The sequence below is a fragment of the Xiphophorus maculatus genome, chromosome 12 (genome assembly GCF_002775205.1).
Source record: "Xiphophorus maculatus strain JP 163 A chromosome 12, X_maculatus-5.0-male, whole genome shotgun sequence".
Taxonomy (NCBI): domain Eukaryota; kingdom Metazoa; phylum Chordata; class Actinopteri; order Cyprinodontiformes; family Poeciliidae; genus Xiphophorus; species Xiphophorus maculatus.
The window spans coordinates 9,236,243-9,380,381 of record NC_036454.1 but is presented as its reverse complement, the minus strand read 5'-3'; the positions used below and the strand labels follow the sequence as shown (position 1 = coordinate 9,380,381).

The following is a 144,139-nucleotide window of genomic DNA, read 5'->3' as shown; positions in this document are numbered from 1 at the left end:
TGTCGCAGGGCAACACAAAGACATACAGGACAAACAACCATTCACACACACACTCACACCTAGGGATAATTTAGATAGACCAATTAACCTGACAGTCATGTTTTTGGACTGTGTTATGAAGTTAATTGCTGAAATTGATGAATTTTGTTATACCAGTAAATTATATCCAGATTACAGTGCTGGTAATTATTAAGCCATGGCTTCCAGCCTCTTCGGTGCCCACTGACGTCCAACTTGCATACGCTACAAAATCTTACCAAGTATTTTTGGTCTAGTTCCTAGTGCAAATGTCTCAGTAGACTTGAAATAAGAGAAAACTTAGAAATAACTTTTCAGCAAATTATTTGGAGGTTGGTTTAATTCTATAATTCCTCAATTACTTGACATATAACAACACATTTTTCCCATGTTATTATTGAAATAATCTGCCAGTGGAACTAATACATTTTTAATTACCAAGGAAGACTTCTTAATGGTTTATAGAAAATAAACCATTACGAAACGGTTAATTGGAAATATGTACTCTAACAGAAACAGGTAATTTTGTCCAAATTTAGTTGCAACAACTTAATTTTCTGTAACACAGACTTTTGCGTTGATGGTTTAATAATTCTTGTTTTTCCTCATGAGAATTTTACATAATTTCTTAATCTTTTATTTTTCGAGCAATAATGCTTAAAAAATGCACAAAAATCTTGAGGGCTGAAATCTCTCATTGATGTATATTCAAAGTTTATAAGGAGATAAAGATTATGATGATTGCTTTTGAGCTTAGAATGGTTTGGATGTGAAAGGGTGGGTTTCATGTTGTGGTCACTTTATTTGATCAAAGTTAATTCAGCTGAGTATCATTAACATGGTTTCCTTTGTTCATAAACTGTGAGTGTCAAAAAGCACACAAAAGCTGCTTATTAGATAATAGAGACCGCTGAGTGAAGGAATTTAGATGAGCTAAATCCACATTGCACTGCATGTACTTGCTTAAAACGTGAGACAAGGCTTCACTAAAATAAACATCACAAATAATGGCTCGTGTCTGAATGGCTGCAAAGCAAACATCTAAAATATTCTCGACATAGCTGAAAAGACAAACATCGTGACAAAAGGTTTCATCCAATGGGCTGAGATTATACAAGCAGAACATTAGAAAGTTAAATGTAGCTGTGTGGCCTTTGCTCTTCTCCTATTGAGGTTTTGTTTGTTTAAGAGCATTAGATCCTGGAAGCTCTTCTGGTGCTTAAGAGGCAGGGCAGGCTGGGTGTCAGGGGGGATGTTCCAGCTCAAAAAACCAACCAGTCGCTTTTGTTATATGACTTTTGACTTGAGACAAAGAGGAGGATGAGGTTTCATATTGTCTAGGTTTTAATTTCAGTAACTTGAAGTTATGAAACTTCTACTTGGAACATTTCTTTCGAGTTTAAAATATAATTTAAAATCCTTTGAGTTTGAATTGGTGGTAAAAAAAGAATAAAGTCAAAACATAATATTTGGAAATAAGGGTAAAAGCAAAACAGTTAAAAAATGAAAATTTGAATGCTTATAAGTGACATGACATGTCAGCTGGTAATGGATTTAGTTTGGGATTGGGATTGGGATCTAGTTGTGGGATGATTTAGTTGGGATGATTAGTTTGGGATGATTTTGTTCATCCCAATTAGTGCACATGATTAGCATGTGCACTAATTATAGTGACTCATCTTGTTTGTATCCAGCAAAAGTTAAAACTGAATACTCAAATGACATAAGTTGTTGAAATAACCATAAAAATGCAAAGAGATGGGAGCAATTTGTTGCTTCTAGTTTAGTGGCTGACAATGAGTTGACCAAAGTTATATTAATTGCAAAAATTCAGTCTTGAGTTTATTTGAGGATTCTCCTAAAACCCTCAAATGAGTAAGTTTGTGTGTATGTATTGGGTTTCTTTCATAGATCCAAAAGTAGCTCAAAGTGCATTTTGTAAAACTACAAACAGTTTATTGAAAATATGAATTGTAATGAGATTGTTCAAAAGTGTCTGTAATTAAAGAAATATATACAAATATGAGCAGACTTTTGTCTAAACTCATGGATGTTGCCTCATTTATATTTGGGCAGATTAAATCAACAAAGAAATCCTATTTGCTCATCAGAGTTATTTTAGAAGCATTGTGAAGTTTCAAGAATTTCTGGTTTGGACACTGTTAGCATTGTTTTCTAAATTTGTATAAGCATTTTGCTACTAGTGGTACTAAAGACAGAAGCTCCGACATGACAAACTTAGTGTAACATAGGCCAGCAAAAACCATCCCTGCTGCTCCTTCCAACAAAGAGCAGCTTCAGAGAAAAATCAACATTCATATGCATTTTGCTGAGGAGACTGCACACCTCATCTCTCAGCAAACGCAGTGTGACTCCAGCGTATAACGGACAACGACAGAAGAACCCAGCAGAACGGCAGCCAGCAGGCCAGTTTACACACTTACAGTGTAAGGGAGAAATACTGTAGGTTACCCTCTGTTCCATCAAACAGAAGACACAACGAATTACAGAGAGTTATTGCTCTCATTAGCTCAGGTTTTGCATCATCTGGTGCTAAATCGGCTGGATCCAGTCGAGGCTTCCAAGATATATGAACCTGGTTCTTCCTAAGGTAGAAGGGAAATGAACTATTTCAGGCTGTCACCGTAATGCAGTCCTTCTTAAGAATGTCGTCACACAGCTGTTTTTTCTTATAGTAAATAGCTGGTTGCTGCAACAGTCATAGTTTGCACATTTTTTATTGTTTTGACATAGTCAAATATGTCTCTCTAATATTTTTTCTGTTTTACTTTTTTATTGCTTTTATTGTGCACCTTGCTGAACTCTACATGGCACTAGCAGTAATTTCAGGTTGTTAATGTTTAGTCTGAGCTCAACTCATGAGTATGGTATTGAAATGGCAGGATATATACATACGTGTGCGTTCTTATTTTATAGACATTTCTGTTTTATTTCTTTTGAAAGTTTATGCATTCAAGCAGAATTTTAGCACATAGTCCAAGAAGCAGACCTGTGCATTTGAAAGGTCAGATAACACAGAGAGCAAGAAGAGTTCAAGTATGTGTCAGTTAATGTGTTTCTATGCATCAAGTTGTTTTTTCTGTTATTGACGGGCTGAGTTTCTTCCCAGTTGTTTGTGGTTAACTGTGAAGCGTATAAAGGATCTACTACTACATTTCTAGGCTCTGCTTCTCTGACTTAGTGTCAGGGCCTTTGAATGCTTCTGCCTTTGAAAAAAACATTTAAAGACAAAGATCAATCTTTATAATTTCTTATAATCGTTTTCTCTACCCTTTTATGAAAGAATTTCCAGAACAGTATCTTTCCCTTATCCTGGTTAACCACTACCAAGCATGCTCGGCTTGGTTTTTTATGACAAGATAAAACATTGTGGTTTCCCCCTAAAATGATGACAAATCATGTTGCACACAGACACATCAAACAGATCATCTGCTGAACCTGTATGAAAATGCTCTGCAATTAGTTTGTGTTTTGGCTTGATGATCCTTTGTGCCCTGCGGCTGCTTGAATTATGAGATAAATTTGCCCGTCTCACTTCATCATACAATGCCAGTCTCTGCCAGCAGCTTTCTAGGTATAATGCTGCAATAATTGTCACAAAAAGGGATAGTTCTTCAAAATCTATTGGATCTCATATCACAGAGAAGGAAAGAATCATAAATTATTCACATATTTTTAAACTAATCTTCAAAGAAAAGGCTCATCAAGTCTATTTCAAGAAAACATTTTAACTTTTACACAGAAAACACAATTCTGGTCTATATATTTACCATCACAAGTAGTAAAGCTAATTAAAGCAAATCTGTTTCTGGGATTTCAAGCATAGTTCATACATTTTCATCAGAGTTTAGATCAACATCATTCATTAGCTTGTTTGAACATCTAATAGCGTCCATGTGGGGTTAGAGGAGTTGATTTAAAGTTAACATGTAGATGTTGTAACATCTTCAGGAATTAAATGAAGTTGAAAGGTTGAAACATACTGCACATGTAATTCCAACCACTGTGTCTAGTACACCACTAGCCTCTCCTTGACTCCTCCAAATATACAACTTATCATTGTTGCAAAATAACTCTGTCTTTTCTCTAGAAGGCATCTGAGGTTGTCGGGGTGTATTCAGATCTTTATAGTTTATAATAACCTTACAAACTAAATCTTTGTGAACATAGTGGTGTTTTACTCAGTTAAGGCACAGAGAAATGCAGCAAAGGTCTGGAGGCCAGGAGTCCAACCCTGGAAGGCCGTGTCAAAGATCCTCCTTACATGGGGCACCTGTTCTATCTCTACACCCCTGACACTCATTTTGGAGTAAAACAGGAAGTTGTTATTGGGTTGTTGATCTATTAGACTGACAGGTTTAACTAATAGAATACTCATCGAAAAAGGGGTTGGGAAAGTCACAGACAAGATGCTAAACAAACTTGTATTGTGCAACAACAGTTGCCTATAACACTGAAGTTGTAAGCAGATTTAAGCTTTTGCAGCCGTTAAATGACAGGGCAATTTCACAGTTTTATGAAATCTGGTCTGCCTTTAATCATCCACCAATCGAACAGGAACTAGAATATTCAGATGGAAATGTATGCAAATCATTAATCTCTTTGTGGAGACAGAAAATGGATCACTTTCACTGATTGTTTTGACACTATAACCAGAATAGCAACTTAAACACCGCAGTATTTAGATGGCTCAAATTTACATCGCTTATGCTACACTAATTCAGGATTTTTTCCTCAATTTTCAAAACCAAGAAACATTGTCTAAAAGATTTATTCCAAACCTTACATTTGGTAATATATAATTGCTACGTCCAAAAGCAATAAAAAAAAATTCTAAGTTTTCACAATTTTCCAAACTCCTCTTATTATATCTGTTCCACCATCAAAAGCCACCTGTCCGAGAGGCCTGGCAGGAGGCTGAAGGCCAAATCTCCAGCAACATGTCAGATTGTATGATTAACATTCCTGCCTGGGTCTCATTTAGCAGCTCTGTCAACAGGTGGACGCAGGGCAAGAGGCGGCTCTCAGACACAATAATTGGGGGGAATTCTGAGCGTGTCCTTCATCACTGCTAATAATGAGACAGGTGAAAGAAGGAGCAGAATATGTCAGTTTCTGTCTGTTTTCATCCCCTTTCCAAGATCTTCTCTGGTGAAGAGAGAGATGATAGTGCATGCAGTGTTTCCGTACATCAGAGGGATAAAATGAATTAAAGACTACAGGTGTCACAAATGGAGCAAAACATTTGTAACTGGTGTCAGTTGACGTCCTTCTTCCTGTTAAGAGTACTTTTCACTTCTTTTTTTTTTCAAATGAGAAAAAAAACAGAGAAAAGAGGGAGATTTAATTTCTTTCCAAGGACCTGGGGTTAGAAAATCCTGTGAAAGCAACAGCTGTTGTTTCCTTTGCTCCATACAAAGGCCAAGGACCCACTGGAAGCTGATATGCCAGTCAGAGACAGATGTAAAATGAAACGGCTGCAGAGAAATTAATCAGTTCTTAGATCCGTGATAATTTGCTGCTTTATGCAAAGCCACTTCAACAAGCACAGACATTTTTAGCCCTTTTGGTTTCACCTCAGAAGCAGAAGAAAAACTTGTATAATCAGACAAAGAACAGTTAATTTATTCAGTTTGGTGGCCAGCAAAGAGGTGAAAAACAAACGAGTAAAGAAAAGCACAGAAAATGTGACACGAATACAACAAACTTGTAAACTTGTGTTTCAAGTTTACAATTCACAGCTAATAATTTAAAGGGAGGGGAGTAATTTATTCCCAAACCATGCAGCATCATTTTCATCCATCCATCCAAATATACAAACTTTATTTCCAACATTTTGTTTTGAAAATCTGGAAGTGATTGTCTGGCTCATAAATCCAAAGACACATTGAGTAAGATCTTATGCTACTACAACTACAGAAACCATCCTAAGACCGAGTGTCTCTGTCAAAGTGTGGAGAAAAATAGCTTCACAGTGTGGATGATGTCAGCTCAGAGTTGAAGCCACAAGTTGGTCTCTAATCCAAATATTTACATCTTTCTCTCTGCAAATCCAGTTCTGGACTCTCATGTTTGACTGTTTTGCTAAATATTCACACGACTCCAAGTCAAACAGACATTCATAAATTCTCCACTGTGTTGTGTAATGGGTTTTAGTATCAGGCTCTCCTGATACTAGCTGTTAGAAGTACAGATAAAAGTACAGGAATTGTGCATAGTAACCATAAGAACCAGCACTAAAAGAGTTCTGAATGCAGTAACTAAAATAACTACAGTGTTATATCTGATTCCCCTTCTGTACATTTTATACAATCAAAGCCAAGGTTCATTTTATGGGTACTGATTATTTTTTCAGGGGGATTTTACCTAATAAATCAAAAAAATGTTGGGAATAATTGATTAGTGGAAGGGAAATGGTACATGGTTTCATTAGAATCTTTCTTGTAAAGCATAAAGCCCAAACCAACTTTAGAGACATCTTCTAATAATCCTTTTCATGGAAACAAACTAATGTATGATTAAATTCTCCTAGTTTACTGGCTCAGATCACAGCATCTGCTTCCCGTATTTACTTTTGATGCTGCTGCTTCAGACCAATAAACAGGCTGAACGTTCTCACATGTAATTGTGGTGACTTTGTGTTTTCTCTGTGTGAAAAGCAACAAAACATCCCCAAAAAAAGTTACACATTAGCAAACTAATCAACTGCTTTGGACCAAACTAAACAAACTAGAGGTGCAAAAATGTCCTCACAGAATATTTGTTAATAAAGAAAAGCTAATCCTGGATGACTTGACAGTGTTTCTGCAGAATTTTAGGTAAGTAAAATTTTGATCTACATTATCAGATTAAAACTCATTGATGCCTTTTTAGACCTGTAATGTTTTGTGCAGTTAACGCATAAAACATAATCAGTTAACGCAGTGGTTATGCTCTTAAAATAGAGATGGGCACCAAAATAGCACACACCTTTACAGATTTATAAATCTGAAAACAACACCTAGTGGCTGAGCTCACGAACACTGCAAAAACAAAATTTGACCAAGTATTTTTCTCTGGTTTCTAGAGCAAATATTTTAGTAAAGTTGAAATAAAACAAAACTAGCTTGCAAATATTTTCAGGAAGATATAGGAACTTGTTTTTCCAATCTTGGAAAATCTATGTATGCTAGAGTCTTTTTCTCTTGCTTATTGTTCCAAGCACTTGTGGAGTTGTGTACAAAGGCACTATCAGCATAATTTCCTTGGAATGTGCATGTATTTTTGCTCTGTGTTACTTTTGCTGACAAAAACAACCCTCCCACCACCTTGCCAGAACTGCAGCCTGTTCACTTTCACTCCTGATCGTCCCCTCCCCCCTATGCATACATGCAAGCACACAAATCCTGTTTCTAGCTCCAGACATTACGAACTCCCAGTTTTATGGCCCGCCCTCCCGTGCTGTTTCTACACTGTCCTTAATGTGACATATAAGCGGTTCAAGAAAGGACTCGTTCAACTTTGTGTCGTCATTAACAGGCTCATAAACTGGATTTTTATCTGTGGGCTGAAAGAAGAGTAAACAGGATGGTGCAAAAAATAAATAAACCTGACTTTTACTTCTAGATTATGATCTCGATCAGTTATACTATCTTTTTTGCATAGTTCAGTTTAGTCATGTCCAATTCTCTCACTATGTATCACCACATTGTTTATAACAAACCAGTGCTGGAAAAGTGGGGCACCTACTGCATTTTTGTTTATATTTTTTTCAGATATGAACCCCAAAGATGAGTAAAGTTTGATAGTTTTCAGAATCACAAGAATGAGGAACTGCAGAAGAAGTGGAACGTCTTTGTTCTGCATTTTCTGTTCTCTTGTTCATAGATTCAATCTTGCTCCCTAAAACAATGCAGATGCGTCTGAAAGCCCTCCTGCTCCATTATAAAGCAAAGCACAAAGAGAGCTTTATTCCTGACCCTGAATCACCAGTTGCTTTGCTAAACTACACAATTGTGTGTGCGGCTATTGGTGCCTAAACTGGATTATTCATTGTGGGTTCAAGTCATGTCAGCTCAGTTTATTAGAAATTCATCACATTTAGAGATGTATGGATTAACATATGTAACACAGAGACATACAGAGTTGGTGTGGGGAAGATATTTAAAGACAATAGTGGCTTCTTTCTGCCTGTTTTTTGTGCTTAGCAATTACTGGAGAAATAAAATAAATTAGCAACTTATTATGAAGCATTAGCAACAAGAAAAAAAAAAAGGAAACGCCTAAAAAAAACACCCCTTTTTTGTTTGTTTATATTGTATCTGCTGCTTTTGAAATCAAGTGATTGCTTCCTCTTCCAAACTCCACTCAGCACTTCTTTTACAGCCACTTATTGGACTTCAAACGCAGATGTCCTCTGCCCTGAACCCCTTTCGGCAGAGGAGTGAAGAGCGGCATGTCGAAGGCTTTTGCATGTGTTTGCTCTGGGGATTTCACTTGAAGATGTTTACAAATGCCTCTGCAGGAAGCTCAGCACAAAAAGAGATCTGAAAAGCAGTGTTTAGAAGGTCATACTGAGCCTATATGGATCATTTACTAATCTGGTGAGTACACAAAAACCATACAGTTACTGAACAGCATATGTATATAAACTGAACTGGACCAACACCTTATACAAAGATGTGTATTATTTAAGCAGGTTTTGATCAGGTTTTGTTTTATATGCTGTCCAAATAAATGCATAACTCCCAAAACACAATGGCTTCAATGTTTTTAGAATTATCGCAATAAAAATGAAGCATCTTGCAGTGCCTTGCAAAAGTGTATTTGCCCCTTCAACATTGATACTGGTTTTCAAACCTGGTTTTCAAAGTTTATCAAAAAAAATTCTGAAAAGTGTGGCATACATATATATTTAATGCTAGTTAACCAATGCTATTTAATAAAATCCAGTGTGCCCAATTGTTTTCAGAAGTCACCTAGTAAGTAAATTATTGATTTTATTCTAAATATGACTATAAATTGATACCCTTAAGGTGTTTAGTTTAGAAAAACTCAGTTCAGTTCTCCCCTTAGTGCAGTTCATTTGTGAAGATGTGAATACTGCAACTACACTAGGGTGTACACCAAAACAACCGTACTGACACCATGTGCTCTCAGAAAACTCTAGATATAATAAACAAACTGATAAACAATGGCAGTGCATCTTTTTCATAAAACTTTAAAGATATCTTTTCAAAGTTATTCAGAATACTTCTCATAATTTTTCATGAAATAGTACAAAGAAATAAACTAATGATGTGACTAATTTCTCCATGTTTCCTACTAGCTCAAAGTCCGCTTCTTGTATTTACATTTGTTGAACATACTTCAGACCAATAAAGAGAATGAATGTTCCCATGTGGATTGTGGTAACAGATTTTGGTTCGCTTGGGTTTTTCTCTGTGTGAGAAGTACACAAACTAAGCTGATTCAGACCAAAGTAAACAAACTATAGGTGTAAAAATGGTCTTGCAGAACATTTATAAGCAAACAACATTATAAAGACCAAGAAATAGAGTGAAAGTTGTGGAGAAGTTTAAAGCAATGTTCAATCCGTTTTTAAGACTTACCAAGACTAAAGCTATCCCCCTAAGCTAACAGGTTGGGTAAAGGGAGCAATAATCAGAGAAGCAGCCATGTAACTTTGGAGTAGTTCTGGTTGAATGAAACCCAACCTGATCTTTGTGGCCCACAAGCAAAATGTGACGGAAAATTAACATTGGGCAACATCCTGAACACAATATCTCTAAGATGACATTTGTTAGTGGCAGCATCATGCTGTGGAGATAGCTGATAAAATATGGTGAAGTTTGAAGTTGAAAGGTGACCAAATCCTAAAAAGCTGAAGGATTATGAACACTTAAATAAAGACTTAAAGTAACAGTACATTTAGAGACACAACCAGTAACCAGTGTTATGATCCTGCCTTCTGTTTGTACTCAGGTTAACAAAGCGTCTCGAGCTAACCAACATATTTATGACCTACAGTCTGTACCAGGCCAGTTCTGTGTGAAGCTCTACTACTGCCTGCTCTCCGCTGAAAGGACAAGAGAACATAAAAGAGGAAATGAATGCGTGAGGGATGAATACATGGCCCTGGGGGTCAGTTTAATGGAGTGAGACCCCCAGCCCCTATTGACTTCCACAGCTAAACTATTAAGTCCTCACAATTCCCATGCTTTGGCCTCATTATTCATTTTCAGGGAGAGAACTTTTTTCTTTTTAAATAATTAGTGTTGCTTTAATTTTAATGTTTGCACAAAAAATAATTAGGAGTTATTTGTTAATTAGGTTGTAGAGTGAAAAGTACAGAAAATACAGAAGTACAGAAATGTACTTTCAAGCTTCCCTATTAAAGCTAAGATTGATGCAAACAAGACAGTTTTAATTGATATTTTTCCAATGTATTTTTTTGTACACTACTTGTACTTCAATGTACATTTACCGTAATCCAAACATCACTGCATATTTGTAAGTGCAATTTGTTGCTTCACATCATATTGTTGTGAAAATTGAAATTATTTTCTCCAAAAGACTAGAACATGAGCTCCTTAAAAATTCATGTGACCTTTTGAGATGTCCAGTTAGCTAAGAATCCCACTGACTTGGCTGCACGAGTGTGTGGGTGTGTTTGTGAGGAGGAGGGTGTTATCAATAACAAGAGAGATGGGTATGTTTCTTTAAGACAATCCTATAAATGGTGGCCGGGTCACTGCCTCCTCATCGGAGGGGGCTGGATGCAGTTTGAGTTTTCCTTGGTGGGTCAAGTGAACCATTGAAGTTTGAATGGGCTGCCATGGCAGATTACTCTGCACAGCTGTCCCCCTACCGTGGAAATTAAGTTATGCCCCTTGTCAGCAAGTTTTGTGTTTTCTCTGCCCATCCCCCCTTCCCTTTGCCTGTATACTCCTCTTCCTTAAATAGTTGAGGCCCCCACAAAGGTGCACGTATATAGAAAAGGCCTTCAGAGGTATGGGTAATCATGGGAGAAAAATTCAGATTAGTTATCTTGGTATGAAACCGACCTGCATTCCTCCACAAAGAAACACACTTCCTGTTGCAAATCAGTGCATGTGCATATGCATCAAGTCTGCACGTATAAAAAAAGCCCCGCTTTTAAATCAGAGGGCGGCCCGAACTTTTTGTCTCTGTGCTTCTTGGACAGCATCCTGCTGCACTTGTGGCCCCTGCCTCATGTTTTGTTTATTTGTGGGGGAAGTTGTTTGTGTTGTGGTCACAGTGAAAGACAAACACTCCAGCTCTTCCAGCGATGTGTGAACACGCTGAGGACCTCCCCCTACAAAAGCCTGTGAGGCAGCCGGACCTAAGGGCTGTCACAAGCTGAAGGAGATGCAAGAGCCACTAAAGCTAAAAGCAAACAGAATACATTTTGTATCCCACAGGTTGAGTTCGGCCTTTATGTAATTTACTTCAAAAAGTCAAAACCTTCTGACCCTCTTAAGGTGTCAGAAATGCACTTTCAAGAAGACGATTCAATGCTTGAACTACTGTTCGTAGAGCAAGATCTGAATATTCACCAGCATTACCAGTTTACAGACTGTGAAAGTATTTGCCCTCTTGCATATTTCTTGTGTTTGCTTAACATCAAACTACTTTAATATCAGGAAAAAACATCTTCACTGAATAAAAAACAAAAAGTTTTTTATGATTATTTTAGATATGTAAAGAGGAATAAGCTGTCAAGTACATAGTGGCCATTATTAAATGATGACTTAAGTTTTACCAAACACTTTTTTGCCTCCATTTTACTGGCCAGGCCCAAATTGATCACTGCTTGACCTATAAAATCAAGAAACTACTTTAAAAGAACCTGTATAACAACATGAAGTAGACTACAAGATCTTAAAGACCAATGCGCCATTCCTAAATTTATTAGGTTACAGACAACATGAGAAATAAATTCAATCTGGAAAGCTTTACTCCAGTGAACTACAATTGGAGCCAATGGAGAAAATATGGATTAGCGGTGAACCTGTCCGATCAGGGTTGTTCTACCAATATAATATCAAGAGTGTTTCAACAAATCATTCAAGATGTCACTAAATAATTCAGAATTGATAATAATATCACTGCAGCCTTCACTTGCCTCAGTTAGGATCCTTGTTCATAAATCAATGATAAGAAAGAGTCTTTGCCGCAGTGGCCTAAGGCTAAACACAACATAGAGGCCTCGCCAAAATCTCCCAAACACCAATCCCCAAGACAAGATATACCAACAGTCAAACACGGTGGTGGTGGTGTGACTGTCTGGGGCTTTGGTGTGGCTCTAGAATCAACACAATTTGCTCTGAATGATAAACAACCATGCTCGGACATCAGTTTGTGACCTTGGGTTTACGTGTACTTTGATACTGCGTGGCACATATGAATGGTTCAAAAAAGGACAAAGCACTCCAACACAGCTAAATTAAGTTTACTAAACATTATTCTGCCAAGAATAATGGAACAAATATTAAAAGGCTCATGAAAGCCCATCATAACTGCCTGATGGTATTTGTTACCACCAAGGGTGGCACAAAAACCCATTTGGTACCACAATATGAGAAACATGTGAAAGTGTATATCAATACAACCTTTACCATGCTTCTTGTGGAAGTGAGTTTGATGTTTTTGTTTATTTTAAACAAGTGCTGGGCCATGTTTACTGGCACCACATTACCATCTACTATGGTAGATCGTTTAGATCGTTATTTCCCTTAATAAATATTTATGATTTGGAAACAAGATAAATTTCCACATGCATTAATAAAAATCGAAAATTAAAATAAAGCTATAAATGTAAAATGGTGAGTGCAGCAAGCAGCAACTGAATAACATACTATACCAAACATACAAAACAGTAGAACATCAAAAGTGATACACATTCTTCAGAAACATGTAGGAACTTGATGTTCCACAAAATGCATTTCTTCTCCTCACATTCTGACCCACATAATGCATTCTTCAACATCCCAAGATACATTGCAAGACAGGAAACAGTGTGTCTAAGTTTCATGTCACTTTAACCTTGAAACATACAAAACATAAATATGCTTAATATTTGTATTTTTTTTCTAACCCTGACCAAATTCTTTAACCATTTTTAACAGCTGGGCACAAAATTGGCAAGAATATAGGAGACTCTATGTGCAGCTTAGTTTGCTTATTTACTTTAGCAAGAGATAGTTAAATGTAAGATGAATTATCATGGAGAGAAAATGTGTGAGCGGTGTCTTCTAGTCTGCTGTCACTCCCACCTCTGATATGCAGCTAGATCTTTAACAATCTAAACCAGGACCCCAGGAAGGGAAAAACAAAAATGACAATAGCACTGTTACCAGGTGCAGGTTCCAATTAACTACAGCAACGTTGAATAGTGTTTCAAAACATTTGTCAGCAAGATATTAAAATATAGGAACTGCGAATACTATGTTACATGTATGTCAGATTCAATATGCTGCTCAGTGAGACCATAGTAGCCAATGCATGAAGTAAAATGGAGGCATTTCTTCACAGATGGGCTGCAAACACCTAATTTTGGTCATTTTCAAGTTATTGTTGATGTTAACTGGGATGGACTGGTGACCTGTTTAAAGCTCATCCTAATCCAACTGCTCATTGACTGCTGGGGAAAGGTACAAGATTCCTGGAAACATAAACAGAGGTAACCAAGTATAAAGAAGTTATTTTGGGCTATATATTGTTTGGTTTTGTTTGTTATATTATTGACATCAAGACAGATATTTGTTCATTATTCCATTTCACCTTTTAAGATGCTGCTTACAAAATGTCTTGTTAAAGGTAAAATTTTAAACAGCATGTTGGGCATTTTTTGTTATTCCTTCTGGTTATATTTCTTCCACGTAATTTTAATTATTTCTTAAAGAGAGAAAACACAAACATTTGTTCTTAATTCAAATGTTTCAACATTTAAAGTCCATCAACATTTGATGGTGTTTTATTCATCAAATCAGATCAGAGAAGCTGGCATACAGACGTTGCTTCTGCATTTCTGAGATATTTTCATACCCCAATATGCTTCAAGGTTTTAGATTTGGGTTTGTTTTCTTCTAGACAAAGAGTCCAGGTAAATCTGTCCACCAGCAACAAAAGTCTTTTCTTATTAAATTGACTTCAATCGTTGTTGTTTTTTTTTATTGATAATGATATTACACAAATAAAAATTCATAAAAAATAACTTAAATTCTCTCAGCAACATAGAAATGTTCTTTTCTTCTTCATTTAGCTTCCCATACTTTTTTTTACATTGTCTTTTTGATTTTTTTCCAATCCTACATGAGTAATAGAACCAGTATGCAACACTTTGTGATCCTCCCTTTATCAGACACTCAGCAGCAACATTTAAAACAGTGAATATATCAAATGGCTGCCACAAACAGTCAGGTAGCAGAGCTTTCTGTTCATGACAGTAGGATTAGTGCTGAAGGTTTTCTCTCAGGACCTTACGAGTCGTGCTGTAGCTTGAGTAACTGGATTACAGGCCTTTTTTCTCATTTCAAAGGGTTGTGAACTCAACAGAGGTCTTGCATGATGGAATCAAAGTGGCAGCTGAAATAGTAGGGAGAGAAACAGCAAGGGTTTCTTAAAAGACCTGCTGATATAGGCAAGCACAGCTAAGGAAAAAGATCCAAAATGAATCATTTTTGTTCTGTATTGGCGTTGGAGTCTTCTGTATTAAATAATTAGTGAATATTACAAGACACAATCTGACAAAAAAAGCATGATTTGGGGGTGTTGTATACTGTACTTCATAACAAAACAAAATTTAAACTACAGAGAAAATAAAACTGCTAATAGCAGAAGACTGATTTTTAATCTGAATATAAACATCAACATGTTAGAGCAGGGGCACAGAGGGTAGTCGTGGCAGAGCCCATTCCATCGAGTACCCTGTGATAACTTAAGGGGGATTAATTCCTAATCCTTTCAGTGAACTTTCCATCTCAGTGCCTCCTCCTATATCTCGGCCATTTCAACTGTCCAGCCACTTCTCCATCACTTTCTGCTGCACAAGGCCAAAACAAACGCCTGTGAGAAATATCGTCAGCGTACATTAGCATTAAAGTTCACAGTAAGATTTGAAAAGGCAAGTTTTAGGCCTACAGTTTATCGATGTAACATTTAGGCAAAAGAGTCCTTAGAGGGGCAGTTCAGGATTTCTGAAGTATGGGTCTTTTAAAACATTATAAGTTGTTCATTTCTTATCTGCGGAAGATAAGAAATTAACTTATCTTCCACGTCCACGACCCAACATTGTAGGGTCATGGATAATTCTGCTGATATTGTATTCAGAGATCTGTTTAGTTTGAGGCAACACTTTAAGAAACTCAGTAGGTTTGTGAATCCCAGCGTGGCACAGTGACAGGATGTCCGGACATGGCTTTACAACATGTAAAGACATGCAAAATCAAAGCCGGGTCAGCGGAGGTGAATAGTAAACAGAGGTCACCAATATTTTACAGATTCACTATAGCTACAGAACTCCAAACTCTATGCAGTCTTCAGTTTACTTTAAGACCAACCATCTTCACACACATCACCAAGTCCAATGTAAAGTGTGGTGTAAAGCAGGGCACCACCGGACTTTAAAGCAGTGGAGTTATGAATCAGGCCTTTCAATCTGAAATCCAGTCGATAAATCTGGGTTTTATACCTTGGATCAAAGTGGAAGGCATGTAGTTGACTTTTTTTTGTAATATGTTACATTATCTAATACCTAATGTAATTGCATAGAGAGATATAGAAACGTAATTGAATGTGTTATGTTACATTACTCAACCAGGGAAGAAGTGATAAGTGGTTATTTGCTTAGAAAGGCAGAAAAAATAAATACAGATCTTCTGATCTGCTTAGGAAGGATGGCAGATCTGAAGCATTCCCAGTTGGTTCGGAGCACAGCACCTTTGTAAACATTGTGCTATGATAAGCTCAGGGTGAAGGGGTGAAGTGATCTGCATGGGGTGAAGTGTGGGCCGTTTTGTTCGGGAGGCCAAGGAGACAGAGCTTGGGAGTGAACTGAGCTCAGTGAAGCACAGTTGATGGCAGAGATACCTTACACATGCTCAAAGAGCTGGAACACAAACAGCCACAGTTTGTAAATCGAACCCAAAACTACCACACATGCACACACGTGCGAGCACACGCAATCCCCTCTGCGCTCGAGGAGTAGGAGAGGCCATGTTGTCATTTACAGTGTTTAAAGTTCATTCTTGATTTTTAAACTTCAAATGCTGTTTTTTTTTTTGTTTTTTTTGTGAGAGCACAAAACTATGAGACAAACTACAACCCAGAATTTACACCAATTCAATTTTAGGACAAGCAAGCAAGTTTTGTGAGAGTTTTGGCACTTCATTCTTCTATTCACACATTGTGCATTATTGCAGTCTAATCAACACATGCTGTGCCTTTCCTAAGTGCTGAAACTGCCTGAACAAATGCAAGAAGCAAAAAGAAAGACAAGAAGGGGGTAGAGAAGGAGGAGGAGGGGAGGACAAGCTGGGCTGCTGAGCTATTCTCCTCCCTGGAAAGCTTCAGGCACGGTGGATCGCATTACCGACGCTGCAGGAAACTGACAAGGTATTTCATTTAGAAGTTGCTGCATCTGCAGTCAACAACAAAACAGGCACGGAGTTTTAGTAGCTTGCAATCTATTTATAAAACAAAATTATGTAGAGAAAATAAATTTTTTCTAGAATTTTTTTCAGAACACATTTGCTGGATATTTCTAGTTTTTGGAGTGTGTATCACATTAGGGAAACACAGGTAGGAAAATGCTCCCTTCCCAAGCCTGTCACACATTTTTCTCCACTTCTTTTCTTCCAGCGAGGGCCCGAGCAGATCGTTCCCACATGCTTCCCCACCGCTCGGCTCTCCAGAGGTGTCAAGCCGGCCTGAAAGAATGAAGTGCCTCCCCATTGTGCTACCCAACTATTATGTGCTTAACATTTCCATGACAAAGATGCCACTCGACTTCTCCTCCATCCATTCAGCTGGAGGGCCCTTGTCCCCAGCGCTAATAAAACATTTTGCAGCACATCGTGGATGTAAAGTACCGACCGAAAGAGATGATTCTGCAACATCCCCCATTTTTTTCCTGTTATTTATTTGCAAATACTCAGAAATCAAATTCAAATGTTACATCAATTTCCCAGTGAAAGATAATTATTTGCAGAAATTTGTGTAAGTAAAGGAAATAGAGGCAAAGTTTTTAGCTGTCATTGACTTTCAGGGAAGAGCTGAGTGGTTGGTGGCTGTAGAGGGGGAGTTGTTGATTTATGACGACAGTTGTTTTTGACAAAAGGCAGCTAAATCAAGACATTGCAGGTCATTAGGCTATCAGTCAGCAGGGGGAAACTTAAAAGAGTGTGTACCACTGTAGTTACAGAAACAAGGGTTGGGAATAATGTTGGCAACATTTTAAAAAAGCCGAAAAGTCTTTAAAAATGTTAAGAAACAACACAAGGATCTCTAACAAAGCTTTTCATTAGTTTTGTCAAATTATTGTATTTTATTTGATTAAAATGGAGCATATTAGCTGAGCAATGCTACAGCTTTCAACAAAAGCCACGATTATTGACAAAAAGTGACCTCTTTTATCTTTAGCCATCATATAAAGTTTTATGAGCAAAAAAAAAACATTCCACACTGATTTACATTACTGTCATTCAGTAGGCATAAAAATGGTTGCTATTGCAACGTAGTGATCAGAAGTGCACATTAAAAACAAAAAAAGCCTCTTAAGTGCTTGCAATACATCCCATCTAAAATGTTCAGTCTTATTTATTAAACCTAATTATATTTTTTGTTTGTTTGTTTATTGCATCCAGAGCATCAATTTAGAAATATCTGCGGCTGAGTCAAAACTTTACAAAACTTCATGAATCATCTAGTCAAATGAAGCAATGTGGCACAAATAGAAAAACAACTCAGTCACACATTTTATCTTCAAGTTTCCTTTATGCCTTTGGGGGAAAGGATATCATTAAGGCAATAATACAGTGGATTTAGACATTTGCTTTTAATCTAGACTTTGCATTATGAATAAATCATCTCATAGCCTAAAACATAGAGGATTTTCTGAACAAATAGCAAAGAAAATCTATATTAGCTATACACATATTTACAGTGCATTTACACCATTTTCAGTCAAAATAAATTCCCTTTAAAGCTGAAATTCTCAGTCTCTATAGACATGCTGGCTATTTGGAGGCATGTAATAAATTACTGTTTCACTTTTACTCCTGATCTTATTTACAAGTTACATTAAATATTTGTAAATCAGGTATCAGTGGTGCCAAATGGCAACTGCCTTGTCATATACAAAAATAGTTCATACTTTACAGCTAAGGAGAAAGATTGGCAGTGCACAGCTGATTAAGACGGGATGTCAATGAGAGTCTGTGACCGGGAAAAGTAGGCAATTCTGTTTAGCTTATCTCATAAGCAAAGCATCTGCAGTGGTGTCAGACCTTTCTAATCCTTTTTTGCAGAGGATTTTGCCGTTATGATGACGAAGAAAACTCTGTTCAGTTTGTCAGGCTTTTACTATAGCAGGTCAATGGATGACAAAAGTTTTGATTGCCTGTTTATCGGAACAATTGAAAACCCTTAGATTAAAGGAGGGGCGATAGACCCAAAATAGAAGCCAACAGGGTCAGACCCCAGCGGCCCGCAGCCGGGAGAGAGGCTCTGCTCCACGGTTCCACTGTGCCGTCCGGGTTGTCATCATCGTCCTCCAGGTCGACCCATTGTCCGCTGCCGTATTCCCTGTCTGGGTCTGGATTGTCGACGCACAGCATCTTCATGCTGCTCTTAACGAACTCACAGATGGTCCTCTCCGACCCGTCGCACATGCACGTCTCTAGCTTCTGACCCTTGGGGATTTTACGCATGTTCGCGATCACATTCCGGCAGGCGTTCGTGCAGATCGCGCCGTTAAAAAGTTTCCCGCAGTGGTGCAAGTAGTCCTGCATGGCGGAGCTGCACTGCGCGTCTCTCCCGCACTGCAGCCGGGCTTCTGTACAGCCCGTGCTGGTAGTCCTCGGCAGGCACGGCTCGATGGCCCGCTTGGTGCGTGCGCATCTCAAGTCTTCGCCGCAGCTGCAGTCCTCCAGAGCCGGGCCGCTTTTGGTCAAGTTGAGCTGAACTAACGAGGAGATGCAGTGGCTGGGACACCTCTTCTTAGCCCCGCTCAGCACAGGTTCGCAGGCCTGGACGTAGTGGTCATATGCGTAGTTGCAACCGGGCTCGTTTTTACAATTTAGGATGGCTTGCCAGCAGATCAGCTGCCGACCGTGGTGCGGGGAAGCCACAGAGAAGTAGCCAAACATCAGAAGCACGCAGCCAAGAGGCCAAACAGCTCTGCAGAGACCATGCATTGAAAGATTGGAGTTTGCCATTATGGCTGCTTGACTCGGCCAGACTCAAAGCAGTGTCATAAGTCCATCCATTGATATTGTCCAATCTGGAGAAGTGTTATTTACTCCGGGCCAGATGGTGCGTTATCGGGCCCGTGTGTGGGCGTTCAACGAGTTGCCACAGTGCCGTGTAATCCCGTCTCCAGAAACCCGTCAGCGCTGATCCACTTGAGCCGGATTCCTGCGCGAACCGTCCGCTATCCGTACATGATTGGGCGTAAAAAACTTTGAAAATTAAATACTTAATCAGAAACTCAGACGCACCGAGAGAGAGAAAGAGAGAAGTTCCCCCAAAAGAGTGGGACAGTTCTCATTACATTGAAGAGGAACAACTGCCTCCACTGCAGCGGGTCTCCGTTGTGCGGATCTCCAGGAACCGGAGAGAGAAGCCGGACAAGCCCCGAGTGCGTTGGATCATTAAGCGCTGCTTGTTAGAGGGACTGGAAACAAACAGTACGAGGGGGGAAACAACAACTCTTGTGGGTCTCAAAGTGGTCCTACACTCCCTACCCCTTTGAGCATTTGTCTTTGGCTTTCTCAGCCCCCCTCGCCATACATTTGTGAAGTGCGCCTCATTGGTTGGCAACTTGTTGAGGGTTTGTACGTAATAATGGGCGGGAGTTTATGGTGGGAGGAGGTCGAGTCTTGAGAAAACACTCCATGAGGAGAGGATGAATGCGCCTGAGTGTAGATTGAGTGGTGGGAACATTGCTCCTAATTATGTGGAGACATTATTGCGAAAGCTTTTATGTGCTCGGTGGACTAACTGTAATAAAACGGAGAACCCTGAAGTCATAATAAGATGAGATTAGTTGGAATAGAACGTAGGCTTATTTTTTAAGTTATCTACTTTATTATCCCAGTTTTCCCATAATACTCAACAGGTTTCCAGTTTTATTTGCGCTTTGGCGATCAGTGGGTGTAACAAGCAGCAGTTACCTTTTTTATATCAGAAAAACAAAAATCATCTTAATATTTTACATGAAACAATAATAAATGTAATTACAGATGTAAGAATACCTTCTTGATTATACTGTGAGAAATTATTCATATACTTGAACCCTTTTCACATTTTGTTATGTGATAACTACATATTTTAGTAAATTTTAATTTGGATTTTATGTTATAGATCAACTCAGTTTAGTTCATAGGTTTTAAGTGGAAGGTCATTGTTGCATGGTTTCAGCATATTTGACTAATATAGATACAGCATCTCTACCTGCTTTGCACTTCCAGGAAACAAAAATATTTGCCCATTTTTCTTTGCAAAGTAGCTCAAGCAATGTCAGATTAGACAGAAATCATCTGTGGCTAGCAACTCCAAGTCATGACAGTTTTTCAGCTGAATTTAGGTTTGTTCGTTTTATTATGAAACATGGATTTTGCTTGATCTAAATAATTTCAGAGTGAACCCTACATAACTCTGACATATTATCCATTTTTAGTCAAATGGTTATCCGGCGTACGAAGTGTCTCTGTTGAGGTAAAGATCTCTGCTACTTCTCCAAATTACCATCACTTTAGGACTCAATTATATTTAATCAAGAAATGAGCATTTGTTCACTGGAATGATTGATTTTATACATTTAAATAAATCCTCAGTAAGGCCTAATCTTTAAAATAAATGGAATATTCATTTTTAAATTTGTGATTTTTATGTTAAGGATTTCTTGATGTTCTGATAAATGATGCATCAATTTTTGGTTTTCTAAGATAAATATGATGTGGCATAGGACTTCAAGGCTGAATCATTATCTATCTTACCAACACAAATGTGGAATTTGCTAAACAACTAAAACTCTGATAATCTCTTGCAGAAACATTTTCACATTATACTATCCCCTAAAGAATACAGATAATCACTCGGATGACATGCTATAGAATAACAGATTGAAGCCCAGAATTTCATAATTGCACATATGAACTGTTCAGAATTCTCACTAATTTAATCATCAAAATCCCATTAACTCCTCCTCCGTTGAGCAGTTGAGGGAAAATTAATTGAGATATAATGGGGCAGTCACCAAACATCATCCCGTATAATCTGTCATTACAATTTACGTTATGCTAGTTATTCCACCAGAAAATTGGCTGTCAGATGTTGCAAGCTGATTCAGAGATGATTGTTTCAGCTGCAATTTCTTGATACAGAAGTCATCCCTTCTTTATATCTTTAGATTACTGCATAATTTTTCATTTGCATTGTCAGAAGAAATATTGGACTTTTTATCTTTATAATAAATTTAGGATGTATTTTTATTTCTTTCCGAGTTACGGAAAGTTTCTGTTTATATCGTAGGTTTGTGGTGCCTTTCTATCCTAAAGAAAGATATAAAACTTCAGATATTTCACAAAAAGACACTAACATTCATGGAAAAACCTCACATAACCTTATATTAAAGCATAAAGTATGGCGCCCACCGTAAGAGAGGCTTACAGTATTCAATTATGCTGCATAACTGACCAGTACAGTATTGCAAGGGAACGCAAAAAATTCCCATGTCCCCTAGGGGGCTCTTTAAATTTCAGTGATGTCATGTAACAGAGCAAAAATAAAATTTCACGGTGATGAGGATAGCTGGTTTTCCAATATTTTTTTTTGTTTGCTTTTGTTAGAAAACCATATAAGATCAAATAAAACCTAAGAATAAAACGAACTAATAATAAAACCATCAAACATTCTTTCACTTGGTTTTCTTGTTCTTAAACACAATACCAAATAAAACACTTATTACAATTCGCTGATTAGTGTGTTCATTATTGAGCTATTTTTTTCTCTTATGTATACAACTTGATAGACTTCCACAAATCCTCTATTCAAGTATTTCACTCTGACCAATGATCCTTAAGTAAAGAGATAGCAAAAATATGAATAGTTATTTGAACTATTCCAAATTACTGTTTAATCTATCAATTTATATTCAAGTTTTCCAAGTATGTCTGCTGAATAATAAATTGTGTTTGAACTTTTCAAATATTAGCTAACTCTGAACAAAGATCAGCAACATGGACAGAAACCTAAACTCATGCAGCTAAATTTTAAATGCCAAAACAAACCCCTTCTTTTCCAGGCTTGAACATGTATGCCTGGTTATGTACAGTGACTTTTGGTCACTTCTGTACATAACATACTTTAACTTGTATGTTTTCTCTGGGCATCAAAAAGGGCCAGTTAAAGAGGAGACAGTGTTTGTGTTTAAAAATTAGGGCTTTGCAGGTTTTCTTCCACAAGAACTCAGATATCTACTTGGACCTCCTCATCAAAATGACACAAGGGCGTGTGTGCATGTTGGGGTGTGTGTGTGCGTGCATGCGCGCTCATATGTGGGTGTGAGTAAAATGATAGCCCACATGTTGACACATGAGCTAGAGGAGACCGCTTAGCTCTCGAGGCTTGATGTGGATGGGGGAGTCAAGGGATGAGAGCAACGGGGGCACAAAGGCTGTTTGTATTTCAAACAGAATTCTGATCTCAGGAATGTACCTTAAGGCCACAGCCGTGAGCTTCCCACTGCAAACAATGCACTCAATGTCAGTTACGGCTGGCTAACACAGACGCTGTTGGCGCTATTCCAAGCTCCCAACTCGTCCAAAATGATGGATACAGGAAACTCAATACCTCGGGAGTTCATCCTCACTTTTCCCTGCAGCACAGAGATTGGAAACACTTCGAGTACTGACAAAGGACTTGCAAACACCTTGTCTTTTTTTCCAAATGGTTTTACTATAAGTTTATGGTAAAACATATAATTCTTTTTTTTTAATTAGTCATTAATGGCTTTAAAAATTTTAAAAGAACAAACTAATCTTGCATCAGCTGTAAGAGAAGAAAAGTAAAGAAAAGTTTTTCATCCTGAGGATTTTCAGAAGGAAACGAGAGCGAGATTAAATCATCTAACTCTTTCATCTGAGCAGCTGTGTGTGCAAACCAGATGTGTTGCACAGAAAGCTGAATGCTTTTACACTGGGGGATCAATAAAACCAGAATTCTTCCCGCAACAGTCCAATTAAGACATAAACAAAATAAAATTAAAAACAAGCTTTGCTGATTCTCAAAACATTCAAATTAGATTGACTAAGTCTAATTAATGCGTATAATGCAGCTCAGCTGCCAGTGATAATTAAGTAAAACGAAAGATGACAGAAATAATAGAGACTTATTTGTGAATCAGTGGTATGGATACTGACATTAGTTGGCAATGTACTAATTATATTCAGATTGTTGTTTTTCCCCATTCATCAAGACAAATGTATTCTGTGTAGACATTAAAAAAATATATAGTAGCTAAAAACAGACAGTTCTATATAATGAACAATAAATATCATTGCAGATGAGTAAAAAAAAAATCAGCAGAAATAAAATGTTTCCAGCTTCAGTCTAAAACTGGGTATTCTGCAAACACACAGTCAGACCCATTTTGAACTATCAGGTGAAGATAATGCAGTCTAATGTTTTTATGAAACATTCTGTCTGGCTCTCGTCACTATTTTGAGTGACTGTTGACCACTCTGGCAGTTTCCTGACCACACGGTTGCTCTGCTGTTTCATCAAGCCTGGAACTGTCAGTATTTTTCTAAACACAGGAAACACCAACATTATTTTTATTTTATTTCTTTGTGGATTTGAAAACTGGCTCAAAGCTTTTCTGCTCAGCTACATTTATTTTGTATATGAAGCCACTGAAGAAACTCATACTTCAGTTAACATTTACTTTTCTTTGACATACCAAATACCCCTGAATCAGTGATTTTGTTTCTGTTTTTTAGTCTGTATGCTCTGTTTTCAAACTCCCAGTCACTCATGGCAAATGGTCGATCACGCTGAGCCGGGTTCTGCTGGAGGTTTCTACCTGTTGAAGGGGAGTTTTCTATCATGCTTTTGCTACATGCAGACTCATTATGAGGAAATGTTGCAAAGTCAACAACACAATCCAAAAGATTGTTCACTGTTGCTACAAGCTTGTCCAGGAGGAGTGATTTAGGTTGATGACTTGATGCACTATGATGAGTTTCTTTTGGTAGAAAACTTTAACCAATCTGAACTTGACTATTATTGGATTGAATTAACTTTTTTTTAGCAAATGCTTATGAAATGAAACTATATAAATCAAATGAATTGAATTTGAAGACAGAGGAAGAAATAGCAGATATAGTTTGACACATTGTACATGTATTTAATGAAAAAACAATTCATGTTGCTATTTTAAAAATGACAAGAACTTTCTGTATCCTTCAAATGTGAAGATTTTTTCAGTTGTCGAGTAAACCGAATCCCAGCAGAACAGAGAAGTTGAAATGAGCCCATGCAGTTCTGTCTGAAAAAGGAAATATCGGAACACAGGAAATGAGTTGGCAGGAATTATCCATTCAAATTGCTTCCTCTTTGGGATTTCAGACACATGATAATGGCCAGTGATAAGTTATTTGGAACACAACCAAACAAGATTAAGAATTCATTTCCTTCCTGATGTCTGCCCTATTAATTTGCCTCCATTTCATCTGTCCTCTTCCGGGGGATTTGTCTTGATTTGTTCGGTTTGGAACTCCAGAGTGACGCACAAGTGATTAAAACCTTAATACTTGGCAGCAAATGGCAGAAATCTGTAAATACATAGCCTATTTGTAATAAGTTGCAAAAGCCATGAACTGTTTGTTGAACACTGCTGAGCTGGGATTTTCCCTGCAGACTTGAAGATCAACAACACATGCTCTCTTTTAATAAACCCAGATACATATATGTTAGTTTTTTGGAGGAAATTAACTTCATTAATATTGGTTAAGGTTCAATTCAAAGTAGCTTTTCCGGTTTACCTGAAACTATAAGAAGTAGATAGATCCTGCTTCCACCAGACAGGGTAAAATGTGAAATGAAGTGTTATGGATAGGAGTGGGCGATCCTTTAATCAGTGAGATTAGAGTCATCCATCATGTCAAATAGGCAAAGATCCACCTGACCCTCTTATCACAGTTCACTGCCTGAAATTCAGACAGGATTTACCAAAATACATTTTTAAAATAAAAGGCTTTGCGTAAAAAATATATACTTTGTTTAGATTTTCAACTTGACAAATAAATATTGCATATTTATTTTGATGTAAAAATTTTTTTTTTTTTAAATCCCAGCGGTATTCTCTCTCCCAGCATCACCAATCTACATGAAAATCTTTAGAAACTGACCTCATGTCAAAGCTATAAATGGAGGTCTGAGTCAGGCGAAGGCAGTCCTGAACACAGATGGTAGGAACAACGTTTTAATCAACACTTCAGGAAAATTACGCCCAGTCGCTCAGAAGATTTAGCAAATGGTTTTAGGGAAAATATCAGACCCAGTAATCTCCTATTCTACACAAGCCTATTCACTTTGACCACAGCAATGTTTACTTTGGAATGCAAGTAAACCAAACCATGATAAGGATGAATTCTTCATGTTAACCATGTATGGTCATATATAATAAATTCAAACATACTTTCTAATGAGGCTTAATGCCAGACTAAAATTACCTTAATAACAATATTTAAGCAGATACTACAGCAGATAATATGTTTTATTAAATTCCCCTTTTCTGCATCGAAAAACAAAATTCTGTCATATTGTGATCTTAAATGTTGTATTTTTGTTAACTGAAAGCAGAAAATCATCAGAATTATTAGAAATAAGTTTTAAAATATTAGTTTGTGTAAAATGCATCTATATAAAGTGTGAACTGAGTTACTGAAATAAATATTTTTTTTCAATAAAATTGGCATTGATTAATTATGATAGTACACAGACAGCTGTGGCCACACCCACCCTTTTTGATTGTACTTGAACATATTCTATCACCACTGGAAGTCTTGTGATTGTTGTTCCTGTTTTGACAAAGTATTTCTTAGCAGAGAAATAAACTATTTAAAGCTGTTTTTGTCTAAAACACACAATGATAAACAGATGTAATACTGTAAATCATAACACTTTAACTACAGTGGTTCTAGTGCCAGTAAACATAATAAAAATACCTCCATTTCTGAGTTCATTTGCAAAAATATTTCATGCAGCTTTCTTTTCAAGTATTTCCTTGAAAAGCCTTCAGTTTTAGCTTGTGATGTGCCCCTTTGCCCTCTCCTTACTCATAGAAACTGTTGTGATGTCTCAACTCCTGGTGTGGAGGTGCAAAATGGATGGTTGAAGAAAAAGACTTGAAGAAGGTGGAGCTCAGTCTTCAAGCTAATTTATTACATTACTTCCATAATTGCGCTGAAGTATGCTTAAGAGTATTCACCCGAAAAGACCTGGGTTAGTTTCCACACAGCCTCCACAGACAGCATATCACACTCGCAGCTGTTGCAACATATGCTGCTCAGAGCCTGTATACGTGGCTGTTTATACAGGCTCAAACGCCTTTCATATCACTGCAGACAAACACCAGCACATATGGACCTACCAGTAAAAGATCTAACCTCCAACATAGACACATGACCCTAATCTTCCAAACGCAGTGCAGTAAAAAATAATGTCACAGTGTAAAGAAACAACAAAGCAAATGTATAAAAACCACAAGCGCTAAAAATTTCCTGTCTGCTGCTTAGCTGCCTTGTAGGAATGATGGATACACGTGACAAAAGTATGTTGTACACAAAATCTACTCAACCACAAGCTTTGTTATGTCATAATAAAATTTGAGGAAATGGTACTTTTTAAGATGTAAAAGAAAATATGTGGAAAAAATGATCTATATAAACATTTGGTAATCATGAAGTCTCAAAGTCTTGAGACTTTGTGTTGTTGACTTTGCAACATTTCCTCATAATGAGTGTGCATGTACTGTAGTCTCTGACTCTGTAACCCTTTCCAGACTGCTAGCTCTCAATTTGTTTATTTTCTCATTTGCTCCTGAATTTCTTTGGATCTCTGCATGATGTGAAGTTTTTGATGTACTTCACTTTGTCAGGAAGGTCCTATTTAAGGGATATCTTGATTAAAAACAGGTGTGGCAGTAATCAGATCTCAGTGTGGCTAGCCGCGAGAGAAAGGGAAAGCAGGTGTGATAAACCACAGTTGGATTATGTTTTAGCAAAGAAGGCAATTAATGTTTCACACAGGACCATGTAGGTTTGTTTTTTTCTCCCATAACAATTAACATTTTTATTTAAAAACTGCATTTTTGTATGAAAAACATGCAAAACAAAAAAAGACATCAGGAAGGGCGCAAATGCTCATTTCACACCACTGTACTGTAGAGGAATGACTTTATGAACAAAAAGTTCTTTGGAATAAAGTTTAAAATCTTAAAAAGCCACTTTTTATTACAAAACTTAGCACAAATCAGTAAATCAATATGTTATTTATAAAGCACTTTACAAATGTAGCACAAATTTTATTTACATAAGATAAAATAAAATAAAAATACAAAATTTAAAAAGGCAAATAAATGTAATTTTTTGGGACAACTAGAATAAGATGAAAGTAGAATTGAGGAAACTTAATCACGATCTTTACACTGATATAGAAAAGACCAAAACCTTAAAACTTTGAAAATCTAAAAACTGAAGGGAATGCACTGCAACCATAATCAATCAAGTTTATCTGCATAGCACATTTCAGCAACAAAGGACTTCAAAGTTATTTCCATCATAAAAACACAAAAATCCATAGTCATAAAAAACACCAGTCAACAACTGAGAAAACTAGTAGCAAACATTACATTTTCATGAGGGCCATCATCAAAGTCACTGATTAACATCAAATGAGTTTGTCAATGTTTCATTTATTATGGTTTAAAAGCAATTCTAACCAGGTGGGTTCTTAGTCTCGACTTAAAGTTTCAGCTGTTTAGAAGTTATTTTTCTGTAATTTTGTTCCAGATTTGTGGTGCATAAAAGCTGAAAGCTGCTTCTCCATGTGTGGTTCTGGTTCTGCAGAGAAGACCAGAACCAGAAGACCTGGAGGTTCTGGAATGTTGATACAATAGCAGAAGATCTTAAATGTATTGTGGTGCTAAGCCATTCAGTGATTTATAAACTAACAAAAGTATTTTAAAGTATATTCTCTGAGCTACAGAGAGCCACTGTAAGGACTTTAGAACTGGAGTGATGTGCTTTATCTGGAGGAAACCAAATCTTTGTCAGTGTACACAAAACATCTGCATAACCTGGAAAGATATTTTATAATGCAATTAGATATGTGTGAAACATGAGTAGCACTTATGTCAAGGTGGCACATATGTACAGCACATAACACGTGTCTATGCATTGAGCCTGACTGTGCCTAATTTCTCAACATATTCAAAGAAAAATCTCTTGCAGTCAGTCTTGGATTGACTTGTGTACACTGCAGTTTCAGATGGAGAAGAATTTCACAGCGCAGACCCAATACCAGTGGAAAAAAAAAGTTCCCCACTGCTTCTCCGTCTGGCACTGCAGTCCACTATAGAGATGTCAAAAAGTGAGGCAGGGAATATGAAACCATAGTATGTTCCCCATTTGGCACGTTCCTGAGGCCCAATGCAGTTATGAGGCCACTTCATAGGAGTGTAAACTGTGTATTTAAAAAGCCGTCATTGTGGGACTAACATTGGCCCTGGCGTAGGCTGTTAGAATAACTGAATGACACAATGGTTTCTTTTCTAAATAAACAGATGTGGGCAGGCTGTTAAAACCTTCATTTTTTTCTCTCTTCCTCTTCCCCTCCTCCAGCCCATCTGTAAGTTGCCTCACTCACTTACTCTTGCTCTCTCTCCTTTCACTCTCACTGCTTAATTTTGCTTCACTCCGCTCTCGGTGCACATGTCTAAGAAAGGCAAAGGGCCGATTTCCTTCTGCAGCTGTTCAGCACAGACGGGCCTCTATTCCCGCTTTCTGCAGTCAAGTGATACTGGTAGGCTGCTCAGGCTGATTAATTGCTTGTCATACTTAACTCCTGCAAGACCACTGCCCCCAATGCATTCCCTCAACACATACTCTTTCCAACTCTTCCTCCTCTCATTCTGCACATGGAGGAAATGAACTCACCACAATCCTACTGGCACCAGATTCCCACCATATGAACAATTATTCATAAAAGATTACTGTGAAATTCAAAGAGCACTAAGGCTGCATTAAAATATGACTTTGAGAATAACATAATGTAATGCTTCATAGCTCACTTTATTATTAAAACTCAACAGTACAAACACCTGTAAAACATTTCTCTTATCTTCTTTGGATTTTGCTGAAATATTCAGCCTGTTGGATAGATTATTACTGCAATAAATGCTCACACAGATTATAGTACCAAGGACGCTACAGGTTGCATCAAGCAACCAGAACAAGCATCTAGTGACAGTTGAGAGTCGATCCCATCAAGTCACTAAATGTGGGGGATGAAAAACAGAGTACATATACTGTAGCTAGTTAATAGCTCTTTCATTTGCTCTGTCTAGGCTGGGTCAAACACAGGAAGGCAGGGTCAAGGGAATCCCTAGAAATAAGCATGAAGTCCTTCCAAGAGACTGTTACACCTAACAAAAATGATTGGCCAGGTGTAATTTCTAAGAAGGGGAAAACAAATGGAGAACATAAGAACGTACAGAAACCAACGTGCAGAAAGCAAGTTTTTAAACTTGCAAGACAAAGTAGTAAGTGACTAGTATGTCCTTTAGTAGTCCAAGCCTACAGCACTGTAAGCCAAAGTCAAAGATTTAACAGAAAGAAAAGTTTTAAGTCCACTTCAAACTAATTAAAGGCAGTCAATGTGTTTGCCTCATGGACAAAAAATTGGTTCAAGATCGTATTATTTTGTGCTAAGCAGTATCATTGTATGATATTGTGATAGACTAGATGAGAAAGGATTTGTAAACTCTACATATATCACTTTTACAACTACAACAAGCTATATGTTTTTTGTTTCAGTTGTTGCTTTGTTGGTTAAAAAAAAGGAAACATTTTATGTTATCTATTCTTGTTTTAAAATTTAGTGAAAATACAGTGAAACTGTAGTATTTTTCCTCAAGATTGTGACACTATGAGAATCTTTTCCTGGCCTATGCCTGAAGGAAATTGAAAGGATAGAAGACAAATACTCTTTGAGCTAGAGAATGACTGAAAAGTTTCTTAACCGAATTAAGGTAAACATATGAAGCATATGGATTTCTACTATCTTTCAAAGTCTGAATACTCTGATAATTTTTTGCTGGTGTCCCAATGAAGTTGTGCAGGAACGCATTCCCAGCTGGTTCTGCAATGCTGATAAGGCAGTGTGACTGCCTAGTGACCAAATAAAAAACATATGTCTCACATAGTATCAGAAATACCTCAATCCTCTGTGAACTCTTGACTGCAAAAAGGGGATTATTGGGATAACACTGATATGACCAGTCCAGAGAGCATATGCTGAGGATCAAAAACAGGCCATTCCATCAAATTTAAGTACTTTAGTTTTGTGGTACATTCGGAGAATTTTAATATTTTAATTTTGATCCTATTTACATTTGCAGCTGCAGTAGTAGAGCAGTTTACTAGCAATATAGTGGCTCCGCTCCTGGTCTGAACGGTACACAATCTGTGGGTGCTTTTTTGCATCTAGAAATGGACAATATAGAAGCCATTAATATATAAGCTCTAGCTTCTATATTATAGTTTATAAACTCTGGATCACTTTCTTGAGTTTTACTATTTTTGGGGTATATTTGTCAATACATCTGAAATGATGGAGCTTTATCATCAGCAGTGTATTGAACTACGTGATGCAGCTCTGACAGCTGAGGAAGGAAGAAATCTAAAATAAGAAAAGCATTGATTCAGTTTCAGTGCTTGAATGGGCAGCATAGTGTAGGGGTAACAGACAGAATACTTATCTGTCAGTTACTCCCAAAAAAGTACAATAGTTAAACCACACTGAGCTATGATTTACTCTAGTTGTTAAAACAAAAAATGTCCATTCTTAGCTGAACCAGAAGCCTGAACACATTTTCTTTTCTGTTCCAAAGTTGACATGTTCATCTACTTTATTATCTAGAAAAATTATTTGCAACACATGTAATGTTCCTGGAAAGCAGTGTTTAATCTTATCCACTAAAATGTATGTCATAATCACCTTAGTTAGAAGTAATTGTTGTGCAAGAAGACATCTGTGATAGAGGATTCAACACCAGTTCATCATGATGAGCCTGGTGTTTATTGACTATTACTGAACATTAAAGTCTTACTCATAAATTTCACTTTTTCCCTCCTGAGTAGGAATCCTAATGTTAAACAAGAAACACCTCAGTGCTGATGTTTTGTCACAACATACCCTGTCAGTGTCAGCTTTCGACTGATAACAGCTAAGCAATAACTCTGGTGGGGCCCCAGATGGCTTTGGACAGATTCATCACAACTAACACCCCAGGTCAGCTCCAGGTAATCCATCAGGCTTCTGTCCTGCACTTAGTTCACACTGAGGTTACATTTCCACTGACACAGTTTATGGTTTCGTGTAAACGTGTGGCCCAGGGCTCTGGTGGTGCATTAAAGTAAAGGGCCTTAGCAAAGTCCAGAATGGAAATTAGAGCTGGCATGTAAATGCCTGTAGTCTGCAACGGAGTTTACACGCATGCAAAAATACAAGCCAGTACAGAGCCATTAGATGCTTTTTATTGTTTTTCTTATGGTTTCTATTTATTCTGTGCTCGGTAAAGCTCCTAGCCTGTTACTGCATTATATGACGTTGCATTTGACTTAAATCACAGAAGCAACTGATAAACATAAAGCAGTCAACAGCTTCTTTACTCAGCACCCTGAGCGATTCCAAACATGGGAGAGCTGGGAGAAACACAAGCCCAGGACAAGCTTGAGCTGTGTGTTTGCTGTGGGTTCCTCATGGCAGCAGGAAAGAAACAAGTGACACAATAGGGGTTGTGACAATACATCCAGCTCAAGAGAGGAGATGGCTCATTATATTGACAGCAAGAAGAAATTTGATCTCAGCAGAATTTTTAGGTAACCCAATATTTTTTTGTTTTGTTTTGTTTCCACAGTGTAGAGATTCCACAAATGACAAACTGTGTTGAATTCTCAAGGAAGGTTTGACTAGACCATACATTATGGTTTTCATTCATTTTTCAATCTTTTATTGTCTTAACAAATAAAATAAATTCACAAGTCCCAAACTGTGTTTTAATACATCTCTGTTCAGAGTAGAATAATATTGTTTAGGTTTGATTAATCTGATAAATCAGTTTTAATACCTATTGAAATCTAAGGTAGAGCTAACGCAACATTTAAAGAGATACACAAAAAATATCCTTTTTGTATTAACATTTTCAAACAATCATACATCTAAGGCTGTGCTTCAAAGAATTTATGATCATAACAGATTTTTGCTGTGAAATCACTAGCTAATTTATTTAATTATATTTTGTAAAAAATAATGATCTACTGATCATTTCATAAAGTTCAACACTAGTGCCCCCAAGTAGTTAGATGATTAGTAATTAAATTAATCAGAAAATTGATTTGGCTTCCGTCCCGTGTTAGCTTCTTCGAGCATTTGGCATGCCGAGATCAGAAAATTATCAGTTGAGGTTGAGCACCATAGAGAAGAAGTGTCATAACTGTAAAATTTGCAGAGCACATGTGTTAAATATCTGTGGCAAACATGACGATCTAGTTTCACAGGAAATTATGAAAATAGGCAACATGGAAGAAAACAACTTAGCTGTTTCTGAAGTGGAAATAACAGTCCTTTACACAAATGGCACAGGCAATCTTAACCATTTAAAATGTATTTAAAAGCCTTTCCTATAGTATGCCATCATTCAGTCAGGGGCTGGTTTACTGCTTGGTGGGAATAATGTGCAAGACAACTCCCATGATGTAACATACATTCCAAGTATGTGCAATGGGCTTAAACAAGCAATTGTTTGTAACAAAGGCAAATTTTGGAAGAGTCTGCTTTTACACAACTTCACCCAGTCTCCTGAGAATTGTGCAGCTATTTTACAGTTTTTCTTGAGACCACAGTCATAAATCATCCAAACAGTACTCAGACTGTGAAACCTAGTCTCTCTTTTACTTTGTGAAACAATGAGGATGAGTTTGAATTTTATAAAAGATTTATCGACACCCTATTGCTTCTTTACTGGATGTTTTCCTGATCTTCCTTCTCACAAGGACCTTGCACATATCATTGCTGATAAAGCTGTTTTTGTTGTTTTGTACGTTTTACCCTAACAAACCAGTCAAAGTGTGAGTCTTCGTGTGGGGTGTGTGTGTGTGCCTTACCATAGTGGCTTCACACCAGGTTCATCTTCAAATTCAGTGCATTAACACATCGTGACATTGGACATGTTTGCAGCCATCTCAGTTTGAAAGGTGATATTTAAAAAATGGCTGCCGCATTGCCTCCACTTTTCTCTTTGTGTTGATACATTGGAGCTGCCTCTGCCATTGAATCTGATGTGACACAAAAATAATAATCTCTCATCACTCAATAAAATGTTGATGTTGTTGTTCAATGAGGATATCAGATTTTCAAAATGTTGCTGGCACAGTTTCATTCATTATTAACTATCATTTCTTAACCGACAACTTACCACTTAATTATATAAATTGGAGACATTGAAAGACTAGATGGTAAAAACAACAAAAAATTAAAAGTTGACAAAGTGCGGCTTTAATAAGACGTCAGGTTTCAGTGACAATCTGTATCATAAGTAATTTCTTATCAGCTAAATTTAACTTTTGGCTTGAAACGAGACACTCACATCTCTCATCCAGGTGTGCACCCACAGTTTTATCCTGCCTCTACACATTTAAAAGGCCAGGTGTGTCCTGGTGAGTGGCCAAAGGTTTATGACCTTCTTCTCCATCATTTTGTGTTACCTCACACCATTAGCCCATGGTCGTTGTTTCAACTGGTAGGAATGTTATTATGGATGTGCTCTGGCTTGCCCAAAATGCCTTTTATGACCTTTGGATGCTTGTTGAATATTCACCTTCCCTGTATAAAACTGGAAATCTTTTTGTCCTATTATGTGATTTTACTCTCTCTCTCTGAAAATTCAGAAGAATGAAAAAAAAAGTACATATCCATTTGAGAATTTACATTGCATTTTCTTTCCAGGCTACTTGGAGTTTCTTATTGCATTTATGAAATTATTGCAACGGTTTCCTTAATACATCTGCTCATCTGAAAACATGTTTGATGTGGGTCCAAACTGAAGAAATGGCACACATGTTTTAGGGGAGTCATTCACTCCCTTAAAATGCCTTCATTATTTTCCTCACTTAATTGTTATCTGATGAACTTGTGTTGAAAATTGAATGTTCGGATTATTAGCTGAATTAATTAGAAAACAGATCCAACTCCCCTCATGTCAACCAGGGTAAGTATTTAGCATGCCAAGGTCAGTATAGGTTTAGTGCGTCATGAGGAAGAAAACCAAAATCTAAAAAAAAAAAAGAAATGCCGTACTGTATGAAACTCTACATTCCGTATATCCATTTCTATAACAGACGAGGCAAAGTATAGATCTCCAGTCCGACGTGAACCAACAGGAAAAAAAAATTACATTTATGCACACACTTAAATATAACAAAGTGTCTTCTTAACAAAAATGTCAAATGAATGTTTTTGGCTGGTGGAAGAAAGCCAAAATCCCCAAAGACGCAGCATGCCTTAGCTCAGAGGTCATGGCACCCTTCTGAGTTGAATACTATATCCATCATCACAAGGAACAGTGAAGCAAAAGGGGACATTTGACATAATGATGGTCATTGCTGAGCCTATCTATCTCTATACATGGAGTCAGCAGTCTGGCATATAGAGCGCTTTAACACACAGGGAACACTCCCTCATCCGTCCTGCACACAGAAGACATTGGATTCATTTGCAGCTGAACAATCTACTTCTTCTTTTGGCCTTTCCTGTCCAGACACACTCGCTGCTGCAATCTGTCTGCTGTGAATGAAGATAAATCGGGCAGTGGTGTTCTCCTTTATCAGTCAACATTGAAGTATCTGAAAGTCTCCCTCTCACATGGCTGAATAATGTCAACTTGAGGACCTCTTTCTCCCCCCGCCGGCTGATTTCTTTTATCCTTATCCTCCAGATACATTCCTGAGAACATTCAAGAGCATTAATGATAAGCATGAAGCTTCAAAGTTAGAGCACACTGATAATGAAGTGGGCTTTTTATGTTCCAGTGATTCTACAACAGCAGGTCATACAAGGGACTGTAAGAAATGCTGTGTAAAAACATCTAATGCAAGTTGATTGATTCATTTGGAAAGAACGTGAGGAGGTCCTTTGGTTAAGATTCCTCAAGAGCTTCCAATAAAATAAATAATGATATAATATTCAGTTCAATTTATTTATGTAGTGCCAAAATACAATAAATGTAATTTCAAGGCACTTTAAAAAAAAGCCCCAAATGTGCAGCTATGTAGAATCAAATTCGGTCCAAATTCATTTCACTTTAACTGGAAATTACAGCGAGTTTATTTGGAAATCAGACTTTAACCTTTGAGCCTGACAACCCAAGCTATAAGAAGAAGTGAATTAAAGTTTCCAACACAGCTTGTTGTACTTCTGCTTCTAATTCTCTTCTACTCTTTCATATAAATGTAAGTTTAAGGCTGGTCACATCAGGCCAAAAATGCTTTTAAGTTCTTTAAATGTAGTGTAAGCCAAGAAAAAAAAAAAAACAAGAAAAAAACTAAAGCGATATTTGATATTATCTTTAACTGGCATCAAATGTGCTTTCCAGGGGTGTTGTAATGTAACATCTGAAACTCCTTCAACATTAAACATGTTTTGACAAATCAGGCATGTGGCGTTCATTATTGTTTTGTTTTATTAAAGTATGCAGACGCTGATAACACTACAATCAGTATAATCTTGGTGATTCAGACTGAACTTTAAAATGTCTTCACATGGGAAAATGTAACTATTTTTTGTTGCTCTGCGGGGCAGAATGACAGTTCTGGCTCTGGAGTTGAGTTGATAAATGAACTGTCTCAGACACACTCGGATCGAATTGTCTAAGCTTTTCCCAGACTTTGGAAAATCTTGTCACACTGGACAAAAGACACACAGACTATACTTTAAGCTTAAGATCTTCTCTACATGTTTAAATTAGATCAGAAAAAAGGAAAAATTAGAACATGGGGTTCACTGCAGAAAATCCAGTGATCCCCATCTTTATGATCTTTATGTGATCAAGTACAATCTAATATTGACATGATTCTTCCAAAGCTTCTGCTGTTCCCTCTTTACGAATGGTAAGACTAATCCAATTCATATTCAACCTGTGCACTTTCATTAGTCCTTTCTATAAGGTTTCTTTGTTTCTCGCTAAAGTAAAAACTATGCACATCAAACCTATTGTATGTACTGTACAAAATGCTGAATTTTATGTTCTGTTGCACCCTTAATGAACACATAAATAATAACTTATGATGTTAACCACTCTGTCTGAAATTCTTTCTTCAATGGGCATGCAAAGAACAAACTTTGCCGAGGAAAGACTGCAAAGTCCATATGAGTCTTTCTGCATGGTCTGATTTCCCCATCAAAATTCTCTCAAGTGCCTGGACAGAATTTGGCGACAAGCAAGGCCTGATTTACACATCTTCCATTTCCGCTGCTCACCATCTCCCTGTACCTGACAGGAGCAGCTGGACCTCATGACATATAGGCCATGTCATTTCCAAAATTCCTGCAGTGCTGCTCTGCTCTCAGCTTTTATGTCAGCACTCAATATGATGGCCTAATTTTACCATCCATGGGACACTCGTGTCCACCCTGTGTAGATGCATATATCTATATATAGTATAAACTGACTTTTAGTGCAGTTTGATATAACCTTTTGTCTGCTTTATGCATATTTTAGGGCATAATGGTGTGTTTTGCATTTCTTTTTTTGAAAGGGTAGAAAGTTCATCTCAACATATGTCTTGGGTTTATAACTAGTTAACTTATCAAATAAAAGATTTGACTGATACAGTCCAATACTTTGACATAAATAAAACTTGAAATCCCCAGAGATTCATGAAATCTAGTTTCTATTATACTGATTTAATTTTAGTTAAAAAATATATATTAAGTATGAGACATAAAAATTGATAATCCCTTGTAAGAGATTACTTTTCATATTTCTTTCATTCAAAGGAAAAGCAGTGTAAACAATAATAAAAGATAAAAAAAAGAAAGAGATAGCTGCTGCCTGCACCATCAGTATCTGCTGACCAAAAATGTCACATGGTTTGAAAGGGTCATTATACAATTGTTGTGTCAGCTTCTCAATGTAACTTTGTGTTAGTAACTTTTAACTTTCAATCTACCAGCCATGCACAAACCACCAACAACCCTCCAAGGTCTTGTTAAGGCCATGGAATGAGCTGCACAGCCCTCTGGGTAATGGGCTGGGGATGCGCTGGAGGGAAACTCAAGCCCTCTTGCCATTCCGGGCAGAGCGCAGCAGGCCACGCTCAGTATCAATGACAAAAGCAGACAGGCGACAAGCACTGATGTTTAAAACATGAGCTTGAGAAAGTTTGTGCAGCGAAGTCAATTATAAGTTTTTGAGAAAGTTGGAAAAAGTTGCACCAGCAGCAAATATAAACCAGGGCTTGATTCACAAATACAAATGCAAAAGTTACAAATGCATTTGCTAAAACGCTATTGTTTTATCCTATGAGCAGGAAGCAACATTGATAGAAACGGACTGAGCTCCATCCAATAGATTTAATGGAGAGACCCAAGCAGTTACCGATTAATCTATTGAGCATAAAAGAACATCATTTAGTGAAATATGGCTTTGCTAGAAGTGCTAACTCTCAGGCAGAAACATTTAAACAAGCATGTGGCCAAACTACTGTGTAGTCCACAAAGACGCAGCAGTGTTGTATAAATTCAGACGAGAGCAAGGAGTTGTTCTGGTTGAAACCATCTGGGAGTCATTTGCAAAGGAACTTCTGGCATTGATTCCAATGGGGCCTGTTTTTGATGTGTAGATAGGCACGGTACACAGTTCAGTCAATGTGAAAATTTTCCAAGATAAATGCGACGCTGTCATCGTAATTGTGAGGAAAAATTTCAACCTAAACCATGGGCACAGTAAAATTACTTTTATAGCATTTTTCCATACATCGACATAAAATGTGAGGGATTGAGTTGTTCCATATTTTCCAATCATTTAATTTTAGACCCAATGAAAGGAGGCAGAATCATCAAAAATATATGTCTACAAAATCAAAAAACTGTTTTAATGGCAAAGCATTTCAGTTACTTAATAATAAGCAAATGTAAGCCAACTGTGCCACATTAAGACGGTAAACGTTTCCCACAAACAGGGAGCTTTAGTGCTTGGCTTTCCCTCCGTTTTGAATCAAATTAGTTCAGGAGCCTTTTTAGGGAGAAATACTATGAGGAAACAACACAAGGCTCAACTATTACAAAAACAAAAAAAAAACGTTTATGTTTTTAAAAAGTTTCCAGTCCGCTAATGTACTACTGACCAAGGTGAGCAAACTGAAATTTTAGTAAAGTTATCTTCATTCTGGTGTGGTAATTGGTAGTATTTTTGCCCTGCATCAAGACGGTTCTGGGTTTGAATCCCAGCCTGAGGTCTTTCTGCATAGTTTGCACGATCTCCACTTGTATGCGTGTTTTCTCCATCGGTCTTCTGTGAGAGGACTGCGAGCTTCATCTCACACTCCAAAAACATGACTGTTGACAAATCTGAATACTGCAAGTTACCGTCAGGTATGAGTGTGTGTTTTTAAAAAATGGTTGTTTGTCCTGTGTGTATCTGTGATGCCCTGCGAAAAACTGGCAAGCTGTCCAGGGTTTACCTCGCCTCTCAGCTAATGACTGCTGAAGAGGGGCACCAACTTCCCAGCAACCAAGCAAGAAAATGTGGGCATAAAAAATAGATTGTTTCTTGGATTTCGTCCCAAATTATGAATTATTTAACAAACCTCTGTTTAGCACCATTTACAAACCAGAAAATTATTTGGGGTTTACAGAAAAAGAAATGAAAAAAGAAAGTTAAAATTAAAGTCAAACATCGGATTATAGTAAAAATTGGCATTACATTAATCATCACGTAAAAACAAACAAAAAAAGACCTTTAAAATGCTAATTTAAAAGAAATAACTAAGACATAACGAAAGGTTAACTGATTAAGCATTTTACCTCTGTAGGAAAGTTGTAATAAACTTCAAAGTTTTCCATCCTTACAGAAAAAGAAGCCATCAATTTCCTCATATCTCAGGTTTTCCGGAGATACTTCCATAGAGCTCTGGTCCTGGAAACAGTGAGTAAACACATCTCTGATGACCTCAGGCTTCTATTTGGATCATACCTGTCCAGCAGCTGCATGTGGGCTTAAGACTGTTCAGGTTATCATATAACAATAACCGGATCTATTCTTAAACTGAGAGCCAGTCGAGGCCTGGTAAAATGAAGGTCATTTTTCTGGTGTCGGTCAGGAGTCTAGCAGCAGCATTTTGGATGAGCTCCAGCTGGATGTTTGTTGTTGTTATAGGGAGTGATAAAGACACAGATACATTATAACAACCAACTGAAAATGAAAGCATTACTAGTTTCCTGCTGTTCTGTTTAATGAATATGGTGACATTTTCAGTATTTGAATAAGGTAGTATTCAAATACTAGTAGATTGATTTAATAAACTTCATATGGATGTTTAAATTTACAGATACGTCTGCATGACAGCAGCTCATTTTCTTGCTTGTGATCCTCAGGCTTATTCAATCTAGTTAAGTGTTGATCTCTAACCTTGCACTTTGGGCGCCATAGGGAAGAATGAAGTTGGACAAAATATTAAACCATCCACTAATTTATATTATGGACTTCCTTACAGTAAGCAACAACTGTAGTACATGTGCTAAAACAGAAATCAATTTGACAAACAGGCATATGTACAGTTAGAGATGTTTTAATACTTCATAGTTGGAGCTAGGGAAAGTTATTGATATTTTGAATAAACTGACTCAAGATAAACACTTTGAGGAACCTCATGAGCGGTCTTTGTTCAACAAGGTTCATAAATATTAAATGAGAGATAGTAGTCCAAGACCTAAGAAGAAATAAAAGGAAAAAAAAGCATTTGATGAAATTACAGGGATTTGTTTTTGTGTTGTTGTTGTTGTTGTTGTTGTAAGTGTGCATTGGCACCATGTTTGTCTCATTGCAATCAAATGTGCAACATCATTGATATGTCCCTAGAGCCTTGCTATGCAGATTTTGCCAAATTCAACTTTCATACATAAGACAAACAGAGAAAATACTCTTCCACAAAAAATGGAAATTACGCCTGATTATGATGAGGGGCAATGATTAAAATAATACTGTGCTCTGACAAGTAAAACATATCTGCAATCTCAGAGTCTGCCCTTAAAACATGGACGATTTACAGCAATGCCCTCAGCAGATTTGCTGCGCTAAGATTACAATCTGAGCCGCTATGAGAACGCCATTTACTTCAGATGGTTGGTAAATTACAAGGAAAACAAAGCGCACACACCCATATAGCAACATGCAGACACTTTGGCACCGTTACATATAGTTGCTGCTTTGTGAGAACACCTCCAGTATTCCAGCACTAAACTGTGTATGGACATTACTGACAAAAGGCACCAGAATTTAAAGGTTGTGTCATATTTCCACAGACAAAAGTTCTTGCTCTTTTTAAAGTCGACATGAAACAGCAGAGGCTGGAGTCGTTTGTGAATTCTCTGTGGCTCAAATCTACCCTTAAGCTTAAGTGGCTTTCTGGCAGATTGAAAAATAGTCCTCCAAACTTAGCAAGCACTTTAATCTTGTGGCTTTTCAAGAAATAGGCGGATTTAGCTTTTCCTCAAAGGACAGTTAAATGGTCATATTAACAGAGAGTTTATTATAGCAAAGAAAACCGACAAAATTTGGACAGTTCTCCCCAGCAATAGTTCTATGTTATAAAAAATTGGCTTTGCAGTAGGAAATCTGACACTGCTTTCAAACGACTGGACACAGGAAGGCAGTGACAAAACCTGCAAACATTTCATCACCTTTGAGAAACTTCAAGGACTGAAATAAAAGCATCTGTGCAGAAGCTCCAGCTTTCATTGTTTCGAGGACCTTAAAGGAGGTATTATTCTTTGAACAGTGAAAAAGCTTGTTGTAGCCGCTCCTCCAGCTCCACAGGTCTCTTTCAAGCTGCAAATTCAGTCTACAGACAGCTGCACACCCGTATGGAACTGCCTCCATGAGTTCCCTGCTGCCTGCATCCATTAGAGAGACAGAAAGATTGATGCAGTGCAGGTTGCTGGCATGCACCAGAGGTTAGATTTCACATTAACTTATTAATCAGGGCAGATTTACGTGATCCTTTAGATAAACTAAGGCATCCACTTCCAGGTATACTGCTTTCACTGCCTGACACTGGAGTTTCTGTAACCAGAAATTAAAAAAAAAAAATGGAGGGATGTTATCTTAAGGGGTGCATCTATATATCTTTGGCATTTAAGACTGAAGGAAAACGTACTTCAGCATCCGTGTTGCAGGACATGAAGAAACATGTCACTGAGAGCAAAGTTGCTCTGACCCAGACAACACGACTCCAGAAATTATTCTCAGCTTGGGGAAAATGTCTCTGATGTAGCAATATTAAAATAGATGAAATTTAATACTCTTAAAGCACTCTCTCCTAACCTGTGAAAAATCTGTCTAAAGAATAAATCATAAATCAAGAAGAAATGTTAGTATTTGTTTCATAAATACCAATAAATTTAATACTTATGCTTCATTAATTTACATGTGTCGTTGGAACTTGATTAAATAAAATGTTCAGTGACCAGGTGAAACACTAGTAGTATTATAAACTAATAGTAATGATTCCGTCTGCATTTTGTATTTTCAAATGCTGATGCAGTAAGTAAATAACCATTTTTTTTACATCAACATCATAAAATTTTAGCTTACAAAGCAGCCATGATGGATTTTGGATTTTGGGGTCAAGGATTGTGAGAATCATTTGACTGACTCCCACTTTGATTTATGGCCTTCTGTGACTTATGTAAATATTTTTTATATTTTTAACCACTGCCATGAAAGTTTCAACTTGAGTGAAAATTATTTAAAGCGTCATTAAACTGCATCCTTCCACAATGATTTAGTGACAGTGTATAAGAATGTTTTATTTAGTTTTTTTCTATGATACAAACCGAAACACAATGTTTTAAAAATGACTCCAGCGTTGTGAAAACTAGCATTTGAAGAAGTGGTGCTTGTTATTAAAAACATGAGGACCATCCGAATAAGAAACACCAACTCAACAGGGTGGAAAACCGAATAAATAGAGGCCACAGAGACTGTTAAAGAGGAAGGATGTTATATATACTGTATATATAACTCAAAAATGATTAAAACCTAAAAAGATTCATGACCAAATTCTGATATGGTTTGTCAAAGAGGACCTGTTTTGAAAACCAGTGACATTTTTATTTTCTATAACTGTCTTAGTTTTCTTTATAGAAACATGATTATATATAACTCCATGAATCATATCCACCAGTGGGAAGTCACTCAGATTATAGAGTTATGATGATTGGCCAAAGGGGATCTGAACAAGAATCAGTGCAAATATGCTTTTTCTCCAGAAAAAAAGTTGCATTTGTTATTGAAGTCATTGATCTAGCTGTACTCTGAAGGCGGAAACAGAATACCTTAACTTCTGCTAGGGACAGATGGTTGGAATGAGGGAGAGGGGGGTCAGTGTGCAAGAGAGAGTGATTGAGTGATAGAGTGATAGATAGCTGGAAAAGGATGCAGCTGCAGCCTGGTCCTGTGATGGTAGGGGTTCAAAAACAAACTGGGGCTTTAGACCAAACTGTGACACAATAACCTTTTTAAAGTAGCCACGTATATTTAACATAAAAAGAAAATAATTTATATTAGATATTTTGGTGGAAAAAATTGTGTTTATTGTTTGAAAGTTAATACTGTATCCATATGACAACCTTTCAAACGACTTTAAACTTAAAAAGGAACCTTAGAACAGAAAAGCTCCTGAAACATTCTTGAATGTGGAGCTTGTTTGATGATATTCAGCTTTATCTTGAAACATTCTATTTTACAATAACCAAGGCCACTTGGTATCTGATTGCAGGAAACCTAGCATCAGAAATATCTCCTCCTCGTACCGCCCAGCCCCCACCCCTTCTGTCCTGGGGGCTTTCAGCCAGCAATGTTCCAAGGTCTTGCTTTAATCACAACAACAATTATGGAAAAATATGGAACCTTTATGCAGCTTAGTTCATACCACTTCCAGTGTCTCTCCAAAAAGAGCATTAAACTGATAACAAGTAAGACTTCTTTTTTTTTAATCACATCTGCCAATTAGTAGAAAGAGTTTCTTAACTTTTTAATAACTTCATAGGGTGGGAATATTTAAATGTTAGAATTAGTTTGTTCACTAAGAACAAACTAATTGTTCTTAGTGAACAATTAAGAACAATTAGTTTTCATTATGCTTCATTTAAAGTTTAAATACATCAAAAATCTGTTCTATAAAGAAAATGTTGCTATAAATGAGAATTGACCCCATTTGTTCCATATTATTATGGAGTAACATGATGAAGTACATTCATCTCCTGAGCCATGTGAGGAGCTGAGCTGCGTTTGCTCTGGATGTGACCCAGACTCGTTGTCTCTTGGGGGGGGTGGATCGACCCCAAGAGTCCTGGGCCTCAGGAACTCATCAGAATGTTATCGGTCTTTTGTCAAATCTGTTTGATTGCATTGAGTTTTCTCATGTTCGTCTTATGGGACATATTCGGAAAAAAATAAAAAAAACAAAATCTAAACAAGACAGCAAAGTTTTACAACTTTATGAACATTCACAGGGCAATTGGAGCACTAACAAACCGCTTGAGAAATCGCTCATATCCCAAGGAAATAATTAAACTTGATCTACATAACGAATTAAGGCTACAATTGTTGGAAATGGAGATGTGGAGTTTCAGTTTGTATTATTCAAAGTGTTATTGTTTTATGGATTTTATAGGATGCAATTTTCTTTCCTTATATTTTCATGACTAGAGTGTTAGCACTAAATGCTGGGCTTCAAATTGTATTGTTTATATCTGACAATGATATTGGAGTATATATTCATCTAACAACTATATATCCATTCTATGACTTTGTATTTTTGTGCTTTCAAGATGTAAAGCACCTTGAAATGCCTTGTTGCGGAAAGGTGCTGTACAAATAAAATTTGATTGATTGATGTGTGTAACACCACTCCCAAGTCTAAATGTTAACCTCTAAAGTTGGAGCAGCATTATACCTTTGAGTTTTAGAATGATTTTGTGCAGAAGAGAAAAAAGGATTTAAAAAAAAAAAAAAGATGTCTTTTTATCCGGTGTATGTTGTATGTTTCAACAATTGTTGAAACAACAGTTGTTTCAACTGTGATTCAACCATCAGTGATTGTAAACTACAATCAATGCTTAGTTGTTTACAATGTTTCATCAAAGATGGAAAAAAAAAAAAGTCTGAAGCTAAATTTGTGTTCTTCACCTTGCTGTCCACGAGCTCTGCTTGGTAAACAGCATATTTATGTTTCTCCTGTCTGGACATGAGATACAGCAGCTATATAAGGTGATGGATGTTTGATTTTTGTCACTCTAATTATAGTAAAAACTATGACAGTTGCATAGGATCTGATTGATAATTACAGAGAAAGTAGAGAAGACGGGATGAATGCAGCGACACAAACACCCGATAAGGTGAAGTGAGGGTTTATGAAGAGCCTTTCCCCCCAGCAGGAGATGTTTTATTAGCGCTGTTTAAATGACTGGCTTGTTAAACATCAAGCAGCAGGCGGGCAGTCAGGCGGCTGTGGCCACAGGATCTGCTGCATTGCTCCAATGCTGGCTATTATCACCCTCTTCGAATCTTTATTTGACATGCTAGTGTGCGGACAGGGTTGTTTCGAGACACAATAATCACTTCAACTTTAGCTGAAACTCAAGAATGCCACCTGAAAGTGAAAGCCAGGACCCAGGTGGTCTGAGGTTCTTCAGCATAATTTTGATATCAGAGAGACAAATTAAGTCAAGAACGACACTTGCAGATAATCTACATTAATAATTCATGCAAGTTTTTCTAACATTTTAGGAGACCCAGCTGATTGGAGTTAAAGGAATAAAGAACAACAAATGTTTCCCATGGTTCAATGCAATCAAGCAAAATGTGAGAAGGTATTTTTTTTTAGTAGACAGATCTAGAGGATGTTCATTTTAGGGTGGGTTGTGTGAAGTACTTATGAATTCTAAGTGTCTTAACTTTCATTGTGTTGCAAAACAGACTTTGCTCTAACGGACACCATCACTATCTGACAGTCTAAAACAAATGTGACATTTGCTCCACAAACTTACAATAAAGCATTTCGTCGGAATGCTGTGAACTCTGAGCAGCTAAATAGTTCTGCTTTTCAGCAGTACCCGTCTCAAATGAAGCTTCTAACTTCTGTTTAACACACTATACTGAACACCCCATCACACAATCCCACCCTAAAATAAATAAAGATATACAGAAAAACTTACAATAATTTGGGTGGGAGATAAATATTCCTGACAGAAATATCAAGCCATATTGGAGTAAGGTTAACTAGTTACAACTCCTTTTACAGAGGATTTACCATCCTTATAGAAATTGAGACTTCGTTATAGCTTTATAATACTATTCCCTCATCAAACACAAAGGGTATTTTGACTCAATCGAGCATGTTTAAGAAATCCTTAAATCTAGAGTGACATCCATGTGGGGCTACCTTAACTCCTGCTCATACAATATACCGCCAATGTACCCAAAGCACCACTCTGGAGCTGCAGTCTCCAGCCTAATCTCCGCCTCACACCAAGCCCCACCCACTCAGCTCCTCCACACTCGTGGCATCATCAATTAGCAAACACCTGGTGAAACAGGTCTGCTGAGCTTATCATGCAAATGGCTTGTTAGTCCAACACCCCTAAAACCAGTTGTAAATGGCACAATGGAGGAGCACTGTCTTTGTGATGTGCTGAAGGCGACATGTCAGAGCAGAAGCTTCCTAAAGAGACAGAGGCCCAAATTCAAGGCATTAAATTACGAAGTCAAATTTCTTTAAAGTTAAGTTTGATGTATACAGCATTTTTATACCAACTGAAGGCAACAGTTACTTGATTGTGTTTAAAAATTACATTATGTGCCTGGAAAATACGTAGTATCACATCTTGAAGACAAGACTGATAGTGATCATTTTTATCTTATTTGTTAAAATGTTTATTTTACCAGGATGAACAAAAACCTATTTTTCACAGCATTCCTGGCCAAGAGGCAGCAACAAATCCAGCACAGGAAAATTAACACTTAAAAGAAAATGTCAAGGTATAAAAACACAGGTAATATTCATGCTGCCAAGAAAAATAAAAACAACGTGAAAGACTCACATCCTGATTGACAATACAGCTGCTGTATTGGAGTGGCACCATGTGTCTCACTGGATTAATCTTTATGATCCATATTATGAGTCACAGAATGTGGAAGTTTACCTGACCGGCATGCTGGTGCTGACCTCTTCTGAACTGAGAAATGAACAAATCAGGTAATGAAATGATTGGCTTCATCTCATTCACTCAAATAATTCATTTATTTGAACGGCTTGTTCATAAACAGTCATTCCTATTTTCTAAATGGAAAATAGGAATGACTATTTTCCATTTATTGGCATTTCTGATTCATTTTTGTGATGACATGGCTTTAATAAGATGACAACAGTTCCATCAACTGTACCAGACATAAATTTGAGGATAAAATATTTTATTTTATTAGAAATTAAGTGCATAAGTCACAAGTGATGAGAACTGGCCCATCTTGGTTATTCATTAACCTTTAAGACATAATTCTAACTTAATTTTTATTGCAAATTTGATCTTTATTTTCAAAAAAATTGTTCTAAATAGATGCGTTTGTTTAAATACATTACTACAGTATATATTAAGTGTGTTAGCAGGTATGTGAGTCTTAAGTACAGGAACATATCTATGAAAAGTTGTTAAAAACTGAAGAAACATTTTCAATAGAGGCAATCTCATTTCTTGATGGTTGTGCCAAAAGGAATGAGGAAAAGAATTTACTAACACTTCAGAAGTACAATGTCTTTAGATAACAGAGCACAGACAGCTGAACCTCTGAAACTCCCCGAAGACGACTTATCTCTGTGGTAACTCAAACAACACGCTGGATTTAGAATCCTTATCATTAAATTCACCTGTGACTCTCTAAATAAAGCTGTGTTCATCAGCCGGACACACTGCTGGAATGCTAAGTTATGCTTTGTTCTCCCAGTTCCACTGAATACTTAGGGGGTGGTCTGCTGTGTTTATCAAAACTGTTATATATTATCACTGCTTTCCATGCCAAAGCCTGGAATAACTCTTGCTGTTCTTTGATTAAAAAGGAATAAATGTTTGTCAATTTGTCTTCAACTTCGACATGGATGGTGGGATGATGGTGTTTTCTTTCCACTGAGGAAGAGTGCTTTGAATATCTACATTGGGTGTCTCTTGCCCAAATCATATTTCAGGAACAGAACGTTTTGAATCAGAGGGCAATTTTTGCTGCTTTATTAAACCACCTAAAAAATTATTGAGTTCTATTAAAATCTAAAGGTTTGTACAGTAGTAGATCAGACAAAAATCCATAAACAAATTTAACTTAGGCTGTATGTAGTGTATAGCTCCCAGACTGATGGGCAGATCGACAGATTTAGTTAGGGATAATTCAGCCCAGTTTTATTCAACATTGGTGTTTCTCAGGCTTGTCAGAATCTAAAGTTTCTTAGTGGTTAAATTTCTCTTATTTTGAAATAAAGATGGTTGGATGCACTCCAGGAAACTTTATTCTTTTAAGAAAAGAAGAACTAAATCGCCCTCTAGTTTAGCAACAAATCATAAGCTCTAAATCAGACATTAACTTCAGCCTCATCAGCTGCCCTCAGTGTACAGTAATATAATCTCTCTGTTCTTACAATGTACACAACACATAATGAAGTTCACACCCCACTGAGAGGGCCAGCAAATAAGCAAGGCACAACAGATTCTTCATTGTGCAACACAATTAATCTGAATTGTGTCGCCCTGAGCAAAACACCACAATTTCCATAAAAAAAAGACTGCCATGGCAAACTGATATTCAAACTGAGGAAAGGATGCCCCCAACCCAGATTTAAAACAAGGATAGAGAGAAACTTGGCATATTTGTGTGGAAAATTGTGGTGTCTCTTGCTGGTCAGTAATTATGGACCAGGGACTTGTTTTTTCACAGGAGGATAAAGAAGCTTTTATCACCCAGTCATGAGCCAGCTATGTGATAGATGTAATTTTTATCCAGGTATAAAATACTCAGTGTTGTTGCCCAGACTGCTTGTGATTTATCTGGTGTCTGGAGATTAAACAGTGTTCACTCCTGGCTGCCTTAGAGACAAGCTGCACTCTGAACAATTTCAAATGTAAATACCACCTGACTATGAAAATGTTTCTTAGAGCTTCAGGGCTCCTCTGGGTTCTCAGAGCAAAGGAGGGCAACTCGCTAGAGTCGGATGATTGACTGCACTGGGAGTCTTCCTGCAGCAAGTGAAAAATCTTAGGAGTTATGGTTTGTTCAAGTTTGGAGTGCTTTCCTGCAAGTATCCAGTGGGAAGTGGTTTGAATCTAAAGCACATATCATGAGCTGAGTGTTTTCTGGCTTGGGGTCATCTGAAGCAATAGGACCAAACATCCTTCATGGAGTTCCCACAGGAAGTAATCATCAGTGGTGCAATTACAGAGAGGAGACCACAGATTCTGCTTTGGAAACACAGCATTAATGTCTCTATTTTATGTCATGCCAAATTTAAAAGTTTAAAGATGAAGAGGGATGTTGGAACGCGAGTAGCAGAGTAAAATCTGCAACTCATCAAATGATTATTTTCAGAACACTTTTAGAATATTTAACATAGCTGAGAAAACTAAAATGCCATCATTGCTAAAAATGTTTCTGTTGTGGTTTGTGTTACAGCTCCCCCCCTTCAAGACCACTAAGTTGTAAATTCTGGCACCGAGTGTAACATAAAAACAATCGGTAATCTAAACAGTTGGTGTCAGTAGCAAGAGATAGTTTATTTTACAGTTCAGGTAAAACCTCAATCACAGGAGGCAGCAAACACAGGGAAGCTTTAAGCTTCAGGGTATCCAAGGACAAAACAACACACAAAACACCCCCTTTTTAATAATAAAATAAAAAAAAACTTTCTAGAGGAGAACTGAAAAAAAGTAGAAAACCTGAACTCCCTGGCCAACCACAAAACAAGAGAAAACAGTTAAACAAATTGGCAGAGAACACCTACTGGCTTCCACTGTGAATAGAAACACTACTTAAGTTAGACAATTGATTCTTCACAATATGCTCGCAGCAAAATCATTTAAGTCCCCACAAACAGTCACCAGACAGACAAGATCACATCAGATCAAGGCCCAGAGAAAAAGGGATCTGACATCTCTGGTATGAAGCTCTTTATGGGGTGACTGACGAGCTCCAACACATTGCACCTGTGGCAGCCAGGTAGAACTGAAACAGAAGGAGAGAGCTCTCTCATGAAGAGAGCCCCTAGAGGTCAGTGACCGTAACAGTTTGTGGAAAGAGGTCTTGTTGTTTAGAAGGACCTAGATTCTGGGTGGTGTTATTTTTCCAATGCAATAAGAGGTTTGACAAGCTAGATATTTCTAATTAAATAAAGTAGGTTATGTGATTGGTCATGGAAATACCAGGAAAATTGTCTCCAGGGATGTTTTATTCATTTACAGATACTGAAAGTCTGGATTCCAAATTTTCTAATATTATCAAACAAGTAGAATTTCTAAAAAATCCCCTGTTATTAAATATCATGTGTTTCACATAAAATACCAAAACAATAAATTTAATTTTGTGGCTGTAGCTTGACAAAATGTGAAAAGTTCTAGGGGTGCAAATACTTTTGTAAGGCATCATCTCTCAGTTTCACATTATTAACACAAAAAAGTGAAAAATGTCAAAGTGGATTCATGAAAAACAACATTTTTTGCCAGCTTTTTATAAGAAGCAGTTTTTTTATTTAGTTGCAGTAATTTTAGGGAAAATATGAGAAGATATGGAGAAGATAATTATGGAAACATCTTATTAAATTTTTGGTCCGATCGCTTTGACAACTGTTGAGATTAGGTGAGTGTTTGATTCATAGTGCAAGGTAAACTCACACACTCAACTTTCTCACTTGCAGCACACATTTTTAAACTTGGCACTATTTATATTCCAAAATGAACACATCACTGGGGGTTTGTTTTTATTCAAATCCAAAAATAATGAGCAATCAAAACCTATTATTGTACTCTGTCCATGTCTTTTTTCTTTTTTTTTCCACACACAAAATAATTAGTTGCTACGCTATGCAGAAGGGAAAATATGATGTTGCTTCATTGGAATGTCTCCTCTGTGTGCTGCCAAATCTAAGCTGGAAACACTTAGTAGGGAACCTGTGTGTACTATGAACTGCAAATAATTTGCTTAAGGGAACCCACATCTGGACGCAGGACTGTGGCAGAGGTTAAAAGATCTGAAACTAGGCCACCCTATCTTGCCGGTAGTGGACTGATAGTTGAATCCAATGTTAAACAAAAGTCTTAACTACAGGAAATAAGCCTGTTATCACAGTATAGCCATTTGCCTTGGCTGCCGACCAGACTAAAATTGTTCCTTGTTTACTATTTGTGTTGGGGCCAAAAGACCATGGTCATGCAAATCACAAATCTTCAGCAGAGCATCTATAGTCCTGCAGTTATTTATTTTCAGTGTCATGGCCAGAAAGAAAAGCAAATACACAGAACAAGTGTGAAAAAGACCAGCTTGTTTACACAGCTATCAGCTTTGTTTGAGGGCTCAGATGATAATCCAAAGATTTCCGTCCTCTGAGCTACTGAACAACAGTGGCTTCTCAAATGCTTCGTAACTTCCAACTACATCTGCTATTTTTCTGAAACAGAACTGAAGACTAAAAAGTGTTTACAAGTTAGAACCTGGCTGGAATGGAACTGAAAACCATTGATGTTTTTGTTCAGCCTGGAGAAGTTGTTTCTGTCATTTTGGGACGTTTTGAGCTGCAGATGGGGTATTGAAACAGGAAATGTCTAGAGGGAGGCTTTGGGTACATGAAAGGGTGGAAGGATGTGAAGGAATTTTTGGCATGGCATTTGTACTTCAGGATCATGAATACTGAAGTATGAATGCCATGGCCCCAAGGATTTCATCTGTGCTCTGCAAACATTGTTTTGCTGACAAGACATACCTTGCATTTAAAAAAGTAAGACAATGTTGCACCATTTGCTTCCTGTAGAGCTTTCTCTGAAATATAGTGCCAACCTTGAAATCAGTTCCCTTTACGGACAGAAAATATTACGTCAAGCTTTTTTCAATTTTCTCTCCTTACTGTGAACTCATTTATGAAATGTATTTGAATTATTATATGCAAATGAGTTATTAAATACAAATTTTTAGCTTTAACTTTTGGAAAAAAAGAATAAACAAATAACTTTTTTAGTAACATTGGTGACTTTTAAAGTCCATTGTTCTTTATTCTCAAAATGATGAATGTAAACAATGACATTTAATTTGTAAAAAATATACCTGATCCAAGTTTCTGCCAACATTTTTAATGACCTGTTACTTCCTGCATAAAGGCATTTTAAAAATTCTATTTTCTGAATCATTTTTTTCACCTTTTGAGCACAGAAGAACTAAGATGGTGTTAGTTCTTATGTGGTTGGCATAATAACTAGTTTATCTTGGCAAACGGTTTTACTGTGGACTGATAAAACAGCACTCTGGTTTTATGTATTTTATATTACCTTTGGATATGTGATAGAGAATTTTAAAAGCTGGCCCCCACAAAGACAAGACAATCCATAGTGTAAATGTAACTAAATGACTACATTTAGTTACTTACTTTTACAAAGTAAAACAGATAACATTATGTTTTAAAGGAAATATTGTATATTAATGCACAGTAAGTTCTTTTTTGCATGACGAAACTGAGTTTGCAACATTTGGCAATTTTTCAAATGTTTTGCTTTAATTCCACCAGAATTAGCTGGTTTGCTTAGTTTGAAATTGTCAGGTCAAGAAAAGCCTTACTAAGGCACAATGAAGAACTGTTAACTTTTAGTCACTGGAAATGTATTCTATAACTTCTTTTGTTTCAAATTGTTCTTAAAGATTTTACCATTGAACTCATTTTCTCATCCAGATGTCTTCATCCAGATATGGAGAACATTAGATGAGGGCAAGTTTCAGTGGTGAGATAACATTCTTCACAAACAATAACAGAGAAGAAAACAGACTTTGACACAAAGAGAACATAAAGGTAACAGTGACTATTGGTTGCAATGTTTTGTCTCTATCATTTACACCAAAGAGTCGAGCAGACAACGCCAGAAGGATATAATTAATGTCTGAAGCCAACAAAAAGCAGATGTAATTTTGTTCATAAAGAGGCCACCATGCAGCCTGTACTCATGTATTACCAGGAAACGATTTGCTTCAGGCGTTCGTTCTTACATGCATATTTTCTTTAACAAGAATTTCCAAGCTTAGGCTATGTTCTGATTTCTGTGTCAACATAAAGGCAAGAAAGCAATCAAGATTCAAAAAAGGGGACATATTTGTCCTATTTTTATGAAGCACAAAACCTGGAAGACTTGGATCAAAATCACAAAATTTCTGCCGAGTTTAACACTTTCAAAATTCTTATGAAAAAGTAATGAACATGTGCAAAAAGTGAGAGAAATGGGAGGAGAAGTAATGGGAAACACAAACTTGTGACATATGTGTAAGGTCATTCAGATCCCAGACAGCTAAGTCTTTCATTTGAAGAGCTGTAAAAAGAGCTCTTTGTGAAAGCGCACCTGATGAAGCCAAACATTCCTCTTCTTGAGTTATGATTTTCCTTCCCCTGCTCCCAAAGAGCTAAATGCAAAATATATTACAAGTTCTAGTTTGTTTGTTTATTCAACCATAAACAAAAATTTTCAAAGGAGTTTTGCTTTGTCCTAACAGAAAAGTGATCAGTAACATCTGCAATCGTGTACCTAAGCTAGCTTTCCAGCTGTTTGTTTGTGGTCGCCGTGAGTAACAGGACTGACTCAGCGTTGAAGTCTTCGAGCTTCACTATTATTATTTTTAATAGGGGCTGATTATGTAAAGAACTGAGTCATGGTAACAAGTCATCAATTAACCATTTTCTTTGAGATTGTATGTTAATTGAAGACTTGATGCAAAAAAATTAATCTGCATCTTTAAGAGCTGCATACTTATTTTGTTTAAAGTTTCAATAAAAAGAAAAGATTTTGATTTTATTACAGAATTCCACAACATTACAGTTCTGTGACAATGCAAGAACCTTGATAACTGATTATGTTTTGGTAATCCTTTATTATCAGGTTGAGACAGGCCTATACGAGTCTTTATGAGACAGTTCAGTGGGTTTATCTTCAACATCTTAGGGGACTTAAAGCAGGGGGCTGAACCTAAAGCTACAGACTCTTGTCGGAGTTCATTTCCCTGCAACCTCCTCCTCTCAATGAATTCCAGATGTTTAGTAGACGAAAGTGAATTTAGGGCTAAGGGGGCGCTGGTGGTTGTTGGGGGGACTGTTCTTTTTGAACTGTATGCATAATGCATGCATGTTGTCTACATAAAAGAAGCTGGTGGAAAGGTTACATATGGCAGGTCTCCAAAGCTGCACCAAGACGTTTTGTCTCTAATGCAGTAAATAAGCGGTGCAACTCCACTTAAAGCTGTGAAACCAGATGAGTGGTTTGAAGTTACAATATGTGCAAATGCACATATTACACCTCATAGAGCCAAGAAGAGTTCTAAAGCAAAAGCAGGTCCACCCAAACAGAGATTTCCAACACAGCCCAACAAACACCAAGAAGAGAGAATGTTCCAAACCTAATGAAGTCCTGACTTGCTCATTTTGGCACCGAAAGGCAACCATTCTGCAAACTTTCAAATTCAAATAGTAGGTCAGGCAAGCAAGCAGAGGAGGTGTTTCTGATCTCCTGACTGTGTGTGGTCCTGCTCACTGGAATAACCCGAGGTAATGAAGTCATGAGTGGAAGAAATTTGCTGCTCGCCATTTTTATTAAATATCAAATCCTTCTTGCCTGTGGGCCAGATGAAAAGAAGCCTTGATGCTGTGTTCCTTTTGGCTTCTAATAAAGTGGCAACCTCCATGAAAGTTTCCCAGACAAGGGGAATGAAATGAAAAATGCAAGAAATGCAAATATTGTCCCTGCAGCTCCTGCAGCTGGAACCATGCTGATGGGATGTTTCTACTAATACAAACAATTGAACTGCAAGAACTTGCTAAATCCTCAAAAAGCATGCTTTGGCTTTTTTTAACTCCTTGAGGTTTTTTCTTCCTCACAAATATGAAGGTCAATCAGAGACAAGAGAATTTTACCATGAACTTCTGACCCCCTCATCAAATCCATTGAGACATCCCACAAACCAAGCCAAGAACCTCTGTCCACAAATAACTCTGAAATTTAGGTCCGAGTCATGACTTCTGAAGAGCCACAGTATTGCCTGACTCACTCGATCAGGACTGCAGACTCATTGTTTGCTTTCCTTCCTGGTAGTGCAGTGCTTCGGCTACTGCTCATGACATTGGCAGCAGATGTGGTGGGGCCCAGAAAAAATAAACCGGCTGACGATGATGCCGTCGGCAGAAGCTAAATATTGACTTAGCGACCTGTAATCAGATTCGCACACATGACAGAATAGAAATAAACAGCAGCATTTGCTCGTGTCGCCTCTTGCCGACCCTCCCACCACAACACAGGAACTCCGGCTCGCAGGAAAAACCAGAAGCCTGCGTCTCCCAGCTCAGCTGATCTGGTAATGAGAACTTGCCTATGACGCTGAAGGGTGGGAATGTGAACATAGAAGACATTTTAAGACGTATACAGTAATTACTTCTCCAACAGTCCTGCCTCTCTTAAATCATTCTGAAAGCTTTGGGGATTTTTTTAAGCAATATAAATGACCTCTGAAGATGAAGTCAAAGCAAAAGCATACTGTCCACCAGTAGTGGTTTTTGCTTAAATGGTAGCCCATAAATAAATGGTAACATAGATGGTCTCGATTCAAGGGAGCCCTAGTTTGAAAAAAATAATAATAATTAAAAGTCTTAAGAATACTTTGTCTTTTTATCCACAAAAAAATTGGTCAACTATTCCACATTTCCTGGGTAGCTTAAAATATAAATGTACTGTATACATTTACTCATTGATTTCTCATGGCTCACCCCAAGACTGTAATTCCCCAGGCATTGAGCCCTATCAAAAATTGCAATTGCTGTCCATAGTGCAGTTTCTTATGTTTTTAAAATTTCCTTCAAAGGAGCAGGACTTTTTCCTATGACTTTATAAGAATTATAAAAAGTTGTAGGAATGCTTCTTTGTTGTCTGATACATGAAGCACATGGGACTCGTACACAGTTTAGAGGCCGCAGACAGTTTATCAGATGACCCCAAAAACACCTATAAACTTTAATTTCAGCAAGAGTGATGCATCATTTTGTGTCACTGTACTACACAAAATCCAATTAGCATCCACTAAAAGATGTTCTTAACAAAATGTGAAGATGTCAATGTTAACTTTACTTGTATAGCACTTTTAAAAACAGGTTGAAACTGCACCAACGGGTTGTAAAAAGACACATAGAAACTATAAATTCACAGGAGAATAAAATGACGAAAAGAAAGTTACAGTATCAGACCTCAATGACAATGAAAAAAAAAAAAGCTTTAAGAAGTGATTTAAAATGATCCACCCTGTGGGCAGATCCAGTCTGGAAGGGCAAGTTATTCCAGAAAATGGGAGCAACAACAAAGAAAGCACAATCTCATTTGTTCTTAAGTCACGTCAGAGGGACATTTAACAGCAACCGATTTGATCTCAAAGTTCTGGGCACAGAGTGTAGCGCCAAGGAAATTAATACTTTTGCATGACTACGTCACACAGTCTCTCATTCTAACACCATTTCACACCAATTTATATAGCACCAATTCACAGCAAATATCTCATTAATGCACTTTACAATACCAATGATCTCCCAAACCAAATATTGAAATCTATTCAATGAGATATATACAGTATATACTGTATATACACACACACACGCATGCACCCCGACTCAAATTCAGTTCAACTATTCTTATTCAGTCATTGCAGTTAAATTCAGTCGACCTTGCCAATCACTAAGAAGAAGGTCATTTGTCAAGGCTCGAAGTAAAAAAAAAAAATTCACTCTGTATCTTTAAGCTCTTCCATCAGGTTGTTTTTTAGAAAGCCTGACTTGTAAATATCAAATAATTAGCTAGATAGTTTCTTTTTTTATGTCTGACACAATTTGTCCAATTATACGTTTTAAGCCAATAGTGCATAGTATACCCCAGCAAGTCAAAGGCAACAAATTTGAGGTAGGATATGAAATACAAATAAAAACTTATAAATATCTTCTGTAAACTGGTCAAGAAGCATCAGTTTGAAAGAATCTGGGCTGTTTAAGGCACATTTTAACATTACTTTTGCACAAAGAACACATTTGAATATGGAGCAAAAAATTGTTGCAAAAGAGGTTTTTTGGGGTTTATAGCCATTAAGATCTGACGAGAACTGTTTAAGAGATAACCTTTCCCCACATGTGTTTGTGACATCAATGCTAATCCAAGCATCTGTTTATCAGCGTAAGTCACAGTACTGGCTCATCCTCTGCAGCGAGAGAAAACATTAAGCCAGCCTTCTCTGTGTCCTATAAATTATGGCCCCGAATAGAAGACCTTCATGTGGTTGGAATCTGGAGATTAAACAATGGTTGTAAATCAGGCACATCTGGGGTGCGATAAATCTGTCATTCTATCTTTGGACTCATCTCACGCCGAGTCCCGTTCACCAGGATTTGAGGAGCTCTCTGTGCAGATAGAGGGATCACTTTGGGATGGAGATTATCTAACGCAGTTGCGCTCCTCATCCGTGAAAATCTCTTCTCGCAGTGGATCAGCATGTACTGGGAATTAAATTGTCAATGATTGTAATTATTTAGACACATACATTGGGTTCCAAGAGTGTTTTTGGCTCATGATAAGGGCTTTTGCTTTCTGCTGATGCATGAAAAGACAGACTATTGCCTAACACATGTTACATACAGGTGAATATTTCTACAAAATAGAAATATTTTCTATTTCACGCTTTGTGGACATTATACCTATAAAAGAGTTTTCAGATTCTATAACTGCTCAGAAAACATGCAAGAATATGATTATATTTCATCTTGAAAGACAGCAGTTCTAATAATAACTTGCCATTATTTTACTCTTAAAAAGTTTATGCTGTATTCAGATTTCAATTCATTATAGTATGTTGTAGAAAGAAAGCAAAGCTTTGATCATCCCATCTATGGCTGAGTTACGTGCACCATTATTGTTTTCCCTGGCTTATTTGCTGCAGATGTTTGGGAGCTGATTCTGTATTGCACACCAAAAACATCTGGCATTAATTTGCCCGTTCTTTGTTTTGTTTTCTATGAGTTGAACACAGTTGAAATTAATGTGTAGAATCTTTTATCACTTGCCAGTTGACCAAAGTAATGAGGGGTGTGTAAGCTTTGTGCTTAGCTTTATGTTTTGTAGCTCTAGGGCCCTAAGCCACATGTTTTTGTAGCCTGTATATATATTCACAGCATGTGTGTGCATATTTGTAGCCATATGCAAAACTAGAAAGACAAACCCAGTGTTGAGGCAGCAAGAAAGGAATTATACATCTCATTGATCTGTGACTTGTTTTTGCAGAAAAACACAAAGGGAAAAGATGCCTGCCAAAATAGTTTTCTTTTTGTTTCTCAGGAAATTAAGACATAATGTTGATGTGAACTGCAGTTTTATTATCGTATTTTAGATTCACATTATTCCAAGCTATAAAACAAAGCAGTTTTCTTTAAAGCCTTAAAATGATTTGTGAACCTAACCTTCCAACGTGGATTTCATCATATCACCTTAAAGAAGCATGTCTCACCTAGTGTTGTTTTAAACTAGCTGAAAGATACAAAAATAAAAGCCAATACCTGAATGCAGTATTCACAGGTACTGTCCCTAAAGCAGGCATTGTGGCTGTGCTTCATTTGGAGGTAGAAATATTTATCACAAAGAGATGTTTGATGAATTTTAAGGCTCCGTCTGCAACCGACTCCTAGTAGCATGAAAACATAATAAAGTAGGCTTTTTTTAATCAGAAGATGATCATCAGAAATAGGATTGTCATAGTTTCTGCTCCATATTGGTAAAGTTAATCCACAGCCCCACCTTAGTTTTCACTAAAATTATTCCTCAGTGACCACACTTTTCAAACTTACTGCACTTATATGGAATACACACTAGTTGGTTCAAGTTTAATGTGAACCCAGAAGATTAAGTAAGATCATAGTAAGTGCTAATTTCCCACACAAGACAAACAACCAATGTGTGCACACACTGCCAATGTAAAAATCCATAAAACTTGATTATTAAAGTTGCTTTTACCCATATCCTCTATTGGAACAGTTTCTGCCCAAAGTCAGGCTAGATTTCATATGGGAAGGATTGGAGGGGATATCTCCAGGGTATATATTGTCAAGATCTAGATGCAGTTTCCAAATGTTACCTTTTATTTCAGTTGGAGGCTGTAATTGTTGAATGCCTGAATAAACTGTCAGCTTACACCAATTTTGTCCTCAGACATCTGGGCCATTCACGATTTGGCCCATTAGTGCTCCTTCAGTGCCTGCACATTTTTGGCTTCACTACAAAGAAGACAAGATAGCGACTCAGATGACGCCAAAGGTAATCACAGGAACTTGAATGAACCTCCACAAATGGTGAGCGGGCCAGACTGATAAGTTGGACAAAAAGCAGATTGGAAGTTAAGAAGGAAGTTTTATTCCATGCCATGCTAATTGCTGATTGGAGAACAGATTGAAATATCCCTGACTAATCTAGGTGGAAGCAAATTGATTATGCTTTGACTATAGTTGTTTCAAAGTGGCTCTCCTTCCTGTTAGAGCAAATGATTAGATTATAAAAAACACGTGAAAGAAAAACAAAGATATGAGTATTTATACACATGTTCTGGTTGCTTTTAGGAGCAAACATGTTAAAAGTCTAGCATGTTTTATCATTTTTATGTAAAAGTATAAACCAGCACTAAAGCCCTAAATGACAAACTTGTATTATGTGTCATGTAATAAAACCTTTCTTGGATTTGATCTTTAATGTTACATCTTCATGAACCAACTTTGCAGTTTCCCATGATAGACAATGATCACGCCGCATCAATGGTGTATGAAGCAACCTGTGCTATAGCTTTGACAAGCTCAAGGATTCTCCTTTTCCTGTCAGCATGTCACCAGCAGTGTGAACAAAGGAAACTGAAAAAAAGAAAAAACGAGCAGGATAACTCATAAATCTCTGTCATCTCATGAAGTTTTCTTAGCGACACCTCTTCAAAAAGAAACTGTTAAGCGCGTGCAGCTGTTGAGCGTATGTGTGGTGAGTGTGGCTGTCTTCCTACTTCTGAAGTCCTCTAATGATGATAAATAACACAATGGTTTTGGGTTGTCATAAAATGACAAAATAAAAAAAATGCAGACCAAGTTGAATCCAAGGTGCTGAATCTAATTGAGTTTTCTATTAATTTTTTTCCTTAACAACTACTGCTAATGTTTTTTGGTAACTTAGCTAAAATCTTGTCAAGTTCATTTAACCCTAGCATGGCCATGACCTTCCTGCTTGAAAACAATTCTCCCCTTGGTTTTGATTGTCACTGGTGGACTTTTTACTGGGCCAATCAGTGAACAAAATGAGAAGTTGTGAACGATGGTGTTAATTTTCTGCATTGTTTTAGAATTGTAGTCTGCCTGTAGTTTTAGCAATGAGAGTGGAGAAGGTGAATGGAGCCATTCAGTCCATGTTGGTCAAGCTTCCAAATATTGAATTAACATCAATAGCTTGAACAGCTTCTCGTTTAGAATCACTCCATCTAACTCTTTCTGAATCTTATCCTCCCCCACCAAACACAAAACTGTTTGCATACATATTCCTTACTACAATGCCACATAATCACACAATGAATATTGCAACTAAAATATCACATCAGCATCAAAACAACCAAAAAGTAATTCCTGTAAGATCAAATTATGTTTAACATTTTTGGTTCTAGATTCTTCTTCTGCTAGTAGACAAAGAGGGAAATTTTCCTTAGCGATCTCTACTGTCTCAAGAGAAAATTGCAGTAGGAGTTACTTGCATAGAAGAAGAACAAGCTATGTTCAAGTATAGCTGTAATTTAACTTTTAACTAACAGTAGTTTGAATTGTGATTGCATTTAGCTGTGATTAATACACTCTCTAAATATAAGTCATTTGGCCTACTAGTTGTATCATTAAATCTTGTTCATAGTGCAGACAGGTTACATTGAAGAAACACTGGATATGATGTGCAACTTTTAAGAATCAAATCCAACTGTTCATTTGGCTTCAGATGCAGCACAAAAAGTCCTGAAGTCAACAAATTAGTGAAAGGCATTGTCCTCACAATACTTTTGAATTGAATGCGAAGCAGAGCTCAGATTTCCCGGCCAAGAGAAAACTTTTAAGACACACTGACAGAAACGTCTCGAAGAGGAGAAACCCTATCCTGCACATGTCATTGTAATTTGGGAATATTGTTTGATTTAAAGAGTTGAGAGAAGACGACTGTGGAAACACAGACCTTAGAGATGGGACACACAAAGGAGGTTTGTTCTTAGACAAAGAAAACCTTGTTAGCATTTTTTTCCCCCCCATCATCCCAGTAAAGAGTAAAGATAAACCACAGTTTGTTTCCTTGGGATGCTGATGTGATTTTTATGTCCAACAAACTCTTCCCAAATAGAAATTCTTGATTGATTCTTATTGAGCTATAGAAAATCTTTGGGCAGATACATTTTGAGCTTACAGTTGTTTGGTTTGTTGTGACTCAAAGTTTGGCTGAAGAAAAACATCCCATTTTTATAAGAAACTGACCCAACATACTGGGCGAGTTCCTCACAAAATACAAGGTCATACATTCATATGTTTTGCCATCCTCTTTGTGTTTTTACTACATGTATGTAGTACTACATATATGCCATGAGTTTTTGATACTTTTCTATACTGTATGAGTTAGAACAGGAAAGGAAACATGCCTTTTGCTAATTTTTCAGTAACAGAAGATTTAATTGTTAAGAGTTTGTAGCTAGTTCTGGTCAAATATAGAATACTTTATGAATTAAAATGCCTACAAATGAAAAATCTAAGGAAGGAACACAATGTATGAAACTGGTTCCCATATTCTGTCCAAATGGCATTTGAACAAAAATATGAAAAGACGGCAAGTTATTTGACCGGTTTTGAGCTCATCTGCTGAATTTACAGTTTTGATTTATGTATTGATGACTGTTTAAAATGTGTCTATAGTCACATAATGACTGGCAAACAGAACAGGATGTCTTGAAAGATGGTCCCGTTATTCTTTTAGGCTTTTCCAGAAGCTCCACAACAAAGGCTGATGCACACAGAGCACTTCGAGTGATGAGTTTCCAAATTGGCTACAAATATTAAGAATATGATGCAAGAGAAGTCTAAAATGCAGGAGTTATCTTTATGAAGGCATTTGCAGACACTTGAATAAAAAGTGAAGAAATTTGGTAAAGCTTCCAAGTACAAAACCCTTTCAGTGTTTTCATGCAGGATTAAAACAGGGAAGTGACAGACATACAATCAAAAGATTTGAGAGTTGTTTTTATGATTTTTGAGCCTCTTTGGATCCTATTAGTTTGTTTTCAGTTTAACAGTTTTATGAGGAGAGATGTAGAAGGATTCATTGAAGAAGTTAGTGGAGAAGAAATCAGAGCTAAAGTAAAAGTTTAACTCGATCACATTTTGAGTTGGTTTCTTTAGTTGAGTTATTGAAATTATGGGGATTCATTCAGCTGACCTCTTTTCCTAATCCATCATGTCTTGATGGGTCTGGCTACCTCATAGTTTAGGGGGAGATTTGTTGTAAAAAGAGAAAAAACAATATGGTAGTCCCCCACTGCGTTATGTTTTGATGTTGAATAAGAACCAAGTGCAACTAGGAGGAGTGATAGTTGATGAAGTTGAGTTTTCATGAAACGAGTATGGAATAAACTTACGAAAGTGCTGAAGACACAAGTGGAGTTGAGGTTGGTGACTCAGTAAGGACCAATCCAGCCAGTCCTGTGGAGAGAAAATGATATTGCAACAGCTGTTTGGAAAGAACTTTGAGGGGGCATGATTGCTGGAGTGGAAACAGGTGGGACTAATTAACTGGATAGGGAACAGCTGTGGAGGAGCATTTACGGAGGGAACCGAGTAAAAAACAACAAAAATTTAGTTTATGGGTGCTTTGTCATTCCTCCACTCAGTTTCCGGTCCGGTGTGTTTCCAGCTCAAACCTCTGCACCATCCGTCTCAGTCATTGTGTGACACTTCACCCACCTTGCCTGCAGGTGGTGGTCAGAGGGCTTGGTGGCTATGGCAGCTTTGCTTCTTTCAGTCTGCCCCAGGGCAACTGTGGCTGCAGTGTAGCTCACCACCAACAGTGCCTGAATGTGTGTATGACTAAATGTAGCATAAAGCTCTTTGGAGTCCTTGCACTTGATGAAGCCCTATACAACTGCAGGCCATTTGCCATTTAACAGCAATAACTAAACAGAACATAAATGAACAAAGCTGCAAAACAATACAAGGGAGCAGGATTTACAGTGAATATAGGAACTAATTGCAACACAGTGTCAACGGCAGTCATATTTTTGAGGTTAAACGGGAAGTACAACCAAAATAGAACCTAAACTGATAAATGAAAAACATGAACTCCTTTAACATGTTTTTGTATAATTTATTTTATCACTCTGACCTCTTTCTGGCTAATTAATTGTTTAGGCTGTTGCAGGAAAGAGTCTATTTCCTGGAGTGAAGTAGGTAAACAGATTGAGAACACCTGAGCCAGATCGTTAATGCCTGGGTGTTGTGCAGCTGGTGGGAATCGGTTTCATCTTCACCTCACCCCTTTTGTCCCCCAGGTTCAGGTTTCCATACTTTGGTTAATTTAACTGTCAACATTTACATTCCATATCGTCACCTATTCACATTGACATGGACAGTTTAAACAGCTTCATACAGCAGACAGTTATAAGTGCATAACTTTCTTTAAAATAAATATTTGTAAACAGGTTTATTAATAGCTCATGTTTTTTGAAGTTGGAGCATGGCGAGGGGTCACAAAAAAGGTCAAGGTTAATGAACAAAAAGTTACAGCATATCAGCATAAATATTGTACATAACAATTTCCTCTATCAGGCCTCCACCTCTTCATTCTTCCAGTAGCTCTTCCTTCATTCTCTTCACTCATTGGTTGTCTGGGACATGCCTGTCTTTCTCTGGGATCTGCCCGTGTGAACATGTCCTCCCACCTGGAGACTGCCAAAACCCCTTAATTTGTCACTTACTGAGTCGGTGTGTTTTGTGGCTTGCAAGGTGCTAGCAGAAGTGCTTCAGAAAAGAAAACCTCAGGCAAATGAGGCCAAAGATGAAGGAGATGTGGTCGATGGTTTGCATTGCTTTGTAGGTGTGCTGAAAGTACAAAACCACACAGACTGCCTCCGAGAGAAACCAATACAACATTCATCTGTTTACACTGCAAACTTAGCTTATTTGTTTTTTCAAGATGGACACATTGGTCTCTAAGCAAATTTGTTTAGTGGGTTATTTATATCACTGTCAGTTTAGCTAAACTGTACACTTGATGATCACTGGCAGGCTCTTCACATCCAGAACTTGGCATTTGTGCGGTCTGAGCCACAAACCTACTATTCATTACCAGGCATGCCTGGGGGAGGTTTACGAAGCTCACTAAGAAGATATTTCTTGAATCACTTCACCAGCTCACATCCTATCTGTCAGTAGTCTCAAACAAAAATCAACTGTGTTCTGATGAAATATTGGTAAACCGTCTTCTGAGTGTGAGGACTGAAGATTTACTGGTCACATCATGACTGTGGGGGACTTGTAGCAGCATGTCAAAGTCTGATTTGGTATCACAAGAGAAGAACAATTTAGCAGGCTAGTGGTTTACTCACACCAGTTTAGTAATAATCCAAACTTAATATCCTATAATGTTGTGGGTTTGGATTAAATGGTAGAGTATTAAATAAGATCAATAAAATATTTGTTCTTCCTACATTACGGTCTATAGCATCATGGAGAAGACTTTGGTGAAAGAGTGAAGAAGTACATTAGTTCTTCACAGTTCTTGAGGACCACTGTGAAGTCTCCAGAGCCAACTACCTGGTCATTTCAGAGCACTTCCTGCTTCCCTCTGCAGTTGGGCTTTAGACAGATCATCATTTCAGTTTCCAGCAGGAGTTAACACCTGCACAATTACCAAAAGTACCAGTACCTACTTTAATGACCATGTTATCACTGTCCTTAACTGACCATTAAACTCACCTGACCTAAGTCCCATAGAAAACATATATGGCATATTCAAAAGGAAGATGAAAGGCTCATTGTCTCCAAGCTGTGCCACACTGATGTAATCCATGCAAAAGTAGCCCAGACCAATTATTTAGTGGATTAAGCATGCAACACATCGACATTTATTGGTCATATTCAATATTTACTTTTTATAAGAAACTGAATTTCATGTCTTCAGCTAATAGTTGATTCTTCAACAGGACAAGGATTCCAAAGACATTAAAACTAGTTTTGAAGAGGACAAAGGATGATAATTGTCTTCCCTAAACACCAATTCTTTCAAATAAATCATTAAGTCTCACAACAACAAGTCCTTCATGACTGATGTTGGAACCGCAACAGAACACATTAATGGTTCTACTCAAGTAAAAATAGGCAATCATAATCAAGCAAAAATTTGCCATTAAGTCAACACTGCTGCAAAAAAAGAGCCCTGTCTATGAATGTGTCACAAAGACACAAAGATTAATGTAAAGTCTGGGGATCAAATATGTGACCATTACTGATCTATATCTGAAACAGTCAGGCGTGTCTGCCAGCTATTAAAAGAAGACATTTGTTCTTAATATTTTTGATGGATTGATGCACTTACAGATTTCAGCAGTCGTTTGATAACTGAGCAACTGAAGCGTCAGTGGTTTTAGTGAGTGCCGGAGAACAGCGGATACAGAACCAAAAGCCGAAAGGAAAACATTCTCAGGAGGGATTACTTTGACAATGACATACAGTTGCCTTTGTCATCCAGTTGCATGTGCACATGAGCAGATGTGTGAGGCTGCCCCCGCACAACAGGCACACACAATCGCCTACACATTTCTCCCATTACTCTTCTGTTGCTTCCATGGATCATGTTTTCCAGATGCATTCAGAAATGGATGAGATTGAAGGCAGAGAAAGAGAAAGCAGATAGTCCCTGATTTCAGCTTGATGAGGTAGTGAACGATAAAGTGAGAGCAGGAAACCATGAAAGGGAGACGAAGGAGTGGATAGAGATGTGTGCATGTCTGATGATTAATGCCTGGAAGGTGAAGGAGTGGAATCGGGAGGTCAAGGGAACTCCTAGCAGGAGAGGAGGAGGACAGGGGAGTCTAAGGATCTTTTTTTTCCCAGCTGAAGAAAACACATGCTGGCGTCATGGTGATATCTGTTTTAGCAATGAGACTGGCCTGAACAAGTTCCTTAACTTTCTCTCTTCATGCAGGGCTAACCTGCAGGTCTCCTGCTTTCCAACAACAAAATGACAACTAACTTGGAAAAAATAAAGATTTTAAACCACATGCATCTTATATGCATTTCTGTTGTGTAACTTCCATGAAGGGTTTTGGAAAGGCAAAAGGTCAAACCAGAACACAGAAAAAGCCCAAGAGCCCTCTTAAAGATATCTGGAGAATGCTGAACATGGCCGACAAATGAAGGGACAGCTGCGCGCGTCCCAGAGCTCCCCACTCTCAGGAACGGGAAGTTACAAGGCCGCTCACACACGCCTGTGTTTGCTTAGTCTCTGACACGGAAAGACAACCAACACATGAGATGGGAAGAGGGGGGAAGAGGACGCAGAGAGAGTGGAAAAAAGGGTTGGAGGGTAAAAGACTTATGCTAAACATTAGTTTTATTTGTCTGTTAGACAGATTCCTCACAGGATGGGAAACAAACACACAGGCAGGTTGCAGAGCACATTATGAGCCTTAACTACTCTCACAACAACAATTACTTCACATGGAGAGAGTTTCACAGTACTTTAACCTAAAGTAAAAACCAAACCTTGTAATACAATAATGGCCATAACATTATTTAAATGCTTTCATTAAATGAGAAAATTATTATTTCGTTAAATTAAAATTATGCTAAATCAAGTAGTAGCTCGTGGTTAGGGTTATTACACTATTTTTCCATTCAGTTCGAGTTAATAAGTTAATTAGTTTTACCAATTAGTGTTTTCTCTTGGCAACTTCAGTTTCAAAACAATACCTAATTCTTTAGTTTCCACGCAATGTCTGCTTTTTTGTTTTTTGTAAGTAAAGATAAACACTAACACCAAAATTTCTTCTTTTTGTAAGCAAGGGTAGAGTGTAAAAATCTTCTTTCAGCCTGCTGACCACTAGTATACAGCAACAGGTAGGGGAAGGGAAGTGTTGCTTTAAGTGGCATTTTTTGCTCTCCCGGCCAGAATTGTGCCCTGTACAAGTTTTTTATTGGTTTTCTTCATGCACACACACTAAAGATTTTACATCCTTCGTGTGGAGCAACAGCTTGGTGAAAATAAAAAGTGGTTGTGTGATTTGAGCAGGACAGCAATACACTATATCTGGACCCAGAATTGAATGTTCCTATTTTAACTGGTTGAAGAGAGCAGCAGGAGGGGCTCACCCAGGACACCATTAATGCGAGAACCATCACTGACTGTGTTAGTCAATGCTTAACGCAGAGTTTACTTTGATGATTGTAGTATTATGTCTGGCATTTCATTTAAGGGTCTTTAACCTAAAAACCTTTAAGTTTTTTAATGAAATGACATCAGACTTATATAGTGCTTTTCAACCTTCCAAGAGTTCTCAAAACCTTGCTATATCGTGTTACCAGTTACTCATACATGACTGGATTCTTGTCATTACTTTTAAAGTACAGACTTTCTGCATAAGTCATCTGGGGACAAAGAATTATTTGAGCTTTATAAATAAGATTTTTGCCCAGACACTACTGAATCAGTTGGAGAGGTCTTATTATCAATATTTTGTTTTTCTCATTTTATCCTTTTCAGATTTTCACAATCTTCAAAAAGTATCATTACATTTTCCAAAGAAATACTCATAAAAATGTACTAGACTTAAAAAAATATGTTTCAGAACTCAATAAGACTTGTATGTAATATTGAACATCTTTGTCAATATATCATTTTCATCTAATTTTATCTAAAAGGCCTCATCATGAAATTAGTGCCATTTGTTTAGATTTCAACTATTGGCAATTCAATTGGAAAACTACTTATTTTAGTGTTTGCATAGTAGAATTTGTCTAATTGATTTGATTAGTTGAATATCAAAAAGCTAATGAATAGCTGCCTGAAAATTTCATTATGTTCTCACTCTGTCAGACTGTATCCCACCTTCAGGTGGGAGGTTAGTGGGAAAGGTGTTCTTATATTCCCTTCTAGAATAGAAGAAATTCTGAGTTCTGAGAACAAAGAGCATGCACATTTAGAGCTGGAATTCAACAACCAACATGGCTTCTGCTCAGAAAAATGTATTAAAAGTTTCAGGAGTGAATCATTTCTCAGCACTTCTGATCATTTGTACCTCATTAGAGAAGTGGGACAGGTGATGGTAACCTCTACCTGTGTGACAGAAAAGTATTGTTATTGACTTGTGTTACAACTAAGTTTTAGCACAAGAGTAATAAGCATATTCTACAGTTTTTCTGACTTGCTATGAGATCAAGCCCAACTCATGAGTGACATCATTCCCAGATCTGAACTCCAACTTCTAAGACACATGGGATGCAGCAGTATACAGCCAGGAACGGAGCGGTAAACAAGGCGCCATCTATTTCTAGCCTTATACCTGGCACCTCATTTTATTTCCTGCAAAATCCCATGCCCTATTTCTGTGAGAGAAATGGAAAACTCAAACCACAGCTTTACTCTGTTACTTTTAACACCAAATAAAATTACATTTTTGTTTGATGAATAATGTTGCTTGCTTTTAAGTGGAAAATATTACAAAACACCTTGGGAATCAAAAACTATTCTACAAAAAAATGCTATTTCAGAATAACCAATTGCCAAATATAGCATGAATAAATCCTAAGCTTTTTATAGGAAGATCAAATCAGGAAGCAGAAGCATAAAGTGACATGGACTTCATTTGTTTTTCAACCCCCCAAACACTCACACATAAAACTTCAACCAAGAGTCATTTCTCCTGGTTGGTGGCCCACTAATTAATCTAAAAATAAACCAACTAGACCTCTCTGAACCACATACACACACACACACACACATTCAAATACCCTCACTTAAAACAGCTGGCCAAACTAATCTTATGTAAAGTGATGGCAACAAGCTCATTTGAAGACAGGGATGGTCTTTGATGTTGAGTCACTTTGTCAGCAAGGCAACACTTTAGCGAGCTCAGAGATATTTACGAGCTCTTTAACTCACCTTTTCTTCTCCACAGCTGCTTCGACACAATCTAACAGAGAAAATATAAACCAGAGAGGCAGGAATGACTCGAAGAAATGCCTAGTGTAACACCTTTTTGGATCAAACTAGAAATGTTGTATTTAATTATAACATTTGCAGAAACATTGCACATAGAAATGTTTTGTTTGTTTTCCAGTTATTTATCTAATTTAAACAAAACATCTGAACTTAATCTGTCTATCTACAGATATTGTTAGATTTTGTTTTCAGGAACTGCCTCTGAAACATCCTAATCAACTAGTGTAATGGTGCCCCCTGCTGGTAAACTCAGCTCTCTGTAGTCGTCACTTGCAGAAAATGTGACAATAATATAGATTTTAAAATTTAGTTCTGTATTGGGCATGAATAGTACACTTAAGAATTTAAGACAAATATAATATTAACACTGTTAAAAGAATTGTCTAAAGGGTTTCTTTTTTTGTTTGGTGTTTTAATTAGAACCTGAATTCTATTTTAAAGGTAAGACTGAAGTGCACAAGTTTAATTTTGTTGTGGTATTTTGCTAGTCTTCATAGAGGTCAAAAGAGTATTTGCTGGAATCAAATTTATGCATACAGTAAAATCTGGTCAAATGTCCCATAGCAAGGTGCACATTCTTTTTGTAGCCACTAACAAACAATAGTTCTGTCTGGATATTTGTCAGCTCCTCATCAGAATTAGAGTTATTTTAGTCGGCTTGCTTTCTGGCACTGGCTTTTCAGCATTGGGTACTCAAATATTCAATCAACATGCTTTAGGTTTGTTCTTTAGGTGAGCAATTCAGGAGCTTTCTGTCAGTCAATTTCATACAAAACAAAACCAGTTTTTGTTTTAGACATCAAATCAAAAAACAGTTCTGTTTGAGATCCTTAGAACAACCTCTGTGTTGGAATCATCCACCTGACTCAGATTAATAGAATTTGATCAGGAGTTTCACACTTCACACAATTGAGACATTTTTACTCTCAACAACAACAACAATAATAATAATAATAATGAGTTATTATTTTTAGTCATTCATTTAATTTATTACGTTTTTGACTGTTGATGTCAGATTAATAACTTTTGGTGAGATGCTGCAAAATTGTGTTAATATTTAAACAGCAGTGGTAACAAAGGTTTTTTCCTTTTTGCTCTTTGTTTTACTCAGTCAGTCAGTTAGTTATTTGGTTAATCTGTTTGTCTGTATGTGTTTCATTATTATAAACACTGAGAATAGGTAAATACTAAAACATTTCTGTTATATACTGTCCAACATTTTGACAGAAATAAAAATCTATCAGAAAGAGAAAAAAACAATAAAATGTCCCATTAAAAACATCAACAACTTGCACTTATACTGTACCAGATGCATTGGTACAGTGCAGCATTAACTTCAGCTGCAGCCAACAAATTCTGACCAAAGGTTTGAGGCGCATGAGTTCCCAACGTCGGCGGACATGATGCACCTGCCACACATCTGTAACATTTACAAAAAAAATATCCCACATCTGTGAAAATGAAAGCTCAGTTTTAGAAAACATGGATAATTTCACTGACAAAAATGCAAACAAACAAAGTCCAAACAAAACTGGTGTACCAAAATTGGTACGTTCGTAGCCATGAAATTACAAGGTAACTTCATAGTTTATACAGCTATAAAAACAAAACTGTACACCACTGCTTCATGAATACTGTGGTTTTCAAAATTAGGTCCCTAAGAAAAGCTCAATACCTTTCTGTTAATTTGTTCCTCTTTTGAAAGCCTTTGATTAAGCCACTGTGGTGGCGTAAACGTTTATAAATGGCTGGGTTGGTAACAGAGACACTCCATGAGAGAGCACAAGCGCGTCGAGCCAGAAGGAATGTGGTTTTGATTTGGAGAACATGCCAACGTTCCAGCCAATGCTAATCATTGGGAAAAGCTTGTGAAAACCATGATGGGTTTCACAGACCAAGCTTTTGAGCTTGGGGTTACATCACAAATCCACTTAAGCTTTTTATGTAATTTAGTTAAATATATTGCTTTTTATCTTTTTATTTTTCCAGTTTGGATGAATAAACTTGTGGGAAGGTATATTATATACATATATGAGGGGAAATTTCTATTAAAGTGCTCTCTTTTATATGAACTTCCAATCCCACAATAAGTGTGTGTGTTTTTTAGGGACAGGATGTGTGTGTGGTGTATTGTTAAAAAAAAGGGAGAGGGGGAAGCTGCTGCTAGCATCAGAATGAGGGAGCAGCTCAGCTTGCAATGCTCACCATAATATAATCCAATTTCCATGGTGTTAAAGAACAAAAAAGATCTTTACTGAGAATCCTGTTGTAAAAAGACTGTGTGGGCAGCGGCTTACATATGCAACATTTATATAGAAACAACAAAGAATGATGTGAGAAATGAAAGAGTTCCAGAACTCTTCCTCAGGATCTATTGCCTTATCCTGAACATCAATTGGTCGTTTTCTTTGAATCTTACAAAGGATTCCTGCTTTAGGGTTTAATTTTTCAGGAAAACCTTGCCACAAATTGGAAGATGTTGTCATCGTTTGCAAGATTCACCATGAACTGGAATAGTTGCTTCATGAAGTAGAAGGATCATTCAGTTAGAAGCGGCTGTGCTAAACTTCTTTGTTGACTGACGGGGTAAAAAAAAAAATCCAGCCACTATCTACTTTTACCTGTAATTTTCTTTTCACGACAAGAATGACATATTCAACTGCATTTAATTTTCATTCAGCTCAGTTAATATTCAGTCTGAACAAGCTGAACAGAGAATCTACATTCTCACAGCAAGCAGATGAATGTATACTTTCTCAGCAGTGACAAAAACCACTGACTATGGCCCCATGTAACTACATATAAAGAATGATATTAAATGACACCACTTAAATTATAAGCTGTTCACCTGCTCACAACTTCTTCCTGGTCCACATGGACATCAATTGTGCATTCACTTGTGCATAATCAAATGTTGGCTTGCTGCAGAGGCTATTTTCAACAAATTTTGAACTTTTAGCTCATACAGGTGACTGATATCTGGGGGTTTTGTTGCTGATCTGGAGGCTGAATCAGTGCTCTGCTGCCACATTGGATACTGGAATTACAAGCACCATTTCAGCCAAAGTTTAGACAAGATTGTCTGAATGAGAGGTTTTCTGATCCTGCAAACACTCACTTCAGTGGGAGGAAATCCCGCGGGATACGCTCCTTCTGCACCAGTGGTTCAGCTGCACCGATCTGTGACCTCTGGAGGTCACAGATGCACTCAAAAGTTTCCACAACTCTTCGACATGCTGGCAGCTTCCGAATAGCGAGACGGATTGAGTAGAATAGGAAGGTCAGAGATGGTGCTCTGATGGAAATGTATGGGATTTTGATTGATTTAGTTACCTCCACATTGTACTACGTGCATATTGAAAATGTCTGCATGTCTGCACCAAGTGGTCAATTGTGTGTAATCTGTCAAAATGTCAAATGATCTTCAGATTCATCTGAAGTCAAATATGGAAAATATTTAGTTAGCATGACCCCTTATCTTTCTGAAAAAATCAACCTCTCTGTGAAATCTGGTGGTGGCAGCATCATGTTGGGGAGCGGCTTTTCTTCAGCAGAGACAGGAAATTGGTTCTGAAATAATGGGAAAATTTATGTAGTTTGAGCCTAGCTAGATAATAGCTTTTAACACATGCTGGACACATATGCACAAGGTCAGCTAAGACTGCAGAGAAAAGTGGTTCAACAAAATGTTGATTTAGGGTGACTGAATACAAATGCTTGCCACAGTTCTCTCTTTGTATTATTGAAAAAATAATAAACATGTTTGATTTGTCTTCTAAATTACAATACAATTTTTTGCCTTGTACTCCTTCTGGTTTTCAATCAAAAAAATCTGAACAAGAACAAAAGAACAAGAGGTACGAAGAATTTTGCAAGGCGCTGGGTCTTTTTTTTTTATTCTCACACAAGATCTTCAATGGTCTCTAAGCCACTTACACATCTCCTCCATCAGCCTCATCTTTAATCCACATGGTTATGGGCATTCAAGGTGATTCCAAATATTTGCCTGTTGACAATTGATATGATGGTTGTACTCAGAGTGAAAGTCTGCAGCCAGCTGCACAAACACAATGTAGGTGATTCATGAACCCACCTGTGAGCTGCTTGTAGTCCAATCTGACAAAGAATCCACTGCTGCTCTGGAGGCACTGCAGTATAGCCTGATAAATATAAAGAAAGAGGAAGGTGGGTGGTCTCACACACAGATAGCTGAGCAGTCTGAGCTACCCCCTGTTATCAGTTTGTATCACTTTGTATACACAGTACCCTAAATACTGTATATACAGTGAAACACTTTGTGACAAAGATCCAATTACAATCTCTAAACTGACTTGGAAGTGTTCTCAACAGCCATAACACAAATATAATGTTTTGCAACATGTACTCAGAATCTTTTTTTCAAATGCCACAATATGTTTCACTCATTCATGCGCTTAATGGAAAAGTTTGACCACAAGTATCAAAGAAGATATTTTTTACCACATTGCATCGCAGGGAACCGCACTCTTAACATTCATGTTTACTCTCTACATATCAAACATCAAGAACAAGACAGAGTTCTGTCATCTACTGAAATACTTGGATGGCTCTGCAGTTGTCAATTCTATCAGATATGGACAAGGAAAACAGGTTTTCATGGATGTGAACAAATCATGAGATTGTAGGTTTGAAGAGAAGCAGCAATTTGTCCAGTACTAGTTTCACCACAAGAGAAAACAAGGAGTGTAAATACATGAGTGTTTACCTGGATAAAAAACTGAACTGGAGATGCAATGGTGATGAAGGGGGAGAGCAGACTGGAATATGAGGACGTACTTAGCTTCAATCCTTCAGTGTTTGTCGCAAGATCTTAAGGCTGCATCACAGGAAGTCACTTAGGAAGATTCAACAAGTTGATAACGAAGGTTGATCCTGTTCTGGAGCATCTGGTGATGATTGTGCAAAGGATTCTTTATAAAATTGAGTTCATTATTGACAATCCTGAGTATTCTCTTCTTAAGAATGCCATACAAGAGCAGTTTCAATCAGAGGTATCTTCAAATATGCTGTAATACTGACTGCTACAGGAGATCCTTCCTGCCCACAGCTATCAAATGTTTAGAGAAGCTCTAGATGTGAAATACATCATAGCAACATTTAATTTTGCTTGTGGATTAATAGAGTATTTTTTTAACTGAATAGAACACCCCAGCAACTCGTATTTAACTTTTTTAGTGGTTTCAACTTGCCTCGGCTTATTGGTTTAATCAGATTCTCAGAAGTTGTTCACTGTCAAAATCAAGTTTGCTCTTGCTAACAAATTTACAATGTTTTAAAATTGTACACAAAAGAAAGGGTGCAAATTAATATTGAACCACACGAGGGCAGAAGGGGTCCATGACTGATGCATCCTGCTTTACAGTTAGTTCCTGCTTTAAAATAATTTTGCAGAGAACAGTACATTTAATGAACAGATCTGTTTCCAGATCTGTGCTTTATTGCACTTTATCATTTGATCAAATATTTAATTAATTTGACTTATTATATTAGAACTCATTTAAAGATAAATATCTTTATCTTCAATTGGATTTAATTGAATGCTTACATTATTCTGCAAGCACACAATTTTGTTAGAAGGATAATCTTGATAAGGTGAGAGAAAGTTGATATGTTTTTTGTTTTTTTTAAATTTAGGGTCTTAAACCATGTCATGTTATCTGTGATGACAGTCAGCCAGTTTCCTCTCAACTTCCTGTACTGATATGTTAGCTTTTCTCTCATCAACTTCCTCAAACTTCAGCAACACATTAAAAAAAGAACACTGACTAATTTGTTTTTTTCACTCTACAAAAGGTGTGAAAAAAATGACCACATGAGAAAGGTTGTTCAGACTCAGTACAAAAAAGGATATGTTACCGATTGTACCAACATGTTAACACTTGACTGTTGAAGTACCATTTGCAAACTCAGATCTTACCATTAAAGCCAGGCACAGTCAGCCTAAGACATGGGTCTGTTTCATTACACAAATGTTTCATTATGCATGAAACATTTGATCTATTTTGGCTATTTAAAGAAATGAATAATGCTGCTACAGAAAGAGCTAACCACAAAGGGCAGGTTGTTAAAACTTTGATCATGTTACTAGATATATAGTGGTATTAATTTAACACATCATGAGAACTTAGGTTGCTTTCACATAAAGCCATACTGGACCGTACAGGGCAGGATTAAAGAACTGTTTGCTTACAAAAAAATAACTAGAAGATAGATTATCAAAAATATTTTAATATTCTAATTTGAATAAAGCAACATCTGAAAATAGACATTTTTCTAAGACAATAATTTCTGTGTATTCTCACATATCACACAGGAATTCAAAACCACACAAAATAAAACTGACTGCTACAATTTTCAATCCTATTTCTCTTGTATTAAGTGTCGTAGTTTCCTGTTGTTTATTCAAACATTCTTTTCCACACAACAATAAATGATAAAGAGAGAGCTGAGATCTTTGGTAAATCACACACAAGAAAATTAAACAAAAAAAATTCAATGTTAAATATGGTCACATAATTGAAAATGAATTGGTTTTGAGATAGCAACATGTCACCAGCCAGTGATTAAACTGTATCTTAACTGCTATTAAAGAAGAAAACAGCATGCATAAACCAGCAAAGAAAAACAGCAAATCAAGTAAAGGCAGCACACAAAATTAAAATCCTTTGGGATAACAAAACAAACACATCCTCACATTCCTGGTTGAATATTAACAACAAAGTGCACAATGTTAGCAGGGACAGAATGAAACCCTGAACCGTTATGAATGTTTTTTTTAAAAACAAAACAAAAAGAAAAAAGTCTGATGTCATGTTCTCACCAGGAGTGCCGAGGAAAGCCAGACACAGTCAGCCTAAGGCATGGGTCTGGTCGCTTCCATCAAAGTATACCGACGTTTAAAGAATTAAGATATTAAAAAAAAGAAAAAAAACATCATTAACAAGTTCTGTCATATCAGAGAGTGTGCCAGAGGCTGTATGGAGCATGGAGTAATGCAACTCTGCAACTTCATGAACGCGTTAGGGCTGATGCTAACTTCCCATCGGTTACATGAAAGACAAATATAGATATTTGGAAATATATCCAAACATCCAAGTCATGAGAAACATATTCATGGTGTGGAAATTTCCGCTATTAATAAGGTGATAATCAGTCAAGCAACAGACTTCATGCTAGGTACCAGAGTTTAATCATTATATGTTATTTTACTGTCAGAATATTATAATGCTCCATGCCTTGGTAGAATAGTTCTTAAGTCCTTAGCAAGCTGGCAAAAATTAAAGGAAACATCTTTTTTTAAAAATACAACCATTATTACGCCAGCACCTGAGATAATAACAACCTATTACAATCTTTTTTTCTTCCATTTTATTGTCATTTTCAGCTAAAAGCATTTTCAGCGGCAAAGAATTCTGTGACATTTTTCAGGAAAAACATAGCTGATGATGTTTGCAATTTTTACAGGATTTCTTAACATTTTCCATGTAAAAAATGTAAAAATTTCTAAACTTAAATTCTCAGAATTCTCAATATCTTCTATTAATTTCAAAATTTAAAATTCTAAAAGTTCATTATGAACAAACAGCAGATTTTTCTACAGGCAGGCAGCATGCTTTAAATGTTTAAATACGAAACCTGGAAAAATAGGAAATAGTAAGAAAGGAAGAACATAAGGAGTAGAACAAGAGAGGAAGATAGGAGGAAAGGAAGAGAGAAAGGTAAGAGGCACACAAAGGAAAGTAACAATACATGAAAGGAAGGTTCAAACAATGAAGGAAGTAAATAAATTAAGGATAGAATGAAGGACATAGGGCTGCACAGTGGCGCAGTTGGTAGCACTGTTGCCTTGCAGCAAGAAGGCTGCAAGGCAAAATTGTGAATCGAACCCAGGTCCTGGGTTCGATTCCCGGCCGGGGTCTTTCTGCATGGAGTTTGCATGTTCTCCCTGTGCATGCATGGGTTCTCTCCGGGTTCTCCGGCTCAATCAATCAATCAATCAGCTTTATTATCAATTCCTCTTACATGTCCAGACATACAAGGGAATCGAAATGACGTTTCTCACTATCCCACAGTGATACACTATCACTGTGGGATAGTGATAGTGTATCATAGAGTAACATTGTTACTCAATGTTATTGTTACTAACATTGAGTAACAATAAAAGACACAGTCTAACTACACAGTGGCTTCCTCCCACAGTCCAAAAACATGACTGTCAGGTGAATTGGTCTCTCTAAATTCTCCCTAGGTGTGAGTGTGTGTGCATGGTTGTTTGTCCTGTATGTCTCTGTGTTGCCCTGTGACAGACTGGCGACCTGTCCAGGGTGTACCCCGCCTCTCGCCCGGAACGTAGCTGGAGATAGGCAACCCTCCCGACCCCATTAGGGACAAGGGTGAACAGAAAATGAATGAATGAATGAATGAATGAATGGATGGATGGATGGATGGATGGATGGATGGATGGATGGATGGATGGATGGATGGATGGATGGATGGATGGATGGATGGATGGATGAAGGACATAGATAGAATAAAGGAATTAAGGAAGAAAGATAAGAAGGAAATGAAAAACAAACAATAGAGGAACAAGAAAAGATAAAAATAGGAAAAGGAGGAAGATGGAAACAAGGTTTAGACTGTTTTTCAAGAGTGTGCAGAAAACTTATGTTATACCTGAACTGTTGAATAAATTTAATTCAAAACTAAGCTATAGCCGCTTGACATCTAGTGACTTGTCTCAAGTTTCCTCACTTGCTATTTAAATACCTTACAATAAATTTAACATGTTATTCAGTGGAGTCTTGTGCTTCACCTGAGTGGATCCGCTTGTGTTTGTTAAGTTTTGACCAGGTGGAGAAGTCCTCTCCACAAGTAGTACATTTATAAGGCTTCTCGCCTGTGTGCATCCTCATGTGGCCCTTCAGGTCGGTTCTGTGGCCGAAGTTTCGACCACAAACAGTGCACTTGTATGGCTTCTCGCCCGTGTGCGTCCTGATATGTCTCTTCAAAGTCGTCCTGGTGGCGAACTTCTTCTTGCAGTAGGAACACTTGAAAGGCTTCTCCCCCGTGTGCACCCGCAGGTGGTTTTTGAAGGCGGAAGAGTCCGCAAACTCTTTGCCACACTCTTTGCACGTGTAGGGCTTTTCGCCCGTGTGAATCCTCATGTGCTTCTTCATATTGACGCACGAGCTGAATGTCTTTCCGCACGTTTTGCAAATGTACGGCTTTTCCCCCGTGTGTACCCGGAGGTGCAGGTCCAGGTTGTAGCGGCGGTTGAAACCGTTTCCGCAGACGTCACATTTGTAAGGCTTCTCAGCAGAGTGGATGACCAAATGCTTGTTCAGGTCCCAGCTCTCTCTAAACATTTTCCCACAAGTGTCACACTTGTAGGTCTTTGCGACTGTGTGAGTCTTCATGTGGAATTTGTAGTTCTTGAAGTTGGACATTACTTTGCCACATCTGTCGCACTTGTAGGGGTTTTCCACCTTCTCCTCTCCTTGACTTGATTCGCTGTCATCGGTATTGGACAGAGGTGGGTCGGGATCTTGATTTGATGTTGTGCTTTCTTTGCTGCGTGTGTCATACTTTTTGACTTCTTTGCTTCTAGTTGATATGGAAACTTCGTCTTTATGCATCCTTTTTTGCGGCGACTCAGAACCCTGACCATCTCTTATCCTCTCGGGAGATGTTGCTTCCATGCTTTGTGCATCTTCATTGTGAGATTTTCCAACATTAGTTACTTCGTTGTTTTGATTTCTTGATTTATCTTTGGACTTAGAATGTGGGGCTGCCTTTTTCCTACCACTTGATGTTTTACTTGGCGCTATTTCTGTTTTCTGACCGTGGTCACTCTGTGTCATCTCAATATCTCCAGTAGAAGATGCTTTGTTGCCGCCATGTTCATCATTTTGTGCAGAATTTGAAATGAGGTTGGAAGTTTCTTCCTCCTCTTGAGGTTTTATATTATAATCTGTGTATTGATTGGCGGCAGTCTTTTCACTGAGAGTTTTATCTGTAGTTGATCTTGCGCTTTCTTGTCTGGGTTTCTTGAGTGATCTTGTTGAAGTCGGTGTTCTCCCATCTTTTGACTTTGTTTTTGATGGCGGATGTGTACTTCCATGCAAAGGCGTCCTCTCTTGTTTATGATTTTTCTTTGAGGTGTGTTCTGTTCTATCAGTCGATGTCACAGACTCTTTGATACCACCCTGGCTTGATGGTTGCTCTGTACTTTTTGCTGACGATAAACTCATATCACAGTTTTCATTCTGTGATGTTTGATCAACATTTTCCATTGCTGTTACTCCTTCTTGAATTTTCTCGCTTGGTGTCAGCTCAGCAGATTTGGTTAATGTTGTGCTCTTATCTTGGTTGCTAGAACTAAAGGCTCTCTTGCCTTGATCTTCTGCCATCGCAGTTGTGGCTCGTGTCTCATTTTGATATTCATCAACTGGTGTTAGCACAATCAGGATGGAAGATTCTGGCCTCCAACCTTGATTCACCTCAGGTTGAGTTGGCTCAACACTTCTAGTTAAAATTTGATTTTTATCTTGAATCTTACTTGCTTCTAGTTCACAGTTTCTTCCAGGTGCTGAGCTGTTATTGTAACCTGTACACATCCTTGTTGGTGTGGCCCCATTGCTTGAAGCTAGTGTTGTGAACTCAGTATTACACTTTTGTGTTAGATCAGTGCTGCCTATCAACACTGAGCTTCCAACATGATCTTTCCCCAACTGTGTCTGTTCTGTAATGCTGGTTGACGTTTCATTTAAATCATCAAAGCTCATATTTAATGACTGTTCAGGACTCATACTGGAGAGTGCAAAGGTGTTGTCATCAATTTCATTCAAGATGTCTTCATAATTTGCATCTAAAAATGCATCATCAAATGCTTCCTCCGAGTTTGTAGCTAATACTGGGCTCCTCTCAGCTGAAGTTGGCGCTGCAGGTTCAGTAGGTGATGCCCCTCTATTGTCATGTTGGATTTCGGCTCCCCCTGAAGTTTGAGAAAGATGATGCTCACTCACTGACGCTGTCCCCTCCTTCCATCCAGACTCTATGACTCTGTTTAAGCTCTTAGACGCAAGATTTGTATTTGCTCCATTCTCTTTTTCAGGACCTAATGGCTGTGACTGACCACTGGTGGTATTCGGACAAGAAGCTGGAGTCAGTGTGGAGACTGGGACTCCTTGCAGTTGTGAAAGCTGCGGTCGTTCTTGCGGTTGTGAAAGCTGTGGCCGTTCTTGTTGCTGCAAAGGCTGCGGCCGTTCTTGTTGCTGCAAAGGTTGCGGCCGTTCTTGTTGCTGCAAAGGCTGCGGCCGTTCTTGTTGCTGCAAGGGCTGCGGCCGTTCTTGTTGCTGCAAAGGCAGCGGCCGTTCTTGTTGCTGCAAAGGCAGCTGCCGTTCTTGTTGCTGCAAAGGCAGCTGCCGTTCTTGTTGCTGCAAAGGCAGCAGCCTTTCTTGTTGCTGCAAAGCCTGCAGCCGTTCTTGTTGCTGCAAAGGCTGCGGCCGTTCTTGTTGCTGCAAAGCCTGCAGCCGTTCTTGATGCTGCAAAGGCTGCGGCCGTTCTTGATGCTGCAAAGGCTGCGGCCGTTCTTGATGCTGCAAAGGCAGCGGCCTTACTTGATGCTGCAAAGGCTGCGGCCGTTCTTGATGCTGCAAAGGCAGCTGCCTTACTTGATGCTGTAAAGGCGGCTGTTCTTGTTGCTGTAAAGGCTGCGGATGCGGCTGTTCTTGTTGCTGCAAAGGCTGCTGCCGTTCATGATGCTGCAAAGGCAGCTGTCTTTCTTGATGCTGCAAAGGCTGCGGCCGTTCTTGATGCTGCAAAGGCAGCTGCCTTTCTTGATGCTGTAAAGGATGCGGCTGTTCTTGTTGCTGCAAAGGCTGCTGCGGTTCATGATGCTGCAAAGGCAGCTGTCTTTCTTGATGCTGCAAAGGCTGCTGCCGTTCATGATGCTGCAAAGGCAGCTGTCTTTCTTGATGCTGCAAAGGCTGCTGCCGTTCGTGATGCTGCAAAGGCTGTGATCTTTCTTGGCAGATGCTTATTTCCTCATGCTCATCTTTAATCTGCACAGTATCTGGTAAAAATCTGGACACGTCGTAATTATTGCCGTGCTGCTGCTGATGTAGGAGAGCCTTCATCTCTAAAAAAATAAAATAAAATAAAATCACACATAAAAATTATGAAAAACTATAAATGTTTAATACTTTGAAAAATATACAGTAAAATACTGAAGGCTAATTACAACAACATTAATTCCCTTCAAGCAAAGAATGAAAATCAGTTGGCCAGATAAAACTTCATAAGACATTTTACAAAATTGTGTTGGAAAATGTTTTGTTTCGTTGAGCTCTTAATGCTTAGTACCGTAGTACTCGTAGCTAACCAAAACTATAGGACACCAAACTAGCGCTTTGTAAAATGAATATTATAATGGCTGCATGATGTTTCCAGCTCTAAAATTAAAGCATCTACTATTTTATATAAATATACAGCTTTTTTAAAGAGGCTATGACCTTATCTGTCTTAATAGTTCCTTTATGTTGTTTATATTTTACCAACTGGAAATCAGTGAAGAAAGAAGAATGTCACGGGTGAAGCTCAGAATGAATTATTATTGCTTATTGTAATATTGACTTACTGCTGTCTAAATCCCAAAGTTGTTTTTCATTACTAACAATTAACCTATAAAATTACAAAGTATGATGTGTTACCATATATCAAGAAAAGATAAATACACAGAAATCTAAAATAAAGAAAACATGTTGAAAAAATATCACTACTAAAATATTTCTACTATGGGAGCTTTTATTTTAATAATTGTATTGTTTTAAAGATCAATTTACATAGAAAAAAGTTACGCTATATGTCTAAAAAGATTCACTGTCCATGTGAAATGAGAAAAAATAAAGTATTTTCATATTCATTTCTGTAGCAGGTACAGGGAAACTGGCTAAAATACTGTCTCACCCTGAAAGAAAACTTCTAAGAGGCTAAACTTTAGATTAGGGTATACATTCACCATCCTGGAAACGTAAGCATTCAACATATAACCAGAAATGTTTATAACTATTAGTGAGTTTGAATGGCTCAGTCAAAGTCCCAACTAAAATCTAATGGACTTGCTTTTTCCAGATGTTCTCCAACCAATCTAACTGAGTTAAAGATATTTTAAAAAAGAACAATGGACAAAAATGACACAAGAGAAATATCCAAAACTATATGCATCTCTAACTGTGGTAAAAAAAAAAAAAGGTGGTTGTACAAAGTATCGACTTAGAGGAGGTGGATCCATATGCATGCTGCACTTTTCAGATTTTAATTAACATTTAAAACCCAGATGTTTCTGGGAAATTATCATATACAGTGCAGGGAGAGGGACAAAAGTATATTTAGGCCACAATAAACACTTAAAAATATTGCTTGATGCTACAAATGTTGATGGGATTCTCACAAAGTAAAAAATTAAAAACACAACTGAGAACCACATTGCTTTAATCTCACAGTTATTACTTTGTACTAAGTCCTTTCAAGGGATATGAGTACTGATGAAAGGCAGTATACATACGAAAGTAACTAAAAAAATAAAATAAAATACCATTAAAAAATCTATGCAAACACCACTAATCCATTCTGATTTAGGCCTCTTTCGACTCGAACAGATCTTTACATATTGTTCGCATGTCACGACAAATTCCCTAAGGTAAATTTAATTGTCATTGATAAAATAATACCATAAAAATAAATATTGATTATTTGTTCGCTATATCTACAAAATATTAACATTCCAGTTTAATTAAAAAACAGAGTTTGGGGATATATAGTGCCCAGGAAATTCTCTGCAACGTTATTATTGCAGGACGATTCATCACCCATCGCTCGACTTCCGCATTTAATATGCAATTAGTTATTGCGTCGTTTAATGTTAATGTCAAAATGTATTTACTTTATCAGGAGGCACCACACTAAATATATTTAGAATTAGCTAGAATTTTCTCTTAAAACTTTTACCAATCCACATGACGTGTCAGACCTGTCAAACGGGTCTAACGAGCAACCGGTGTTAACGAGCACACAAAAAAAATTAACTGAAGAAGAAAACAGACCGAGTACTCATCACGTTAATGTCCACTAAATTCCTTACAGTGTAGTTCCTCTCGTTAGTTAAGAAACCGGCGACTAACCTGCCCTCTGTAACTTTAACTCTGGGGAAAACGCCATGTCCAACATCCTGCGCTGCCGAGCGAGCTCCGCTTCATAATCCTCTACTCTCTTCTCAAACGCTCCCAGGATCTCCTGAGCTGCCGCAGTCAGGCGATCGCAGACAAACTTGCGCATACTTTGAACTGGATACATGGTCGAAACGGACATGGATGCACTTCACATAAGAAAATAATCAGCAACCCGAACGGTTGATCCAACTTGGTTGGAGTGTACTGTTTACTTCCGCGTTGGACTTTAGGTGATACAGAAATAAAACATGTTTGAGCTCGGAGCGCCACCTGCCGTGAAGGAATGGAAGTTATAATACAATGGTTGCCTTCATTTTTCTTGTTCACCCCGAAAAAGTTTGTTTTTTAACTGTAATTTTACTCCGAAAACGATTATTTTATTTTAAAGGGGCAGCTTAATTGATATCTATGTAATCGTTGAAGTGTCTCTCAGCACTAACTGATTAACAATTTTAATGACGCAAGTAGCTCTTCAGTAATATATATATATATATAATTATATTTTTTTTCTTTATTGCCTTGGGAATAATTGATTTTTTTTCAGTTATTCCCATAAACTTTAATGAAAATATATATAAAAAAACATAATTTTAGCTTACTATTGGGGTCCTTTTATGTAAAATCAATAATTGTATTCCTTTGAATGTTTTGTACCCTAACTCTTTTACCTGATAATCATAATGTAACACACTTAATAATAAAAGTCTTAATTCATTCCTTTTATCAAACTTTAGTTACATTGGGTCAATATCTTCCTACACTATGCTGTAAATATTTTTATTTTTGTGCACCCTCTCTGAAGATCAGCTATGAATTGAACCAAATTCATCAATGTCTAATTTAAGTTCCCTAAAAAAATCTATTCTATTCAGTCAGTGAGAAGACAGTCAGAGTGATGTTCACTATCACAGAAAAGGACTAACTGCGCTGCTGGGAAATTGTTTTTCTTTTTGCTTCAATTCAACCTTCATATTTCACTGTTTTAGGTAGAATGGGAAAGGCATGTTTTGGCATCACCCCCAAACAATAAGTTGGAAAGTAAATTGTGTCTAATGATTGGTGTGGAGACCTGGCTACCCCAAGCTGTAGCTCTTTGCTGTGGTTCTTTCACAATAAGAGTTGGATTTTTCCACTTCCCTTTCCTCCCTGCTCACTGTGTGGTGAAAAAATATTTTAGTAGCCAGTGATTGGAAGAATTTGCCTATATGTCATATGTTAAACTTGACTCAGGGAACCATGAGGTCACAATAGAGGTTTATATAGGAAACATTATTATTATAGTCAAGTTATTTGACAAACTAGAACTTGGATCTAATGTGTGTTTCCCTTTTAAAAAAGTTTTTTGAGGATGATATACACTTTCTGAGCCAATGATGCCAACACTGACAAAAATGCAGATAAATTTGATGTGTATTTGTTTAATTCATATTTGTTTAAAACCCAGCCTATATTATCTTTAAATTAAATTACTTGAAATGTAATTGTTTCTGGCAAGGCTAATCTCTAAATGTTTCAGGATCCTAAAAGCACCTCTACTGTACAGTGAGCTACTGTATATGCCTCATGTTTTATTCAGCTCCCGGGAGTCTGACCATGTTGTAGAAACACAGTAAGATGCTGTAAGTCTGAATTTGATCAGTCTTGAAAATCTAACTAGGTCAGGGTTAACAGGGTTTCTTCTCAGATCGCTCTGTATTTAGATTCCTGGCAGCTTCCTGTAGCTGAAAAACTGCAGTCTCAAAGCAGGGTAGTGCCACCACTATCTGTCATTGTCCAGAAGATGCATTCAGAGTAATGTGCAGTAATGTCAATTAATTCATAAAGAACCTTAAAAACAACATGAGCTGCACCAAAATGCTGTACAACAAATTTATCAGTGTAAAACTGCTGTAGCAACAAATTTTAGCCAATTGTTGATGGACATTGTACCTAAGTGAAATAATACAGGGTTCAGAGTAAATCAGTAAATTTAATAATTATAAGTTAGAAGGTACATGATATAAAAGAAAAGAAAAAAATCAAATCATCCTCAGGTTTTATTCAGGCACTAGCCAGGGTATACTCTTTTAACACTTTAGTCCACTTGGTTTATAGTAACATCTAATGATAGTAAGCTATCATTTTAGAAATTATGATCTGAATGAGAAATGCATCACAAATAACACTCAAATGCAGAACTGCACCCAAAGCTGCAAAGAAAATGATTAAAATAAACATTTGTTGGTGTAAGCAAATACTAAAACAGATAACTCATCAAGACTTCCACATTTGAAAAAAACATGAAGTTTATATGAAAAGGAATTTGAACAGACATAAAATTATAATCTCAATTTTTCTAGACACAGATAATCACAGTAAGTTTGCTTTATTCGACCTTGAAACCTTTGAACTATAAATATCTTCCTTGTTCCTCAAACGTCCTACATTCTCTTTATTTTGGCACATTACAAAAGTCCCACCTCCTTCATTGGTTCAACAAACACACGACTGTTTGACACAAGGTCCATGCACCTTTATAGGAGACATACAAAGCTGCATGACATACTGTTCATGTAAGCTGCATTAATGCCACATTAGCAATTCCTTTCTCTCATGAATAAAATGTCACAAACAAAAGTGTTCTGCTTATAAAACAATAAAAAAGGTCCTCAAAAACATCGTATTGTCATGATTTTATGCATGTTTTTACTACAAAATCTTATCACAAACAAGACATAATGTCGGTTTGCGTATTTTGTGCCTTCTAAATAAAAAAGGATTTGAAACAAGAGGCTCAAAAAAAGTTTCAAATGAATTATAACATAGATCAAGGAAAACATCCACTCGTACAAGCAGAGAAATCTTGAAAGATATTTACACTAAATATACTACTCTTTTGTTAGACAAGCACTTGGTTCACTTCTATTGGAAAAAAAATCAAATGTGGAAAGCGTTGGATACATTTTTTATCTTATTGTTACAGGACACATCTCCATTTGTAGACAGATATGCAGAAAGGCCAGCTCTTATAGTTCGACTGGTGACAATGAAAGTAAAATGCAGTAGAATAAAACTAATCCCAAATTCTATTTCACACCTTTGCCCTACTCTGCAGCCCCACACCTGTGCTTTTGGCAGTTTCCCCAATCTTATTTTAATGCAGTATGAGGGCAAAGTGGCAGTGTTATCTGGCTCCCAAAAATAAAAGTTTCAGTGGTGTTATTTCTGTTTTGTTAGTAGCACTTTCAAAAACCTTTGATGGATTCCAATACATAGTTACGAATCACAGCTGATTATCCTAAACAGTAATTAATTCCACTTTTGGTAGAGATGTGCAAAGTCTTAAAAAAGAAAATACTTAGCTTCTGCTGCAATGGAAAAATGTCAAAGAAAATTTTAGGAAAGTCTAATCATTACCTGGAGTACATTTACAAAGTGGAGAGAGAAAGAATATGACATTCAGAAATAATTATTTTTTAACTAAATAGTTTGTGGCCCAATTATTAGTTACTGTGACCACCTCTTTCAACTAGGCCCCATGCACATACTAACAATGTGTTTAGGTGTAATATTAAGAAAATGCTATTTCTGTGTGACTAACTTAAAAGAACTACATGGAATTTGTTAAACTCTACTGCTAGAGTTTAACATTTATGTTCAAGCTCTATATGTGATCTAAAATTGTTTTGGGAATTTCAAACTGTCTGTTTGACACAAGGTCGAACAGATGTGAGTCAAACAGTCTGTTTGAGTTGATCTCCTTACCTAAAACGAGAGATAAGAATGTTTCACTACAGTTCAATTAGTTCCAAAAAGGTGCTAAGAGGTCAAAGACAGAAGAAGAGCCGGTTTAAGGTTAGACATCAGCCCCAAATCAGACATGTTAAGTTGTACCATGTCTTCCCTTAATATACTTATTTCATACAAGAATAATATGCATATATGCTGTATAAATATAGCTTAAACACAATAAAATGCACACACAAATAAGACAATAAGCGCACTTACCTATGATAATAATAACCACGGCAGCCACATCTCAGTCTATTTTTGTCTTGAGCATACAACACGTTAGTTAAGTTAGAACTAAGAATCAGTATTTCATATCATCAGGGTAGCAGTTACGTATTTACTTCGCAGAAGTAGCAATTCTTTCTTTGCAGCAGACTGAAAACTGCAAGCAATGATAATGTGGTAGCATAACATTTTTTGCAATATTTAAGAACTTAAGATTCAGGCCTACACAGATTATCAAGCAAAAATATAAATAAAAATCAGAGACAAAACAGCAAAGGCCCTGAACATGCATGCTCACAACGAACATCTGCTCTACTACAAACATGGAAGATTTCTACTACATGCAAAGTTATCTATCTATCTATCTATCTATCTATCTATCTATCTATAGATATACAGTATATATATCTATATATATATATATATATTTTTTTTTTTACTATTTTCTTGATATCAAAATGCTTCCACCAGGTTTGTTAAAGCTGTATCTGCTGACCTGTGTGTGTTTAAGACTGAAGTCTCTCCCACATTTCACAGGAGTAGGTCTTCTTGTCCGCGTGCATCTTCATGTGAACCAGCAGGCTGGACTGACTTTTGAAGCTTTTGCCGCATGTCTTGCAGGAATACGGCCTCTCGCCCGTGTGCGTCCTGACGTGGCCGTCCAGTATTGACTTCTGGTTGAACCTCTTGCCGCACACTTGGCAGGAATACGGCCTCTCACCCGTGTGGATCCTCTTGTGAACGTTCAGTATGGATTTCTGGTTGAAGCATTTCCCGCAGATGTCACAGGAAAAAGGCCTCTCGCCCGTGTGGATCCGCTGATGGACCTGCAGGATGGATTTCTGGTTGAACCTCTTGCCGCAGATGTGACAGCAGTACGGCCTCACGCCCGTGTGGATTCGGAAGTGTCTTATCAGTCTGGACTTAAACTGAAACACTTTCCCACACGTATTGCATTTATATTCACACTTTCTATCGACAAAAGAGTTGCATGAAGTTTTGAACAGGATAGGATTGTAGACGTTACAGATTCTGGGATGCGTCTTCTCCAGTTGTTTCCCACCTTTGTCATCTGATATGATCTCGATCGACTCTTCCTCTGCCAAGGTCCTGTTGAGTGTTTGGGCCACACCGTGATCGTGACCTTCATCATGAGGAACAGTGATCAAGAACATGTCTGTCTCCTGCTTCAACACAAGCTGCTCCTTCTGGGCCAAGCAGACGTCTTCCTGTTCCTCTTTGACTTTTGGAAACCCCAACTCCAATGCAGAGTGACGGTCATGGTTAAAGAGCTGCTGGTCGGAGAGAAAGTTTTCCTCCTTAAAGAAAACCGGCTGTGGTATGTCTGAAAGAAAAAGCAAAAACAATGAAGATAATTAAAATATAAGTTGGATTTAAAAATGGTAACAAACTTTATATATTTGACTATACTGTATCTGTACCATTATTTTAAATGTACCAAGGATATTGTAATTCATTCCTGTATTTCTTTGCACTCTGTTTAAAGTTTTAGGATTTCACTGTCTTATGTCTTAGTTCTTCAGCTCATTATCCTCTATAATAGTTTGATATCTTTAGTCATTTTATTTCTTATAATTCTCTTATAATTGTTGTATAATTGCTGTGATTTTTATGCATGTTTACTTTTAATTCGTACAAATAACTTTGCTACACACATTTCTACAAAAAGTGCTCTACAAATAGTTTCTTTTATTGATGTTCATTTCTGAATCCTTGAGCTTAACTCTTAAAATGGTTCAAATTGAAGCCAAAAATGTTGCATCAGATCACAATTTATCAATTAGTTATAGTCAAAAACAATTTAAATCAATCTATTACAGTCCACTGATAGAGACAATAATTTTATGAATGACTTGCAAAAAAAAAAAGGAGCAGTCGATCCAAGTTGCTCAAGTTCATGTTTCTAAGGAAGCATTTTATAAGACAAAAATCTTGGGTGTGATCCAGGTAGCAGGGTGATCCATAACTATTTTTAAGTGTTTAAAATATGAAAAATTTAAAACAAGAATCCCACGTGACTTTACAGTCTCCATTTAAACTTTAGAACAAGAAATCTTACCTGAGTGCCATATGACATGAGATTCCAGTTTTGATTTCTGCTTGAACCTTCGGCCGCAGAAATCGCAGGAATACGGCCTCTCGATTGAGTGGATTTTCTTATGAACGTTCAGTATGGACTTCTGGTTGAAGCGCTTCTCGCATATGTCACAGGAGAACGGCCTCTCGCCCGTGTGAATCCGCTGGTGGACTTTCAGGATCGATGTCTGGTTGAATCGTTTACCACAGGTGTGGCAACAATACGGCTTCACGCCCGTGTGGATGATCTGGTGCCGCATCAGCCTGGATCTATACGGAAACGCTTTTCCACAGTATTCACACACAAACTCGCATATTTTCCCCTTGTGAGTGTAAATAGGAGTCTTGAACGTGATGGGACTATGTTCACTGATTCTGTGATGTCTCCTCTGCAGTCTTGTCTCCATGCGTCTGGTTATTACAGAACCACTATGATTTCCTTCATTCTGGCCTTTGCTTACATCTTGAGAATATCTAGAGACAAGCTGATCATCAGTATTGCCTTCTGTTACACCTTTAACAGACACCGCGTCTGTGGACTCCTCATCCGCAGGATTTGACAAGACAACATTGTAACCCTCATCACAGGTAATACTTGGAAAAAGAGTTTCAACTTCCTCTTTCAGCTCAACTTCTCCTTCCTCAGGACAGGTGAGGATTTCTTCATGGCTCTCTGGAATCTGCTCTCTATCTTCTTTTTCCGAAATAGACTTCCTGTTCTGTCCTGTCTTGAGCTGCAGCTCCGTTGGAATGTCCTCCACGTTAATGAAATCTTGTGGGAGCTCTGGATAGAAAACAAATACAAAACAGATGATAGGGAAAAAAAATTAAGGATATGCTTATCCCCAAAACACTAATTTGATAATCTATTAATCTTTCAAAAAATTACAAAAAGTAACACATATTTTAAATAATAAAAAAAGACACAGAGCTATCAAAAAGTTGAAGATTAGAAATCTAAATTATACAGCATACATTTTTATGCTGATACCCCTAAATAAAAATCTAGTGCAGCCTATTGCTTTGTGACTTCAGCTACGTTTATTTACAGGAACAATTTTCTTTTCATGTTTTAGTCTAGCAGTTATTTGTTCATTCTCCCTGAATCAATACTTTGCTGAGTTAGAAGTCTGGAAATTAGATTTCTGCTGATACTTCTTTGAAAAATATCTCAGTTAGATTGAACTGACAGCTCATCAGTTTTTACATTTTATCTGACCTTATGTAAAAAAAAAAAAAATCACCAAAAACTGTCACACACTAATATATTTCAGTAATGTCTTTAGCTTAGCATGTATTTGCTGAACATCTCTAAGCTTCTGATATATCACGATATTTATTTCTATTCTATTCATTTTTATTCAGTGCATTCATTTTCCACCAAATTTGAAATTTGATTCCACCAATCTTTGTCAAACACCATCATTTAGGATGTTTTTCCCTGACCACATTTCTTCCTCAAAGAATGGTTCCCCCACTTTGGTGCAATGTAATAAAATTAAGTTTTCTGCTACCAGCATTGTTGCTTCCTCAAGGCTTGTTGATCAATCTTTGTTTTACAAAGATTTCTAACATGCGTTAGTAGACTACACATTCCCTAATTCTACATAAGGACTACAGCTGAAGACTAAATGGCAAAGGAGTACTACATACCGACATGAGCCCCGAAATGAAATCTCTGCGAATTAATCGCAATTTATACGTTGCAATCTTTCATTTGCTGTAACCATGCGCTGTTGCATTTCAATACAAACCTGTTTTGTGCAACTTAACTTCAGGTTTCCAGGCGATGGTGAGCAGCCTGCGCTGACGGTTGATCTCTTCTTCGTAGTCGGAGATAGTTTTCTCAAACACGCTGAAGATCTCCTGAGCCGCGGCCGTCAACCGCTCGTTAACAAACTGCCTCAAACACTCAACTGAAGACATTGTTGTTGTCTAATTAAAGATGCACCACATTTTCATGTGATCCGTTAACGAGAATGGTTTTTTTTTGTTGTTGTTGTTTACTTCCGTCGTGTGTCACACTTTAAAGGTCCGGCTTTGGCAGCAGTACAGTTCCACATGTTTATCGGATTCTCTTCACCACGCTTTATGAACTATTTTTTCAGTGATTTTTCTCAAAAACATAAAGCTATATTTGCTTTTTTTCTGCCCGCATTTAACTCGAAGTGACTGAATTCATGTGTAATTCCAAAGTCTAAGCTATGCTAAAAGTTGAGTCATAAAAATAAGATAGCTGATATAAACTGAACTATGATTGCAATTTCAATAGAATGGGTGGACTCAAGTTGATTTTTTTTACAGGGCAACTGGAAACTGCTGTAAGTCGTTCAGAGCAACTGAACATGGTCACCAACCTGAAGGTTAAATAATGTGATTTCCTTCAATGCTTTAAAGTTTGATATATGGACAGTTTTTATGAAATAATATTAAATAATTTGTATGCTCCCCTTCCCAGATAACACAAGCTAATAATATAAAATGTAAGCAATTAAATCATATAAAAATAAATTATTAACTACAAAATTAATAAACATATCAATTGAAAAAGTACCTGCAAAAAATATATTTTAAAAAAATCTCTCTTAAACATGAAATTTAGGCACTTATCAATAGATGGAAAAGTCGTTCTATGGAAGACAGATATCTATTGAAATCAATCTATAGATATTAATTCAACAGATGTGAATTGATGGGTGGACATCATTCCAGGGGTTTACCAGAAAGATGGATGTTTGACATTCTCTCTGGTGCTACAAGGTAAACTGTACTATAGGTACTGGTTAAAATAATGTTTTTTTATATTCTCAAAATCATTCTGGTTTTGGTGCTGACGGCAATTTTTGGATGTGGAGCTCTTCTTGTATATAGATGTCCATTTGTCTTGCAGAAAACTTTGCACACATTTTAAGGCCAGCTGTTTTGGGATTGGGCTAATTTTCCCCTATAATGTTTATTATGAATAGATAGCAAGGAATATAACTCTTGTTATGTAAACAACAGATAAATTAAGTTTAGAAGAATTTCAGAAGAAAAAAAAACTTGAAAAATGTTGAGCTGTTATTTTTATTTATTTTTTTCTTTTCTCATTGTTACTTTTGCGGGGTTATCAGAATGAACTGACTGAACCCAGTAGAAGATCAAAAGCACATCAGTCTAGCATTGATTGGATTTATCTATTTGAATCAACTATATTTTTTTTCTGTTTTTAATTTTTTTGGATGAAAATAAACAAGTATCATCATAATATCCACAACTGTTTCACTGGTTTATTTAGCGGTCTTATCAACTTATCCAATAAAATGATTACTCATGTTAAAAAGAAGAAACTCATTTAATTCTTTCATTTTTGGAAAATTTTAGCAACATTTATTTTTGGTCTTTTCCTTTTTGAATGTTATCAAGAGATTATTTTTGCAGGAAACTGATGTATAGGAATAAAAGAATAAACCAAATAGAATAGGAATCAAATGATTACACAAAAAAGGTCAATTGGAACACGGATGAAAAGGATGTTGCCCTCCCGTGCAATCATCCAATCACAAGAGAAGGGATAAAGTCCATCCAATTGGCAAACATTAATGAGTAAACTTTACAATGACTGCGCCTTATGAAAGGTGGCACTAGCAGCAACATACATGTTGTACTGAGACATAAGGGTTAACAAAACTGGATTTATCAGCTGCGCTCAGAGCCAAAAACACATCACTTTGGGAACTTTTCTAGTAGATCCAAAGAGAACTTAAACTGTGGAAGATGTTAAAGGAGGCACTGATTGGGACTCTGTGTGGGGCTGTCGTATTGACTATTGGTATCCTAATCGGTCACTTTGGTATCCAAAAGAATTCTGCACCATCCTGGGTGAATGATGTGGCGAAGGACGTGGATGAGGCCCTCATCCAGCAGTTCTTGTCTGAGGTGGAGACGTTTCAACTTCAGGAGAACCTTAGGTAATATGATTCTTTAATTCTCTGAATTACTTTTTGGTGTCATTTCTTTTATATGCCATTACAAAAGGCCTTACACAGCAAACAATTAAACATTAAAGCTGAAAGAAGCACTGCAGTCCAAATTGAAAAAAAAAGTTTGATACGTTTGGGGTCAGTCAAGATATTATCACATGTGCCTAGCTTTTTAAGACAAATTTGATCAACTCAGTCTTTCCTTATCCACATGTTTCTATGCAGGGAATTGACAAAAGTGCCTCATATGGCGACATCACCTGGGGATGAGGAGACGGTGAAGTATGTGCTAAAAAGATGGCAAGATCCAGAAACTGGTCTGGATGAAGCCTGGAGACAGGAATATGAGATTTACCTTTCATTTCCCAATCCCACAAACCCCAACAAAGTCACTGTTGGTGAGTGAAACAGTGACACAGTGTCCATCCTCTGTGAACAATTCTCTTGTCTGGCTTGTGATTTAGGTTTTATTTGGTACTTTGCCATGTGTTTCACAATACAGATGATTGTAATGTGTTTATTTCAGTAAACTCCTTGGATTCTGTGCTATTTACTGTGAGAGAAAGGGAAGTGAACTACACTGCTGATCAGAATGATCCTCAGGTGGTTCAGCCATTTGCTGCATACTCTCCGGCAGGACATGCAAAGGTAAAAAGACCTGAAGATTAATGCAATGTCTAATATTTACTACAAATTAAAAGTATTGATTTATTATTTTCATCACCAAAAGAATTAAGAATGCACCCTGCAAGTAAAAAAGAAACAATTCCATGTAATCAATGCTGATTAAGACTACTCTGGACATAATGACCATACAAAAATTATATAAGTAGCCACATATTCACATTTATAGTAAAATAATCACTGTAAAAGTAACTTACCAAAATAGTGAAAGTTACATGATGTTTATAACTTTGACTGGAAACAGATTAAAATCTGACCTGTCAAAAGCGTGAAGAAGTCTAACATTTTCTGACTTCATATCGGTATATCTTTTTAAGAATATTATCAGAACAGAGCATGTCTTTATATGCTCAACATCTGATTTCTTTTTGTTAGTTTATAAGGTTTCAAGTTCATCCTTTAACGTCTTTTATCATTGCTCTTATCATAAACTAGATAAGGACTGTGGATAAAAGCAGCATCTGTCACTGAATCATAAGATCACTGCTAAATGCTGGTTACGTAGATTATCCTTTTAATAAAAATTATTAAATAAGATTAATGCCTAAAAGCTCTTTTCCCCCTCAATTTAGTAATGGTATGTTTTTTTATGCCTTTGTGTTTTGGACTATTTAGGCAGAAGATTCTCTAAAGCACATTCACTGATGTGATTGTTTAATTATAAAATGTGTAATTTCCATATTCCCAGACAAAAATCTGCAAATGGACATAGTTGGTTATGTACTAAGATGGATAAAATCAAAACACATAATTATTGTGTTATGTGTTTAGTTCATGTGGACATAAACTAACCACAACAGTAAACTGTTGTGGTCTCCGACTCTGCACAATGTGAGGAGAGCAAAGAGAAAAAAAAGGTAGATGTTGCTTAATTATTCACAGTTTGCTCGTCATACTGTGTTACAATTGTTGTTTTATTGGAACCACAAACGTACATATTGCAGCAGATAAGCATCTTCAAGGCCAAGAAGATCTTTGAAATCTCTAGTTACAATTCATTATAAAGATAGGGAGATTGAGCCAAGAGATTATCTGTAATGACTCAGTAATTAGAGCATTTCTGCAAAACTATTTGGGTCCAACTTGTATGACTGACCGGCACATTTGGCTGATTTATTTTTTTATGGCTTTAGGGGAAACTGGTTTTCGCCAATCAGGGAAAACCAAGTGACTTTCAACATCTGAACAAGACCATTGACCTAAGAGGAACCATCGCAATCACCAGATATGGTGGAGAAGGGAGAGGACGAAAGGTCAGTTTTACTTGTTAGTGGAATTCATTTATTGTTTTTGTTTTGTTTTGTTTTTTTCACATTGCAGAGAAATAATGTCCCTATAAAAGTTAGTAGAAATTTGCTTGGCAAGTTTCAACCTCCCTTAAGTTCCCATCATCAGTCCATTAACAAAACACATGGAAAGGTGCAGTAGAAACTGACTTAATCCTGAGTTTATCTATGCAATAGATAAACTTTCCATGAAGCATGGTAAAAAAAACGTATCCCCACGACATGATACTGCCACTGCCATGTTTCACTGTGGAAATGGTGTGTTCAGGGTAATGTCAGTTTCGCGTTACATATGTTCTTGTTTCCATTGTTTTTGGTGCATTACTAGTTATCTAAAAGTATCTGATAATCTGTAATACACAATGTAGGGTAACATAAAAACATGTCAGAACCTTTTTTTTTTTTAGTGTTCAGAATGATGTGCAGTTAGTTGTTCACCAAATCTAACATTTCTTGCAGATCAAAGTTTAGTTTCAGTCTTACCTGGCTAGAGCACCTTCTTCTGAATACTGCAGAGTTAAAATTGGACTTCATATTGTTTTCTTTCAAAAATGGCCCTCTTGTTTTCTTCAATAGAAGGCAGATTTTCTGACTGCGTGACTAGTTAATGTTGTCCCATGGAAGGATTTTTCATTTGGAGCTGTGGATCTTTGCAGCTCCTCCAAAGTTACCATTCTTCACTGTTTCTCTAATTAAGGCCACCCAATAAATTATGTTGAAGTTTGTTGTTATGTGACAAAAGTTGGTAAATGTTCCAGGAGTGTATGTACTTTTTGCCAATCTTAAATTAATGCATACTTAACTTAAGTATGCATTAAGTAAATACATACTTAAATTACCTGCATTTAAGTATGCAGGTAATTTGAACAAAATTCAGTTGCTCACCAGATGTTGTGGTGTGTTTGATGCAGGCTATCAATGCAGCAGCCTATGGTGTTGTTGGGTTGCTGGTGTACACAGACCCTCTTGACATGAATGATGGCCTCATGTCCGACACCAATGAGACGTACCCACACTCCTGGTATCTGCCACCCACTGGTGTGGAAAGAGGTGCCTATAACAGAGACTTTGGAGATTTACTCACACCGTATTTGGCTGCCAAAGGTAAAACAATTTATTTATTTATTTTAAGTGGCTTCGTTAAAAGGAAGATTTGGTTTTGCCATAGCGTCAAACAAACTCTCTGCCACAACATAAAAATCTGTAACTCTCATATGCGCTCTCAATAATGATTTTATTTCTTTTTTAATCTCCAGAGGACACCTACAGAATCCCACCTGAAGATATTACTGGGATCCCTCCCATTCCAACACAACCAATTGGATTTCAGGATGCAAGGACACTAATTTGGTCTGTGGAAATTCGCTTGTGGAATAGTTAGGGCTCAAATAGAGTCATAGTAACATTTTTTTTTATATTATTTTGATTGTTTCAGTGCATTGGCAGGAGAGGCAGCTCCAAAGGACTGGCAGGGAGGACTCGACTGTATCTACAACTTAGGTGGTCCAGGGTTTAAACCCACATCTCCCTTCAACAACAGGTACAAGACACTGAAATGATTAGCAATTCACTACAAAAACAAAAATTATTATAATTATTTTTTGATCAAATAAATTAGAAATTAATTTATCTTGTGCATAACACATAATATTGAGTATTATTGCAGTTTAATAATGTGATGCTTACTCACTCCCATAAGTAACCGCATTAAGATAAGGAGATTGCAACCAAAGTGTGAAGCAGACAAAACAGATTAAGCAATTGGGAAATGATTGGAGTGGAAAGAAGAGTTTATCACTGGTTCCACTTGCAACTAAAGTGTCTCTTGGATAATTGGACTGAATGTGAACAGCACATACACTTAAATTCAATGAAAAAATTCTCCCAGTCTATCAATCAAGCTTAAAGTGCTGTGAAACCTTAATTTACACTCAAGAAACCCGTTAATGATTTGAGCTTCAAGTCGAGGCACAATCCTGTTGGAAGTAGCTATTTTAAGATGAGTAAACTGTTAACATTAATCTGTGTCTATGGTATAGTGATGTAAAACTGGACATCTATAATGAAGAAAAGATTGTAAACTCCTCCAATGTGATGGGAGTTATCAGAGGAAGTGTTGAGCCAGGTGAGACTAGCAACTTAACACAAATCTGTCTGATGTTTTCATTGCATATTTTTTTTTGTAACCATTTTACACGTACGTCTACAGACAGGTATGTGATCTATGGGAATCACAGGGACAGCTGGGTACATGGTGCCATCGACCCAAGCAGCGGAACGGCGGTCATGCTGGAAATTACCAGAGTGCTGGGAAGAATGGTCAAAAAGGGTGAGAATAATTATTTAGCAGAGAAGAGAAATGGCCGTCTAACGATTTTGATTGATAACTATAATTTCTGAGCCTCTTTGTGACAGGGAAATGGAGACCAAGGAGGTCCATTATCTTTGGCAGTTGGGGCGCTGAAGAGTTTGGTCTTATTGGGTCTGCTGAGTACACAGAGGTAAAGTCCGTCCCAAAAATAAGTAAAGCAAGAAAAAATATGGTCTTGACTTTCTCAATGGAGTAACAAAAAGTACTTGAATGAGACAAATAAGTTTTTTCTTGTGGTATATTTTAAAGTAAGGAATATAATTTTGCATTACTAATTGCAAAATTTGTTCAATGAGATAAAGAGAAATCTTATCTATTTTTTTTGTGCAGGAATACTTCACCAAACTCAGTGAGCGTACTGTTGGTTACATAAATGTGGACATTTCTGTTTTTGGTAAGAAGTTGTACTTTTTAGATTAAACTGTTTCAAAATATTATAACAAAACAAAATTATAATTGCTTGCCTATAGTCTTTTATCATTACACACTCACATACAACATTCTCATTTAGTGCACCAACACCTGAAGGATTTAAAAAATTTCCTCTTTCGGGGGATTGGCAGAATTTAACTTAGTTGTTCTGTTTGCATAGATAAATTTAAACGTGTACCATGTTTTGTTTTGTTTTTTTAGTTCTTATAGGAATCTTGCTGTGAATTGGAATTTCAGTGAAATACCAGTCTTGTTCATTCATGTAGATTTGTTTCTGCAGCAAATGCCACACTAAGTGCTTCAGCAATGCCATCAATGCAAAGTGTCATCTTCAGAGCTGCAAAACAGGTTAGCTTTTCAAATCATATCTTTTCAGGTGTTTATTAAAAGTACTCAGATTTGGATAAAACTAATTTGCACTCATTTAAGAATGTTTGATTTTGAAGTATATCTTCTCTTCAGGTCAATGCTCCTGGATTTGATTCCACATCTGTGTATGACAACTGGATTCGTTACACTAACAGAACCAGCCCGGCCCATGGAATCATTCCAAGGTACAGACTTGAATTATATTAAAACATATAACTGTATCCACTTTTTTTCTAAACCCTCCATAAGTTCCAGTGGGGTGAAAACACAATCGGTCTCACAAAAATCTGTTTGCAAATGGAAGAGGCAAAGTCAGAAGTTATTTTCCAAAATTCAAATAACATTTAATCATACATGTATTAAGTGAAAGCTGATTTGTGCTTCTTCTTTCCACAGGGTGGGATATTTGACTGGAGCAGGGAGTGATTATGCTGCCTTTGTCCATTACCTGGGAATTACTTCCATAGATATGTCTTACACATATGACAGGGTAAGAAAAGACATTTTCTTTATATATTATTTCAAGGGGAATGAGGATTTTTGTATTTATTTATTTATTTATTTATTTATTTATTTATTTATTTATTTATTTATTTGAGTTTTTCAGTGAGAAATGCCTCTGCTGAATGCAGAGGGGCAGCAGACAGATGGATAAATGTTAGAACAAAACTTCAAGAAGAATCCAAATTTCAATAAATTACCAATTTAAAACAAAAATGTGAAAACAACACGTAATGAAAAAAGTATGTTCATAAGTACCATATGTGTAACTGATTGCTTTCTGATTTGGAAAATGGAAATTTGTCTGTCACAATACAAAACAATATGAAAGGAGTAAATAAATATTTTACTGCTTCTAATTACATTACGTAAACAATGGCATATTGAAAACTGCTTATACTCATCACAATAATCAATGGAAAAATCTCAATTGGAACTATAGAAATAAAATTCTCTTATAATTGCTGACATCTTACATATTTCCACTGGTGTTTGGATGATTTACCTTTGGTGAAAAGCTCCTGGTCTTTGGGATTGAAAGGCCTCTTTGCCATCACCCTAATTTTAATCTCCCAACACAGAGTCTCTATGAAATTCTTGTCATTCTTGAGGTTAATGTTTATACCAGTCAGTAGAGATATGTTTGTGAACTTAAAACGCCTCTAAACCTACATGGACTAGTGATAAGAATAATTGTTCATGACATTTACATAAAACACAAAAATACATGTACAAAAAAAAAAAATCCCATGACAAGCAACACTATTTGGTAAGTAAGAACACAAAGAGAAAACATAATGGCAGCAATAATAAATCTGAAATGGTAAATGGCAGGGATGAGTTTTGGATTCCAGTAAAATGTAATATTTAGAAAATATTACAACCTTATATTTGTCTGTCACCTGCATATTTCAGCATTTATTCTTCCTTATATAGAGTAAAACAAACGCTCGGATTTACCCTGCCTACCACACAGCATATGACACTTTCGACTATGCATCAAGGTTCATTGATCCTGGTGAGTCTTGCAATGTCTTTCACTTTAATGCAAAATTATTGCGTTTATACTTTTTTTTATGATGGTGAAATAGTTCTTTCCATTAATTCTACTGTCAGGTTCAATAAATAAGAGACGCTATTACATTTCCTCTTTTTTTCAAATCCCAAACCTGCTCCTCTTGTAGGATTTGTCGCTCACCAAGCTGTTGGCAGGACTGCAGGAAACATCCTCATCCGATTGGCTGACAGTCTGTTGTTGCCTTTTAACTGCAAGGACTATGCTGAGAGTCTGGAGGATTACCTGAACACAGCAGTGAACTTATACCAAAAAGATCTCATAGCTAAAAGTATCTCAATGGGTAAGTAAGTAATACAGTAAACAGGGAAATAACCTGCAGGAATATTTAGTTTTCTCCACATTGGTCAAATTTCCACAATGCCATCAATACCAGATTATTCATTTTGTGCTGCGTAGGAACTATGGATCACGTCCTAAATTAGGCATTCAGTTCATAATAAAGCCAGAAAGCTCTTCTGCAAATCACTGAAGTGATTTGTGCTTCATTTCAGAACCTCTTAGTAAAGCTGTGGCCAACTTCCGCAAAGAAGCAGAACAGCTGGACAAAGTCATTCAGAGCTCAGACCTGGCAAATGAAACGTAGGGGCATGCTCATGCAGATATGTCAGTATGATGCCAAAACCATTTTAGTCTGCATCACTGTCCATCTCTCTCTTTTTTTCAGCCCGCTAAAGGTCAGAAAGATCAATGATCAGCTCATGTTGATGGACCGAGCCTTCTTGAATCCTCTGGCCTTCCCAAATGAATATGGATTCAGGTAAGGCAAATATGCTTCATTTGCATGGTGCCTTGCATTAAACTAGCATTTGGGTGATGCAAATTAAACATCTGTTTCTCTAACAAGTTGTTTCATATGTTTCATAAATGCTGCATAATGATAGGTAGCAAAGGTGGTTCAGAAGGGTGGTACTGATACCTTTTTACTTCTCATTTTTCATCAAACATTGTTTTCAGGAGATGCGAGGTTTCATTAACGTTCCACTTCTTTGGGATTTTGTACTCCTTGTTTCAATATTCCACAGGCATGTAATCTGGGCTTCAAGCAGCTCTGGCAAACCAACCTTCCCAGGAATCGCAGATGCCTTTGCTCAAGCCAATTCATCACATTTGGCCAGCGACTGGAAAAAGGTGCACTACCACCTGTCAGTAGTGGCCCAAGCCATCGATGGGGCTGCCAACATGTTGAAAGAAGTTATATAGGCAAACTTCTCTATATAGACTTTATATAGCAATGCTCTGTGACTATCTATTTATGAATAATACTACATTCAGAAATTTTAAAATCAGTGTAGAAGGGTCATGTAGAGACACATGTGATGTAACTATTCAAAGTTATGCAAATGAGCACGTCGTTTTTCCCTTTTAAATGCTCTTTTTTTCAATGGTGTGTATTTCAAGACTATCCTCTGTCAGTATGTTGTGCCTTAATCAGCTGTTGTGTTTTAGACAAAGGAAGGCTGTCAGCCTCCCTGAAATTAATCAAATCATTAAAGGGACGTGAAACATAAACATAACATATTCATAAAACAAATTAAAGAATTTCTTTGTTTTTAATAAAGATTCAATTAAACTTCCCACATTTGTTGCATTTGATTTTTCAAGGAGGTAAAGTTTTCTTCTGCTTTTGAATCAGCTTGCGTTGATAGTTGCGATTCTTAATGTTTTATTAATGGAAAGGCACCAATGTTCTGGCTGAGATCTACCAAGAAGCCATGTTGGATTCCGAAATCAGACTTACTAAGAATGACTGACATTTCCAGTTGGAATTCAAACTTTTTGGATCTTCTACATGTCTGTTTCACATTTGGATATCTCAACTTGTGAATGATAATGGAATATAGGTATAATAGTGCTGGAATAGTGCATTCATGAAAAGAATGCATCTCACTAAATATTTGTATTAATGGGATTTGCTTCGGCCAGCTGAAAAAAACTAGGCCAACATGAGAAGCTGTAATACTACTACATCCCACCAGGGGGCAGAAAATGCTTAAAGACTACGTAATAGAGTAACAAGAGAAAGTAAGGTAAAACAGTGGCCTCTTCTATCCTGGTCAAAGTTTACTCTGCTGAACAAACTCAAGTGAATCATCTGAGCTGCAGTAGAAACACTGGTTTGCAAACAGCTGTGTTTCCATTTGGAAATAAACTTTTTAGTTTAAATTCATTCCACTGCAGAGATGAAAACACCTATACTGCATATAAAAAGCCATATTCTGTGGACTACTTTATAATCAATAATACCTGGTATTATGTAAATCCTTAAGAGCCACATTTCATTAATCTGAACTGTTATGATTAAAAATAGAGCTATGGTGTCAGAAGGAAAGCCACATGTCCAACATCATGTCATTTTTAGAAGGTTACAAATCATTATCTCATTTGCCAAAGATAGAAACCCTTTCTCACAGGTTCAGGAACTGAGCCTGTTCTTTCATCCTGGTTGAGAGTATTTCAGTAAAGGATGACTTTTAGTGGGAGATATACCTCTGTATTTGGCCGATACACAAACCACCACGATCCTTTCCCTCAGCAACTCTGATTAAATAATTTGTATAGTCCATGGATCCTTTTTAGCCAATGGGTGGGATTCACACAAGAGGGAAAGCAACTGTAGCTCCTTTCAGAGTTGTAAATGCTGCCAAGAAATCTCCTGTATTCTACTGGACATTATGTCTGTTGATTCATATGATTGCTTATATATGGACTGTACGGAGAATCTGATACTCTGGGGTTTGCACCAGTAATACTCTACTTAAGCAAAATGGTGATATCAAATAAAACACTGAAATAACATTTAAAAAGAGCTCAAGCTAATACATGAGCAGTTTCTGTTGAATTTTTTTTACATTTTGGGATTACAATTCACATATTTTCTGTTAATAATTTATAGAGATCAAGGTAAAAAAAAAAAAATCTATCTGTGCAAACATTTAAAACTGACCAAACAATTAAGTTGTAAAATTGTGAAATCAAATTTCATACATTTCCAAGCTTAATCATAAAACCTGCAAAAGTTAAATGTATATTTGGGAGTAAAATGTAAATGACTGGATGCATTTATAAAAATAAATCTCTAAATTACTTCACACTGTTAATGTAGGATCGCCAGAATCAAATTTTGACAATGACTCTCAATCATGCAGAAAAAGAAAAACACATAAACAGAAATATGGGTTTTACACACCAGTCTCAGAGTTTATTATTTTAAATATACATAGACTTTCCCCTCCATGTTACATACCCCCTCTTTCATCCTCAACCTCCCTCCCCTCTCCCGCTCTCTCAATTCTTTGTCATCTTTTACCCCTCCAACAAAAAGCTTCTCCAGGCTGTAAAACACACTCTACTTTGTGCAGCATATTGCTCGTTAAGACATATTTGAAAACATAAATTATAAATACTACAGCTTGTCTTTTTTTTTTTTTCAGTTTGAGAATGTTTATATAACAGATTTTTCTTCAGAAATCAGTAATGAAAAACTGAAAGACAATTTGATTAGTTTAAAAATACAGCATTCTAAATTGAAATACTAGTACTTATTTCTTCTTTTGTGGTCAAAAATGAATGAGAGCACCTTTTAATTTGGTTTGATTTCCTTTTCCTATTTGAAATATAAAGACACAACATCTTTGCCCACAAGTTACGATTTATGTTTTCTGTTTGTTTTTTCATTCACTGAGTTCTGATGAAAATATCCACTTATCAAAACATCCCAAGACCACTTCCCCTCATTATTTGCGCTAACATCCAGATGTTCTCAACACAATCTAGAAAGTAAAAGAAAACAACACAATGTCCCTCAGTCTGGCTACATATGAGAAATGGATTCCATATTTTTAATGACGGCGAGTACACAGTGGTCTGTACCTTGACAGGGTAAACAGCAAAGAGTTGTTTTTTTGTTTTTTTCAAAAGAAATCCTGAGTTTGAACAAATTAAGCTAATGTTTCTTTTTTTTAAAATCAATTTAAACCTCGTTCAAAGTGAGTCATTTCTATTACAGCTCATGCCTTTAATAGTGTTTGTCTCTCTCCCATCTGACCTCATCAAAGAGGTGTAAAAGTGCTTCAAATCAAACAGATACAGATGTGTTAATCATTGAGGGCTTTTTTATTTTATTCCAAGCTAAAGTTGCAGAGTTACGATTGTTGGTCCAATGATGCAGCCGACGTTGCAGGCAGAGTGAAGGACAGAGTGAAACGGCACTAAAGAAAAATTCAGGTTTTTAAGTCACAAGGCATGCATGTTAACACTTAACTCAGAGAGTTGCCACCAAAAGTGTTTAGTCTGTGATATGCATCAGTCTGTTTTGGTGTGTGTGTCAGAATCTGTGCATTTCTGTCGTTCAACAGACAAAGGCATTGAAAAAAATCCTGCTTTTGTTTTTTTGCTTGCTCATCAGTCCCTATGCTGAACTCCAATATTTTAAATATTTTCAAGTGACCAGACTACGTGGAGAACTGCCATGTTGATTTGGGTGACATTTTCAAACTGTCTCTCAATCTACAGTGAAGGAATACTGCAGGAAATAAAAAATGGGTGATTTTTCCAAAGAGCAACACTGTGTGTCAGTGTGCCTGCGGAGCATTTTATCCAGATCTCATCAAGTTTTGTATCCATCATTCTTGCAGTCAGTCATTTTTAAGGAAACAACGAAGGGACTTTGTTTTTAAATCAGGGAAGCCTCAAAAAGTCAGGACAGGGGTCACATACGGGGAGAGTATTTGGGGTTTCTTGGCACCTCGGTGAAAGATTTCAGCTCATACGGGATCCCTGTATCCACTTCGATGGATTTACGGGAAAATAGCAGCCGGATATCATTGTGCAAGTAAATTTTTCCAGATTTGGAGCTCTGGAATCTAAAAAAGAAAGAACAAAAGCAGGTAAGTCAAATATATTTTTTAAAAAGCACTGCAAAAGCCTGCCAATATTCCTTTTTAACATTTGATTGTACAATGCATCTCTAGAATAAGTTGTAGGTCAGTGAGCAGAATATGAAGGTGTAATAGTAACAAAACAAAGAGAAGTTCAATCATGCCTGAGATGTATCAAGTAGCAAAGAATTCTCTTCCTGTCGAGCGCTCCGCCACCTGGAGACACCTCATCTTTCCCCTCTGTGCCTTCCTCCACTGGCACCAGGAAGATACGGTGTCGCAGGAAGGTCATGTGATTGACTGGCATGTCTCCAAAGTTGTACGTCACCAGGAACATCTTCACCACAGTTTTATTGGGATTAAATAAGGTCTGAGGAGATGCACATAAAAATGTTTAGAAGGTAAATGCAGAAGCTACGCAGAATGAGCCTATTTTATTTTCTTTGAGGATAAACTCACCACTTGAATGGTCCCTGCTTTGGGTATGCTGTATCCTTTCTTTCCAAGAGGCTCGAGTGATATCACACCCTGATGGAGAGCAGCAAATATTTACAACTCAAAAATACAAAAAAACAACAACAAACGATAATTAAAAACTCCTTTTTTATTTTAGTGGCTTCAGATATCCATAATCATATCAGAATAACCAGAGTTCGTAAGGTTAAATTTAATTTCCTCATTTAAGGGCCATTCTATTAAATAAATAATACACCCCAAATTTCTAACCATGCTAATCACTAATGCAAGGTGTTTAAAAGATGTTATAATGTGTACTACATAATTATTTTATCTTGGTTTTATATTTAATATTTTCTTTATAGAGAAATCAAAATCCACCACAATTGGCGCCAGCAGGAAAAGGTTTTACAAAAAACCCGAGATCGGAGATAAGTCATGAAATTCTGATTGGTGCATCTCTAATTTTTAGCTAAAAATGGGCATATGAAAGCATAAACAAAATATATTTATCCCAGTACAAAAACCCAACTCAGCAACCACAATACCACCCTACAGTGGTTTAGGTAGCTGTTCAAAACTCTGGTTTTAGAGAGGATACAGTTTGAAAAGGTAAACAACCACAAATGAACACAGACTGACCAGGAAGGGTGAGGGAGCACTGTGCTCTGAGATGTCGTAGTACGTAACCTGCACAGGCAGCGTGACATGCTGCGGGCAGTAGGAGCCGCTGGCTCCAATCTCTGCTGTGAATCCTTCAATCTGCCCAGATGGGGAGAATCTGCCCTTCAATATGGACTCCTGCCACACAAGCAAAAAGAGAAAATTGTTTTAGTCATTAAACTCTTTAAGCAAGTAATTTTACTGGTAAAAAAAATTTAAATTGTTAAAAATAAGTTTTAAACTTGAGTACCTCAAAGTTGCCCAGCAGCGATCTACTGATGGAAGATGAGGACCAACGTGTGGCCCGGCCGGTGTCGGTCTGCCTGCCGCTGCGCAGCTGCCGGCTGGATATGGCCACAAACACACCCAAAAACACCAGTGGTTAGTGACTGAGATCACAATAATCTTGCCTTAACCAATATGTCACACTGTTGCGAGTGTGTCTACAAACTAAAGTCCAGACAACAAACCCTTTAATTTAGAAAAAGAGAAAGCATACTTTAAACACCCACACCTGTCCCCTGTGTTGATTTGACTAAAATCTGAGAACCATCACAAAATCATACATTTACTTCCACTATGACATAGAAACTATTATTTTGCATCCCTAGCAAAATATTAAGTTTAATAGCCTCATCTTGTTTCTGTACCCTGTGTACTTTCTTGTTGATAAATGTTGTAATTAGAGGTCTACAGAAATGATAGATGACTCACCTTTTTAAGCGCAACCCAGTCTTTAGTCGTCTCCCTGATCTGGTGCAGCCTACGGCAGTCTGGAGAAAACAAACAAACCAAAAAACCACTTTTAATCTAATATCTTAATTTGTTACTTCACTAAAAAAAATTCTAAATCGTATCAGATGCTCCAATCAGTACCAATAAACAAACTCTTCCTGTTATCCTTTGGTAGATATGTGCGGTTGTGTGTTTCAGTTTTTTTTTTTTTTTCTTTTTTTACTTACCGAGTTCTGACTATTAGACGCAATAACTTTTTCCATTTCCAGGCCTGCGTTCACAGCAAGGGCCACCCATTGGTCAGATGACTCATCACCAGCAAAACTCACGCAACCTCCAGCTAATTTTTCACTCATAGTCAAGTTCCTCCTAATTTATCCACCTTTAAAGCCTTTGTTAGCTTTTTGGCTCATCTTCACATACAACTAAATGTACATTAGGCATTATTTAATTATCCTGTATATACCTTTTATTTAGGGAAACATCAGCTTTTTAAATTTTTCCATCACTGTTCTTAACTTATTGTGCTTTACAACACTATGTAGCATGTATTTTCCTCCCTTTTAAATTTGTTTTAGTTATATATATAGTCCTCCCCTTTTCTTTCCTTCCTCTTATGCTCTACAGTTGCTAAAAATTGACCAGAGAACCCTGTTAGCACTCTCCCCATCAGAACTGACTGCATTAGCTCTTTCTAGCCTTCCTGAGTTAAAAAAAAATGTCGAGTTCACTTCCAGAAAGATTTTAAGCAACATGCACCTATACATGTGGGTGTGTGTGTGTATGTGTGTGTATGCTCATGCATCAGCATGAGGGACACCCCACACTAATGTTAGGGAACAATAGCCCTTCCCTCAATGGGTTTCATTCTGGAGCTGCTCTGCTCTGTTAAAGCATGCAGTGATAATAAGCCAGTGTTACTTCATTCTTTAAAAGTTTTAGTTGTTCTCATAGTTTCTGTTTTGTTTTCATTGATGCTCCATTAGTTTTCCCTGAGTTAATGGGGTCTACACACAATTCATACCAAGTTGTTGTAATTTCTTCTAAACAAACCACTGTTGACCCTAACCACAGAACATTATTTCTCTTGTTAGCTAAGTGTGCTAATTAAATGAGAAATCAAATGATCATAAAATTCTTCATATTTCTTCTATGATTTAATTGCATAAATTGTTTTCTAAAGACTTTGTCTTTGAATACTTCACCATAATCCCTCCATTAGCTGTTGAAAGTGCCAAATAGGGTATAATACAAACAAAAAAATTGAAAACTGGACTTCAGGTGTGGTTAGTTACATCAGAAGCCAACCAAAAATCACAGTTATAAACAGAAAAGAGCTGGGGTAAAGAGTCATTATAAAAATGTCCTTTCCTCTGTTCATTCTTGTATTAGTTGAATAGAAACATAAAATGTGGAGATAGTGTGTATGTGAGTGCTAACCTTAGGATGGTCTCGTGTAGAGGGCAGCAGGTGGTTCCAGTAGGGAGCAGCTTTAGCATCAGTGCTACGACATGAAGTTACTCCTGACGTTAGCAAAGACAGTCTGCTTCTTTTAGATGTAGAGGGCCCTTCATCTTCAGAGCACGAGTCTGCTGTGTCACTTGGGGAAAGCAGTCTCTTTTTGGCCGGCCAGTGGCCTCCAGAAAATAAACGGTGACCATTACTGCTTGGAGTTTTCTCCCAGGAAGCCAGGCCATTTGACGACGTGGCCTGTTGGGTGGCACTTCTCTCAGGTGGAGAGGATTCAAGGCCAATGTCCCATTCAGTAGCTTCCCCTGGTTCCTGCATCTCTGTGTGGTGTGGAGGGGAGAAAGGGCCAGGAGGGCTTGTGGGGCTGGCAGGATTAGGAGTTTCATATGTGGATAGTTCATATAAGAGGGGGCTAAGCTGTCCTCCAGATGAGCCATTACTACAACCATCATGTCCAGGGCTACCTAACAAATGGGTTGATGTGCGGTTGCCATTAGCCGTCTCTGTCCTTGCTAAGCTTCCGTTGGAGTGTCCCTGGTCACAGATATGCCCATGTGGGTCGCACATTGGGGGCGACTTCGGGGATAGTGGCGCAAATGCGTCAGGGATGGGTCTATCATGATTGTGCTGAGCCGGTCGCCGGGAGGGAGTTTGGCTTGGGGAGAGCGGTGGTGACCTAGGTGACAGTCCACCTTCAGAGTCTCTATGCTCCAAATGCATGCAAGAGAATGGAGAAACAGGCCCGCCAGGCCCAGTTATAGAGCCATTCCCATTAGCTTGAGCTGGGGTGGACCCACATAACACACCGCCCTCAATCACCTCATTGTCTGATGTGTCCTCCAGGTAGGAGCGCTTATGAGTCAGCTGAGGCTCTTCTAACACTCTTTTATAACCCGCTCGACACGGTCTTTGTTGGGCATCAGTATGTGATCCAGTGGAGGCTGAAAATCCTCCCATCTGAGAGAAAATAGAGAGCTGGTAAACCTTTTGGAGTCGCAACTCTTCTTGGTCAAAGCGCCTGGGACCCTCGGCTCTAACGCCAGGATCTAGTCCCACCATTGGGGATGCAGTTGGAGGCAGGTCCCCCTCCTGTGCTGGAAGCTCTAGTTGAGCCTTTTTCTGGGCCAACTCCACGTGAATGTGCCGCATGGTACTGCTGCTGCAAGTCTTGACTTTCAACAACAAGATCAAATAGATCCTCACAAATACGAGGAGGCAGACCCAGATGTCCCACAGGAAAGGTGACGGCCTTTAAGTATGACTAGGTGGACATCAAAGTGTGTGAAACAAGACGATGAGCCACACACAACCTGAGAGGAACAAAATGTTGCATTAGTATGTAGTTTATGAAAGCAATACTAGCAAACAGTGAAAGTGGGACAAAACATAAATGCGAGTCCCATATAGATGAGAACCAAATTGGCTGCTAACTTTAAACTGCCCATTCTATAGTTTGATATACCATAGCTGTGGAAAATTTAAAAAGCTGTTTTTTTTAAACAATCAACAAACACATTATGTTACATGCCGGTATTTATCACTAAGATGACTCTTTGGTGTGGAATCTACTTCTAAGGCAAGAAAACTCAATGTTGCCTAAATTGAATCAGTAAGGTCTTTAAAATTAAATCAGAGTTCAGAGATGTAAAAGAAAACATTTACATTATATGATAACTTGGATTGAACTGGATTAAGACAAAACTGAGTCTTCATCTGTCTATGTGATTAAATTGGAATGAACCAGACTGACTTGAATTTGGATAAATTTTGACTCCATATCATAAGATAAGAATTGGACCTGGTTGTCCTGTAAACTTGCTTGAGATTATGCTGAGTGTGAGTTTAGGAGGTAGGAGGAGATACAGCTGCCTGAAAGCTGCTGGTAACTTCAATTTCCTGAGGGAGTCTTCCCAAGGGATCAATAAAGTCTAAGTCTAAGTCTAGCTGTGTAAATGACCTAAATAGACAAGTTTCCAACCATTGACCTAGTTTGGTATCTCCTGTCTTTACCATGTTATTGTGTGATCTGAACAATTACAACAAGAAACAAAAACTACACAAGGCAAGCACACAGATTAAACCAATAAAACAAAAATACTAAGCATTATTATTATTATTTCCTTCAATGTATATCTAAAAGATTTTGAGAACAATGCGAAGATTAACACCTCACCTTTGTGCAACTGGGTGGATGGGTCGTCTCTGGCACAACATCAGAAAGATGTGTCTAAATGAGCGATTCATGGAATTCATCCATGTTTTTGGAAGCTGGCATGAATTTATGCCAACATCACAGAGCGGATAATCAGAAAACAGGATCAAAGGTGAATGGCACAAGCACTCACACCTACAAAAAGCAGAAGGTATGTCAACTACTACCAATAAATGTCACATATAGTAAGAAAAAAATAACCGCATTGGTAAAAGCAAAGATAAAAAACACATACAATTTCTAAATTATCTGCATAAAATTTGAGTCATCAAATTCAGATGCTGAGAAATTACCACCAAGTGTCGCAGTGTCAGTACGGCAGAGGGCTCTCAAGAGGAAAGGTCTCTGAATCCAAGTTGGCAGTAATTCTGCTGCCACTCCCTCTGTGATTGGCTGACAGCCAGGTGAACCGTCCTTGGTTACCTGGGTGTGAGGTGGGACACGGCTGTGGCATCATGGCTGGGTCATTCCACCCAGTGTCCCTGAAGAAGAAAGTATACATCACAACCATTAGGAATAACAAAAAGATCGACAAAAAAAACTCCCTGAAAATGTAGCCTCTCTCTAGGTAAAAGGATGGATTGTGTCTGGAAGCAATAAACCCCTCCTAAATAAATCCATTAAAACACAATATAAACATCCTAAAAAAACAACTTATGCAGAACTGTTTTAATTTCTATCCTCTCCATGAAAAAATCCCTCATTTTAAACACAAAGGCCCCAAACTCTTTGAGCTGATAATCACACATGAAGGAGTCACTTCATGGAGTTAACTTGGCACCACACGGTGCTAAACCAAAAGAAGTGGGTTGTGTCCCATCCTACTTGGACCTGAATTTGGGAATGTTGGGTGAAAGGAGGGAGACGGGGAGGGTTGCAATGAGCCATTACCATGGCGACATGTAGCCCAAGGATAACGACTCCTTTGTACTTGGCCACAAAGAGAGAGAAAGAGAAGCAGAGCTACAGACTGTTTGAGGAGTTTGATGCTGGTATGCATCATGTTTGGGGGGGGGGATGAAAAAGCTTCTTTAGAATATAAGTACATAAATAAATGCACATAGCATTTTGGTGGTCTCCCTAAGAGGTGAACACTGAAAAAGAAAAATTTCAACAGGCTTTTACAGATAAAAAACAAGCAGATGCCCGCTCACTTTCAGTTATTGTTGGTCTGTTTTCTCCCCTTTACAAATAATAATTCTGCTTTTTGTAATTTTAAAACCGATGACAAAATTCAGAGATCCAATTTCTAGACATCAGTGAAAAAAAACTACCATTTAAATGCATAAATTCTTAAAAGATTGAATCATAATTCATCCACATGTCTAAGTTGTTGTTCTTATAAGAAATGATCAGACTAGATGCACTCTGGGTAACTTGCAGTTGGTATTCAAATTATCTTGCTGACAAATAGTGTTTCAGTAAATCAAGTCAGAAGACATCTGGGTTTTTTGCACGTCTTCCTTAGACAAAACTCTAAAGTTCATACAGTTCACTCATCTTCTCCAGGAAGAACTAAGCAAGAACATAAAGAAAAAGTGAGACATTGTAAATATCTGTTTTTCCATACAAAACACTGCTTATACCAATCATGCAGAACATTATGACTGACTGCTTGATACTGTATTAGTCCCCCCTTTTCTGCCAAACAGCCCAGACCTGTTAAAGCATGGGTTTCATGCTATGGGATCTAGCACCAATCAGCTAGCAACAAATCCTGTAAGTCTTGTAAATTGTGTGGTGTGGTCTCCTTGGATAAAACTTGTTAGTCCAGCTCAACCCCAGATCCTTAAATGGACTAAGATCTTGAGAATATCAAGGGGAGGCTCACAACTGAGACCCTGTTTTGGCAAACTCACTATTCTGCTGAATGACACCACAACTATCTTCGGTTTCCATTAAAAGGTGTATATTGTCTCCAGTAGTGCTAGGGAAGGTATTTTGTGTCAAAATAACATCACGTAGATAGGAGGTCACAATGTTTCACAGCAGAACATTACCAAAAGTGGCACAATCCTCCAGTATCTTGCCTTCTTTCCATTGTGCATCCTTGTGTATGTGCTCCCATGGCAGACAAATTATGTCCTTCCATTGCTCCATAGTCTAGTTCTGATGCTCTATTACCCATTGTCCACTGCCGCTTTTGGCAGTGGACAGGCTACCCAGACTATGACTACATAGGTTGGAAACACAACAAATTACAATGCACTTTGTATGTATTCTGGTACCTTTCTCTCAGACTAGCAATCTGACCACCGCAGACCAGGAACACCCCACAAGAGATGCAGGTTTGGAGGTGCTGTGTCACAGACAAACATCAACTTTGAGGACAAGATTTTTACTTGCTGCCTAGTATAGCACATAAACTAACAGGTGTCATGATGAAGAGATAATCAGTATTATTTAGTTTTACTCTCAGCCCTCGTAATGTTAGATCAACGTGTACACAATGGCTTACCATAAGGTATTTATGTTCTCCAACTGTTGCACACAAAGAATCACATAGTTAGGAGGAAAGTCTCCGTCACCCATAATTAGCTACCCAACATATGGTTTCTTTGCAGTCCCACACAGCCATCTTAGACTGCACATAAATGCCTTTTTCATAAATGTGACAACTACAACTACTCCAAAGTATGAGTATAAGACTCTTAACAGCTACTAAGGCTACCGATTAAAACATTTCCGAAAAACCTAAAAGACATGTTTATGCTTACAGCTAAATATTGTAACTCTACTACAAAGCAATATCATCACTGTTTCATATGACGGGTCAAAATGGATGCAAAATGTTTAGGACTTTAGCAGAAACTTCTGATAAAAGTAGAGTATTCACATTTAAAATATTGTTAGTAATGACATCTGATATACTCAGGTGGAGCAGTTGCCAACTAGACCTATTAATGGTCAGACAGGGATCTCTGGTTCATGTCGTTACAGAGTAAACGGACAACAAAAGTTAACATGAGTCAGTGCATTACAAAAGGGAGGAAGTATAACTGCTACTAGTATTTATAGTTACTGTTCACATATTAAGTTCTAGATGCTGCTAAATTTCTGGTCATAGTTTGAAGAGGCATACGGCTGGTAGAAGCTACCCAGCCCTTCTATGGCTCGATCTAGCTGCCAACAGTGGAGAGGAAACACTCTGGCTTCACCCCAAGAAATACTTCAGGTTGCTGGGTGTGTGCAGGAAATCTACAGCTGCATCACTGAACATTGTGACTATGCTTTAATATTTGCATTTTAACATTGTATAATCTGGCATACAGATATAATGCCAAACTACTTTGTCCTCCAAAAGATTTTTGTCCAAATACAACAAACATTATATAATTATTATCGAACCTTTGAAATTAGTAATAGTTTGCATATTAAGAAACTGCCAGAGGGAGTGTTCAGTTCTCTAGGAGTGATCTTATATATTTGATCTACAATCTCAAGTTTCAGTCACTCATTTAAGGAACTACCTGATAAGTCAACAGGTATTTTCAAACAGTTGGAAACAATATAAGTTATTAATCATCTGAAAACTATAATTTATGAATAATACAAAACTTGTATCTTAACTTAAATTGTAAGTCCTAAGCACATGTCAGATCAGCTGTTCAGCTCATTGTCATATGAAAAAAAAACTTTATGGTTCACGTTGGAAAATACATTCTAATTAAAGACATTGGAGCTCCTATATTAGGTTTTTATAGTCCAGGATCAAATAGCACACAAGGCAGTTGGGAAAAAAATGTACATCAATGTGTCCTTGCCTCTAGCTGAGAATGATTTATCCTCTGCACTCAAAGACCGTGGGGAAAATGAACAAAATGACAACCTGCCAGCAGATTGCATTGTTTTCTCTGGGTACTTTTCCTTTGGTCCCTTTTGCCGTTTCATACTTTTGCACTTTGTTCATTCTGTTCCTGTTCTTTCCTCCATGGAATAGTTTATGCTGACCATTTATCAATTTGTCCATACCTTGTACATTTTGTTCCTGCTTGGACCACTCACAATCTAAAGTAGTTTATTTAATCTACAAATTGTCTACTGTAAGTAAATGTGGTTCTGTACATCTAATGAGCAAGAGGCTTTCTTTCTACTGGAGATCAGCTTTGCTTAATTTGGTTTGATTAAAGAGCACAATATGTCAAGTTTCTTAAGAGTCATCTGGCTGAAATATGGATCAGAAACACAATCAATACAAAATAAATTATAATACAAAGCCTTCAGACAATAAGTCACAAATTTAATTATGCAGGAACTTAAAGCAATTTTATAAATATTGATCTCCAAAATTCATCTCACCACTCATCCTACCAAGATGAGAGAACTAAATATACAAAGTTAATGCGTACAATATGGGGTATAAATTAAATGGTGGATCCCCTTTTTCTGTGGATGTTAGCTTCTGCAGAAGTGCCAAGATGTTTTCCACTGAGTCTATAAATGCATATTAATAGGTATTTGGTATAATCCTATTAAAATTGGCTGTTAGAGAGGGTCTTGTATTTGCAGATATCTCCTATTTGACTGCAGTTGTGCTCCAGAATCCCCAGCAAATACTAATACTAAACATAAACAAGGTAACATAAGTATGCAAAAAAATGCAATTATTAAAAACACTTAAGAGTATTGTTTCTTTAGTTAGAATTTTTTTTTATTTCCTCTTTGAGATTGTTGATAAAGAAAAATGGGACAAGAACCTAATAGCAACTCCCATTCAAAACAGAATGAGAGGACACAAGATGATGGACATGCAGTGAAACTTCACCCTGGCTAAAGACCTTGAGAAATGTATAAATAGACCAGGACCATGAGGGGCTCCCTCTCCAACATCAGGGCCAACCTATGGTGTTCATCGCTACAGCTGCTACACGACATGTTAGCTCACATACTACAAGATAAACTCAAAAAAACTGAGCCTTCCACTGACAGTTAGCAAAGTAAGCAAGTTTTTGCAACAGACAAAAATGACTCAACAAAAGGAGATACAAAGTTAAAGACCTGAAAGTGTGTAGTCAATGAAAAGCAGGTAAGTAACATAATATGCCTCCAGTGGATCTATTTCATGTGAAGGTGTTCACAAGTTTGTTTATCAAAGAAAACACTAGCATTGACAAGGCCACTAGTTAGGCCTTTAATGACTGTGATCAATGTTCTCTCTCAAGATGCATGCCATCTAGTCTACTTCTAAAACTATACCTGCTTAGATGATGAATTTAAAACATGCTTCTTTGCTCATCCATCAGTCATTCCCTATAAAGTGCTGTTTGTGTAGCATGGAGGCCATTTTTCATCCTGAATATGAGTGTAATATTTTGAGAAATTTAAACCTTTGTTGTCAAGTCTAAATGGTAAACATATTCCAAATTGAATCATCATGGGGGAAGAGTAATGTAGCACAAAAATGAAAAGGTTGATTTTTTCTCTTTTTATTGAATTTAACAAGAAGCGGTTTTATTTTGAAGAATCAGTGACATCTTCATAATAATGATAGCTTATTAGCAATAGAATACGATGCTGGAGATAAGTTAAGTTTTGTTTCTTCTGAAATCACCTGAAGGCCTTTAATACAGAATTTTGGATTTAAACCTCCACAGCCATAAGGTCTTATATTGCACTACATCTTTCACCATTGAGTCATTGTTCATCATTAATATCTTAACATATTTTCTGAGAACATTATTAATAAAGTCATACAATTGCAGTGGTGGGGTTTGTTCATAGGAGTGGATCAAATTGTCAACACATAAGCACTATTATGTGTTGCGGCCAAGGGAGATAGTGGTCATGAGGTCAAAGGTCAGATGTCCTGTGTCTGTTGACTGATCAGGAGGGCAGAGAGGTGTTTCAGTTCATCATCACGAGGAAGGGGGTGTCAGACTTACTTGCCAAATGTAGCAGAACAATCTTATCCGATCAGTGCTATGCCTCTAGTTAACCATTAAATCAAACCACACTTAAGGCGATCCGTAGTTTGAGTAGCAACTACAGTGTCTGAATACTCAGTAAAACCATCTGTTTCACAGATGCACACTTAGAAATATGTATCAGTGATAAGCTTTGAAAACTTGAACAAGACTGAAATATAAACAGATCTTGAACTTTTTCACATTTTGTCACATTAAAACCACAAATATCACTGTATATTAATGGTATTTTAAGTGCATATTTGTTTTGCTTTTTTATTAAATATAAGATCTTCTAAGAGTATGGCATGCATTCTTATTCAAACTCCTCTGACACCCCTAAGTAAAGTTCAATCCAATTGCCTTGAGAAGTCAACTAATCATATGCAGTTAGCCAATGTGTGACGTAATCTCAGCATAAGCAAAGCTGATTTGTGGGAGTTCAAAATTGTAATAAAATACACGGAAGCTTGTAATATGTGGAAAATTTAAATGGGGTATAAATACTTTTGGAAGGCACTCTGACAACACGCAGAAACACATCATATATTGATGGGGCTGACCTAGAAACCACCTCCCAGTAAAACCTAGGAAGGTGTCAGAGACAGAGTTAAAAGCTAGCGCCTTGTCGAAAAAATAGCCTGACATTTGGCCTGTGTATATATTAATCACAACACACAAACGCCACATACCTAAGCACACACACACGGACAAAGCCAGGCATTCAAAGCACCATCACTTTCTGTCTTTCGGCAGCATAGGAAAAACACGTGTTGATAAAGATTCTTCTATACCACCTTCTATTTAACATTCACTGTGCCCCACTTTAAAGATGCTCTATTTGAAAGAAACACAGCTGCTGCACTTGCAGGATTACGGATTTAGATTGGACAGCTCACTGACTGAAGGTTGCTTTTCTCTTTGTTTAGCTTACATTTCAAAGGCGTGAATGATGGAGCCATATCTTTTAAAGTCTTAACTTCCATTCATCCATTGTAGCTCCCAGAAACATTTGAGTTTAAAAACCCCCCAACATTTTATGGACTTTCTTTAGAAATCTTGTTTAACCGAAAGAGGTTCCAGCAAGATTGAAAAGAAATATGTTGCTAAAGTTCAATGCCTTGCAAATGTATTTGTACCCATTAGATTTTTTTTCTAATTTGGTCACTTCACAGTCACAACTTGGAGTGTAGTTTACAAGAAATGAATGTGATAGGCCAACACAAATAAATAAATGTGGGGAAAATGACACAGGGGTGTTAACATTAAAAAAAGCTTAAAATAAGGCATGCATATATATTCTATTTTCTAGAACCTGCTTTCATTGCATTTGTGACTGCAAGTACTCTAGGATATGTCTCCAAAAACTTTGCACTTCTCGGGGTTGAAAGTTTCACCATTTCTCAATCTATTCCATTGCAGCTCTAGCTATATGTTCAGGCTCATTATCCTGCTGGAAGGTGAAGCCCAGCCCCAGTCTCAAGTCTATTAAAGCCTCTAACAAGTTAACCTGTATTAAGCTGTAAACATATTCTCATTAACTCCCATCAGCTTCCTTATTCCAGCTAAGGAAATGCATCTCCTCCAGAGTTGCAATCAGTCTCTCTTGACTTCTTCTTTGAATAATAACATATTTTACAGATTAAAAGTTGCATTAGTTAAAACATGCATAATGAAAAGGAGAGCGTGGGGGAACCTACAAATAAATGGCACTGGAGAAGAAGTCTCAGATCTCATGACACATTGTGTTTAGTTGCTGTTTTTGCAAATTGCAAAGCCGCAGTGATACAGAAACAGTTGCTTTGAATATAGCGCTAACACCAAGAAGGGCCGCCTGCAAAGTCAATGACATTCATCACCTTGGCAACTACCAGGCTGTAGAGACATAACTGAATCGATCACAAGCCTCACAAGCTGTTCGTGCAGTTTGGAAAGATAGCACCAATAGATAGACATAGCTATCTAGATGGTGGAAAATCTAAAAGTAGCACAGAATGTCAAAACACAGGCAAAATATTCTTTATGTACCCAACTATGGAGTCGTTCCGCCAGCTCTGACTCACTAACTTTCAGACCACAACTAGCTTTCCTCATGGCAGCAGAGAGTAATGTTCAGTCCTTGGTTCAAGTCCATAATTATTTAATGCATCTGTCAAAAACTGTGTCATAAAGAGGAAAAAAATCATTTATAAATTGTATAAATTATGTATTTATAATTCTGTGGCCTAGGCTGTTATCTTGAATGAGTCTGCTGGGAAAATAAAGTTTCATCTCTGGCTTCTCACAGACACTTTGCACTGCTTGCGTTTTAAGTTTATTCCATAACAGATTGTCTCATCAACCTTTTACAGATCAGCGCCTGGACTACTCCCAGGTCTGTTCTGTGCCTGGAGGCTGATAAAAAAAAATACATATAAATACACACACACACACACACACTTGAGAACTTGCTTGAGAACATTCCTAAACATAAAAAAAAAGTTTCTGCCTGCAAAAAAAACAGCTGATCGAGTTGAGTACATGAACCCCTGTCTAAAAATGAATGGTTTGAAAGACAACTGAATGTATCTGTGTTTAACACAAACATATGACAGGAAGTAGCAAAGACAAGACGAAAGTGACCGGGTTGGATGTAAGATGAACAGGGTAGATAAGTCACAGAATTACAGTAAACAGAGCAGCTCGGCTGTGGTGTCATGACATTCTGAACTGGGCAGGCGAAGTGACATTTTTGCTGAAAATGCTGTTTGACTCAGGGTCCCCCCTCTGTCCCTCCTGCTCTCCCTTCCCTCAGTCTGTCTGCCTTTCATGTGGCCATTTTAGGAGACGTTGAGTCATCTCAGCTCAGCTGATAATATGACAGAGATCAACAGGAGCAACAGTAGAGCACTTGACATGAGAGCAGGAGAAGTTGTCACACTCACCCTGTCACAAAGATGAGGTTAGTCTCCTTCCTCCCTTTATTTTAGGTCAGAGTAGGTGACACTGTTCTCCTCTGCTTGCTCAGGCTGCCTTCTCCCTCCCTCTCTTGACTCACTGGTCTCTTCTTGTTTCCTCCGTCCTGAACAGTTTGTAGTGTGAGAGAGAGTTCTGCCTTCCTCTCCTTGTTTTGTTCAACAGCTTGCAATAATGCTGTTTTCTTTCTGTTTTCTTCCTGTCTACCTCTCTCCACCCTCATTTCACACACACACATATGCACAAATCAAAACCCTATCAACAACTCCCAGCCCCCATTTGCCTGTGCCCTCCTTCTCCTTTTCTGTTTTAAGCCACCCCCACTTTTTTCCTTCTTTCTCCTGTTTTTGTACTCCTGTAAAGTATCTGAAGCAGTTTCTGCTTGTCTCTCATTCTTTTTCCTGTATTTTCTCACGCCGTTTCCTACTCCTCTGTCATTCTTTTCAATACTTTCTCACTGTCCTCTCTCTCTGTTTCTTTTCTGCTGCTTTCCTCTCAGCTGATAGAGTGAGGCATGCTTTGCTCACTCAGCAGTGAAGGCATACAGAGGAAATAAAGGAGGGGGGATTGGATGCTGCAAGCCGATTGGTGAGCTAAGAGGGGGGTCAGCTGTAATGAGCAAAGTTCTGATTGGTTGAGAGGAAAAGAGTGACAGGGGAGAGGAAGTGCAGGGAGCCAGAAGCCCACCCACCTGCTCCTACTGAGCCTGTTCTGCAAAATTAAAAACCACTTTTCTGAAACCATGCGTTCAAAGTTCATAAACTTTAAACATATTTTTACTTCTGTGATTACTTTTTATCTTTTCCCACAAAGCAATACATATTTAGCTGAATGTAACTTTCAAAAGAACAACTTATAATAATAAGGGGGATTAAAGATCCACACATTTATGCAATTCACCCTCCCCCTTTCTGTGGAGTCTCTCTCATACACAAGCTGCAGGCTGTGCAGTGCGAGGGCTTCAAGCAGGAAAAGCAGAATAACAGCAGCCAGAGGACAGATAGGGAGTGGAGCACACACAAAAAAAGTTTATCAGCAGAGCACCAGAAGCAGCAATCAGCTGTGCACGTGTGTGACTAATTCTAGCATCTGTGAGCTAATAAGGAACAGCACTTTGATTATGCAACGAATGTCACAGAGAGGAGTGGAGGTAAAGTATGCCCTGCACGAAAAAAATGCATCACACATTGGAGAGCCCTCTCTCACCCCTCGCTCAAAAACAGGAGGCGAAACTATACGTCAAAGAATATTAGGCTTGCGTATTTACCACACTTCTTAAGTTCTGCATGCTTGTTGCAGACACAAACACACCTCCCTGCAGTGTGCTGCTTTATCTTTATAAGGAAGCTGTGGTTTGCTCATTAATGTAGGTCTGTTGGTTGGGACACACAAGACAAGTCTAAAGGCAGCTCTGTGTTTCTTCATGTTTCAGTTAGTAACTGTCACCATCCCGCTATGACTGCTGATTTACATCTGCCTCCTGGTCAGCTTCCAACTGTGACACACTGCATCTGCTTCTACCCAGATGGAAAATATATTCCTGCCTGTTGCTGCTTAGTTGTCATGTTATTTCTGATACACAGAGAGCAGGAACAAGTAAAAAAAAAAAAAGAACATTTATATAAGATGTTAGACAAAAGACAACTGCTACATATTAAACTTTTTAGATTTAAAACAATAATAAAAATCCCACTAACTTGAACTCTCTTGGCAATTTCCTGCACTACCCCTACTACTGTCTAAATAAATGTTGGGTCTAACATCTTGCCAGAATCTCTTAGGTCACAGAGACATAATTAAATGACTCTGCATAAAAGCATCAAAAAATTATATGTACTTGTTTTATGGAAAACAAATTGCCAAGATTGTTTATATACACATACGGCATTAAAATTGTTATCAAACACTTAATACTTTTTGTGTAAAGGTTTCATACTCCATCGTGAGAAATTTTCAAACCTCCAAATAAAGCAAGAGACAATTAACAGTCAAGGTATAACAAGCTTTTGAAAAGTCCCATTTTCAAATAACAAACATTTTCTGAAAAAGTGTCAAAATGACCAGTTTTCTGAGTCGATATGCAGCATAGAGAACAGTAGCATTGAACTGCTTACACAAGTTGCTGTGCACTGCTGGTATCTGCCTCATAGAGGCCTGGTACACTTCTCTTGTTTACAGGGAAAAAACCAAGAGAAAAGTGCTTGGAAATATTTATGCTTATGAAAAAAAGCAGGAAGTCATGCTGTGGAAACTATCATTCTTATTAACACATTGCTGTTTTAAAACTATAGTGAACAAGCTTTCAGAAATAAAGATATGTCACTAAAGGGACAAATAGCCTGATAAATTAAACGGCTTGTTAGAATCTCAGGGATACTACATAAAGAAAACAGTAGGGAATAAAAGGGAATGAATGGTTGTCTTTAACATGGTATCCTAGATAAGAAAATATAATACACACGAACATGACAGAATATCAGATATACAGAAATCTACACAAAAGACCATCAACAAACCCACCAGAAAACAAACACAATGAAATATGATCAACAATAATGCTGCAAAGTGCCAACAGTTACCGTAGTTAAAAAAAGTCAAATTAACTACTGTAAATGTCAAGATGGCAGGAAGGAAAGTTGCATGTCTAACTACTGGCAATCTAGTTTGCAATTTTATTAAACAGATTGAATGTGCCCATTCTATAAAGTTACTGGAATAAAGTTATTTAATATGTAACAGTAAATGCTCGCAGACTAAATGCACTCTTTCATAGAGGAAGAATGCAGGCCCCTCTTGCTGCAGCTTGATCCACTGAGCATGCTTTTTTTAAGTGTGTGCAAACATATATGTGCGCAGACAAGCGGTTTAAAAAAAAAAAAAAAAAACAAGACACGTGTTTAACTATGAACCTCCAAATATAGAGATCTGGGGATAGGAAAGAGAGGAAAGGGAGGAGACAGAAGGTGGAGGAGGAACTTTAAGAGACGGCAAGATAAACCGACGACCAAAGGTTGAGTTGAGACAAGGTTTCTGTTTTCAAACAGATACAGAAATATCTGTATGAATCTTCACATAGAAAAGTTTCATAATAAAATTAATTTTTTTTGTTCCAAACCAGATCTGAAAAATCCCACGCTGCAGTATGCACAAATGTAAACAAACACCTTCAATCTTCTGTTGACTTTAGAATCGAAGTTGTTTCTATATCTGGGGGAAAAGGGTGGGTTTTCTCTGTGGAGACCCTCCCCCTATATGAGGGCACAGCCAGTCCACCAGAAGAGAAAGACAGGCTGAAAGTACAGACTCACATTCTATCAAATGCTCACATTCCTGTAATGCTGTCTGAAACATGAGAATGTGTTTAGGTGTTGTGTTTTGAGTCTTGAACAATCCTGCTGAAGGAGAGTGAAGTTTTGTAATAGTTTTAGTAATGAAATTTTTTTTGCCATGTCTTGCATATTTCAGACTTCCAAGTGACACCATCAGTGTTTAAGAAATGTTATCTTCTTCTCCAGTAACATCCTTAAAAACAAAAAGGAACAGAAATTTAACCCATGCGATAACTCTGAGAAAAATCAGTTAGTCACAGTTTTGACTGAAAGGTGAAAAGGTCACGCTCCATGTTAGGAGGAAGGAAAGAACAAAAAGAAGAGAGTGAGGTGATGAGAGAGACGAGTGGAATGACATTATAATAATGTTCATATGTGTATGAGGGTGGAGGGGGTGAACGCCCATATGAGCATATCTGAAGATGAGCGTCTACTCCTGTGTGGATTGAGCTCTACATAGTGCTGTGCACTAAAGTATAAATTTGACACAAACTATTTGGTCTTTCAGTGTCAAAACAATTTTCATGACTTATCTTTTAAAAAAAGTTAAATAAATTGTTTGATTAAATGTGCTTGGATGCTTTGATTTTTCCAATATGTCAAGAGATTGTAAGCTATTAACATTCACTGATCTCATGTGTTAATAAATATCCATTTCATATCTTTAAAGAAACAACCAATTTTTTTCTAGGCCTTGAAGTCATAGATACTCAATTTACCATTGTGAGGCAGCTGTGTTAAGAACAGAACAAGCTCTATAAACCACCATCATACCATAATCAAATTTTACTGTTGTCGGATAGCAAGTTCCTGCATGCTGTTACCCACCCATTGTAATCTCTTTTAACAACATTTGTAGAGGTCTGAGGTAATCAGTAAAAATCTAAGGAGGCGATTTTAGACTTGTATAAGTTTAGAAAGTCTTTAGAAACAACTGTAAGTTTGAAGATCACCTTAAACACGTGCATAAAAACAGATGTCTGTTTGAGACCCCTGTTTGGTCTCAAACAAGGGTCTTCAAATAAAGCTCTACAGGGCCAATATCCTGCAACTTTTGGATGCGTGGCTTCAGCACATAGACACACCTGTGTTGAAGGTCCGATGACTCGACTTCATACTCTAGCCATTGGATTCTGGTGTATTGGACCAGAGACATCTAAAAGTTGCAGGACACAAAGGCTTAAAGTCTGTATTTCAACACTCCTGGTCTAGAAGAAGAGCCAAAAATCTGCCTCACAGAGAATTGAACAACCCAAAAACCATCAAAGCTTAGGATTGTATTTAATTATTTTCTTTCCACTGTCAAATTCATTTTGGGCTACAACAAGAAAATAATCCTAAAGAAAATAATATATATGGTTTCATAACCACAGATGTATTTCATAGCAAAATTACGAAATATCTGTATGAAGCCAGTACAGAAAAGTTGCTGTACTGGCTTCCCACAGTCTAGATATCAATCCAAACAAAAATTTGTGGACTATGCCTAACCCCTCAACTGTTGTCATGAATTAAGTTTTAATGCAGCCAAGGAATGACAAGTATCCCACAACTCAACACAGTTCATGCATATTCCACACATACCAAGACTGCAAGCATTTTGCTACCACCCTGCAGTCAGAGATCTAATTAAGCTTAGCTTTGCTAGCTTTACTATGCTGATTTGCTTTAATATGCTGATTAAAGTAGCATATTAGAAATGCTATATTTAAATTAAACTAATACATGAAATGAATAAACATGAACAAATAATAATAATGACAAACATATAACCATGATGAGTGTTTCCAAATTCTGATTGACATTGCAAACACATTAAGGTTACCCCCATTACTCATTGAGTTATATAAGCCTAAACTGAATACATATATTAATAATATCTAGTGATGACTGCCTGGATCTGGTGAAGGTAAGAACAGGTTGAAGGTACAAGTGATAAATATGCAAAGACTCAGTTAATCTTGTTTAATGTACTCTTGACCTCTGTTAGATTTCAGCACTCCTCTGGATGCAAAATAAACAGTTTAATTTGCCCAAATTAGACATTTTGTGTAAAAATTAGCCAAAATTAACACAGATAAACCTGATAACACTGCTTCCACTTGTGTGACAATTTTCACACAGCAATCAATTAATTCACAGTGATATGATACTACAAGACAGTTTGATTTTGGAAATTTTGTAAACTTGTCTTCTGTATATCCTGTAGTGTCATGCAATGTGCTGCTATGAATAAAGTCCCTAACTAACATTTAAAAAGTTTTATGTAATCCACTTGATCTTATTTTACTTAAATCTAATTTATGACTCGTAACTATTTACCACAAGAGTTACGTGACTTTCACAGTCTACGTTTAATATTAATTGCAAGACTTTTTCCCCCCACTTTCTTCTCTGAGAAGAGCTTTTTAAAAACAATTAAAGGAACCAAACAGTGTAGAAGAAAAATAATCAAGAAGTGACTTATGTACAATATCCAGTAACACAAAAATTGCAGTTAGAGGAAATGTGGAGATGGGGAAAAAGTGTGGCAGCCCGATTCTTGGTGACAGGCCCGGCCAGCTCAGAGGAATGTTCCAGAAAAATATGCTGCCTATTCATGGAGGACAGGAAATAAAGCTCTCTCTCTCTCTCTCTCTCCCTCCACCTCATCTCTTTTCCCTCTCAGTCCTCAATCCTTCACTTTACATTCAGCTGCTTCTCTTTTCACCTATCTCTAGTGCTCTTTAATTTCATGCTAGGGGAACTCTTGCATTGTATGATTGTGCCACATTGCTTTTCATTATGTTCCAAATAGATATTTAGATAGAGAAGGGGGAAAAATTAAGTCTTAAGTACTTGCCCAATGTCTTGCCAACACATAGTCACCGTTTCACCAAGTAATCCAACTGATGTAAAAGTGGACAGTAGAGAGGATTACCAACGAAAGTGGATGATCAAAAATATTACAAGAAGAGTTAAAGCTTATTAACTAAATTTCTGGGAGAGCTATAGAGTGAAATGTTGCAAAGGACGGTTGAGTCTACAGTGAAGCTGGGCAATTACATAGATTAATGGATTCGAACTGCATGACAATTACATGTTTCTCCAACTAGATGAGTTCACTTTTCTCCAGATTAGTTTTCTACACCCAAATGTGCTAGGAGCAGAAAACAATGATGAGTCACATTGAAAGTGTCCCAAGCATTGTACTGACAGATGCAGAAGAGTGAATTAAATATGGGATTTTACAATAACACTGTGTATTGTAGTTTTCCTAATATTTCATTATAATTAAATAATATATGCATGTCTGTAGACTCCACTGATCCATTTCGGTCTTGGTATTTCAAAATAGAGGTCAACTAAAGGTCTGACAGGGGTTAATCCTGAGGTCAGTTTAACTTACAATGAGAAGGTTGCTCAGCAATCCCATTAGGTCACTGAAGGAGATGTCCATTCACTGTCAACTGCCTAACCCAAGGGTGCCCAAAGTCGGTCCTCGAGGGCCGGCATTCTGTACATTTTAGTTCTCTCCCTGGTGGCACCAACAACCTTTTCAGCTTGTCAATGTTCTTCTTAGTCCTTCTAATGAGCCATCATTTGATCCAGGTGTGTTAAACCAGGGAGAGAACCAAAACATGCAGGATGCCGACCCTCAAGGACCGACTTTGGGCACCCCTGGCCTAACCCAAACACTAATTTCTAATCTTCACCAAAACCAATCCATATTGAACTCACACCTACTTTGCACTACATCCAGGAAAACAGGGCAGGATTTTTTGCTTAATTTGAACCTGGAAAGTGAGACAACGATAAGTTATTAGAGTCTCAATAACTTATCGTTGGATAAACTAATTTGTGAACATACGCCTTCAGTACATGAAATAAACCATATTGTGTATATTATGTTACAGCTCGTTAGTGATTACATACTTTCAGGTGTTTAACTTTCAGATGTGTACCTTTTTCTTGTTGAGTCATTTATGTCTGTTGGAAAAACAGACTTACTTTGCTAATTAGCAGTGCAAGTGCCAGTTGTTCCTAAGTTTATCTTTTAGGGTGTGAGCGAGTAGGTCAAATAGCAGCTGTAGTCATATGAATGTCTGTATATTTAACAGGATAAGGTTTCAAAAAAATGCATCATAAAAAGCCATAGTGAGTACAATGTCAGAGTGAATCATAAAGGTGACAAATACCAAACTCAAGATGGATATGGAGCTACTGTGAATAAAGAGCTAAAGACTTTAATACAGGAAGCCTCGCAAGAAGCCAACAGTTTTAAATATGAAGCTGGTATTGAGCTATTACTCAATGTTATCATTCACTTTGGTGGTAAACGATGTAATGTCATGAGTCTTGTACACTAAAATAGCCACATATACTGTAGAGACAAGATAAGATTGTGAAAACCAAAATTGAGCCAAATTTGTTTGACTCACATCTGTCTGCACCTGTGATGCCTATAATTCCCTCACAATTTCCACACATTCCCTGCCACTTTCTTCTTTACCCCTAAATAGTTGTCTCCATATCCCCTGCATCTTACGTCACATCTTAAACAACAGCAGAACAACAATGCAGTTTCCTGTCTCTGATGACACACAGTGGGGAAACAAGTCACATACACACAACAGCCTTTACAATGCACACACATTGATGTAGTGCAGTAATTAGCATGCAAATGAACAGAGAGAAATACCCTGAAGATCTTTCAGGACTTCCCATGCTTCCATAGGCATACTCAAGAGGCATAAATTCATCAAAGGTTGAATCTGACTACTTCATTACGATCAGTATTGCCACCTTGACTAATCTCAGGCTGTTGAGCCTCAAATAAAAAAAATACAGCACTTGTGCATTCTGAAAGGTAGATGTAAAATCATCCAGCAATCACAATTTGGCTCGCACATTTTTTTCCTCATCTATATCAAATTGAGTGTTTTTCCACTTGCCACCGAATATATCCAACACAACCACAGTTGCTACAAAGAACAGATAATCAATCTTATTCACTTTAACTGTCAGTAGTCAGTTAAAGTGAATCAGGGAGATCAGTGTATCCTATGCCAAAGCTTAAAGCCTATGCCAGTTCTCAAACTGGTATAGGCTGAAATAACAATACTTCCAAGTACCGTCATACTAGAAGACATTTTAAAAACGTAAACGAGGAATTCAAAAAAGAAAGTTCTTATCCATCAGTACAGCTTGATGGGTTAAGCATTTCATCTTTAATAAGAAATTTTTCAAGTTGGAAAAATTAACTGAAAAGGTCATAAAAGTAAGAATTTTGAGCTGGAAAATGAGCGGTATCTCACATAATGTGTGATCAACCACAACTAACTTGCATGTACACCTTGGTGATGGTATCAGAAAATAAAAGTTTAGTTTATTTGCAGTTGCAACAAATTTTTATTAAATCTTTCACACACACATTGCTATTAAGTGAACCCACAGTATCCACAGGGCTTAGTAATATGCTCTATGAAATATGGAGTTATGTCCCACAGAAAAATCCGCAAGTAGGTGAATCTTCAATTACTGAACAGCGAATAGGTGGGTGGTTCCCTGTACAATCTCATTTCGTGAACATGTTGCTGCAAAAGTTCTTAATACAAAAATTCAGAGAAATTTTTTAATAGCTTGTTTTAATAGCTTGTATTCTATCTTTGCTATTTTTTAATAGCTTGTATTCCTAACAGTAGTTAACCTAGCCATGTTAATTTGCAAATCCAATTAGGTTTTGTCCTTGAATCATAGCTTAGTTGGACCAGACATCATGCTCAGATGCAAATTGCAGAATCAGAGGTACAGAAATGGAACACTATATCAGCTAACCATAAGTGATTCTTCCAGTTCTTACTGTGTGTTTTGGTTAAAAATATCAGTGTTTGATCTGGCAGAAAAGTCTCCACAGAGAGTTGCAGTTGAACTGCAGTTACACTGGAAACAATTGTACACACAGTTTCAGTTCTCTTACTTTAAGGTCACAAATGTGTTTTTGATTCAAAACACATGGAGTAACAAGCTATTTATGCAAAGAGTCAAGCTTTTGTATTAAGCTAATGTTTGCCACAGTGAGAATCAGAAATATACAATACTGAAAAATGGAGCATGTGACAGCATAAAAGAAAAAAGTCAACATGTATAGAGAGCAAAATGGTGACAGGAAAGAGGGTGAGTGAACAAGTCTTAGTATGATGAGCTCTCTGCTGACCTACATAATACAGAGATTTGTACCTTCCAATAACTACTCATTAATTCTGGCACATATAGAGAAGCTATTTAAAAATATAAAAGGCTCTACAGAAAGTAACGCACCACATGTGTTCTTCAATAGCACTTAAAAAAAAAAACAACCTATGAGTTTATATCCACTAAAACTGAGCATAATGTAAAATACAATGACAAAAGATTGACTAAGGGTAATTTTACTTCAGAGACACAAACAAAAGGAAATAACTTGAAACACTGGAACTTGTGAGTTTATCTTGCAATGAAGAGTGTACACAGACTGTGCAGTAATGAGTTATCTCAAACAAAAAGAGAAAAGATTACCAAAACAACTGACCACAGGATCTTCTAAGTGGTGACTCAAACATGCAAATGGGCAGTTAGGAGTAGTGTGAGAAAACCTTCACAAAATGCTTCCACACTAAACAGTGAACCACAGATCTTCCTATCCCATCATAATAAACTGAAGACCTGAAAACATTATTATAATTGACCAAAAACTGAAAACTGCAGTAGATTTCAAATTATAATTATCACTACCACCTAATTCTGCTAAAACTGTGAATCTTAATATTTTATGATTAATAATTATCCAGGAAAGTAAATAACCACTTTCTAGTTATATTTTCTAAGCAACTGCAGTTACAGTGCTCATCACTTTTGATTAAAAGCTCTGAATAACAACCAGACAGAGGTTTTGGTAGAACACAATTATCTCACAATTAGATTGACCTTTAACATTTTTGTAACAAGATACCATCATTCTGTTTTAATAAGTGGCTTATTAAAACCACTTAAGTGGGCAAAAAATGAAAGGCTATTAACTGAACATGGCATAACATTTGTAAGATTTGATCAAGTAAATCAAATCTTCAAGAATAAACTGTATTTCCATACAACAGATATTGAATTTTATGGTGAATTACAATGCATTTGAAACACAAAATATAAAAGGCAAACTAACAACAAAATCAATAAAACCAATGTCAAACTAACTGTCTGCTTAAAAAGTAAAGTATTTAACTGTTTCTTATATACAACAACAGTACCAACATTCCAGAGTCTTGATGCTACAGCTTGAAAACAGACATAAAATGTGTTTTTTGGGCCACAAGCAACATCCCACCTACTGTTCTTAAACGAGACTTTGGCATTGCAAAGCAAGCGATCCAGAGAACCCAAATGCAGTCAAGGTGTTTCTTTCTTTAGAAGGTAAAAAATTATTATAGAAGTCATTATGAGAATATAAAAACTGAATATAATCTAATATGGGATTTTTTTCTGTAAAATTGCATACCATGAACCTCTTTGCGTGTTTTAGAAAATGCTTTTCAACTTTTCAGAACAACATGCCCAAGTTCTGCTAGTCTAAGAAGACAGCCATGGGTAGCTGGATATCGTAGACCTTTGCTTCTCAGGCTGTAATGTCAGACCATGCTGATTAATTCAGCAAGTGATGCAGTCATCTTGCCATCTCCTCTTAATGTCAGTTGAGATTTAAGTCCAGTTAATAAAAAAGGCATCTAGCCACTGGAGACTGAGCTGAGACAAAGAGCTTAAAAGAAGAAAAAAAAAACATGCCAAAATGGCTTAATTTAACATGATAAGGGCAAATTAGGAGGATTTAATGTCTGAGCTGCCTTGGAAATCTGAAACTAAAACATCTGAAATACTTAACATATTTTGTAAAGAAAATGGTTGATAAATAACATTACATGTATGAATGTCTGACTATGAATATTCCTTTAATAGGTGGGTTTAAAAACACAGGGAAACACCAATGACACTTCTTTAATTTAAACATCTTCAGAGTATGTCCAGCTACTTGTATAAAAAAAATTCAATGAACACTACAGAGAATTGAGTTACAGATTTAGGAAAACTGTTGGTTTTCAGGACATATTCTGCTTTTTAAATAAGCTGCCAGAGATTTAATAATAAGCCAGATAAAAAAAATTAAGCTAACCATTCACACGGTTTAAAATAATTAAAGCTTCACATGTACCAGTTTATTTAAAATGTTAAAAAAGATAAGTTGAGTTAAGGAAACTAAACTATAGTGTGCATTTTCAGTGAGCTGAAAGTTCAGAAAAAAGTAATGTTAATACTTAAACAACCATATTTATTCTTGTTCCATTTCTTGTACCTTTAAAATAATCTTTTTTATTAGTCAAATCTGACAAAAAGTAATTTTGATTCTATAATAGCAGCATTCAGATACAGCCACACATACAGCATTAGATATCAATATAGCCCCAGAGCCGTGCCGAGTATTGGATCCAACCTACATAATCATCTGTAATCTCTGACATAAAATCCTGTAGACATTCATTGGAGGGCTGACGACAAGCACTCATCAGCTCAAAGCGTTTAGTATCTACCACTTCACAAAGCACCACCAGTTAGGAAAAAGAATGCTACAGCCATGAACCGTAACCATGCGATCAGAACACAATTACGCATGAGATGAACTCTGTTTGCTGAAAGGCAGGGTGAACACACAAATGACAAGATGAATGGTGTGCCTTAAGTGTCTCAGATTATCAGTTGACCTGCCCATGAATAAAACTGGAAACTGTAACTGAGCTGCAGGCAAGGTACATAATGCATTGGCAGGCTGTTGTTGTGTTTAGGTAGAATCAAGGAAAAATCTCAGCTTTTATTGCTACTACCTCAAGTAAGTTTCATGCTAATCATATTACATTAATCCTCTAAACAGCCTAACTAGACACTGGTGGTTCCATATATGAAGATGAAAAGGCACACAGTAGGTCCCTCATGAACAGTATGGAAAGAACACCCATGAATGGGTTACAAAACCCAGTGTTCTTTACTGATTTGTTTGTATAAAAGCATACAATTCAGCTCCTTCAGGCTGAACATTAAAGTACACAAACACAGCAGTTTTTGCTTTCTTTTCATCCAACAGAGTTCCAAAATGACTTGTACAGTGACTGATCTTGCTGTCCTTTCTACCACTTTAAAATGACTGCATTTTTTAAATTCCACCATCTTCACCTGCAGCATCGTCCAAGAATCAATTATGGTTTCTTTCCTGGGTGTGTGTTTTTGCACAGGACAAGCCCAGGCCCAGGCCTCCTGAACAACATGTACAATGCCTTCAGGGTTGGTTACAGCAAATATCTGCATGACGTCACGCTCAGCTGAGGACAAAGCCCACTGCTTTCTCCCAGACAGAGAGAGGGAGAATGAGGTGGGGGTGGGCTCTTCGTGCAAAGCGTGGACTTTGCTGCTGCAATGTGGATGTGTGCACTATGTTAATATGCGTGTGAAATATGAATAGCTCTACGGTTGCATGAATGTGTGAAATATGAATAGCTCTACGGTTGCATGAATGTGAGGCAGCTGCAGGATTCCCACATGCACGTGTGCAATAAAGGTGAGGCAGTGTGAGTCTGCAAGCACGTGTGCATAATGTGTAAGTAAGTGCAATCCACCCATTCTTATCAATATAAATGGAGGCAGTGCATTGGAGATAAGATCTCCAATAATGCAATAAAATCCTAGCAAATTATAGTTTTTTTTTTAGAAACAATGCCTGTGCAGCCTGTGCAGTGCATGATGCAACAAAGCTCCCAAGTGCAATCAAAGGGAAGAATACACCTACTGCTGTGCTAGTCACCTGCACACTTTACATTCATCATCATCTTCATCATCATCATCATCATCAACTCCCTTGCTTAGCTTGAGGCATTGTCTTACAGTTATTCTGCATGGCTTGTTGATATTTCCCTATTTGCTTAGTCTCCAAGATGCACAACCCAAGAGTGTATAAAGATTAAAATAAAGCACATGCATCAACACAAGCGTTCCCATGACAAATGCACCACCCAAGAGAAAGATAATGACATTTTGACTAACACTTCTTTATCAATAGCAGCAAAGGGTGCATGCAGACGAATAAAAAAAGTGCAGAGAAAACAGACAAAGCAGGGGAACGCCCCCTTTCTTAATCCTGCAAACTACTCTTAGGTTATCAGCTGTCTCTGGCTGGATGCCAGTCATTCTTTCACCTGATTCTTAAGAATGATGTCTGTGACAACCTGGATGATAAACAGGGGAAGAATTTCAGCCGGAACGAGCTATATTACAAGTTGAAAACAAAAAGCTTTTGTCTTATTTCCCAACAGACACTCTAAAAGCTTCATATAATGCAGTTATAAATGGCTACCAAAAAAAAAAGAACATGATGATGATTCTGGGGTTACAAACCTCCCAAATAAAGGTGGACGCAGGAAACGAAACACAGCCCAGACAGTCAAGACTGACGCATTCCTGTCGTCTCGGAGTTTGGCCTTTTTGTTATCTCTGCCCTGCTGGCTGCAGCGTCAACGTTGCCACTTGAAAATCGAAGCCAGAAGTTAGCCGTCTCAGCAGCGGAGGTGACGGCTCAAAATACTCGAATACATTCAGTCTCGTCCTCTCACACAAGTCGCTTGCTGCTTTACGAAGCTACGTCCATTCCTCTATATCTGTGTCTTCTTGTTTTGTGTGGGTATTCGCAGCTGTTTTCCTTGTTGTAACCTTAGCCTGAAATTTCTCCTGTCTCTTTAAGGTACATTTCCGGGGTTCGCTGACAACTACGCGGAAGGCGGGACTTACCGGCCAGCTGGGCTTTTGCCATTTATCCGATTGGCTGCTTATGGTCCTTTGACCCAATCAACATTCAGCCACTACCAATTTTTTAAAACATGCAGATTTATTCAAAAATACTGCTCTTTGATTGGCTTGTCGATTAGTTAAACCTCCACCCACTACACGTGCGTTTCTCCCCTCCCAGTCTTTAAAGCCAGGAGGGCTTTTATGCCGAACCCTCGATACACACTAAATCCTTTGATATTTAACATTTACCTACTGCATATAAGGAAGGACGAGACAGTTAATCGGCAACGATACGTGGCCTAAACGTACAAATATCTTACAGCCACACTGACAGTGACCGTTCACTGTATCAAACTGAGTGGTAATCCCCTTCTTTTCCTCCCATTTGCACTGAATTAGGGAGAGCCATGTTTTCACAGAGCTAAGAATAGATCAGCTACATGTATCCCTATAGTGCCTTGCAGCAGAAGTGATTCCACGCCCATGTTAGCACACTGGGGCTTTATTTTCTTCTGCCATGTGAAGGAAAAGATAAAAGAGAAAGGTCTGCAAGCACGACTTGAAATAGAAGTCTCTACGTTTTCTGATCTAAATCCATTCATTCATCTGTCTCATTAAACTCTTGACAAGCTCATTGTTTTAATTCTTAGTTTTTTATTACCATTATTTACAAACAACCTGGTGTCAAATGCCTAGTTACAGCTGCCAAGCAGCTCAACCAGACGTGACCACTTTATTAGGTTAGTGATGCTAGAGAAGTGGGACAAAATGGGTTTAAATTTTCCCAATTTTTTAAAATTATTATTATTCCTCAAGCTTATGTATACAAATATGACAAATAATGTTTTGGAAATGTAAAGATGCTAAGGTGCAGGTGCAACATTTTTTTGAAAATTAAATTTTTAATGGATCTGACCCAGAACTTTGTCAACACCATCTGACAAAAATAAATATAAAATTATTTTTTAATGACCCTATTAGTGATATTTTTACTCAGTTTTCAGTTTCTTGCTTCTCAAGAAACAAAATAAATATTATTTAAAACAAAAAACAACATAAAGTCCACCTGACAGAGTTGACAGTGCATGATGGAGTTGACACAGAACTGAAGGTGGTGACAAACTAGTGAGTAAAATGAAATACTTGATACATGTGAAGTAATGCCATTTATGTAAAATACATTAAAATGAATTAACTGCACATGTAAGTGAGATTTGTCAACACTATCACTGAAAGAGTCACACTGTCAGTTAAAAACTCTGATGGAGTTGACGTCTGACGAAATTGACAAAATGCCAAACTACCTCAATTTATATGGTTATTCTGAAGGAGGCCATATTGTAGCTCATCAGGTCCATGAAATCTTTACAGTACACTAAAATTAAGCATTTATTTCACAAAATTTCATCAAAGTTTTGTAAATTGTCAGTTATGGTGTTGACACATCATGGTTGTGACGAGCAACTTAGGAATAAAACAGAAGAAAAAACTAAAGAATAAAATAAGCTTACCAGAGCTGCTTAGCCCTTTTAGCAAAGGAAGAGAAAGGAAGAGGTCATGGGGTCCTCAGAAGTTTTGATGCTCCCAATAATGCCTGATCTTTTTGCATTCTTTTTATGTCTGATGGTGTTGACAAAAACTTGGGACAAATTTCAATTGAGTTGGAAAATATATAAAAATTATGTTTAATTTCAATTTATTGATACTTTTAGAATTATTTATTTGAATACTTATACTTAATTGCCATAATATATTATCTTAGTATTCCTTTAATTGTTTTAAACTATTACAATATATTGAGTTCTGCTTCAGTATAAAGGATTTTAAAGACACCATCTTCCTACTACAATGTTTAAAATAAAAAATATTCAGCAAACACCAGGAAAACATACATTGTTGTGCTCACCTGGCCCAGGTTAGTTTGGTCAGATATTTGAAAGAATTATATTTTGTGTATATTTTATTCAAATTTTGTGCTTTATCCATAGGGCCTGTTTTGTCCCTCTTCTCAAGAATCACTGAGGTATATATTGCTGGTATCATGTTAGACTCCATTTTGCTTTCATAACTGCCTTAACTATTAGTAAAATAGATTCAGCAAGGTGTCCCAAATATTCCTCGCACATTTTTCACTTGCACATTCGCCAAACCGTAAAGGTGCTCTATAATAAAATACTTTATTATGCCCAGAGGAAATTTAAATGTTGTAACTCCTCATACGACTTTCTTCAAACAATTGTAGATGCTGACAGCTGTGGGCAGGAAGGAACTGTGTCTGTAACACAGTGAGTCTAAAGCAGGCTCTGAAGACGCTCATGAGATGTATTATACTGCAAATACTGAAATTCTTAAGCTTCTAGAAGAATTAAACTATGCTCTGTTCCTTCTTGTAGACAGCTTTACTGTTGCATCTCCAGTCCAGACTGTTTTCCAGGTACACATATGTATTTATACTCATCTCTGAAACACCCAAAGACCGCAGAATCATCTGAGCATTTCCAGTCTGGTCACTGTGTAGGCCACTGGATTATGGTGAACTCACTGTTCTTAACAAATTAGTTAACAAAATTAACAAAAAGATTTTAGCACTTTAACATGTCAGATTAGCTGGCTGGAGGTACCAATTAAAGATAGGTACACTGTGTTTATAAAGGGTTTTGGTATGGTTTACAACAAACCTTGGTTGACTGTGATGTTTAGACTATACTTGATTGATATTAAAAGGCTTCAAAGTGTGTCAAGAAAATATTTCTCCACTGGCAGTGGCTATTACCACACTCCTGCCAGCATGAGTTGGTGATACAAGGTAGGATGGTGCAATCTCAGGAAATCTGCAGTTTCTGAAATACGTAGACCAGCCCATCTAACACTAACAGCCATTACATATTCAAAGTCAGCTGTTTCTATGGTAATAAAATTTAATGATGGTTGGTTGTAAATTCAGTAAGTCATCTTTATCACATTTGCATGCTTAAATGTATTGAGTTGCTATTCTTGGTAACAGAACTGAACAGGTGTACCTGTGTCAAATGCAGTCGAAGTGGGATATACCGTCTAGAGACTAGCATCGAATGATAAAGGTCAGATCCCTGAAGTCCAAATCTACACTAACAGGTAATGGCTCACCCATTGGACATTGTGGTAGTGGACAAAGTAGAAAAGAGGGCAGTCGTGAGAGACGTAGCACTACAAAGCAGCAGCAACATAACAAAGGAATATGAGAAGGTCAAGAGAAGCTCAAAGAGAAGTTATGAAAAGACAAGGCCTGAAAACATGAATAACTTCTGAGATCTCTGACCAGAAGAGTGCAGTTCAAGAAACAAAATACTGAACAGAGCCCTCCTGCTCCAAATTACCGTACCCAGTAGAATACTCTAGCTTGAAGTGGAACCACATTTGAAATGTCACTGTGAAAAAATTACTTTTATTTCTAAACAGAAAATCAGACTATATGTATAAACCCTATGCTTACAAATATCCTAAGAAACCCCAATATGATTTCTTTTCATTTGTCTTTTTTACATTTCAAAATGTGTTTTTACTTTACTGAAAATGTGACACAAAAACAACTTCCTTCTTGACAGGTTAAGGTGACTTTAAAAGGCTGCTTGCTGTATTTTTTTAGCATAGGGAAGTGGAACACCACACACTGCATATTCAAAAGAAGTCATTCATCTACAAGTGACCCATTTGCCTTTGCTCCACTTTTCTCGTAATTCTTTCCATAACATGATCTGAAAACAGGGGTGAAAGCTCATCATTTATAGGGTTACAGCCTGGCCAAATAGAAAACATATGCTAAAAAAGGTAAAGCTCCATTCATAATAAAAACAGGACTGATATCTTGTTAACTTTTTAACATGCAGTCTCATTTGGATTGTTCACGCCCCCTGCTGTTCACTGGAATAAAAATACCTTAAAACAATGTTTTCTGTCAACTGTAGGGCAAAGCATGAGGCACAACTTCTGTTAACATAAAATGAATTTTCAAATGCAATTTCAATACTAACAAAATTAACCTTCCTCAGGCTTTTCGTTATGTAAATTGTAACTATACAGCACAAGAGGGCACATGTCCTCATTAATGGTGGAGTGTTTTATTGGTTTCTACACTGCAAGAAAGCTTCACAAAAATTCTGCATAAAAACCAATTTAACACATAGAAACATAATTCCAAACCTTAGTACTAATGCATGGAATCAAGTTTTAAATATCAGAACTGGGCGCCTGTTTGGCTGGTTTTGTTGTTTTTGAACCGCTGGTGGCATGTTCCCGCTTCCTCTTCTGTTTATTCTTCTGCCCCTCCTCTTGTCTGAATTGGTGTCTGTTGGGGACAAAAAAATAATAAATTCATAACAGTGTAGACTTTAAGATGTTAAGGTGAGACTGGATTAGACAATGTAAACTAGAACTCTTCCTTAGACTGTAAGAATCAGGTTTTCAGCATCTTGTCAGCTGATTTACGTAAGACCAGCAGATTCTGAGTAAAACATTAAGCTGTTGAAGAAAAACTTATTGCATCTCACAGAGCTTAGAAGCAGCTTGTATTAAATCACACTAACATCAAACCTCATGGGTGGAATGTAAATTAGAAATATGACGTCTTCAACGCTTGAGCATGAAAACTAACAATTGAATCATTAGAACTACAGCTTCATGTAAAATGTCAATTGATTATTATATACCAAAGGAACAGGAATTAAAGAAAATAAATAATTATTTGTTTTAATCACAAGTGTAGCACTAAGCAATGCTGTAACACACTCACCATATAAGCATATTGCAAAACACAACAGTCTGTGCTTATTTATGAACGGCCATATGACCACTGATGACAGCAAAGGATTCACCAGCTACACAGTATCCACTTGTAAAAACATGGCTGACTCCATGTACCACAGATGTGACGCCGTTATCAGAAACCATGGTTATGCAACTAAATATTAGTTTATGATTCTAAAGAAAGATGAATCTTCCAGCATTTCTTAGTTTATTTTTGAGTTTGTAAAGAAAGATGTCAAAACTGCTATTTTTTAACATGACTTTCTGTAAAATATTGTAATACTCAATTACTTTTTCCACTTTTTTGATTTGAAATAGAATGTGCAGTATCCCAAATGCATTTGTGTTCATTAAAACACAATTTATTTGAAGAATTTTGAGGTTTACTCACCTTTTTAAACACACTGCTATTATTATGAATATAACTGTATTGCTTTCAATTGTCCGTTGTGACAATTGTCTGGACCTCCAAATTGAAGGAACTAAATGTTCTTACTTATAACTAATACAGCTTTGCCAAATGGTTTCTTATTTTCCCTAAAAATATCTCCAATGTTCTTCAGAAGTGGCAATTCTTTTCCCATTGTGGCTCTTACCTGGACTGCCAGCGCCGGCCACTGTTCCACACTCTACCAAAAGAGGGAAGCCAGTTGGCGTCTGTATGAGAGCTGTGATCAAAGTTGGCTCCCACTCTATTCGGAGGAAGTTTCCTTAGTTTTTCTTGCTCCTCTGGAAAAAAGACAGATAATGAACCTTTTGTTACACAGTAGTTTGATGTGTCTGGAGTATGCAGTTAAACTGTTTAGAGAACAAAAGTTACTCATAAATCTGAATGAATAACTAGTTGGTCTTTGTACAGCAAACAATGCAAGTGCTAAGATACTTTGCTTGAGGAACTCCTGGAGTGACGGGCCGATCTCAGCCTGTGCCGCTGCTCCAGACGGCCCCTCTAGTGGATCTTCTTGGAGCCAAGGCGGAACGGCTCCTGCAACACACACAATGCAATGCTGAGCTGTTGAGCTACACTCAAACCTATTAGAGAAACAACACACCATGTGAGAAGAGCAAAACATTAAATTAAAAATAGATAAGTCAGGACATACAGTCAAGACAAAAATAAAGTTTTTCTCATTGTCAAAAAATGAAAATCAGTGATTCAAAAGCTTGTGCACCCGCCCAATTTAAAGCTGCCATTTTTGTATCAGCCTCTGTGCAGGAATGTTGAGTCACTTTTCTTTACAACATTGCTTCAGATTAATGAGGTTTACAGGAATTTGTAGATACACAGCTCTGTTGCAGAATTTCGTTCATGTTGAGACATTTCAACACCAAATATTTTCTGTCACGTTGCTGTAGTTCTCCTGCTTTGTTTGGGGAAATTTTTCTGTTGATGGCCCAATTTTAGCCAAGCTACAGCCGTCATACACCAGGATAGAATTTAGAGGGAAAATGGAAGAAAATAGAGGGAATTGTACTCAAACATAAGGTCAATATGTCCATTCTTCCAAAATTGTGCTTGACTGCATTGTGTGGAGACAGATCTCAGAAGTCAGTCACTGTGAAAGTAAGCAAAAGAATATGAATAACAAAAGAATTAACAAGAAGTTACCCGTATGCACATTTCCACTGCTTGATGAATCCTGCAAAAGAGAAAAAAAGACTAAGTATTGAATAGCACCAAATTAGTGAAAAAAAATAATACAAACATATAAGCATTGAAAGATTCATAAAAAAGCTGGGAGTTTACCTGATAACCGATAAAAGTCAGGCTTCGTCCTGCAAGTGTCCAGGGCGCCTCAATAATCGGGTCAAACCTGCTCCCAACCTGCTGCTCCGACACTTGAGACTGAAACTGAGAACTGGTACCCAGACAAGATGATGAGTCCCAAACAGAAACATCACTCACAGTGAAATCAATGACAACATAAAATGCTTTATTGTTTTATGTCAACACAGCGTTACCTGACAGAAACCTCCACCGATGGATCGGTGCTGCTGGGTCCATTTGATAACTCCCGCTCTTCATTGGGCTGATATTGATTCAGGAAAAGCCAACATGGGTTCACAGAGGACATCTTACATCTAATAATGCTTAACTTCAGTTTTCTGTAATCATTAAACAATTTTGGGCCATATATATTTGAATAAACCATCGACTAATACCTTCTTTATGTCTACAGTGTATAGTTAACTGACAAAGGGTGAAAAAATCTAAAGCAAAAATAAAATACAACCCAAACATAAAATATGGAACAAGGTGAAAAGGTTTAATTAAAAAAAGAGGAAAAAATAATTAAAACATGGCTTTTTGCATGTGTGGTGATAGGAAAAGTGGTAGAAGGTACAGTGAAGAAAGTTTAGTAGTTATTGAAAATATTTGTGCCAAGATTGATGAGAAATGAGTGATATTTTTGAAGCTGCTTTAAATATTTAAACAAACTTTACAATTATTTTATGTATTTGTTCAGATGGATTAAAGTATATAGTTTAGTTATTAAATAAAAGACTAGACCCATTTATTTAAATTTCTTTACTACATTTTGCCTTGAAACTGTTAAAATTCATAACCGATTTTGCTTTTTAATCTTTTTTTTCTGTCCTGCAAGTTCCACTCAACATTTCTTTCCATATCATGTCAATCAGTTGGTAAATTACTCTGCAACATCATTACATGTCTCGACTTGAATTTCCAAATAGCTTTAGTTTATTACAACTTGCATAAGTTAAAATCCTAGCTAGTTAAATCTGTGCAACCCAATCTCATAAATAATCTCTCAGTGAATGTTGTTTACATCTTGTGATGACTAAACATTCAGCTGGAAAATAAAGGGATTTTCCTTTTTACATAGAAAAATACCAGCCAAGGCCACAGTGATGGATACTGCCACTGCATCTTTGGAAAACAAACCTCTAAAAGACACTGGAAGACCTCCTGGCGGTGCTTTTCCTGGGCCCGGATAACATCAGCTTGCTGCACTCATGGAAAGATAAGCAGAAAAACAGTACTGTTCGTTAGCATTCACTGCACACTGTCACGCCTCATTGCCTATCAACATAGTGCAGACTGAAATAACTTTAGCGCATAAGTTAATTCAAGAAAGATCAATTTGAAAAGAAAGTGTGCAAATGAAATTATGTAAGCACACGGCTGATGCTTTTTGGTTTAATCTCAAGAAAGATAACAAAAGTACAACTCATTACCTGCTTAATATACTCGTCTTCCTTTTCCACAAAGGATTCCAAAACTTTTGCCACTTCAGCCTTAAACCTAAAAAGAACCAAACAATGTAATTGATTTTAACTGATTTTAAATCCATATTTCTTTCATACAAACTTGTTGTCTTACCTTTCAGTTTCTTCCTCTGTGATTAAGACTCTATCTCTAAGCTTGGGGTCAGCCTTGTTGTCCCACCAAAACTTATAAGTACTGTTTCTGTGTTCTCGTCTGGAATGAAAAGTATTTGAGATTTTTAATACCCAGTGTTTCGACTTAACGATTTGTCATCCCCAGATCTAGTTACAGTTTAAAATTACATATATCCTGATTTCTACATTTGAAAGAAGTTCGTTAAGTCCTCTACATGTATTTTAAATGTTCATTTTCTCCAATATAAACTTCAAAATGCTAAAAATTTTTAAATATTTGGGCAGACTAAAAATCTATTTGCTCCTTTACAAAAGACAAAATCTGTAGAAAAGACAGAGGAAAAGAACAAATGAACTTAAATACAAAAGTTAACCATAAAAGACGTACGTGGCCATGTGCTCCAATAAGCCTCCATACATCACTGTCATGTTGTCATCTGTGACGTCCCGTTCAACTTCAAGACCACAGCAGTAGCACCAGAACTTCTGCTTGTGCTGAGTGCAATCAAACTTTTCCACTTGGGGTCTTTTAAGGGTTCGTCGAGCTTCTTTGACCTGACAGCCATCATGGGACAGTCATGGAACAGAAGGAAATTAAGATTACTGTTAAAAAACAACAAGCTAATCCATATATTGAAAAATGAAGAACTTTAAAAGTGTTTAATTGGTACAGAGCACTGATTAAAGCCATAATGCCTTTTTCACTGACGACTTAAATTAAAACACAAAACGGTAAATAGGTATTCAAAGTTACCTTTGTAATGGTTGAATTATGAAAAAGAAAAAATCATATTTTGATGACTTTGAAAGTTTTATTTTTCAAAACTCAACATATTCGATTTGATTGGAAATGTAATGCAGCAAAAATAGTTATTATGAAAATATAATGATTTTTAAGTTGTAAACGTAAGTCCAAAATAATATTAGGAATTTAGACCAACTGGGAACTTAAAATCTAGAAACAGTCCATTATATAGCAACTAATTCTCTCATTACGAAGAGTATCTGTTACCTATTGACAACACAAATAAATCACATGCCATTATTACACTGTTAATATCTGAATAAATGCTACTGGTGTGGAAAAACATGGTATTTTTCAAATAATGAGTGAAACTCATAGTTTAAACACAGAGTATTATATATCGAGCACTTATTTGTTCACAGATCTGGGGTTCTGCAATAGCTGTAAACTATAATCATCCAAATTAATATGGATTATTGAAATGACCCCAGTCTTAAAGATAGGAGTGAATGTAGCTCCATTACAATTATATAGTTTATTGTGTTGAATGTCATGTCACATTTGGGGACGACTGTTAAATAATAGCTTAAACTTGTCGCAGAAGTAGGTGAGAAAAGGCGAAAATATAATAAACAATAACACGGTTAGCAGCTAACATCATTAGCAACTGGTCTGGCATGTCAGAGCATTATTATTGTAGTATTCGGTAATGCAAAAGGATAGAAAAACACACGACACATTGTAAACAACATTTTTGCACAAACTGTGCTAATTTAAGCTCCTCACCTTTTCAGTAAATTTAAGTAGAACGACTCTGAGTCTGCTTTGGTGATTTTTTCCAAAGATGTGTTTCTTCTTCCCGCAGAATGTTGTCTGATTACATATGGCGCAATAATATGCACCCATTTAGTCCCTGTGTAATAATCCCAGCAATTATTGAAAGTTAAAGTCAAAAACCTCCTGAATGTATTGTTTGTTTCATATTGATCCTCGGAATATCCGGCGGTTGACTTCTTCTTCGTTCGTTGTTGACGGTTGGCAAATCACCTCACATGTAAATTTACTGCCACCTGCTGGACTTAAGAAAATCACATTTCATTGGTGACCCAGGACAGGTTGCAATGAAGTATTTTTCTAAACAATAGTCTAAAGTTTTATTGTAAAAGGGTATTTTTTAGCGTATTTAGGGATTTTATTTATTTATTCATGCATTCCTCATAGTGTGTTACTAATATTCTAGTAACACACTGTAAACATAATACTTTAAATCCACTCGCAAGAGTTGCTTTTTGGTTTTATTTAGTTTATAATGTATTAATTATTCTGAGATGATAAAATATTATTTCATGATATTTCTTTTATTATTTTATTATCAACTCTATGGTCTGC

At 37.2% G+C, this 144,139-nt stretch overlaps 5 protein-coding genes and 1 long non-coding RNA gene across 7 annotated transcripts; 2 read left to right on the top strand and 4 right to left on the bottom strand.

The window, feature by feature from the left end:
- The first annotated feature begins 8,460 nt into the window (after nt 1-8,460).
- On the top strand, nt 8,461-17,044 carry LOC111610369. The gene is made up of 3 exons (XR_002753636.1): nt 8,461-8,621; nt 16,495-16,656; nt 16,903-17,044. It is a non-coding gene; the product is annotated as an uncharacterized LOC111610369 (long non-coding RNA).
- Nucleotides 17,045-18,082: 1,038 nt separating this feature from the next.
- Nucleotides 18,083-20,055, bottom strand: LOC102237258 (growth arrest-specific protein 1). Its single transcript, XM_005801007.2, has one exon. It carries the CDS (start codon nt 19,476-19,478, stop codon nt 18,693-18,695), a length of 786 nt encoding a protein of 261 aa, XP_005801064.1. The 5' UTR covers nt 19,479-20,055; the 3' UTR covers nt 18,083-18,692.
- Nucleotides 20,056-77,864: 57,809 nt separating this feature from the next.
- LOC102238297 lies at nt 77,865-91,901 on the bottom strand. Its single transcript, XM_005801009.2, has 5 exons — nt 91,493-91,901; nt 89,722-90,522; nt 88,155-88,986; nt 83,598-83,791; nt 77,865-81,556 (listed from the first exon to the last, which is right to left on the bottom strand). Exons 1-5 carry the CDS (start codon nt 91,662-91,664, stop codon nt 78,204-78,206), a joined length of 5,352 nt encoding a protein of 1,783 aa, XP_005801066.2. The 5' UTR covers nt 91,665-91,901; the 3' UTR covers nt 77,865-78,203.
- A 1,435-nt stretch (nt 91,902-93,336) lies between these two features.
- On the top strand, nt 93,337-101,996 carry naaladl1 (N-acetylated alpha-linked acidic dipeptidase like 1). Its single transcript, XM_005800979.3, has 19 exons — nt 93,337-93,688; nt 93,926-94,098; nt 94,227-94,348; nt 95,518-95,637; nt 96,582-96,774; nt 96,927-97,020; nt 97,106-97,210; nt 97,710-97,795; nt 97,880-97,999; nt 98,086-98,171; nt 98,372-98,435; nt 98,754-98,821; nt 98,936-99,027; nt 99,239-99,332; nt 100,280-100,361; nt 100,528-100,701; nt 100,913-101,000; nt 101,086-101,178; nt 101,444-101,996. The coding sequence occupies exons 1-19, from the start codon at nt 93,495-93,497 to the stop codon at nt 101,619-101,621; spliced, it is 2,226 nt and encodes a 741-aa protein (XP_005801036.1). The 5' UTR covers nt 93,337-93,494; the 3' UTR covers nt 101,622-101,996.
- Nucleotides 101,997-104,144: 2,148 nt separating this feature from the next.
- On the bottom strand, nt 104,145-133,815 carry fam214b (family with sequence similarity 214 member B). Of its 2 annotated transcripts, none has more exons than XM_023343996.1 (10): nt 133,468-133,815; nt 111,128-111,316; nt 110,796-110,969; nt 108,593-109,932; nt 107,132-107,190; nt 106,668-106,761; nt 106,397-106,555; nt 105,758-105,826; nt 105,463-105,668; nt 104,145-105,283 (listed from the first exon to the last, which is right to left on the bottom strand). In XM_023343996.1, the coding sequence occupies exons 4-10, from the start codon at nt 109,769-109,771 to the stop codon at nt 105,130-105,132; spliced, it is 1,920 nt and encodes a 639-aa protein (XP_023199764.1). In that variant the 5' UTR covers nt 109,772-109,932; nt 110,796-110,969; nt 111,128-111,316; nt 133,468-133,815; the 3' UTR covers nt 104,145-105,129. The 2 variants fall into 2 exon arrangements, with proteins under 2 accessions (XP_023199764.1, XP_014324972.1); XM_014469486.2 differs by lacking the exon at nt 133,468-133,815 and adding an exon at nt 119,662-120,191.
- A 4,123-nt stretch (nt 133,816-137,938) lies between these two features.
- On the bottom strand, nt 137,939-143,776 carry ccdc84 (coiled-coil domain containing 84). The gene is made up of 11 exons (XM_023343126.1): nt 143,537-143,776; nt 142,394-142,560; nt 141,986-142,084; nt 141,841-141,907; nt 141,548-141,610; nt 140,602-140,669; nt 140,387-140,498; nt 140,249-140,279; nt 139,523-139,624; nt 139,236-139,368; nt 137,939-138,181 (listed from the first exon to the last, which is right to left on the bottom strand). Exons 1-11 carry the CDS (start codon nt 143,654-143,656, stop codon nt 138,064-138,066), a joined length of 1,080 nt encoding a protein of 359 aa, XP_023198894.1. The 5' UTR covers nt 143,657-143,776; the 3' UTR covers nt 137,939-138,063.
- Nucleotides 143,777-144,139: the final 363 nt, after the last annotated feature.

Excerpts from the sequence above, each read along its gene's own strand:
- LOC102237258 (XM_005801007.2), bottom strand. The coding sequence starts at position 19,478 with ATGGCAAACTCCAATCTTTCAATGCATGGTCTCTGCAGAGCTGTTTGG.
- LOC102238297 (XM_005801009.2), bottom strand. The coding sequence starts at position 91,664 with ATGTCTTCAGTTGAGTGTTTGAGGCAGTTTGTTAACGAGCGGTTGACG. Across the intron at positions 83,792-88,154 it reads GAAATGTGGGAGAGACTTCA|TGCATCCATGTCCGTTTCGA; the intron begins GTCTTAAACACA and ends TCTTATGTGAAG. Across the intron at positions 81,557-83,597 it reads GTTAAAGTTACAGAGGGCAG|AGATGAAGGCTCTCCTACAT; the intron begins GTTAGTCGCCGG and ends TTATTTTTTTAG.
- naaladl1 (XM_005800979.3), top strand. The coding sequence starts at position 93,495 with ATGTTAAAGGAGGCACTGATTGGGACTCTGTGTGGGGCTGTCGTATTG. Across the intron at positions 97,021-97,105 it reads GATGCAAGGACACTAATTTG|TGCATTGGCAGGAGAGGCAG; the intron begins GTCTGTGGAAAT and ends TGATTGTTTCAG. Across the intron at positions 98,000-98,085 it reads GGGAAGAATGGTCAAAAAGG|GGAAATGGAGACCAAGGAGG; the intron begins GTGAGAATAATT and ends TCTTTGTGACAG.
- fam214b (XM_023343996.1), bottom strand. The coding sequence starts at position 109,771 with ATGCGGCACATTCACGTGGAGTTGGCCCAGAAAAAGGCTCAACTAGAG. Across the intron at positions 106,762-107,131 it reads ACTGGGTTGCGCTTAAAAAG|CCGGCAGCTGCGCAGCGGCA; the intron begins GTGAGTCATCTA and ends GGCCATATCCAG. Across the intron at positions 105,827-106,396 it reads GTGCTCCCTCACCCTTCCTG|GGTGTGATATCACTCGAGCC; the intron begins GTCAGTCTGTGT and ends GCTCTCCATCAG.
- ccdc84 (XM_023343126.1), bottom strand. The coding sequence starts at position 143,656 with ATGGGTGCATATTATTGCGCCATATGTAATCAGACAACATTCTGCGGG. Across the intron at positions 142,085-142,393 it reads TTATTGGAGCACATGGCCAC|ACGAGAACACAGAAACAGTA; the intron begins GTACGTCTTTTA and ends TTTTCATTCCAG. Across the intron at positions 140,280-140,386 it reads TGACTTTTATCGGTTATCAG|GATTCATCAAGCAGTGGAAA; the intron begins GTAAACTCCCAG and ends TCTCTTTTGCAG.